General features: G+C 41.4%; 1 protein-coding gene across 2 annotated transcripts; it reads left to right on the top strand.

Annotated features, from left to right (window-relative positions):
- Positions 1–28,010: 28,010 nt before the first annotated feature.
- On the top strand, positions 28,011–115,237 carry LOC110525838 (polypeptide N-acetylgalactosaminyltransferase 9). 2 transcript variants are annotated; one of them, XM_021606290.3, is made up of 11 exons: positions 28,011–29,117; positions 42,355–42,538; positions 48,987–49,153; positions 53,297–53,471; positions 61,865–62,062; positions 66,163–66,280; positions 92,189–92,374; positions 94,108–94,245; positions 101,226–101,321; positions 113,193–113,360; positions 113,748–115,237. In XM_021606290.3, exons 1-11 carry the CDS (start codon positions 28,877–28,879, stop codon positions 113,892–113,894), a joined length of 1,818 nt encoding a protein of 605 aa, XP_021461965.1. In that variant the 5' UTR covers positions 28,011–28,876; the 3' UTR covers positions 113,895–115,237. The 2 variants fall into 2 exon arrangements, with proteins under 2 accessions (XP_021461965.1, XP_090093862.1); XM_090237736.1 differs by lacking the exons at positions 28,011–29,117; positions 42,355–42,538; positions 48,987–49,153 and adding an exon at positions 52,826–52,975.
- The last annotated feature ends 28,942 nt before the right edge of the window (positions 115,238–144,179 follow it).

The raw sequence follows: 144,179 nt of genomic DNA, 5'->3' as shown, positions 1-144,179 counted from the left end.
GCTTCAAACATAAAGATATAAAACTGTATTTTTTTGTGAAGAATCAACAACATGTGGGACACAATCATGAAGTGGAACGACATTTATTGGATATTTCAAACTTTTTTAACAAATCAAAAACTGAAAAATTGGGCGTGCAAAATTATTCAGCCCCTTTACTTTCAGTGCAGCAAACTCTCTCCAGAAGTTCAGTGAGGATCTCTGAATGATCCAATGTTGACCGAAATGACTAATGATGATAAATACAATCCACCTGTGTGTAATCAAGTCTCCGTATAAATACACCTGCACTGTGATAGTCTCAGAGGTCCGTTAAAAGCGCAGAGAGCATCATGAAGAACAAGGAACACACCAGGCAGGTCCGAGATACTGTTGTGAAGAAGTTTAAAGCCGGATTTGGATACAAAAAGATTTCCCAAGCTTTAAACATCCCAAGGAGCACTGTGCAAGCGATAATATTGAAATGGAAGGAGTATCAGACCACTGCAAATCTACCAAGACCTGGCTGTCCCTTTAAACTTTCAGCTCATACAAGGAGAAGACTGATCAGAGATGCAGCCAAGAGGCCCATGATCACTCTGGATGAACTGCAGAGATCTACAGCTGAGGTGGGAGACTAATCTGGCCTTTATGGAAGAGTGGCAAGAAGAAAGCCATTTCTTAAAGATATCCATAAAAAGGGTCGTTTAAAGTTTGCCACAAGCCACCTGGGAGACACACCAAACATGTGGAAGAAGGTGCTCTGGTCAGATGAAACCAAAAATTAACTTTTTGGCAACAATGCAAGACGTTATGTTTGGCGTAAAAGCAACACAGCACATCACCCTGAACACACCATCCACACTGTCAAACATGGTGGTGGCAGCATCATGGTTTGGGCCTGCTTTTCTTCAGCAGGGACAGGGAAGATGGTTAAAATTGATGGGAAGATGGATGGAGCCAAATACAGGACCATTCTGGAAGAAAACCTGATGGAGTCTGCAAAAGACCTGAGACTGGGACGGAGATTTGTCTTCCAAAAAGACAATGATCCAAAACATAAAGCAAAATCTACAATGGAATGGTTCAAAAATAAACATATCCAGGTGTTAGAATGGCCAAGTCAAAGTCCAGACCTGAATCCAATCGAGAATCTGTGGAAAGAACTGAAAACTGCTGTTCACAAATGCTCTCCATCCAACCTCACTGAGCTCGAGCTGTTTTGCAAGGAGGAATGGGAAAAAAATTCAGTCTCTCGATGTGCAAAACTGATAGAGACATACCCCAAGCGACTTACAGCTGTAATCGCAGCAAAAGGTGGCGCTACAAAGTATTAACTTAAGGGGGCTGAATAATTTTGCACGCCCAATTTTTCAGTTTTTGATTTGTTAAATAAGTTTGAAATATCCAATAAATGTCGTTCCACTTCATGATTGTGTCCCACTTGTTGTTGATTCTTCACAAAAAAATACAGTTTTATATCTTTATGTTTGAAGCCTGAAATGTGGCAAAAGGTCGCAAAGTTCAAGGGGGCCGAATACTTTCGCAAGGCACTGTACATCCCATTCTCACCCCACGACTCTGCGGAAATAAATATGTGTGTTTGTTGCTAATTTTAACTACACAATTTAAGTTTGTGTACACGTATTTTATAATGGTGTATGCTCTCTCTCTCTCTCTGTTTCTCGCACTCATTCTCTATTTCTATCACTCTTGCTCTCTCTCTCTTATTCCCTCCCTCCTTTTTTCTCTCTCTTTCTCCATCTCTCTCCCAGCGGGGTGAGACAGGGCAGTGGAGGGCCAGGCCAGTGGAGGGTCAGAGGGTGGTCTTGCTGTGCATGAGTTATGATCACACTGAGGTCCAAACAACTCCAGAAGCTACTGAGGCAGAAATAAAAGTCACACATGATGTCTGCTCACAGGGTCCCTCCCATCGCCCCCAGCCAAGCCACGTCAGGAAGTCTAGAACACTGCTCCTCACTCAAATCTAATATATCTGACTGGGAGAGGAGGGTGAGAGGGGGAATAGACAAAAGAGATAGTGAAAAAGGGACAAGTGATAAAATAGGGGGAGAAAGATAGAGATACAGTGAGAGTGAGCAGAAGAGAGGGGACAGAGGAAAAGGAAGGACAGAGAATAGAGAAAGGTGGACTGAGAGAGATAAAGACGGACAGGAGGGAGCCACACAAAGAAAGATGGATGTAGAAATGGCGAAAGAGAGAGAGCTCCAATAAAACTGTTGATGGGCTTAGTATGTTTAATCTGTGACGCCTCCTACTGTGAACTAACTGTGATAGGAGGTGATGCGTTAAATAAATGATGATGCTTCTGTCTTTGTAGTGGAGGAGAGGAACCACTGGATACTTCAGATCCCCGTTTACTGTCTGATGGAGAAGTCCAATGAATTACATAATTGTAGTCATTGTGAGGGTGACACCCTGAAGAACACAATGGTCGTACTGTTTTTAAATGCTGTTGGTGTTTATGCTGCTACCTCTTGGTCAGAGAACAGGATTTTAAAATAGATTAATATCTTAATGGAACTCAACTGGATAAATGAAGGATACATAAAAAGGTGTTTAGTAGCATGCCGCCATTGCATTATTGTGGAGGCTCAATGTCACCTTGAGGCCCAGAGACCAAATGGGCTCTCTTCCATAGTGACCATCCCTTTAAATGTCTGTGGGAAAATCATCAAAAATAATCCCTAATGCCACCGAACGATTGCATCTGTGGCAACGATTGTTGTTGTAGAAGGTATGCCTAACGTGTACCTTGTAAGACCCATTATTTTAGAAAAGGTGATGAATCTTTTACGATTACTATAAATTAATGCAGTAAAACTGTGGTTATAGCCTGCTGTAATGGTGCTATAAATTGTGAGTGAGTTAGAGAGAGTGAGAGAGAGCCACTGAGGAGAGATGAGATGAGAGAGGCTCCTGAGAAACACAGCTGTAAGGAAGCAGCACATCTGTTCTGCAGGAAAGGGTCTCATGTGCCAATGACTATAGTCATTATACAATGCATATTATCCCAGGGAAACAACCACAGTGGCGGCTGCTGTGAATGCCTGTGCCTTAGGGGACCACTCAGAGCCTAATTTATGTTGTTGTCGTTATTGTTGGAAATCAATAGGCTTCCATGGATGTTGAGCGCATCCCAAATGGCACCCTATTCCCTAAATTGTGCTCTACTTTTGACCAGAGCCCTTTGGGCCTTGTCACTATTTAGGGCATAGGGTGTCATTTGGGATGAAGTCGTTGTTGTTTTCCTGTACTGTAAAAAATATATATGATTCCTGCACTGTAAAAAATATATATGATTCAATGTATGTACAATTATAAGGTAACCAGCTGCAATAGGATTCTGAGTTTGCAAAAATTTGGGCGTATACCTGAATCAATCACATTTATTTCTAAAGCCCTTCTTACATCAGCTAATGTCACGAAGTGCTGTACAGAAACCCAGCCTAAAACCCCAAACAGCAAGCAATGCAGGTGTAGAAGCACGCTGGCTAGGAAAAACTCCCTAGAAAGGCCAAAACCTAGGAAGAAACCTAGAGAGGAACCAGGCTATGAGGGGAGACCAGTCCTCTTCTGGCTGTGCCTTGTGGAGGTTATAACAGAATATGGCCAAGATGTTCAAATGTTCATAGATGACCAGCAGCGTCAAATAATAATAATCACAGTGGTTGTCTAGGGTATAACAGGTCAGCACCTCAGGAGTAAATGTCAGTTGGCTTTTCATAGCCGATCATTCAGAGTATCTCCACCGCTCCTGTTGTCTCTAGAGAGTTGAAAACAGCAGGTGTGGGTGAACAGGGCAGGGTTCCATAGCCGAAGGCAGAACAGTTGAAACTGGAGCAGCAGCACGACCAGGTGGACTGAGGACAGCAAGTAGTCATCAGGTCAGGTATTTAACATTTTCATGTTAAATTGTATGTTCTCTCAACTTAGAATTTTATGTTGAGTGAACGTATAGGTAACTGCCAAAATAAAGGAAACACCTTCATAAAGTGTCTTAATAAGGCGTTGGGCCACCACGAGCCAGAACTGCTTCAGTGCACCGTGGCATAGATTCTACAAATGTCTGGAATTCTATTGGAGGGATGCGACACCATTTTTCAATGAGTAATTCCATAATTTGGTATTTTGTTGATAGCGGTGGAAAACACTGTCTCAGGTGCCACTCCAGAATCTCCCATAAGTGTTCAATTGGGTTGAGCTCTGGTGACTGAGACTGCCATGGGATATGATTTACAATGTTTTCATGCTCATCAAACCATTCAGTGACCACTCGTGCCCTGTGGATAGGGGCATTGTTACCCTATGGGGGCATAGCCATGGTAGCCCCCCAAAAATGGCCTGCCCAGCATGTATACATGACCCTAAGCATGATGGGATGTTAATTGCTTAAATAACTGTGGAAGCACCTGCTTTCAATATACTTTGTATCCCTCAGTTACTCAAGCTCTTCCATTATTTTGGCAGTTACCTGTATAATTCAATTTAAGAATTTATTCTACCTTACTTGCATATTTCCCAGTGTAAAATGTAAAAACACTTTTTTAGGGCCTAGTTACATCCACGTCAAGCCTGCACGTCACATTATTCTGGCTTACAAAGTGATGTGTCATTCCTAATGGATTTCAGCCAGAGTGAGGATATCCAACAATTGGAACTTAGACTCACCTACAACCTACAGTGCGAATAACTGCCAAGGTATAGAAGACTGATATCACTGTCTACCTAAATCATATAAACTGGAACAGCCATTTCAGTAAAAGGATGCGGAAGTCCAACTACTAATAGATTGGATTAGTTTAGAAAAATATGTTATTTATGTTTGTGTAGCATAACATTAATCAACTAATCAATGTACATGCAAAAACACAGGTATTGAAACCAACAATTTTGAAAATCAACCTGCAATAGAGCCTGCTGGGAAATATGATAATGACGGGCGTGGTTTTGAGTGGTTTTAAGCAAACCTACAGCTCTCTTCGAGCAGAATTTGTTGATTTGTGCTCAACATTTCAATCAAATCAAATGTAATTTGTCACATGCTTCGTAAACAACAGGTGTAGACTAACTGTGAAATGCTTACTTATGGGCCCTTCCCAACAATGCAGAGAGAAAAATAGAAACATAATAGAAAGATAATAATGCAAGGAATAAATACACAGTGAGTAACGATAACTTGGCTTTATAAATGGGGTACCAGTACTGAGTCAATGTGCAAGTGTACGAGGTAATTGAGGTAGATTTGTACATAGGTAGGAATAAAGTGACTTGGCAACAGGATAGTTAATAAATCGTAGCAGCAGCGTATGTGGCGAGTCAAAAGAGTTGGTGCAAGGGAGGTCAATGCAGATAGTCTGTGTAGCTATTTAGTTACAGTGCCTTGCGAAAGTATTCGGCCCCCTTGAACTTTGCGACCTTTTGCCACATTTCAGGCTTCAAACATAAAGATATAAAACTGTATTTTTTTGTGAAGAATCAACAACAAGTGGGACACAATCATGAAGTGGAACAACATTTATTGGATATTTCAAACTTTTTTAACAAATGAAAAACTGAAAAATTGGGCGTGCAAAATTATTCAGCCCCTTTACTTTCAGTGCAGCAAACTCTCTCCATAAGTTCAGTGAGGATCTCTGAATGATCCAATGTTGACCTAAATGACTAATGATGATAAATACAATCCACCTGTGTGTAATCAAGTCTCAGTATAAATGCACCTGCACTGTGATAGTCTCAGAGGTCCGTTAAAAGCGTAGAGAGCATCATGAAGAACAAGGAACACACCAGGCAGGTCCGAGATACTGTTGTGAAGAAGTTTAAAGCCGGATTTGGATACAAAAAGATTTCCCAAGCTTTAAACATCGCAAGGAGCACTGTGCAAGCGATAATATTGAAATGGAAGGAGTATCAGACCACTGCAAATCTACCAAGACCTGGCCGTCCCTCTAAACTTTCAGCTCATACAAGGAGAAGACTGATCAGAGATGCAGCCAAGAGGCCCATGATCACTCTGGATGAACTGCAGAGATCTACAGCTGAGGTGGGAGACTCTGTCCATAGGACAACAATCAGTCGTATATTGCAAAAATCTGGCCTTTATGGAAGAGTGGCAAGAAGAAAGCCATTTCTTAAAGATATCCATAAAAAGGGTTGTTTAAAGTTTGCCACAAGCCACCTGGGAGACACACCAAACATGTGGAAGAAGGTGCTCTGGTCAGATGAAACCAAAATTGAACTTTTTGGCAACAATGCAAAACGTTATGTTTGGCGTAAAACAGCTCATCACCCTGAACACAACATCCCCACTGTCAAACATGGTGGTGGCAGCATCATGGTTTGGGCCTGCTTTTTTCAGCAGGGACAGGGAAGATGGTTAAAATTGATGGGAAGATGGATGGAGCCAAATACAGGACCATTCTGGAAGAAAACCTGATGGAGTCTGCAAAAGACCTGAGACTGGGACGGAGATTTGTCTTCCAACAAGACAATGATCCAAAACATAAAGCAAAATCTACAATGGAATGGTTCAAAAATAAACATATCCAGGTGTTAGAATGGCCAAGTCAAAGTCCAGACCTGAATCCAATCGAGAATCTGTGGAAAGAACTGAAAACTGCTGTTCACAAATGCTCTCCATCCAACCTCACTGAGCTCGAGCTGTTTTGCAAGGAGGAATGGGAAAAAATTTCAGTCTCTCGATGTGCAAAACTGATAGAGACATACCCCAAGCGACTTACAGCTGTAATCGCAGCAAAAGGTGACGCTACAAATTATTAAGGGGGCTGAATAATTTTGCACGCCCAATTTTTCAGTTTTTGATTTGTTAAAAAAGTTTGAAATATCCAATAAATGTCGTTCCACTTCATGATTGTGTCCCACTTGTTGTTGATTCTTCACAAAAAAATACAGTTTCATATCTTTATGTTTGAAGCCTGAAATGTGGCAAAAGGTCGCAAAGTTCAAGGGGGCCGAATACTTTCGCAAGGCACTGTAACTATTTAGCAGTCTTATGGCTTGCGGGTAGAAGCTGTTCAGGGTCTTGTTGGTTCCAGACTTAGTGCATCGGTACCGCTTGTGTGCGGTAGCAGAGAGAACAGTCTATGACTTGGATGGCTGGAGCAAAATTAATGATGGTGTTGGAGTCTTGCATGGCCACACAGTCATGTTGAACAGGGAGTACAGGAGGGGACTAAGCACGCACCCCTGAGGGGCCCCTGTGTTGAGGGTCAGCATGGCAGATGTGTTGTTGCCTACCCTTACCACCTTGGGCATAGTATATAGCTGAACCAACATATAGTGTTATCTTCCAAAGGCAAACATTAATTTGTCATTTGACTCAACAAGTTTTTATACAGTGGGGGAAAAAAGTATTTAGTCAGCCACCAATTGTGCAAGTTCTCCCACTTAAAAAGATGAGAGAGGCCTGTAATTTTCATCATAGGTACACTTCAACTATGACAGACAAAATGATCCAGAAAATCACATTGTATTATTTTTAATGAATTTATTTGCAAATTATGGTGGAAAATAAGAACTTGGTCACCTACAAACAAGCAAGATTTCTGGCTCTCACAGACCTGTAACTTTTTCTTTAAGAGGCTCCTCTGTCCTCCACTCATTACCTGCATTAATGGCACCTGTTTGAACTTGTTATCAGTATAAAAGACACCTGCCCACAACCTCAAACAGTCACACTCCAAACTCCACAATGGCCAAGACCAAAGAGCTGTGAAAGGACACCAGAAACAAAATTGTAGACCTGCACCAGGCTGGGAAGACTGAATCTGCAATAGGTAAGCAGCTTGGTTTGAAGAAATCAACTGTGGGAGCAATTATTAGGAAATGGAAGACATACAAGACCACTGATAATCTTCCTCGATCTGGGGCTCCACGCAAGATCTTGTCCTTCTGAAGCCAACTCACAGGATAACGCTGATTAAGCAATTGTTTAAGTTGGCTTTTTTTTACAGTGTGAGTGTTAGGCTGTTGTGCCGTGGGGGGATCCATTACTAGCTTACAGTTCCAGAACCACCAGTTCCAGACCCATCATCTCATCGTTCTGAGTCTGTAACAGCAGAGAAGTAGGGGCCATATAGTAACATTAAAAACACTGTTGATTTCGATTGAACGACTGCACTCTTAAGTAGTGTAAATCTCTAACTGATTAGTAGGCCTATGTGTGGCTTGCCAGGCCTGGCTTGATCATATGGAGAGCAGAACAGATCTTGCCAAGGTACCACTCACTCTCTGTCGTCAGAGAGTGTTTCTGTCCTGGAAAGGTAATCTCATTGCCAGGGGTGTACCCATCACCTTGTTCTAGCTAATACAGTCTCTGTAACTACGGATCACCAGGCGACGGTGTGGACAGCAGATAAACACTGTCAGAATGTTTTCATGTGATAACAGCAAATAGGAATGGCAGGGAACATGTTGTTTTTTGCCCGGGCTCCACTGCGAATACCCATTTGCATGAAATGAATATGTGAATGGGGAAGAAAATGGCTGAGCACTCAAGTTAAACTAATTAGCAAGCCCAGCAGGGGCATTTGTTCCACAGCTATCAAGGAATTCTGCGCTGAGCTTTTCATTATGCATTCAATTCCAACACTCCCAGTCTCTATTTGGTTGGATAAAAAGCATTTAAGTACTAGAGATGGGGAGAAAAAGCAATGCTTGGAGCAATATGTTAAAAGTGGTTGTTACATTTTAGAGGAGCCTTGCTTGTTTGTTTTTTATTTTGTCTAAAAGGACACATAATTCAGATGTCACTGACTGGGTGTTAATGTTACTTTGTTGGGGTTGTTGCTTGAATTTTTGTCAATGGTGCTTTAATTCTCTGTAATTCATTTTTAAATAGTGGAATACTCAAACTAGGGCTGCACAACATGGCATGTTCTTACCTCCATTACACAGCCCTAACTTAAATTCAATTATTCCTCAGTTATGACTTGCAAACATGAATGCTTTCCTTTATCATGTCTTTTGTAGCATGTAAAAGGAGCACAACTTAAACTCCCTGAACCACCCAGGACCTTACCGTTTTAGCATAGTACTGTGTAGATGCAGAAGGGAAATTCCATGGTAACGACATTAAGCTGAGACTCTGATTTTTTCACTTTAAATGTGCACAGTAAATGAATAAATACATTTGCTGGAAAAACTGCAGATGCAAAGATTTGGTAACAGAATTATGGTAAAACTCAGTTTTATTCTGTTACCAAACATTACATGTGCACAGTTATTCCTGTAAATGTGTTTTTGTAAAATGTTCAGTGGAAATTGTTAAAGGTTGTCCTTGTGCATAGAGTTCTATGGTTTGTAAAACTTTGAAATCAATTGTTTTTGTTTGGTATGCATTTAAAAAAATGTCTCAACTAAATTACGCTATCACGAAATTATCCAGAACTACCATTAGCTGAGTCAGTCCTTCGATTGGTTTCTCTTTCTCTTCTCTCTGTATCATTGAGACTTGTAAATGCACTTAAAATGGGAATTGTCTTCTGAGCAATTCTCTAACGCATCATTTCTAAGAACCCTTAGCTGTGTGTTATTCACAATATACCCATGGGCTCTCATGCCTTATTGCTTACTTAACTAACCACACATTTTCAGTGTTTTACTTCAGTGACAAACAATGTCATAGTGAAAGGATCCAAATTGTTAAAAGACCAGGAGATACACAAGTTAATCCAAAATTGATGAGCGGTTGACTCTCAACTTTCCAATACTAATGTCTTCCAGACAGTCGCAGTGCTGATTACAATATTCAGTATGATTGATCCCAGACTGAGCCTTGCTGATAGTGATGTCTCTCCTCTGCAGAAGTGTCAACAGCTCAATATACTGGCCATGTCCCAAATGGCACCCTATTCCCTATGAAGTGCACTACTTTTTACAAGTTAAAAATGTTCACTCTACATGGGTGTCTGGTTACTTAAGTATTCCTGGAAGGTGAATGACTTTGAAGCAGTACATCCATTTTGTAGAAAATCTAGCAATGTTTATAGCACACAAAACATAAAGCTAACCTGCCACTGGAAATACCACAGTGGAATTTTTATTTTATTTACTTGTATTTAAATTTTATTTCACTAGGCAAGTCAGTTAAGAACAAATTCTTATTTACAATGACGGCCTACCAAAAGGCAAAAAGGCCTCCTGCGGGGATGGTGGATGGAATAAAAATGTAAAAATGCAAAATGCAAATGTAGGACAAAACACACATTATGACAAGAGAGACAACACAACGCTACATAAAGAGAGACCTAAGACAACCGCATAGCAAGGCAGCAGCACATAACAAAACAGCATGGTAGCAACACAACATGATTGCAACACAACATGGCAGCAACACAACATAGTAGCAGCACAAAACATGGTACAAGCATTATTGGACACAGACAACAGCACAAAGGGCAAGAAGGTAGTAGACAACAATACATCACGCAATGCAGCCACAACTGTCAGTAAGAGTGTCCATGATTAAGTCTTTGAATGAAGAGATTGAGATAAAACTGTCCAGTTTGAGTGTTTGTTGCAGCTCGTTCCAGTCGCTAGCTGCAGCGAACTGAAAAGACGAGTGACCCAGGGATGTGTGTGCTTTGGGGACATTTAACAGAATGTGACTGGCAGAACTGGTGTTGTGTGTGGAGAATGAGGGCTGCAGTAGGTATCTCAGACAGGGGGGAGTGAGGCCTAATAGGATTTTATAAATAAGCATTAACCAGTGGGTCTTGCTACGGGTATACAGAGATGACTAGTTTACAGAGGGGTATAGAGTGCAGTGATGTGTTCTGTAAGGAGAATTGGTGGAAAATCTGACGGCCGAATGGGAAAGAGAACCTAGCCGCTCGAGAGCACCCTCACCTGCCGATCTATAAATTACGTCTCCCTAATCCAGCATGGGTAGGATGGTCATCTGAATCAGGGTTAGTTTGGCAGCTGGGGTGAAAGAGGAGCGATTACGATAGAGGAAACCAAGCCTAGATTGAACTTTGTGATGGTATACAATGCCCTTTGTCCAGTGAGAGAAAAGAAAACAACATTGCAGGTTCTATATTTGTGATAAGGTCTAATTCTCCCTGCTTTTGTATTTACATTATGTAATCAGTTAATCAATGTTGCTCCAGCCACCAAGACATAACAGATTCCATGAAAAAAAGTTAATCTGCTTAAAAGAGACTCAAGGTTGTCACAGTGATAAAAAGCTGGGTAAATTCAATTGGATGAAATGAGTTGAGACAGTTAATACGAGAGCTGCTTGGCTGATGAAATGGATTCATTGTGACGGCTGCAGATAATAAGCTTTACTCAATCAGCTTGAGAGTGCATCCAACTGCCATTTCAATTGCTGCTACCTTGCAATACTGATTGAATAGAGCCCTTTGTGTCCATTGGGGACACATACTGTCAGGGAGAACAGCACTGTATTGTAGTGTTATCAAAAGAGACCGCCATAGAGCTGGGTGAGAACATTTGAATCTGTTACAATGAGAAAAATGAACAATTTAATGTGAAAGAAATCCTTCAACATCGGGGTTTCAAATAAAAATGATTGCTATTATTGCGCAATACACAACCAATCCATTGAAAAGTTCAATTGTAATTTTCAATGAAAATGAATGGCTTGATAAACATATGGTAAACATCCTTGACAATATAGTAAGCACGTCCTCATTTCCCCATGTGAGACATGGTCCATGATCATCAATATCAACAATCCTTCAACAAATCACTTAACTGGCCCTAGATCGTTATTTTGTTGTGTTGATCTTGATCACTGTGTTGACGCTGAAATCTTTTTTGGGATCGTCATTTATAGGTCATTTTAACAGGAGGATTTCAGAAAACTGGCTTTTCTCACAAATTACAATTTTATGCTCCACTCTATGAAATCAGGATGTGCATATGGTAGCCTGCTTAATAGTAGTTATCTTTTATCTTGTACACAAGCCACTACAGATAACCTTTTTATGACCACATATGGTAATTGATTGGTTGGCACTGTCACAAGGTCATGTTACTAGAAAATATTTCTGCAATTCTCATTTCAATCCATATCCATTCACTTTATTGGAAAAAAAATCAAATCAAACTCTCTCCAATGACTGTCAATGCGAAATCTTTCTGCCCCAAGCTCTAGTCTAGTAGTCACTAAAATGTAAATGAGGAATTCCTCAAACATAGCATTTGAGAAATGCTCATTTCAGAGACAGAGATTTCTTTTGGGGAAACATATAATGCGACTTCCACACAGTGAGACATTTTGCTCACATGGCCAACTGGAAAAAGTCTGTACATCAAAGAATACATATCTTAACATCATGCTTTTAAAATGTTCTATTTGCCTCAGGCAGAAGGACTTTTTCTACAATCATCTTCCAAATGCTTTGGGAGTCATGAAAACATCCTTTTACACAGTCAACAAATCCTTGACTGTGATGTCCTTCTGTTGTCTCATCTCAGGAGCTTTTAGGTTATTTGGGGATGTTATATGACAGCCTGGGTATGAGGTCTTATGAAGACTGGAATCCCTGTCATGTCATTATTGATCATGCAGCAATGAAAAAGAACATGGGCAACTAATGCAATATCTGCTGTCCATCCAAAAGCAGCCAACTATTCCACTGACAAACCAGCAGCTAAACGGTTACCATACAGAATTATTGTGAAATGCTACACCCAATGACATTGGGCAGTAAATGATTTAACTCCAAACATACAGTATTGGTATAGCCTATAGTGTCCTTACCATCCAACATCAGTGCTGGTTGTTGTAAAAAAAAGCCTTGAATCAAGTCAAGTCGCAGCAGAGGGGCGACATGTGAAACACAAACATTTACTCTGGGGGAGATCTCTGAATAATGACCTGTGTGTGTGTGTGTGTGTGTGTGTGCGTGTGCGTGTGTGTGTGTGTGTGTGTGGTTTCAAATGAAACAATTGAATAGTGGACAGATTAAAGGAATCCGTCCTCCAGCAACCATTAATCAAAGACATTCAAATTAACTTTCAATTGACTTTCTTACCTTTGGGGCTAAAATAGATGTCACACTGAAAAATGGGGTAAGCAAGCAATCTGTAATTCAAACTTGGTTAGTTTCTGTGCTCAGTCTGCTGGTAGGCCATTCAAAAATAACTTCTGAAAAATGCATTATCTAAAAGCCTGATGTCTATTAAATATGCCAAGTAGTTAGCATAATAGATCGTAAGCACAATTTACTTGTCACGCCCTGACCTTAGTTCCTTTTTTATGTCTCTATTTTGGTTTGGTCAGGGTGTGAGTCGGGGTGGGCATTCTATGTGGTTTTTCTATGTTTTCTTTTCTATGTGTTTGGCCTGGTATGGTTCCCAATCAGAGGCAGCTGTCTATCATTGTCTCTGATTGAGTACCATACTTAGGTAGCCATTTCCCACCTGTTGTTTGTGGGTAGTTGTTTCCTGTTTTGACCTTTCAGGACTGTTTCGATTTTAATTTCTTACATTCACTTTGTTAGTTTGTATTTTCATGTTCTAGTATAAATAATAATCATGGACACTTACCACGCTGCGTTTTGGTCCGATCCTTCCTACTCCTCATCCGATGAGGACGAAGATCGTTAGATTACTATGTTTTTCTTGCCAATATTTGTATTTCTGCAGGCAATGGCAACACTTTACATCACATTGCTCCTATGTACCTGTATAGAAACACTATGCTTTACTTACTCTACTATAGTAAAAGCATTATGCATGTAAAGTGTTACTTATGTATTGACCATTGCTATCTACATCATATAGGCCCTTATATTGTATAGTATATTCTGCTTCCACACTTCTTAATTCCATTACCACATTTCTATTATACCACCTTTCTATTACCATCTTCCAGACACGACAGTGTCCTCCCAGGGGGTGAGGTGGTACAACGGGGTGCAGAGAGAGAGTTCCAGTGGGAGAGGAGTAGTATTGACTGTAGCCTTTTGCAGTCACCAACCACCGCCCTCCTGCATCAACTTCTCTCTTTCTCCATCGCCACACAATCATTTTCTCTGGAATAACTTCCCACGTCTCTGTCTTTAATTACAATCACACAGACGAGGGCTTTAGCAAGGGGAGAAAGAGAGATGCACGCAGCTTTGATGTCGGCTGGCTCCTGTGCTGTGTCTCCATTTTTTTTAAATGGCATTAATGCTGTCTGACTAATTCCCACAGTATATGTTTGTTCTCTGTTAAGTAAATAAGAACACATTCTTGCTGTTGTTGAAAGTATGTTACAAAGGCTTTTGATAGGAGAAACGCAGATGTGATTTGGCCTGACAGTGGCTCCCCAATGCAATGTTCCAAATGTGGATTTTAGTCTGGCCATCTGGGCTGCTCTGATCTGTGGTACCTGTGGTCCCACTTTTGGTGGATTGATCTGGATGCATGCACTAGGTTATTCATAAATACACTCAGTAGCCTTGTTATTAGGTACACCCATCAAGTACCGGGTCGGACCCCCCTTTGCCCCCAGAACAGCCTGAATTCTTCGGGGAATGGAAACATTGCTCAATTGGTATCAAGGGAACTAACCGCCACAAGGCTGTACCGATGACACCAGGCAGGATGGGGTAATTGATTCATGCTGCTTACGCCAAATCCTGTCTCTGCCATAAGCATGACGCAACAGGAACTGGAATTTGTCGGACCAGGCAATGTTTCTCTACTCCTCAATTGTCGAGTGTTGGTGATCGCGTGCCATCTGGAGCAGCGTCTTCTTGTTTTTAGCTGATAGGAGTGGAACCCGGTGTGGTCGTCTGCTGCAATAGTCCATCTGCGACAAGGACCAGCTAGCTGTTTGTTCCGAGATGCCGTTTTGCACACCACTGTTGTACTGTGCTGTTACTTGCCTGTTTGTGACCCGTCTGTTAGCATGCACAATTCTTGCCATTCTCCTTTGACCTCTCGTCGACGAGCTGTTTTCTCCAACAGGACGGTGACTGGATGTTTTTTGTTTGTCACACCATTCTTGGGAAAACCTGAGGACCTAATCTGGGCACTTGCCATCTGACGTCTGGACTAATGCAACTCTCTGTTGGCTGGGCTCCCCGCTTGTGCCATCAAACCCCTGCAACTTACCTAGATGCTGCAACCACACCTGGTGTTCAACCTTCCCAAGTTCTCCCATGTCACTCTGCTCCTCTGCACACTCCACTGGCTTCCAGTCAAAAGCTCTCATCCACAACAAGGCCATGGTGCTTGCCTATGGAGTAGCAAGAGGGAAATTCTCCTCCCTACTTTCAGGCTATGCTCAAACCCTACACCCCAACCTGAGCACTCCGTTCTGCCACTGCTGATCTCTTGGCCGTCTCACCCCTACGGTGAGCCCAGTCAAAGCTATTCTCGGTCCCTGGACCCCAAAGGTGGACCGTGCTTCTCCCTGACGCTAGGACAGCAGAGTCTCTGCCCATATTCTGAACATGTTTGTCTTTTCCTACGGGCACTGACTTTGCTGGAAAAATGTACTTACTACAATTGTTATATGTGTTTGTCGCACCTATCCATCTTACCAAGCTACATGACTCAAATGTAGAGACCTTAGCCACAAATACACACGCACCCTCACACCAACACACATACACACACGCACACACACACACACACACACACACACACACACACACACACACACACACACACACACACACACACACACACACACACACACACACACACACACACACACACACACACACACACACACACTGCACAGTAGACCCACATGTGGAATGCACACAGTACATGTGGATGTTCATTCCAGCAGCCTGGCCAGGATGACTACAGTAAATTGTTAACCATAAGAAATAATGATCTTTCTATTTTAGCATTCAGACAGTAAATCATAAACTATAAGCTTTGGGAACGTTCACTGTCTCCAGCGACAAACCTACAGAGACCCAATCAATCTGCATACTTACAGGAACAGAGCTGGATCGTCAGTATAGAATAATGATTAGTGTGCACACAGGGATTTAAAACAACAATCTGTCTGGAATAATGATGAGGTAATATGGATAGTCCATTTATCTTTGATTAGATTTTTGATGCAGTGATTCATTCCCTTGGCCAGCTGTTTCATTATTATTTCTAATTACCTGGACCGATCTCCTATCAATGCTCGCTACACTGGCGAAACGTAATTGCTTCTGCCATAAATCAAGAAACATTTCAGGGGAGTCTGGAGCGTTCCCACCCTAGTCAAATGGAAAAAGTCAGGTTGATGCTTGTATTGAATTGTATTGATAAACCCCATCATTTCAGTTTGACATCATGTCCATACCTTTGAGCAGCTGTCCGAACAACCATCTCAGCTCAAGGCCAATGTGTTGTGTTGTTGTCAAACAGACAACCTCCCTCAAGAGTGTCTGTTTGGTCGAACTTATAAAAAAAACGACTTGCATCTGAGACCAGAGTGGTTAAGAATGATGAATTATGGGTAGCGATAGACTAGTGTATGAAGCTCAGCGAGCACATTGTCTCTTAATGAGGCCTGTTGCTAATAAACACTCCGTCCCGTCGGCCGGCTCAGCTGCCTCCTTTCAGTGAGACTGCATTAGTCTGGGAAAAACAAAAGCACCATCAAGCCATTTCAAACTTAACAGTCCACAGGGTTATTAATATTGTAATTGACGTTAAAGCATTAGGCAAATCAACGGTCCCATTTGTACTGCATGAGAAGTGGCTTGGGCGGGTCAAAATCAGCCAAGTTAAGGCAGATAGATCTGGGTTAGCCTGAGGTCAAAGTGATAATGTATGAACTTAGTACTGGCACAGTCTCAGGGCAGGCACCACTGTACAGGAAGGTATGTTTAAACGAGACACAGTTTTTGCCTGTATACGTGTACATCTGAGAAAAGCACCGTAATTAACTCTGCATCCACTACCAGTTATTGTAATCCCAGATGCACATTGGTTTTTTTTTTCTGTATTGTGTTAGTTGCGTTCATATTCTGTACTCTGAAATGTAAACCTGTTGTGTTGGCACTTTTATTTTGCAGTTCAGAAATGATCATGCATTGACATGATGAACATGATGAAATGGTAATTACACAGTAATAACCCATGAATTCTTTGGTAGCAAAAAACATTAACCATATGCTAAAAGCAACAGTAGCCACAACTTTGTCTAATAGGTAAGGAAAAGTTGCATCAAAACCTCCATTACAAGTGGACAAAAGGCTGAACAGTGAAACCTCCTTTAACACCTCCTACCTGCTAAAGTAGTGCAATAAACTCTACATTTGGCCCTTGTCATCTGTTTCCTGAGAGTGGGTGTCTATTTGCACTCTGTCTGCTGTTTCCTTTGGTCTGGACATTTCTACAGTAGACTCACAGCGTGGATGTCCATGATCGGTCTGACCTCTGGGTATTCTTGCATAATAGCATCTCTTCTGACCGCAGTACATCTCTAAAGGATTCAGCAGACTATGTATGTGTCCCAAATGACACCATTTCCCCTATATAGTGCACTACTTTTGATCAAGGCCCATGGGGCTCTGGTCAAAGGTAGTGCACTATGTAGGTAATAGGGTGCCATTTGGGATGCAAACAATGGCTGACTCCTGTGAACCACATGCGGACGGAGAGAGGCTTCAAAGGATGAGAACGTTCTGCGCACTCATCTAAAAGCATCCGTTCAAGGTTGGGGAAACAAGTTGTGTAGACTAAATGGCTCACAGGAGTTTTCCTGACTAGGTGACTGACTAGTTACATGAAAAACTGCAGGCCCGTGTTGAACATTTCTACTTAGGATATTGTATATATGCGGGACATTTCTTTAGCATACTAATACAAGGGACACATGCTCAATTACAGCGTATTAAAACATTCCAAATTGAGGCATTTCTTGTCAAATGTCAATTTGATTTGGGGCTCAACATAGAATATGAGGCTCCGTAGCCTCTCCTCTCCATCATGTCACTTTCATAGGTTTGATAGAGACGTGCAGAAACACTGTGAGGTGGATGAGTAAGGTGTGTCTGACAGCCTCCAAGGCTAATACGGCTAAAAGGCCTCAGAGCTAGTTTATGTCTGGCTAAGCTGTCTTGGGCTGCGTGCTGAATACACAAAGCAGGAACTGGTCACATAGAAAGTTTAGGAGAGGAGGGGAAAGAAGGGGGAAGAATGAAGGTCGCACAATAATATACTATATTTATGTACATGAGGTATTTCTGTTTTTCTATTTTTAATACATTTGGTAAAATTTCTAAAAACCTGTTTTCGCTTTGTCGTTATGGGGTATTGTGTGTAGATGGCAGCAGCAGCAGTGATATTGGTATCATAATCGTAGTCATAATAGTAGTAGTAGTAATACTAATATTAATAGTATGAACAGCAGTGGACCAGTGGGCTACTGAATCAATTCCTCTGTTTCAGCAGCAGACTTCACTCTCCACAAACCAAATCAGCGTATTTTGTAATGTGATTCATATTCAGCAGGAAACCTCATTAAGTTCTGCAGATAAAGCCAATTATTCCAAATCTACTTGTCATGCAGAGCATAATATCTAAAGGGATAGATACATGTGTATGAATAACAGCCGAGGAGCCAACATGTTACCTAATGTGTTACCTCTTCTGAGCCTAGCAGGATAGACCATGGCCTATCATCATACAGTTGTGAAGTTCAATAGAGCAATGTCTTTCATTAACATTGAATGTCAAACAGTCCATATGTCCTGTTTTATCTCATAAGTTGAAAATTCACTATTCAGATTGGTTTCAACTAGAATGGCTTCAATTAAGTAAAACCTATGCTTGTTTTATTGGGAAAGGCTGTATGTACAAAGGATGTTGTCATTCTTGATTTGGAGATTGAAGAAAGTAATGGTGGGGCTAATGAGCACCCATATCAGTTTGATGTATTTTGGGGGCATTAAAATGCCATTACCAATGTGGGAAAGTTTGAAATGAGAAAGATCTCCCTGATAAGTCTAACGCTGGCAACCAAGTTGTCCTGATAAAGCATCAAGAACCACAGTTGTAAAATGAAGAATGCTAGTTCTTGAAGGCCTTGGTATCAGACTAGTTTCCTGAAGAAAAACATGGATTGGTAAAAAGAAAAGGTCTGTAGGGACTATCAACCTCGATCTGTAAAACGTTTATCTTAAAATGTCTCAAGAAATGTACTCTAGTGCGAGAAAAACATTCATAAGCCTTGAGCTCTCCGTACCCCTATCATTCAATAAGCGTTTTACAGTTATAGCCCAATTCTAATTGTATTGGAAAGTCAAACAAATCAAAGAGCATAAATCTGCACTTAGCTCCTCTGAGGAGAAAGGCCAGGGATGAAAATGTTTTGGAAGGCCCTTTTCTGGGTTACTCTAATCAAGAGAAAGTACACAGGGACTGGCTCTGTTGACTGTAATTTACTAGAATCGTGATTTATTTGGAACCACTGATCAGGCAGCAGTTGGTCTCTGGCAGGCAGGGTACACAGTGGTGAGCATAGATAAGAGCTTCAACTGGCAATTGGGTAGATGGAACCTCCATTCCGAGGACTGGGGGACTGATTTCTTGGAAATAGAAAACCTTTTAGCCATTGAAGTCAGAGGCTTGAAATCAAGGAATTTGTCTGGAAATGTTGTAAAAAAAAAAATAAGTAAGGAAAGAAAATAGCCCTTTTATAGGCTAATATCAAGGGTATTAAAACCTTACAGTATGTACAGTGCCTTATGAAAGTATGCATACCTCTTGACTTATTACACATGTTGTTGTGTTACAGCCTGAATTCAGAATGGATTTTCTAACCCATCTACACACAATAGATACCCCATAATGAGTTTTAAAAAATTTAAAAAATTGAATTCATTGCAAATTTATTGAAAATCAAATACAGAAATATCTCATTTACATAAGTATTCACAACTCTGTGTCATTACATGTTAGAATAACCTTTGGCAGCGATTACAGCTGTGAGTCTTTCTGGGTAAGTCTCTAAGACCTTTGCACACCGGGATTGTACAACATTTGCCCATAATATATTTTTTTATTATTCAAGCTCAGTCAAATTGGTTGTTGATCATAGGTAGACAACCCTTTTCAAGTGCTGACAAATATTTTCAAGCAGATTTAAGTCAAAACTGTAACTCAACCACTCAGAAACGTACACTGTCTTCTTTGTAAAGCAACTCCAGTGTAGATTTGGCCTAGTGTTATAGGTTATTGTCCTGCTGGAAGGTGAATTCATCTCCCATTGTCTGGTGGAAAGCAGACTGAACCTGGTTTTCCTTTAGGATATTGCCTGTGCTTAGCGCCATTCCTTTTATTTTTATCCACAAAAACTTCAGAGTCCTTGCCAATGACAAGCATACCCATAACACGATGCAGCCACCACCATGCACTCTTACAAAAAATGGTTCCAAAAGGCTTCATTGCCTCTCCCCATAGCATAAATTATTTTGGCTTTCATGTAGAACACTTTGTGTAAAATGTTCTACATGGAACTCAAAAGGCTTATACAGTTACAGTGAAGTTTATATACACTTAGGTTGGAGTCATTAAAACTAGTTTTTCAACCACTCCACAAATTTCTTGTTAACAAACTATCGTTTTGGCAAGTCGGTTAGGACATCTACTTAAGTAATTTTTCCAACAATTGTTTACAGACAGATTATTTCACTTGTAATTCACTGTATCACAATTCCAGTGGGTCAGAAGTTAACATACACTAAGTTTAAAGTGCCTTTAAACAGCTTGGAAAATTCCAGAAAATGATGTCATGGCTTTAGAAGCTTCTGATAGGCTAATTGACATCATTTGAGTCAATTGGAGGTGTACCTGTGAATGTATTTCAAGGCCTACCTTCAAACTCAGTGCCTCTTTGCATCACATCATGGGAAAATCAAAAGAAATTAGCCAAGACCTCAGAACAAAAATGTAGACATCCACAAGTCTGGTTCATCCTTTGGAGCAATTTCCAAATGCCTGAAGATACCACGTTCATCTATACAAACAATAGTACACAATAGTACATATAAACACCATGGGACCACGCAGCTGTCATACTGCTCGGGAAGGAGATGCGTTCTGTCCCCTAGAGATGAGCGTACTTTGGTGTGGAAAGTGCAAATCGATCCGAGAATAACAGCAAAGGACCTTATGAAGATGCTGGAGGTAACAGGTACAAAAGTATCTCTATCCACAGTAAAATGAGTCCTACATTGACATAACCTGAAAGGCCGCTCAGCAAGGAAGAAGCCACTGCTCCATAACCGCCATAAAAAGCCAGACTATGGTTTGCAACTGCACACGGGGACAAAGACTGTACTTTTTGGGGAAATGTCCTCTGGTCTGATCAACGTTATGTTTGGAGGAAAAAGGGGGAGGCTGGTAAGCCGAAGAACACCATCCCAACCGTGAAGCACGGGGGGGGGGGGGGGGGCAGCATCATGTTGTGGGGGTGCTTTGCTGCAGGAGGGACTGGTGCACTTCACAAAATAGATGGCATCATGAGGACGAACAATTATGTGGATATATTGAAGCAAATGGACAATGACCCCAAGCATACTTCCAAAGTTGTGGCAAAATGCCTTAAGGACAACAAATTCAAGGTATTGGAGTGGCCATCACAAAGCCCTGACCTCAATCCTATAGAAAATGTGAGGGCAGAACTGAAAAAGCGTGTGCAACAAAGGAGGCCTACAAACCTGACTCAGGTACACCAGCTCTGTCAGGAGGAATGGGTCAAAATTCACCCAAGTTATTGTGGGAAGCTTGTGGAAGGCTACCCGAAACGTTTGACTCAAGTGAAACAATTTAAAGGCAATGCTACCAAATACTAATTGAGTGTATGTAAACTTCTGACCCACTGGGAATGTGATGAAAGAAATAAAAGCTGAAAGAAATCATTCTCTCTACTATTATCCTGACATTTCACATTCCTAAATTAAAGTGGTGATCCTAACTGACCCAAGACAGGGAATTTTTACTTGGATTAAATGTCAGGAATTATGAAAAACTGAGTTTAAATGTATTTGGCTAAGATGTATGTAAACTTCTGACTTCACCTGTTCCTGGAACCAAAAAGGGTTCTTCAAAGGGTTCTCCTATGGGGACACCCAAAGAACCCTTTTAGTTATAGATGGCACCTTTCTTTTTAAGAGTGTGTTTGGAAATATGAAGAGTGGTACTCAGTGATGTGTTGTATTTGCCCCAATTATAACACTTTGTATTCAGGACTAACATGACACAGGATAAGACCCAGATGCAGACACGGGAGGCAGACAGTTCAAGTCTCAGAAAACCGGGGGCAGGTAAACGGCAGGTCCAGGGCAGGCAGAGGTCAGTTATCCAAGACAGCGTCAATAAGGGAAAGAACGGCAGGCAGGTTCAGGGCAGGCAGAATGGTCAGAATCAGGAGGACTAGATAACAGAAACTAGACATACTGGACAACAGGATAACTTGCTGGTAAGACTTGACAAGACAAACTGGCAACAGACCAACAGAAAATGCAGGTGTAAGTACACAGGAGATAATGGGGGGAAATGGGAGACACCTGGTGGGGGGTGGAGACAAGCACAAGACAGGTGAAACAGATCAGGGTGTGACAAGGACAAAAAGTACATTTATTTTCCAGATTTTTTGCAGTATTACTTTAGTGCAATGGTCACCAACCTTTTCTGAGTCAAGATCACTTTCTGAGTCAAAATGCAAGCTGAGATCAACCACTCAGATTTTTTTTAAAATGTGACTTAAAAAAAACGTAAGCCTATGTAATATCAACCAATTAAAACAGCTCTATAGCAATGACCTTTGTGCAGTAGGCTATAGGCCCAATACATTACCACTGCATACTATTTTTTAATGGACAGGTGGCCTGCATCTGATGGTCAGTCTGAGGGGAGGGAGGGAGAAACCGTGAGGCTGTCTTTGACCCGACTCACCGTCCCTCCGCTCTCCCTACCTCCACTGAGTAAAGGGGACACAGTCTTCTAGCTGATGGTGAAACTCAAGTCACACTGCATTATTTCTGCCTCAAGTACCAATTCATGTTGTTACTCCTATGACCAGAGAAAGTGAAATATTCCTTGATATTATAAGACACAAAATGCTAAAAATAACAACAGAAGATTATCGGAACACTTTGCTATACTCATTCATTGCAGCTGGTTGTAGTGTGATTGGATTTAGGGTGAATGCACATTTTTTGGCTTCCAAAAGTATTGACAGTGCTGAATAACAACTTAAACATGAACTTACTAAAAAAAACAGCAGGTCTTTGCTGTATTCGTTGAGTCTCTCTAGTCATGGTTTTAAAAGTTTTGTAATCTCACATTATCAATTTTGCTGCACGTTCAAGGCTTCTTCTGGGCCTGCCGTGTAGGTAGAGTTCTACCTTCAAACACATGAAATGGTTCAAAATGGGAACACTTATGCCTTCCCAGCGCCAGGGCTGCTTAATCAAGTGCACCTACCGCCAACAACGCGAAACAAATAAAATCATTTGGAACGCAAGGCTTTATTGTTGGGTTTTTTACAGAGATGCTTGGTGATTAACTAGGAATGACTTGGAGATCGCTATCGACTGGTTGGTGACCACTGCTTTAGTGCCTTATTTCAAAGAGGATACATGTTTTGGAATATTTTTATTCTTTACAGGCTTCCTTCTTTTCACTCTGTCATTTAGGTTAGTGTTGTGGAGTAACCTCAATGTTGTTGATCCATCCTCAGTTTTCTTCTATCACAGCCATTTAATAACTCTGTAACTGGTTTAAAATCACATTTGGCCTCATGGTGAAATCCATGAGTGGTTTCCTTCCTCTCCGTCAACTGAGTTAGGAGGAAGGTGTATTGATTCACCACCCAAAGTGTCATTAATAATTTCACCATGCTCAAAGGGATATTCAATGTCTGTTTTTTGTACCCATCTACAAATAGGTGCCCTTCTTTGTGAGGCATTAGAAAACTTCCTTGGTCTTTGTCGTTGAATCTGTGCTTGAAATTCACTGCTTGACTAAGGGACCGTACAAATAATTGTTATGTGTAGGGTATAGAGATGAGGTAGTCATTTGAAAATCATGTTAAACACTTATTGCACACAGAGTTATTCCATGCAACTTATTATCTGACTTGTTACACAAAAGTTTACTCCTGAAATGATGTAGGCTTGCAATAGCAAAGGGCTTGAATACTTATTGAGACATTTCAGCTTTTAATTTTATATTACTTTGTAAAGCTTTCAAAAAACATGATTCCAATTTTGACATTATGGGGTATTATGTGTAGATCAGCAACACAACATCTACATTTAATCCATTTTAAATTCAGGCTGTAACACAACAAAATGTGGAAAAGTCAAGGCACTGTACATTATATTTTGCATTGGTAGGTGATGTCAAGCCCTGATCTGTTTCACCTGTCCTTGTGCTTGTCTCCACCCCCTCCGGGTGTCGCCCATCTTCCCCACTTATCCCGTGGGTATTTAAACCTGTGTTTTCTGTTTTTCTGTGCCGGTTTGTCTTGTTTGTTTAAGTCAACCAGTGGTTTCTCAGCTCCTGTTTTCCCCCAGTTTTCCTCTTTTTCTCATCCTCCTGGTTTTGACCCTTGCCTGTTCTGACTCTGCATGACCACTCTGGTTGACCCTGAGCCTGCCTACCATCCTGTACCTTTGCCCCTACTGTGGATTATCGACCACTGCCTGACCTGACCCTGGGCCTGCCTACTTCAACACAGTCTGCACTTGGGTCTGATAGGTGAAGTTGATAGACGTTTTTACGTCATAGGCTACTTACACCTGTGATACCTGTTTGCATTTTGTGTAGCCTAACTAAATTAAGATATCTCTAAAGAGGTTGACCTGAAATCAATCAGCAATCAATTAAATCATATACCAACAATAATTGATAAACCATTTTCTGGCTGTTGTTCTGAAGGGGAGATGAAAAATGTATAGGTCATGGTATCTCAATCAACCTGACTTTTGTGTGTGATTTATTCTGTTGGTGTTAGGATAATACAATCAATCTCGAAGTCAATGCCAGGTCAAACGTGTTTAATTCATTTGATATGAATTTTACCCTCTAGTATTGTCCTTAAAGGTTGTTTTTTTTTATAGCTGCCTGAGACCTAGCAAAAATAAGGGGAATTATATATTTTTTACATCACAGAAGTCTTTGGGGTGAAAACAATATGTTTCAAAGACACTGTAGTGGCCATTAGGACATGGTTGATAGTCAATATGAAACATTTTACAATACAGTAAATGGGTCAGTAAGTAAAAAATATAGTTAAAATGTGTATGCAAAATGTATATGTAAAATGTATGCCATAGAGAGGCTTTTATTCTCTATTTTGGTTAGGCTAGGGTGGGCATTCTAGTTTCTTTATTTCTATGTTTTCTAGTTCTTTGTTTTTGGCCGAGTGTGGTTCCCAATCAGAGGCAGCTGTCTATCGTTGTCTTTGATTGGGAATCATACTTAGGTAGCCTTTTCCCCACCTGTGTTTTGTGGGTAGTTGTTTTCTATATAGTTGATTTGCCTTACAGAACTGTTAGTTTTGTCTCTGTTATTTTGTTCGAGTGTTTTGAGTAATAAATAATCATGAACACTTACCACGCTGCGATTTGGTCCGATCCTCATTCTGACGAGAGACGTGACAGAACTACCCACCACAAAAAGACCAAGCAGTGTGGTCAGGAGGAATGGACGTGGGAGGAGATCCTGGCTGGGAGGGATCGCCTCCCATGGGAGAAGACGGAGGCAGCAAGGAGGGAGCAATTTTACAAGGGGTCACGGCTAGCACGGAAGCCCGAGAGGCAGCTCCAAAAAAAAATATTGGGGGGGCACACGGGAGATTGGCGGAGTCAGGGTTTAGACCTGAGCCAACTCCCCATGCTTACCGTGGGGAGCATGTGACTGGTCGGGCACCGTGTTATGTGGTCATGCGCACCATGTCTCCAGTGCGCAGTCACAGCCCGGTGCACTATATTCCAGCTCCTCGCATTGGCCGGGCAAGAATGGGCATCCAGCCAGGACGGATGGTGCCGGCTCAGCGCTCCAGGCCTCCAGTGCGTCTCTTCGTCCCAGGATATCCTGCGCTGGCTCTGCGCACTGTGTCTCCGGTACGTCTGCACAGCCCAGTGTATCCTGTGCTAGCGCCCTGCATTTGCTGGGCGAAAGTAACCATCCAGCCAGGACGGGTTGTGCAAGCTCTACCCTTTAGACATCCAGTGCGCCTCCACGGCCCAGTGTATCCGGTGCCTGTTCCACGCACCAGGCTTCCAGTGCATCTCCCCAGTCCGGTGAGACTTGTTCCCGGTTCCACGTACCAGGCCTCCAGTATATCTCCCCAGCCTGGTAAGCCCTGTGGCAGCTCCACGCACCATGCTTCCAGTACGTCTGCTTCCTGTTCCGGCTCCACGTAGGAAGCCTCCAGTGATGATCCATGGCACGAAGCCTCCAGTGATGATCCATGGCATGAAGCCTCCATTGATGATCCATGGCATGAAGCCTCCATTGATGATCCATGGCATGAAGCCTCCATTGATGATCCATGGCACAAAGCCTCCAGTGATGATCCATGGCACGAAGCCTCCAGTGATGATCCATGGCACGAAGTCTCCAGTGATGATCCGTGGCACGGAGCCTCCAGTGATTATCCGTGGCACGAAGCCTCCAGTGATTATCCGTGGCACGAAGCCTCCAGTGATTATCCATGGCCGGAGCCTGCAGCGAGGATCCATAGCACGGAGCCTGCAGCGAGGATCCATGGCACGGAGCCTGCAGCGAGGATCCATGGCACGGAGCCTGCAGCGAGGATCCATGGCACGGAGCCTCCGGCGACGGTCCTCTGTCCGGAGCCTGCGGCGACGGTCCCCTGTCCGGCGCCTGTGGCGACGGTCCCCAGTCCGGAGCCTGCAGCGATGATCAGTGGTCTGGTTCCGCCGGCGATGATCTGTGGCTCAGATCAAAGCGAAGGGATCTGCGGGCAGAGGGGGGTCTACGTCCCGCAACGGAGCCGCCGCCATGAAGAGATGCCCACCCGGACCCTCCCCTGTAGAGGACTCCGCACCTTTGGTGGAGGGGGGGGGAGATTTTGGTTAGGACAAGGTGTGACTAGGGTGGGTATTCTAGTTTCTTTATTTCTATGTTTTCTATTTCTTTGTTTTTGGCAGAGTGTGGTTCCCAATCAGAGGCAGCTGTCTATCGTTGTCTATGATTGGGAATCATACTTTTCCCCACCTGTGTTTTGTGGGTAGTTGTTTTCTGTATAGTTGATTTGCCTTACAGAACTGTTCGTTTTTTTATCTTTGTTATTTTGTTCGAGTGTTTTGAGTAATAAATAATCATGAACACTTACCACGCTGCGCTTTGTTCCGATCCTCATTCTGACGATAGACATGACATATATATATATATATATATATAGTTAACACATCTTGGTGTACATTACAGACAAGCTCTTATTTAGCTCTCATTTAATGTGAAACATTATTACACTACTCTGAAAACCCACCAAACTATTCCTGAGATATTTGCATATTAGAAACAAGTGTGGTGGTAGTTGTGATGCTAGCCATTTTGAAGAACCAGAAAAAAAAATGTATCAAGGTGATAAAAGCCTCTCAAAGGTACAACACAGTGCCATGTAAAGGCCTTAGAGATATGAACCAAAAACGAATGTCCATTAGAAATGACAAAAATTAGGAGCAGATGTCCTCTGGAATGTGTTGGCAGGCTGGACATAACTACTAATGCTGCAATGGGAAAAACAGTAGCTATGATACTTACAAGCTCATCAACTCGAGGTACAATAGTCAATACACATAGTGGACATAGCCTAGGGTTGCATAATATATTTTCTAATGACATATTATTGTTATCATGTTATGTTATTGTTATTTGGTGGCCGGATACAGTGCACCGTAAGAATTCAAAGAAAATAGCTTTTTATATTCATGTGTATTTTATCCCTGAGACAGCTCGTGAATATTCATGACTGTGCCGCTAAACGTCACAACGCAGTAGCGCTTTCCCTGCGCTCTTCCTCTGAGAGACGTCTGAACAGAGTGAGGGTGGGATGCAATACAGCATGCGAGAGCTGGCAACAGAGAATGGTTGGCTCGCTCACCATGCAGAGAGGCAGTGCGAGCATCGGAACCGTTTGACAGCATTTGAGGACAAACCCGTTCTGAACTTCTGTCACCACCTCAACGTTCTATTGCGACCAATGGTGGATTGATGGAAGAAACTCACTGCATAATTGAGGGAGGCATGTGCACATTTCGAGATACATCCGAATCTATTTCAGGATCAGGCCGAATGCTGTGACCACAACGCCTTTGAGAGAGGAAATGTCTAAGCAGTGATATCGAATGCAGCTTCGCAAATACGGTATTATGCACTGTTAAGGATGGACGAGCTGATGTTGTCCTTGTGACTGAGATTTGACGACTTTCCACATTACAGTGCACGTGTCTTGCTACAATACATATGATCTCCTATTTAAGACTTTGGTTCGTGTCTGACGTAATGTATTTATAGTGGACACCACAGAAGACATTTATCTCCACCAGCAGTGAGTCTGTAAAGGTATAGGGGTACTGCGTTGATCTAAAGCGAAAACATTGTTTTGTCCAGCATGCTTGCCAACCTTCAACTTCTTCAGTACAGCATCTGGATACACAGTCTGGGAGACCATAAGCTTGAACTGTAGTAGCTCCACACCAGCCCTAGAGAAGCTGCCGCCGGTATCTCAGTGGTGCTGAAAAGACAGCTCCTCGTTTCAGGACTCCCAAAGTTGACTTCCACTGAAAGCGTCTGCTTTTCACTGTTACAGAGCCGAGAGTTAGCTAAATACTCTAAATGGATTATTATTTGGCTTGAAGGAGTAAGCCCGACTGTTCTCTTAGGTTACATGGCTGTGGCACGCAAAATAAAAACTTTGCTCACGGTTAACATTTTTGTTTTTGTGGGGATCATATTGTTCTCAGTGTACTGCAGAATACAAGACCGTTCTGAGGAACTCATTCAGATCGGCAGGATATCAGACCAGAGACTGAGAACCAGGAATGGAAAAGTGTCCAACTTAGTGGACAGGCAGTCTATACTTCAGAGGCTGGAGCGGCTCGAGGACGTTGTCTACAACCAATTAAACGGTATGGAGTATACTTACTTAACAACATTCAGTATAGTCTTTACTCAAGTATGAGATCTTTTTTTAATTGTCAGTATTCATTTTGGAGACATATCTCTATAGTTATGTACATCCTGAGTTACTGTCATTTTACTACGGAGCAACTATAAACAGCCTATGTATGTTACATTGGACTTGATCAGACAATGGTCAATAAGATATTATGCAACTGGTATATCAGCCAATCAGATGGTGTCAGTCAGTACGGTACAGTTATTTTGTGCAGCGTGAGTCATCCTGTAATGGATGGTGGCTCTTCATGGTGTTACAAACTATTGCCAACTAGTGAATATATTTTACTCAAGTAGAATCAATGCTACAGTTCCTAATATGTTCACTTAACTTGGTATGATCCCTATCAATAACTGAAATCAACGACCTTAGCCAATAGTTGTATATTATTCCCATAGGGGAAAACAACCCTGCCTCTGGCTACTGAGTTCTGCTTTTCTCATTCCCTTGGCCCCAATACAATCATCTTGATGGGCTGTCTGAAATCTAAAAGAAGTTCCAAAAAAATGGTTCTTTATCAAATGAAAAAACAGCTTTATTTTGTTATGTTGCCCTTAGTCACTGAAATGTATTGTAGGAAATTTGGTCTGCCTGGCAAAACAGCATCCTTTAAATCGTGTTAAAAACATCTGTGTGTTCCATGGTCCTACTCGCTCATGAAACGTGAGAGCCATAGACTGAAAGTCCAACATTTAATTTGAGAGGTCCTTTTAACCCTTGTAGAGAATATTGAGTATGCAGCATTTTATACAGTCAATTCCCCAAATGCAGTAAGAATCAGCCATATGTTATCAATAGTATATACAAATCCCATTATAAGCAGCCTGTGCCATTACTGATTTGTTTGAAGTAGCAAATAATTCCCTCAATCTCCCTATTCAGTCAACGTCAACAAAACTCTGCTTCAAGGTGAAAATTTTAACATAAAATAATTTCCATAGAGGCAGGTTCTTAAAAGATAAGTTGTGTACTCACTGTATCAAACCACCATAGTGAAATTGGGCCTTGGTGCCCAGCAAAAGGCCTATTAATGCCGGCACTATTGTATTTTGAACAGGATTTTGGTGAAAGTGTTTGTAGTCAGTTTATTCCCTTTCTCAAAAGTTGTCAAGGCCTTTGGAGCAAAGCCAGGAGGCACTGCCTCACCAAATATATGATGCATCCTCACATTCAGGGGGCTTAATCTAGTGTAAGGGGCCGGGGAGCCACCATGTATTTATGTATGTAGGGCAGCAGGGAGCCTAGCAGATAGAGCACTGGGCCAGTAACCAAAAGGTTGCTGGTTCGAATACCTGAGCCGCCAAAGTGAAAACTCTGCCGATGTGCCCTTGAGCAAGGCACTTAACCTTAATTTGCTCCAAAGCCGCTGAACTACTATGGTTAACTGTAGAAAATAACATTTCACTGCACCTATCTGGTGTGTGACAATAAAAACATTGTTATTCCCAAACATTTTATGCATGTTCCCTAAATATATTTTCCAGTAATGATAGTGTGGCAAAAAACGTATTTAGTCAGCCACCAATTGTGCAAGTTCTCCCACTTAAAAAGATGAGAGAGGCCTGTAATTTTCATCATCGGTACACTTCAACTATGACAGACAAAATGAGAAGAAAAAAATCCAGAAAATCACATTGTAGGATTTTTTATGAATTTATTTGCAAATTATGGTGGAAAATAAGTATTTGGTCACCTACAAACAAGCAAGATTTCTGGCTCTCACAGACCTGTAACTTCTTCTTTAAGCTCCTCTGTCCTCCACTCATTACCTGCATTAATGGCACCTGTTTGAACTTGTTATCAGTATAAAAGACACCTGCCCACAACCTCAAACAGTCACACTCCAAACTCCACTATGGCCAAGACCAAAGAGCTGTCAAAGGACACCAGAAACAAAATTGTAGACCTGCACCAGGCTGGGAAGACTGAATCTGCAATAGGTAAGCAGCTTGGTTTGAAGAAATCAACTGTGTTAGCAATTATTAGGAAATGGAAGACATACAAGACCACTGATAATCTCCCTCGATCTGGGGCTCCACACAAGATCTCACCCCGTGGGGTCAAAATGATCACAAGAACGGTGAGCAAAAATCCCAGAACCACACGGGGGGACCTAGTGAATGACCTGCAGAGAGCTGGGACCAAAGTAACAAAGCCTACCATCAGTAATACACTACGACGCCAGGGACTCAAATCCTGCAGTGCCAGACGTGTCCCCCTGCTTAAGCCAGTACATGTCCAGTCCCGTCTGAAGTTTGCTAGAGAGCATTTGGATAATCCAGAATAAGATTGGGAGAATGTCATATGGTCAGATGAAACCAAAATATAACTTTTTGGTAAAAACTCAACTCGTCGTGTTTGGAGGACAAAGAATGCTGAGTTGCATCCAAAGAACACCATACCTACTGTGAAGCATGGGGGTGGAAACATCATGCTTTGTGGCTGCTTTTCTGCAAAGGGACCAGGACGACTGATCCGTGTAAAGGAAAGAATGAATGGGGCCATGTATCGTGAGATTTGGAGTGAAAACCTCCTTCCATCAGCAAGGGCATTGAAGATGAAACGTGTCTGGGTCTTTCAGCATGACAATGATCCCAAACACACCGCCCGGGCAACGAAGGAGTGGCTTCGTAAGAAGCATTTCAAGGTCCTGGAGTGGCCTAGCCAGTCTCCAGATCTCAACCCCATAGAAAATCTTTGGAGGGAGTTGAAAGTCCGTGTTGCCCAGCAACAGCCCCAAAACATCACTGCTCTAGAGGAGATCTGCATGGAGGAATGGGCCAAAATACCAGCAACAGTATGTGAAAACCTTGTGAAGACTTACAGAAAACGTTTGACCTCTGTCATTGCCAACAAAGGGTATTTAACAAAGTATTGAGAAACTTTTGTTATTGACCAAATATTTATTTTCCACCATAATTTGCAAATAAATTCATAAAAAATCCTACAATGTGATTTTCTGGATTTTTTTGGTGGCTGACTAAATACTTTTTTGCCCCACTGTATGTAGATAAGGAATCATCTACCAAACATTTTCATGAACAGATTATAATCATTTCATCAGTTCCTGTCTTTAGGAATTTGAATCTCTAATGAATTCACCGCCTCTTCTGACAATCTACATTCTATCTACAGGATAATGACACTTTGGGAAGAGCGAGAGATTTCATACGGTGGTTATTTTGAAACTTGAATTTGATTCCCTACAAAGCCCCGATATGAATATGTCCTTGCCCTCGTGAATGAGAGGTTAGATCCTGCACCCATCTGGACATTTCACTGAACCTATCTGGTGTGTGACAATAAAAACATTGTTATTTAAAACATTTTTTAAATGTATTTGCCCTGAAGTGTACAGAGTCAGACAGAGTCTGGAGGAATCCTCCCCCCCTGTCACCAACCCCTCCATGTTTAGCATCCAACTATTTATTGACACACTTAATCATACATTTATATCCCGATTTATTACCCAATATGTAAATGGGGCACAGACCACTAATTGTATTCTATTGCAATTGGGATTGGCTGTACAGAGTGAGAAACTTGCGTGCCAATAACTATTACCATGTCCAGCAGCGATTTGAGGTAATTGCCCATTTTTCAGTTGTTTATTGTCCAACAGTGACATGCCAATGGATTAAGACAAGGCCCAATTAGATTTAGAGGACATTTAAAATGCCCAATCTTCTATTACATGGCTTTGCAAGGTGATGCAGCTCCTGTGCATTGTGCAAGCATTTGTTCCAGTACTGCTCAGTCAGTGATTTGGACAATGTGCCCTCATTTTGTATTTGGTTAATGTGTGGGTTTAAATATTCCATAGATTTGTGAACCAGTCAATTTGGTTGCAAAGGCCGCTTCACTGGCATCAAAAATGGCACTCTACTTCCTATAGTTAGCACCCTACGTCCTATAGTGCACTACTTTTGACAAGGACCCATAGGGCAAGTAGTAGTGCACTATACAGGATAGGGCATAGAGTGACATTTGGGATGCAACCATTATCTAATATTATCTAATATCATCTAACACTATCTAATATTTCAATGAGGTCATTGCTCACAAAAACAACAGTGAAGTGTGTTATCAGCAACTCTTTCAGTACGGAAATAACTGACAAGAGGGTTATCAGCATCTCTCCTCTGCTGAAGAGGCACTATCCTCTGCTGGATAAGCGTATATCTGGGTTTAAGCTTCTGGTTAACAGGCTTATAGGACAGTGTTGTGACCTAAACAGTATATACAAAATGCCAGATCTCTACTTACTATCAGTGCAACTTTAGATTCACAGATAGATCCTCTCTGATCGGTGTATTCATGTTATGGGCCAGAAGTGTATTTGTTTATCAATAATCATCAATAAATACAGTGCCTTTGGAAAGTATTCAGACCCTTTGACCTTTTCCACATTTTGTTATGTTACAGCCTTATTCTAAAATTGATGAAATAGTTTTTTTCCCTCATCAATCTGCACACAATATCCCATAATGACAGAGCAAATAACAGGTTTTTATAAATGTTTGCAAATGTATAAAAAAAAATAAAAAAACTTTAAAACATTTACATACTGCAAGTATTCCGACCCTTTATTCAGTATTTTGTTGAAGGACCTTTGGCAGCGATTACAGCCTCGAGTCTTCTTGGGAAGGACGCTACAAGCTTAGCACACCTGTATTTGGGGAGTTTCACCCATTGCTCTCTGCAGATCCTCCCAAGCTCTGTCAGGTTGGATGGTCAGTGTTGCTGCACAGCTATTTTAGTTTCAACATCAGTTGCATTCAGATGTCACAGCCTCCAACCCAATGCTGTCCTAAAACAGACAGGCTGAGCTGAGCAGGGCTGAGTGTTTGTCATCAGTGATGCATGTCACTTCTGGTTTCATCCTGTGTTAGTGGAGGTGATGAGATGGCATGGACATTCCATCTGCAGCACTAGATATGACTCATATCTATAATGCCCAATTGAAGAGTTTAATTTCAAAACGCTATATATATACATTTTCTGAAACATTGGTAACTTAGCTTTAGGTTTTACACAGTCAAATGTATCAAATAACTACACTTCTAATTAAGACATTTACATTTACAAATGATACATTTGTGACGTCAATATTAAAAAACTTCAATACAGTAAAATGAGATCTGTATGTAAAACATTTACATTTGACATTTTAGTCATTTAGCAGATGTTCTTATCCAGAGCGACTTACAATAAGTGCATTCATTTTAAGAAAGCTAGGTGAGACAGTCAAATATACAGGATACGAACATTCCATTTCAACTGAACAATGGATATATAGTGTTTTGCAAAAAAATTTATTAATAAAAATCGGAGAACAGTAATATTTTAAACACCCATGAAGGTACCAATATGCAATCATTTCTAATGAAAAAAAACAAATGTGAAAAATTGGTGGGTAAAGCATTTGGGAGATAAACTCTTCGATTATGCTGCAGTGAGCAATGTTGTTAATAAAGCCTGGGGAGAGAGAAATCCTGACAAGGAATTAGAAATGTAATTTTGTCTCATCTCCCATACCCCATACCTTAATAGTATTCATCAGTAATTCTACAGTATATTGGAGAGCCCACGGACAACTCCCCAGCAGATTGGAGTGAGGGAATGGAGCCTGTGAAGGAATTCAATATATTTTCCAGTAATGATATGTCGATAAGGAATCATCTACCAAACATTTTCAGGAACAGATGATAATCATTTCATCAGTTCCAGTCTTTAGGAATCTGAATCTCTGTAATGAATTCACCGCCTCTTCTGACAATCTGCATTCTATCGACAGGATAATGACACTTTGGGAAGAGCGAGAGATTTCATATGGTGGTTATTTTGAAACTTGAATTTGATGATTCCCTACAAAGCCCTGATATGAAAATGTCCTTGGCCTCCTAAATGAGAGGTTAGATTCGTGTGAAAATATTTCATTTTCATTAGGAAACTGGCGTATTACATGATTTATAGACAGATATACTGTACTAGATTAATAAAGTATTTTTGCCTTATAATAGCTAAATGGTGCTATTGTGCACTTCTTCTTTTGAAACAGTTCTTTCCACTCTCAGACCTTTGCATGTGTTGCCATGCAAGCTTAGATTGTTGTGATGGCACATTGGGTCTCGACATATCATTCTGATCATTTCCAGATACGAGTCACCCCTGGGACTCATTGGTTTGCGTTTTTCGAAAAGAGCAGAAAATTAGGACTTTATGCGTAATGCCTTTCCCGTGTTGCCAATGTTTTATGGATCGCCCACATTGTAGCTTTTAAAGCCAACCACAGGGAGTTATTTTCCTCTTCTTGAACAACAGATCACTCGACCACATCCAAGACATCAATATTTATAACATCTCAGCTTCACTTTTGACACGCATAACTCCACTTTTCCTTTAAATCATTCACAAAATTGGGATGTCTTTTAGTTTGACATCTATCGAAAAAGCCCAAGTTAGACACTTTTTTAAGGTTGTTGCATAATTTATCACTGTAATAACTTTAATGTATCATGTTGCGGGCGCCTCTGTAAAAATGGATTCTGAGGTGAGCGACTGAACATCAAGATAGATATGCACTTGGACATAGTGCACCTAGTTTGATGGTAGTCAGTCTTTCTCGTTCTCATATCTGCACAGACACATCTGTCCATCTGAGTGCATAGGAACAGTACATCATCCTCCTCTGAGTCCCAAATGGCACCCTATTCCCTATAGAGTGCATTACTTTTGAACAGGGCCCATGAAGCTCTGGTCAAAAGTAGTGCACTACGTAGTGAACTAGGGTGTCATTTTGAATGCAAACCTTTATCTCCCAATAGCGTGCTGCAAATCTCGTAATACAGGGAATAGCACCTGTGTGTTTACGGTGGAACAACCAGATGTTTCCCTGTAATTACCTCATTGTGGGATAATTAAGGTGTTTTGCTAATGTGTAGTTTGAAGAATGAAACTAGAGGAAGTTGGGTTGAGGATGTGTCAGTGATACAACAATCATCACAATAGGATAGGATTACACACGTCTGTAGATATGCTTGTGTTTACGCTAAAAAGCTTGATGCTCTTTTTGGTGGCTTTGCCATAGTGAATAAGCAATGTACAGTTTTACCCCAGACAGAAAAGTCATTTAAAAGTGCCTTATAAGTCAGACTAATACACCTGTTGTCAGTGTCCTGGACAAATCTTGTATACTTGATTCCCCTACCCTTCCTTCCCAGATTTATTCTGCTTCATAGTCACAGAACGACATCATGGTAGGCATATTGTCTGCCTTGACTGAACAAATGAATGTGTCTGCACATTGTATACAGGTCCAACCCAATGGAGCAAGCACAGTGCTCAAACACAGTGCTCAAACACAGTGCTCAAACACAGTGCTCAAACACAGTGCTCAAACACAGTGCTCAAACACAGTGCTCAAGCACAATGCTCAAACACTGTGGTCAACTGTACAGTTACATGATTAGTCATAGAGGTGCACTGACATTCAGAGTTCTGGCCAAACACTGGTAGCTGGAGCAAATGCCATTGTTTCCCCAGTAGTTTGCCCAACCTGAGTCACAATAATCTTTACTCTGAATGAGAGTCCAATATATTTCAATGATGAGTCGCACAAGCATATTACTGTTGTATTTTGTTGCCTTGTCTGAGACGTCTCTCATTGTTGTAGATAATGAGTCAACCTACTCATGGGTTTTAGTGAATGCAATCATTCAATGTTTGATTCGGTCTGGAATATGAATTATATTGAATGGCTTTAGGCTTGTCTAATTTAATATCTCAAGTAGCTTTACACACTTAGCAATATCTACTGTACCAATTCAGAGTGGTTTGTAATAAAACCCAATTTAATTCATACATCCTTATAGCGGACTTGTCGTTTTTCATCCAAAGCTTAACCCCTCTATTTACACTAATAAGTTGTGGCATTGTAAGGATTCCTTGCTTTGCTCCAATCAACAGAATATTCAACCTCAAGCGAAGAAAAAAAAACATGAACAGATGAATCAGCAGCAGAGTGAGAAATTGTAACTACAACAAATGATTCTCTGAGGTGTTATCAAAGCCCAATTGTTTTGGCAGCAGCACAGCAAAGGCAGCTCCAAACCAATCACCACCAAATCCCCGAGCCGGTTCTGTTTGCTGTTGCTGCTCAATAATGCGTAAAAACAACACAGGATAAAACCAGTACTCTGGACCACACTCACATGATGAGCAGTGATGTAGTGGTAAAAAAATAGGAAGGTAAACTCTGATCCTCAGTCAGTAAACTCTGATCCTAGACTCACAATGGATTTTTCTGCACTGTCACGCAAAATAGAAAAAGGTGGGTAAACTGTATTTACCCTCCACTACACCACTGATGATGAGTAACATTGCTTTAGACGTTTAGAGTTGCATTGGCTTCCTGGACCACTGACTAAGATTTAGCTTAGCGGGCTAATGTGCTCTTCTGACGTGTAAGAGACCAGGGTTCGAACCATGTCAGTCGCACGAGGCCTATGTTAAAATACCTCTTCTCCACTCTGTCAGGCAGCAGCAAATGGCAGACAGACTTCCTGGCTCAATGTGCATCCGCTCATCCTCTAATGGAATTTTCTTCAACCAGCCAGAAGAAGCCGAGAGTGAGGGGAGCAAAATAACAAGGACTGCGGAAAACAAAACCGCGGGGATGTTAGGCTGTTTCCGAGTCTCACGCAGAGGCACTCCAGATTTTACTTTCAGTTGCTTCTTAGATTGCCTCAGTGTTATGAGAGCGGCGATTGGGATTCAGACTGGGTTCATAACACTACTGAACCCCACCCAGGGTGTCAGATGACACCACTGTGTGTCCCCTGATGTGATCCCTCTCGTGACAGGTGACAGCTTGCAACCGCCAATCGTTCAGCTCCAATGGCAAATCTCCCAGAACCTCAAAGCCCTCATCCCAAAATGTTTTCTTTGCAATGGCTTGGGGAGAAGATCTTCATTAGTATGGCCTGTTTACTTGCTGTTTCTCTTCATCCGTTGAGAAGAGGCAACATGGTTTACCTGTGGAGATCACACTGGAAGTATGACACACAGATACAATTAAGCCCCTACAATGTCACTGTGCAGCATGGTTTAAAATATCCAAACCAGAAACGCTATGAGACTTCATACCTATAGTAGACAAGATGCAGCAGAGTATCCATACTTAAACAGACAAGGTGAAAGGTAGAAAAAGAAAGAGCCAGGAATATAAATACAAACCAAAACTATCATTAAGAGCCAGACTTTGAAGTCCTTCTGGAAAGTTTAATAGCAAAATATCACTGTCTGTGATTAAAGACTGAAAACTTCCAAGAGCATTCACTTGATGAGTTAAATAAAGGTTAAATGAAAAAAATATTTAAAAAATTAGACTGCTGAGATCTCGGAAAATCTCATTTCTGATAACCCATTGTACCCTTAATTTCTGATAACCCTTTCCCCTTTATAAATGTCACAGACAGGGGAACTATGTTATAGTCTGCTAAATGCATTGTACTGTGTCATTTTAATAAGGGCATCAATGTCTGATACATTCAATCGGATGTCAAGTCACAATCAGTGCTGTAAAGTACTTAAGTCAAAATACTTTAAAGTACTACTTAAGTAGTTTTCTTTAGGTACTGTATCTGTACTTTACTATTTATATTTTTGACGACTTTACGTTTACTCCATTACATTCCTAAAGAAAATAATGTACATTTTCCCTGACACGCAAAAATACGTACCAGGACACGAAAATGGTCCAATTCACTCATCAAGAGAACATCCCTGGTCATCTCTACTACCTCTTATCTGGGAGACTCACTAAACACAAATGCTTTGTTTGTAAATTATGTCTGTGTGTTGTAGTGTGCCCCTGGCTATCCGTAAAAATAAATCTGTCTGATGTGCTTATTATAAGCAATTTGAAATGCTTTATACTATTAAAGAAGGTGTCTATACTTTTACTCAAGTATGATACAGTGCCTTGCGAAAGTATTCGGCCCCCTTGAACTTTGCGACCTTTTGCCACATTTCAGGCTTCAAACATAAAGATATAAAACTGTATTTTTTTGTGAAGAATCAACAACAAGTGGGACACAATCATGAAGTGGAATGACATTTATTGGATATTTCAAACTTTTTTAACAAATCAAAAACTGAAAAATTGGGCGTGCAAAATTATTCAGCCCCCATAAGTTAATACTTTGTAGCGCCACCTTTTGCTGCGATTACAGCTGTAAGTCGCTTGGGGTATGTCTCTATCAGTTTTGCACATCAAGAGACTGACATTTTTTCCCATTCCTCCTTGCAAAACAGCTCGAGCTCAGTGAGGTTGGATGGAGAGCATTTGTGAACAGCAGTTTTCAGTTCTTTCCACAGATTCTCGATTGGATTCAGGTCTGGACTTTGACTTGGCCATTCTAACACCTGGATATGTTTATTTTTGAACCATTCCATTGTAGATTTTGCTTTATGTTTTGGATCATTGTCTTGTTGGAAGACAAATCTCCGTCCCAGTCTCAGGTCTTTTGCAGACTCCATCAGGTTTTCTTCCAGAATGGTCCTGTATTTGGCTCCATCCGTCTTCCCATCAATTTTAACCATCTTCCCTGTCCCTGCTGAAGAAAAGCAGGCCCAAACCATGATGCTGCCACCACCATGTTTGACAGTGGGGATGGTGTGTTCAGGGGGATGAGCTGTGTTGCTTTCACGCCAAACATAACGTTTTGCATTGTTGCCAAAAAGTTCAATTTTGGTTTCATCTGACCAGAGCACCTTCTTCCACATGTTTGGTGTGTCTCCCAGGTGGCTTGTGGCAAACTTTAAACAACCCTTTTTATGGATATCTTTAAGAAATGGCTTTCTTCTTGCCACTCTTCCATAAAGGCCAGATTTGTGCAATATACGACTGATTGTTGTCCTATGGACAGAGTCTCCCACCTCAGCTGTAGATCTCTGCAGTTCATCCAGAGTGATCATGGGCCTCTTGGCTGCATCTCTGATCAGTCTTCTCCTTGTATGAGCTGAAAGTTTAGAGGGACGGCCAGGTCTTGGTAGATTTGCAGTGGTCTGATACTCCTTCCATTTCAATATTATCGCTTGCACAGTGCTCCTTGCGATGTTTAAAGCTTGGGAAATCTTTTTGTATCCAAATCCGGCTTTAAACTTCTTCACAACAGTATCTCGGACCTGCCTGGTGTGTTCCTTGTTCTTCATGATGCTCTCTGCGCTTTTAACGGACCTCTGAGACTATCACAGTGCAGGTGCATTTATACGGAGACTTGATTACACACAGGTGGATTGTATTTATCATCATTAGTCATTTAGGTCAACATTGGATCATTCAGAGATCCTCACTGAACTTCTGGAGAGAGTTTGCTGCACTGAAAGTAAAGGGGCTGAATAATTTTGCACGCCCAATTTTTCAGTTTTTGATTTGTTAAAAAAGTTTGAATTATCCAATAAATGTCTTTCCACTTCATGATTGTGTCCCACTTGTTGTTGATTCTTCACAAAAAAATACAGTTTTATATCTTTATGTTTGAAGCCTGAACTGTGGCAAAAGGTCGCAAAGTTCAAGGGGGCCGAATACTTTCGCAAGGCACTGTAAGTGGGTACTTTTTCCACAACTGGTTACAATAGTGGGAGACTTAACTGACAAATGTATTTCTGATGTGTGATCCTCTGTGCACAGTAGACGTCAATTCAACATCTATTCCACGTTGGTTCCACGTAATTTCATGAAAATGACATGGAAACGACGTTGATTCAACCTGTGTGCCCAGTGGGAAGACTTAAAATCACTTAGTGAACGGCCATCAATGTGTAGTTGAAAAGCTGTATTTGTTTGTTGATAGATTTTGTATTTACAGAGCTGACCCCTTCCTCTGCAAGGAATTATACCAGTCTAGAGAACTGCAATAGTGACCAATAGTATCTGTAAACCTGTCAGTCCCAATCAGTTTCAGTCTAATTCTAATTAGGTTATAAGGAAAGCGTGTCTAATGTGCTTCTCCAAATGAGGATAATTCCAACAGTGATTTTAGACCTGATATCCTGGAAAATGATCAGTACCAGGGAAATGTAGACTGAGTGTACAAAACATTAAGAACACCTGCTCTTTCCATGTCATAGACTGACCAGGTGAATCCAGGTGAATGCTATTATTCCTTATTGATGTCACTTGTTAAATCCACTTCAATCAGTGTAGATAAAAGGGAAGAGACATTGAGACAATGCCCATTTACCCTCAACATGGATTGTGTATGTGTGCCATAGATTGTGTATGTGTGACATTGAGGGTAAATGGGCAAGACAATATATTTAAGTGCTTTTGAACAGGGTATGGTAGGTAGTAAGTGCCAAAACTCCTGGGTTTTTCACATTCAATATTTTACCTTTTATTTAACTAGGCAAGTCAGTTAAGAACAAATTCTTATTTTCTAAGAATTTAGGAACAGTGGGTTAACTGCCTTTTTCAGGGGCAGAACAACAGATTTTTACCATGTCAGCTTGGGGATTCGATCTTGCAACCTTTCAGTTACTAGTCCAACGCTCTAACCACTAGGCTACCTGCCGCCCCAATAGTTTCCTGTGTGTATCAAGAACGGTTCACCACCCAAAGAACATCCAGCCAACTTGAAACAACTGTGGGAAGCATTGGAGTCAACATGGGCCAACATGGGCCAGCCTCCCTGTGGAATGCTTTCGCCCCCTTTTTGATTCCTTGCCCTGACAAATTGAGGGCAAAGGGGGGGTGCAACTCAATATTAGGAAGGTGTTCTTAATGTTTTGTACACTCAGTGTTCATATCTCCAATGCAATGCTTGTGCCATAGAAGTAGAATGCAGATGTTATACTTTATATGTCTCTCTATGTCTTGCACCACTGTTTTTTCTCTGCTGCTCGCTCTACTCTGTCATCTTGAGAAATCCACACCCAGGCTGGTATTTTCAGCACCTTTAAAGACAGATAGGGTAATGATGCACTCCCCATGATTCTCACAGCCCATGAATGTCAATCACCTGTCCCTCTGTATGGCCTCTCCTCTCACCTACCACTCTCTGTCTCTTTTTTTGTCTGTCCGTCTCACTCTGTGTGTGTGTGTGTGTGTGTGTGTGTGTGTGTGTCTGTGTGTGTGTGTGTGTGTGTGTGTGTGTGTGTGTGTGTGTGTGTGTGTCCTCTAGGGCTGGCGAAGCCCATGGGGCTGGTGGAGGGGCCTGGGGGTCTGGGCCAGGGAGGAGCAGCTGCCACTCTGGGGGACGACAGCCATGTTGACGGGGAGGGAAAGTACGAGGAGTATGGCTACAATGCCCAGCTCAGTGACCGCATATCCCTGGACCGTAGCATCCCGGACTACAGACCCAAAAAGTAGGTTTGACTTTATTTATTTATTCATTTAGTATTTTGTATTATATTTATTTGTGCAAAAGAAAATAACATTGTCTGTAGGTAATAGAAGAGCCAACTGAATTGAGGTAAAACAGTGAGAACCCCAAAATGGGTTTTTAGATTTGTCTTGTCTCCGTACAGTAGCTAGGCCAGGGCAGCTGCATTAGACATGAGTATTCCTTACATGGAAAGACATTGTCCCAGACAGCCAGAGAAGATGTTGATAGTGGGGCGGCAGGCTAGTTAATAATGCAATAAAAGAGAGAGTCCAGCAGTATTTCTTATGAAAGAGACCGTGGAGACCCCAGTAGGAATATTAATGGCCTTTTTAAAATGAATCTTATATTTAGAATGTGGGACTACATCTGTGATACAATGACTGTGAGTGAATAATAAGGCATGCCACTGGTGTTCAGACCAGCCCGTGTCAGAGAACAAAAACAGACAGATAGAGAGAGAGACGTCCAGAGACTTCTTTGGGCTTTGCTGGGGATAACAATTCATTTCATCCACATCCGCTTTGTAATCCCCTTTCTTTCATGCTGGAAAATCAACGAGAGGAGAGAGCGAGCAAGGGAAAGAGTGAAAAGACGGGTTACTAATTAATAACCAGCTGAAAATTGCTTGGTGGAAAAGAGGATTTGAGGAAATTATTCTTTATGAGGAGGATAATGTCTACAGGAAGTCAGTGTTAACGGTTTGATCATGTGTACAGGAAGTCAGTGTTGACGGTTTGATCAAGTGTACAGGAAGTCAGTGTTATTGGTTTGATCGTGTGTACAGGAAGTCAGTGTTGACGGTTTGGCTAGACCATTTATTTCCGTATATTGTTTACTCCCTCGTGATAGATAATCATACCCCCAGTCCTGCGTTTGACATATAATGCAAGGGGCAGCTGTATGTTATGTATACCCTGTGGAAATAATAATGATTCATGCAGTTGTATGTTGTGTGTGAGACGTGTGTCTCTATTTCAACACAATTGGTCACGCCATTAACAAACATGTGCAGCAAGATATGCTCTTTCTTTAGATGTCATTCCAGAGGGTGAAACCCTTCCCCAAAGCCAAGCAGTTCATAACAACCATATAGACACACTGTTTGATGAAGATACAGTGGGCTCCCTATGCATAAAGGAAATCAATATGTTTAAGCTTAACATATTCATGTCTCACTGTTCTGCGTATTATTGCACCATGGCTGGAATGATATAAAACAAACATTGTCCCTGCACTTTGAACGACCTTGTTGGGGTAATTAATTAGACGTAGGTAGCAAGATGTCTACTGATTGGAACAAGACAAGGACTGTGATTGTAATCAAAACATGGGTCCTTGGTGCAGGAACGGGATAGGGCTATTTTCATACCATGTGGGTGCATTGCATTGCGTATTGGACTGAATTGGGCTGTGCAGAAACACACAAGACACACCTTCAATATACAGACACCATTTCCACACTACTGAGCCGAGCCAAGCCGATCTGTACCGCATTGCCCTGCTTATGCGGCCGCCTTGATTTCTGAAACATTGCCTGAAAGGACAATGTGAAAAGAAAATACCTTAGCCAGCAAAGTATAGGATTGTGGTCTGTAGGATAGTGTGGAAAGGGTAACACAAGACACCTCTGGTCAAATGCCATAATTGCACGGGAGTCATGGAGCGGAGAAGGGGGGAGATTATTGAATGATCTCTACATCCAGACTCCTCATCCCCTCTGTCTCTGTATTACACTGTCTTTCTCCTTTTGTAGGGTTTTAAGACCTACCTCCGATCTATTCATTCTAATTGCAGCCCACTATCATCATGGTCAAATCAGGACTTGTCAAGACGGACCATTTTCCTAAACCCTTTTATCCCCATTCACTGTCCAGTGGTCTGAGCTTTATGTTGCCAATCCTTCCAGCGGTGAAATTTTCTAACATTGATTCAGAGGAAGTTAACTTGAGGCTTTATTATCCCATCCAGGAACTGATTTCACACCACACCATGTTGCCCATCCTTGGGTGGCCTGTAGCACAATGCTGCAATACTATGTCTTAGAGAAGGGATGGGCCAATAAGAATGATGCACTAGCTAGCACCTGAGGTTCACAGAGGGCAGAAGAGAATAGCATCTGAATGAGAAAGAAAATGAAAGACACATCTAGCCTATACCTCACAGTCAATGTGAAAATGTAATTTCCATGCTGTTAGCTCTCTGTTGCTCTCTAGTTTGGCTCTTTTAGCCCCTGATGAGAAGTTGTACAATATTTTCTATTTCAATTCATCTATATCATCTGTAATCATTTGTAGCAAGACATTTCACAATTTTGCTCCTATATTCATTGAGATCAAGCAATGCAACAGATGTTGAGGTTGGTTCCCCATAGACTTCCCATAGACGTATCTGGGACTTGGAGAACTAGACTATAAAGCAGGAAGGTCACGCGGCTGGGCGCTACCTAATTTCTTAAGCCTCTGATACCCTGGAATGGGATCGCAAGGTCACCGCAGCGGCCATTTGTAAGTAAAAGGCTTCAGCTCTAATGTTTCTCCCACAAAAGCTGAGTTTATCTCCTCAACAAGGCAGCGAAATGACAAGGCAAACTAATGTCTTTTTGAGAACAATCTTTTCTATGGGGGTAGAGTTGCTTTCATTTCCTGTGCAGCACAGGTTATCTCAGGTTAATGTGAAATTTCAAAGCGAATAACATGGCTGTGAAAAGCAGGCGGGCCGGCCAGCCAGCGTCGCAGGCCGAAAAGGGAGTGTGATGGGAATAAGTCTTAATCTGGCGCTCTGTTTCTGTCACAGATCGTTCTAGGTTGAATTATGAGAGCTTGCCAGTGCGCTTAGTTCCATTACAAACAGATGAGTCGATCGCTCATACTGTTATGGACCTACAAACCTCCCCGTTCCAGCAGACAGGCACAAATTTAAGGTTGAGCAATGTCCTAAATTGAATTCAGTAACTAGGGCATTGGAACTACAATATCACTTAACAACCTCAATACTGAATTTGCTCATAGACACAACTCAGCTGAAGTGATCTGGTGCCTTTCTCCAGTCCCTTCTGGCTTTTATTCTTATGGTAACCATATTCATACACATACTAGCCATGACAAATTAAACTTAGCCCAAATAAAACATACATCATTCGATTTGGCATGGTTGTCAGCTTGTGGCTGTCCCCCCACTAAAGGAAAACTATTGCACAAAGATTCACTTGTATTCACTGCCAGACATGGCTTCGTGTTTACGTATAAATGCATGTATGGCTGATTGAAAGAGGCAGTGGAACAGCTATGAAAGAGAACAAAATAAACTTGCTGAGAGAAAGGGAATCCTTTTGGAAGGATTTCAGGAATACACTGAAAAGCTTATCAATCAAAACAGTCCTGTTTGCTATTATTGAGAGGAAACATGGAACTTTCTGTATAGAATCAAAAACAAACTAGGAAACCTACAGTATATAAACTGATATGTAAACCAATTCGGATTTTCAATCAAATCTTTTCCTGACAGAATAAAATAGAAATTGACTGTGACTGAAATAATCGTATAGAACTTCACTTTGAACTTGAATAGGGTAATATACTGCAAAGAATACATTAACAGTATGACCCATTTAGGCAAAATAATGTACAGTACAGCGTCAGTTTTTTGTAGCTCGGCCTTGGAGCGTTGTAGGAGAGAGGGATTGTTTCCCCCTTTCAGTCCTGAGAGCGGAGGCTGTAGGATTGTGATTTTTGTTGTTAGTGAGGAGCAAAGATATGAGTGATCTTGCATAAGTTATGAGCCTAAGTGCTCCATGATACACTGTGGCCAGCACCCTGAAAGGTACTGGCGGAAGCTTGCATCTAAATAGTGTCACCATAGTCCAACACAAATAAAAATGTCCCTTGCACAAGTTCTTTTCTAACTGACATAGAAAAACCTGATTTTGTTTTTCAAATTAAAACCTATTTTCAGTTTCTATGCCAAGTTTTTAATGTGCTGTTTTTAAAATGGAGCTTTTCATTTAACCAGATGCCACTTAACCATTTATACAAGAGGCACAGGAGTAAACAATTGTGTCGTCAGCATACAGGTGGTGTTTTAAACATTCCTACCAACATCATTTGTGTACAGTTTACAAAGGACAGGCCCTAAAATGGACCATGTACAACAACACCCTTACAGTCTCCTCCTCTCCATATCACTGTACATTTCTCTCCTGTCATTTCCCATTGCTGTGAGGTGAGAAACAGTTAGTGCAGGCCAAACACACACACGCACACACACATCATTGGTTTATGCAGAACTGACTGACTGCAATATTCTCAAGTTTAGGTGGGTAGACAGGACGCAGAGCAACGCTGGGTTCCATCTGATGCGCATGCACACGCGCACACACACACACACACACACACAGGGTCAAATATTATACCCCCAAGACATGCTAACATCCTCTGTTGTTGGTAATGGTGAGAGGTTAGCATGTCTTAGGGGTATGATCTTTCACCCTCTAACTTTCTCACTCATCATTATCCACGGTTCATTCACAATTATCCTTAATCATGGTAGCATCCACATTAATGTAGAAGTGTTTAGAAACATATTATATTCTTATTTACAAAAGAAGTGACTCCAAGTCACACAATATATTATTTACCATTCATTTCTATTGGGCACAAAATAATATGAAACACAACCGAAACTAACTGCAAATGCATCCAACAAGTTCGTCACAAGCTTGATGTAGTCATTGTGTAGTAGGAATATGGGATGAAATACTAAACTTTTTGTGGGGAAGATTATGGAAAACTTATGGAAGTAGGGAAAACAGCGCCACTGTCTGCCCCACGGCTGTTGTTTTTGTTTTGTCCATGAAGCAGAGCTGGGGATCCTCGTGCTTCGTGGTAAAAATAATTGCAGCACACATGCTGCTGTTCTATTATGCATGATGTCTAAGGGGGAAAAAAACTGTGGTCGTTTGTAGTAAAAGTCTTTGTTGTTGTAATTTCGCAAACGGACTGTGGCAATTTCACCATTAAGGAGTCCAGCTTTAAATGACTAATTGTGTTTGTGACCTCTGCTCTCATCTACTCAGAGCCAAGCCGATTTAAGTTTTGAATTCATTTGTTGACGTTTTGCCACCACCGCCTCATAAACCATTCATTTCAATCATAGGTGAGAACATTGTTGAAAATATAAACACATCTTATTGTGACTAGTACTTCGTTAACACCTAATTGTGGTGCAATATGATTACACCAAAAAAATTGAAGATTAAATAACACCCCACGTCAATTGAACGCCTAGTCCAAGTCGGCTCAACGTAATTTCACAGAAATGATGTGGAAACAACGTTGATTCAACCAGTGTGTGCCCAGTGGGACAGCAGTTGAAATATAATTAAGGTGCTGGTGGGGGATGGTTTACAAAATGTGGTTGTTGCCATAGGAATCCGTTTCAGTATGACCAGCTTTACCTTTAGATGCCTGCAAAGCCTTATGCTACTGTGAAAGCCCTAGGGAAACGCAATGGGAGGAGTCAAAAAGACTATGATGAACTGCATATAAAATATACAAAATCTAAACGCTACTGTATGGTGCCTGTTTACGTGCTTGTGTACAGCAGCAAGCACTACTGTGGGCGTGTGCAATTCATTCCATTAACTGGGTCATTGAAAACGACAACATGAAATTGGATTGCAATCACAAGAATCACTGCTCCACAGCTCCAGTTACCATGCGTTGGTGTGAGAGGCCTAATCAGTGGCTGCAAGAGCGTTTTACTCTAGTTGAGATCCTGGGCTATAGAGAGAGAGTTGTGGGAGATGGAGGGAGGAGGGATAGGGAGAGACACAGAGAGAGAGACTGTTGGCTCTGGAGACTGGAGAGGGAAGCCAGAGAGAGAGATAAAGAGAGAGAGGGAGGAAAGCCCTAGCCCATCAGTGTTGGTGTCATTCCCAGCCCTGTTCTCTACACCTCATCTGCCTCTCACCTCCAGCTTATAGATCTAGCTAGCCAGGAAGGAGCTGCATATTTCATTTGCAGATAGGCTGCAGCTTTCCCTTGCCACAACCCTCACATTAAAGAGTGCTCTTATTTCCCCTACTTTGCTTTGTCAAAAAACGTTTCGGGACCATGGTATGCTTTAAGGGGAATCGACTTAAAACACAATTAATTCACTGAGCATACATACACAAGTCTTACTATATTAAATGTATGAAGACTTGTGTATGTATGCTCAGTGAATTAATAGTGTTTTATGTTTGAATGTTCTGAATATATGCCCATTTTTTTTTGCATTTCAATATCTTCCTTTTACAATGACAGTTCAGAACTTTCAAACAAGACTTGGTTTATTCAAATGAAAGAGGGCAGCTCACTATTACCGGTTCACTGGCCAAATCCTGAATTGTGTTCCATAATTATAAAACCGTAGGATTTGTTTCCATACAGGTGCAAGCAGTTGACCTACCCAGAGGACCTCCCTCAGATCTCAGTGGTTTTCATCTTTGTGAACGAGGCCTTGTCCGTCATCTTGCGGTCCGTCCACAGCGTGGTCAACCACACCCCGGCACACCTTCTCAAGGAGATCATCCTGGTGGACGACAACAGCGACAGTGGTAAAATGTCTAGTTCAGATGCTTCTTTAGCATAACCATCTAACTGTTCATTCCCTGTGACTGTGCTCAATCAAATGATCAATCAAGTGAATTTATAAAGCCCTTGTTACATTTGTCACAGCGCTGCTACTGTTACCTGACCTACTGTTTTGCTTCCCATATCTCATTTGAAAAACCACAATCCCCCGTATTACTGCATTGTTTTTTGTGGCTAATTGCTCCACAAACATTACCTCTCCAATTCATTTTTGTCTCTTTAAAAGTGTAGGGTGGAGTCACAAACTTAGGATTGCATCTGTTTGTGTGTGGGAAAAGTGCCAAAGGAGTCAATTCCCTTGTAAAATAAATAAACAGCCGTGATCGAATAAGTCAAGTTAAACAAAATACATTACTAACTTAAGTGTTATTCTCTCCCTCTCTTTCTCTCTCTCTCCCTCTCTCTCTGTGTGTGTTGGTTGTGCATGTGTTCAGAGAAGAGAATGAACGAGGGCAAAGTAGAGAGGAATGGAGAACCCTTGGGGGTGTGCTCTTAAACACTGTTAGTGAGTTTAAAAATATCCAGAAAAAAAGAGAGGCCTCTATCCTCTGTTGAACTGATGTGCAGTGCACAGCCTTCATTGTGATTTGGTCGACATGGGGCTTTGGTTGCTTCCACACACCTGCATGGCCCGTGGCAGCCGGCCCCGGTCAGCCACGACTCCCAAAATCCTGCCTGTTTCAGAGAGGGACAATGAACTAGATTCCAAACGACACTTGGCCCTCCCTTACTTGGCATGGAGCTGGATTTAAGTCCCAGTTTCCCCCCGGTAGGCGAAGAGATGAGGCACAAATAACGTACTGAAAGAGGACCAAGTAAGAGTCAACAATGGCACCTGCCCACTCTCCATGTAGAGGCTCTTAAATAGGCATCCATTTAAACCAAACAAAGTAGGCACACATGGCAGCCGCGGCAAAATACCAAACCAAGTACTCCCCCTATCCGTCTACCCCAATATTTACTGGTTGTGATTGGTGATGATAATTTGTGCAGATGTTTAAGCTGTTCTCTCCAGTGACAGACTATTAATATGCAGGCTAGGCTACTTGACCTTTTCTTGCTGGCTATGCCTGTCACCTCTCATTTGACCACGGCTCTGAGAAATGACTAGAGGTAAGGCACAGAGGCTCACTTGGTGCATAATGAATCACACACAGGGAACATCTCACTGGGCACAAACTGGTTGAATCAATGTTGTTTCCACGTCATTTTAATGACATTGGGTTGAACCAACTTGGAATAGACGTTGAATTGTCTGTGCCCAATGGGATGTTTGCCTTGTCTTTGTGACATATCCTTTAGCTGGGACAGAGTGACATTTATTGGGCTGCTACTTTGCCTTAGTGAGCGCCGGGCGCGCGGGGAAACTAAATGCTTGTTCTACTTGATGAAGTTTAGCTAGCTGTGTATATCATACAGTAACAGTCACAAACACTCATTCATTGTTGCAGCTTAAATATTATCAGAAGGACAATGTTTAATTAATAGGCCTTCTGGAATTTCAACTCCAATTATGCTCCAAATTAATAACTTAATGGTTCATATAATGAAAATAGCATCCCAGCTGGGAAGTTGATGGAACGTACGTTTTTGGTTTCCCATTGGTTCTGGGAACGAAGCATTAAGTTTCCTGAATGGTAAAACATAATGTTTTTTTTAATGTACTGAGAACAGAACATTTCACCTGTTCTGGGAACGTTTATTTTTAGGTTGCAGGGAGGTTCTGAGAACGTTTTACTATGGTTCCCTGAAAGTTTTCCTGGGAGATTCTATTAATGTTCTTAGAACTGAAATTATTAATGTTCTGAGAACATGTTTCAATAACACTTTTAATAACACTGTTAGCTTAGTTTATGTTAACTGTTTTGAACTCCAAGCACAGATAGGACACATGGAAATTAATTTGCTTAGTCATGAATCATGCAAAATTGGTGAGATTCTGTTCTCTATCTATGGAATTAGTCAACACAGGATGGAGCTACAATGCCATGTTTTTTAAAACTCCTATTAAGGTGTTGATTTTAGTCTATTCAAACAGACCCCATTTTAAAGGAAACAAGCACTCATTAACATGAGTTGTGGCCAGTTAGTGCGCGCGGCCAACACACCTGAACACACTTAACAAGATAGAAGATCGAGAAAGTTTGGTTGACGCTAAGAACAGAATGTGTATGTTTCTAAATAACTTTTTTTTGCTAGCTGGGCATCCTGCACCATTCCCAGAATCTTGTGTTTTGTTTGTATGCAAAATAACCGTAGGACAACCACACTCTCACCAAGCTCTAGGAAACATATGGTTCTTAGAACGTTATGTGCTAGCTGGGATTTGTTGAACTGAAGCGAAATTGAGTGCAGCTCATAATGTGACATGAGAGCTGAATCCAAATACAAGTGGATTGCAGTTGATCATCAAGACAAGAAATATGACCAATCTCTCCTCTCTCTCTCTCTCTCTCTGTCAGTGGTATAGGCTATATAAGTTATGTAATATATGATGTAACCCGCTGCCAATTGGCCTTAATCAACATGGCTACACACTGGCCTTTGATCTCTGGTGACCACACAGGACATATTTGGCAATAGGCATAGTCTAGAAGTCATTCATCAAAATAAACCACTTGATATAAATGTATGCAGATGAAAATGTGTAAGCCTTTAGACTGATCAAATAAAACCAATGCATGTGAGAAAAAATCTATCAGACACAGCAGAAGGCCTCTCACAATCTGACCATTTCACCCTGAAATCCTTTGGCTCCCTGTATGGTGAAATATGTATTCATTCCATATTCACAGTATGATGGATAGTTATTTATTCTTTGCTGTTTTGCATCGTCGATCCCTTTAAAACATAGTCCATGGTCCATAATTCTCCAGTGCCACGGATGCAATCCACATTTCCATTTGTTTGCTGGGCACCAGAGGGGATCCTATAACGTTTCTCCCACCAGCAGAACAGCCATGCAATTATTGTGCTTTTTGTTGGGTTTCATAATCTTTTAGCTTCATCAGTGGTGCTGCAGTTTTCACACAGCTCACAAGCCATTCTAGTAAACTTAAACATAGACAAACACAAAAAAAGCCCAGGAGAAACTTAAAACTAGGGTGTAGAGGTCAGGTCACAGTCGTCACAGCTACAGCCCAGAGTTTTTCGTGGTCAGATCACATGACCGGGAAAAACATTTGGCTCTAGTCATTGGTTGTCTGTTAGTGTCATATTGTAGTCAAAGGTTGCTTAAAGGCGCAATCATTAGTTGCTACATACATGTCTGGACTTATAAATGAATGATATGTACCCCTTCTTGAAGAATATAACTTATAATATAAATGACACATGAGCTTTGTTCAACTGCCGTACCCCATCAGAACCCAAATATAAACTTGTTTTACCCCAATGTTTGTGAATGCTTACCACCAAACATGTCACTTTCTACTGATGATTTCCACTTTAATGTTATAGGCAGACCAGCTTTACCCATTCTGACAAAAAGTACATAACACACCTCCAATGACAGCACCTCCTCTATCCAACTGAGACCTACAGATTAGACCAGGTGTTCTTTCAGAGGTTGATTTATGTACAGAGCAGGCGTCAGCTCCAGGCGTCAGATCCATTATGAAGCTTTGCTCGCCCTTATTATTCTCTCTCTCCCATAGAAGGTAGAGCACTCAGCAACCTGGGGGGAGAACCTCAAACACTCACCAATCCTCCAAAAACATTATGTGGGCTCAGTCAGTCGGGCCATTTGTGGAACTGCTTGTTTACCTCACAGACTTTATTTACAGGTAAGATAGCGACACGGAAAGAAAGCCAGGCTCATCCCTTGGAGTAGAGGGAAGGGAGAGGGAGAGAATGTTTTTACAGTACAGAAAGTCATCTGTGTGCTGGGTCGCTCTAGTTCTACGTAACTCATGATGCTGAGCTCTGTTGTGTTCTTCTTGGGGCAATTCATTACCCCATTTTTATTCAGACAAACAATGCTGATTGATTGTTGTATACCAGATTCAAACAACACTTTCTGCAAACTATGCATTTGCGGTGAAGCCAATACTATTTTTTGTTGTTGTTTTCCAACAGAACTGATTCTCTTTTTCTTGTCTCTCCAGTGGAGCTGAAGTTCAACTTGGACCAGTATGTGAACAAGCGTTACCCAGGCCTGGTAAAGATCGTCCGCAACAGTAAGAGGGAGGGCCTGATTCGAGCCAGGATACACGGCTGGAACGCTGCAACAGCCCCGGTCGTAGGCTTCTTTGATGCCCATGTAGAGTTCAACACTGCCTGGTAAGAACTGTGCTTCATCTTCATACACTCTTCATTCTCCTTTTCCCTCTTGGGGTTCATGTTAGAGTGCAACGGTTGTAGTCCTACATAATCATCAATGAAATATGCGGGTCGCTCCTTAAGCATTTTGATTAAGCGTCAGCTAAACAGTGCTTACGCTACGAGGAATTCTTACTGAGGCAGCACATTCAGGGAATATGACCTTCATTTTGAAAGAGTTCGAACAGTTAATAAGCTTTTCCTCATCACTCCTGAACTGTGACTAATGGCCAATAGAAAATACACGTTGGGTTTCAACGATGGTACGGTACTGTACTGTGCTGTCCTGTAAGTCGCTGACGTTTTAATAGAGAACAGCTCAAATGTTGTGTTTGCCACACTGTTTCCACCCTCCTCAGGCCTTAGACTTTAGTCTTATAAGCATGATGGGGGTCTCAACCCAATGTCTGGCTGACAGTCATGCTTACCACCAAACATGTCACTCAAGCGCATTGTAATTGGCACCTAATTTGAGCCTGTCATCCTGTCAGGCTTTTTAAGACTGAGTGTGTGGTGTGTTCCTGGGGAAGCTAGGGGGAAGCTGTGGGGAAGCTGGGTGAGGGCTGGAACCGAAGGTTTGGGTAATAAGTACTTCACCTAATAAGTACTTCACCTAACAAGATACTGCCATTGCTTCATAACTCAAACATCAGACATAACAGGAAGAGAAGACAGATGCCAAATATATTTACTTATCACTTCAATAAAATGGTGCTTAAATATCTTGTTCAAGAGTATTGAATGGCATCATTTGTAATGAATAGGGCCTAGAGTTGCCCTGGACCAGGAAAATCTAGGGCCTGGAGTAAGGTCACAAGTGAGATCACATGGTCATAAAAACTCCTTGTCCCCTCCTCCCTAGTTATGAGTAAACGACTATGTGATTCCTACACACATTTGACTATAACAAATCAACATACAGCATTAAAGGTAAAAAAGGCTCAAGGCCCTCTGAGTTTAGTCTAGTCCTCTGGAGGAGAATCTCATGTACCTTGATCCTGGACCAGGAGGGCTTTTAGTCGACTGTGATCTGATCCGCTATACATTCATCACCGCCGACCTTTCAACTTCTGGGCAGAGGAGAATCTCATGTACCTTTATCCTGGACCAGGAGGGCTTTTAGTCTACTGTGATCTGATCCGCTATACATTCATCACCACCGACCTTTCAACTTCTGGGCGGAGGAGAATCTCATGTACCTTTATCCTGGACCAGGAGGGCTTTTAGTGGGAACTTAATGGCCACACCAAACCCAGCTGTCTCTGCCAGCCAGCCAGCTACATGGGGGAGTCGGCTGGTTGGTTTCATCAGGACTTGGAGTGAGTGATGATAATTGATTCCCTGGTGGTTCCCTCATCTGTTTCCCCATCTGCTCCTGAAAAAAATGGATGTGCTTTTCTATCCCCTCACCACCCTTTCACCTCCACAGGAACCACCCTCCTTGTTTCTGATGTTCACTCTCTTGTTTTACATGCAGGGATCAGTCTGAATTTCTTTTGATTTAGTTCACCTGCTGCCTTCACACACACACACTTCACGTTTCACTTTTTTTATAGTGTGGCTTTGTTTGGTACAGCAGCCATTCATTTGTTTTACTACATGAGTCTACATTATATTTGTACATCAGCTTATGAAATGTACAACTGTGCCCTTGGATTCGACGTATTCTCTCAAAGAAGCCATAGAATGTAGAAAAAAAGAATGATATAAACGAGATGAAAAACATCAGGCACTACATCACTCTAGGAAATATGTTTTGGTTAATCCTTGGCATCCGACCGCAAGGCGCTGAAGAGGATACGGTGTACGGGCCAGTACATCATTGGGGCCGAGCTCCTTGCCATCCAGGAACTCTATACCAGGCGGTGTCAGAGGAAGGACCTAAACATTGTCAAAGACTCCAGGCATAAACTGTTCTCTCTGCTACCGCAATGCAAGCCATACCGATGCACTAATTCTGGAACCAACAGGACCCTGAACAGCTTCTACCCCCAAGCCATAACACTGCTAAATAGTTAGTTAACGAAATAGCCACCCGGACTATCTGCATTAACCTTTTGCACTAACTACTGTTTATTATCTATCCTGTTGCCTAGTCACTTTATTCCTACCTATATGTACATATCTACTTCAATTACCTCATACCCTCAGCACATCGACTCGGTATTGATACCCCGTGTATATAGCCAAGTTATCGTTACTCATTGTGTATTCATTATTACTTTTATTATTACATGTCAATACTTTTCTATTATTTCTCTGTTTTCTTTCTCTCTACATTGTTGGGAAAGGTCCGTAAGTAAGCAAATCACTTTTAGTCTATACCTGTTTACGAAGCATGTGACAAACAGAATTTGATTGAAATTGATTTGTGTTGCATACAGCACATTTTTGGCCCTTCAACTGTGAGTGTGCTTCTGTGTTTGCACAGAGCCGAGTATATAGATGTCAGTGTGAATAGCAAAAAATATGACACGTGTTGAATGTACAGTATGTGGCGTATTGTGCTGCAAGCCCTTATTCAAATACTAGAAGAAACCTTAGACGTGTCCATTCGCTGCAATCACAAGACCCTCTATTCATCATCATATGAATATGCATTATGGCACATACATAAGTGATAAGTGAGATGGATTGTTCCCCTGCTTTTTGTCATGAGGCATAGTGAATAACCTTGTTAGAGCTAGTAATGCATGCAGGCATCCAGTTTTCTGAGCCAAGTGAATGTGCTGGCACTCTGAAGCCAAGAAACTGTCCAGTTGATATTGTTTACCCTTAGCATGGAATTGGTTATACACATACGGAATTCTAGGACAGTTTGATACAATTGCATCTTAAAACGTACTTTGACACTTTCAATTTCCTTGAACCCATGTTGGTTTATTAAGTAGGAATAGTTTGCGTTTGAATAGTTTTCATTGTTGGAATGGATGGAACATATTTACATTCAGTTTGACATTTTCCTCGATGGGTAGATGTTATATCATTGCATTGCATTATTGCTGTTATCCAAAGCCATAACATTACAACTATTACATCCAATGCTGAGAAACTAGGGTCATCCATTCCGAGGCTAACCTCCATTTTTTCTGTAAATACAATTAATGTGGTGGAAATACGACAGGGTTGTAATGAGCATCCGTGCGTCTTGAACTCTGAACTCCCACAGGGGGAGCAGCCTCAGATAAATGTATATTTATTTGTTTTTTGAATTCTGCACTGTTTCAATCAGGTTATTAATGATTCATTATTAGTCCATGCGAGCGGTGTATGTGTGTAGGGGAAGATTAAAGGCTGTGGGTGTTGGATGTAGGCTGCATGGCTGTAATGAAATGCACAGGTCACAACCCCACGCTTTGATGGTGCTGTGATGCTGCTACACCTTGTGATCCCACCATATCCCAGGATTCATATCCCAGATTGAGGTCAGAGAATGGAGAATAGGAAAAATAAGAGACCGTTCCAACCTCTTCCAAGGACCTCTCAATTGGTTTGGATTGTGTGCTTTGCATTTGTTGTTCAGAAAATTGAAATATATTTTAACAGGATTCAATGAGGTGCTTTTCTTGGATACATTTGTGAACTAAACTTGATTTCCAAAAAAGGTTAAAAAAAAAAGAAAAGGGTAGATAAGATCTCATAGACCTTATACTGAGTAGTTCATCTTTTCATTGTGCAAAACAGTTTAAAAATCGGACATATTTTGACACTTGTGGTCTCTTCTCAAAGCTTGTATCTCTTTTAGTGGATATAATGAGCTCAGTCTGCTTGCTGTGCAAGTGTGCTAAAAGTATTATTTTTCATTTAACAGTACTGAGCTCTAGAAACCCTGTGGCCTTTTTTTCACAGCTAAATTGAAACATGTCTTACCTTTCTTCTTGCTCTGACTGACTGGTCTTGGTTCAGTGTTTATCCGTCTTGAAAGGAGGAAGATGGCGTAACGCTTACACAGTGAGTGCTTCACAAACCACACACTAGGCGGGCATCCAAAAATACAGAATAGACAGAGATTTATGCTGCTAATACTACAGTATTATCAGCTTTTATCCCCAAGCATATATACCTACCAGGTCAACTGAAAATGATCAAAGTAATATAAAAGCTAAAGGTAGATAGTATTGCAAGCTCCTAACCTCTATAATGATATTGCCAAAACCTTATTCAGTGGACCTGACACTAACTTTAAATTCAGTGTGAATGATCCCTACAGATGTAGAATCTTAATTTGAGACAGTTTGCTACAGCAGGAAAATACTGTAGTGCTACAGCAACAGGAAATGTGAATTATTATGTGTATTATAATTCATGCACATTTTTATAGGGGTTGATACATTTTTTCGTAACGGAAAATCAAGTCTGAAATTTCAAAGTGGTAATTACAAACTTCAAAAGCATTTTTAAACCTCAAATACATGAAAGGTTTTTAATTCCCTGCATTGCAGGAAAGTTCTCCTGCAACAGGGTGATCAATTTAAGATCCTACATCTGTACATTTCATTCAGCCATTTTTACAGCAGTAGTATTGCCTAATATGAATATTTTTGCTACAGATTCATGTATTATCTATCCAAAACAGCCCTGAAGACAACTGTGTGACTGGGTAGTCCAATATCTGTGCACAGTGTGCAGTCTTAATGTGCTAGAACATGGCTGGAGGCGATGAAAGGCTTCTCACATGCAGACACCACACACACACACACACACACACACACACACACACACACACACACACACACACACACACACACACACACACACACACACACACACACACACTCTCTCTCTCTCTCACACTCACACTCACACACACACGCTCGCACACACAAACAAATGTGCATGCACACACACATTCTCTCTCTCACATGCAAACAAATGTGCATGCACACACACACTCACACACATTCTCTCTCTCACACACATGCAAACAAATGTGCATGCACACACATGCTCACATCTACTGCGCTCATAAAAGCTACAGTAGGTCACAATGAAATCCCCTCGACTTTCTACATGGGAAACTCACGTGTTCTGGTGCATTAACCTGTAAACGAATTAAACAGATCCTGTTTTAGGCACTTAGCGCCTGCAGTTCTGTGGCTGCATGGTTGTGAATGAAGCTAGATTCCATTATGTGATAAATCTGTGTTTGAGAAACTTTCCAATATTCAAGATGTGTCACACAGGAATTCCATTAATCTGGAAGAATGGAGTCGTAATCTCAGCGGCCTGCGTTCTGGGCTCTGTGCAGAGGACAAAGGTAGGACAGATAGGGAGAGAATCCATCCTCAGAAGATGGCATGTAGACTTAAGTACACACAGATTGAAATCAGGGCATTTCTATCCTGCCATATGATGCTGCTCAACCCCAGGCAGGCGTGTTTGCTTAGGTCAGGAAAATAAGTGTTGATTGCAATATTAGACATCTTCCGCTGGTTTTGAGTGGGTTAAAAACACGCAGGGCTGTTTATTTTTTTGCATGTAGACATCAAGTAAACAACTCATAAAATGTTCCTTTTGTCCAAAACGTCTGTACATGTATATGTTGAAAAAGGCTTGAGACCAGACCAGGTAGTAATAAAATGAGAGAAGCTCCAGAAAAACAATGAGACCTATTGCGACAATGTATTTGAACAAGATTACATGCGTCATCACTGTGGGGAAAAAACACTACTTGAATATGAAACCAAATTGAATCTGGACCGATGTGGGTGAATAACCGTCACGGAGATGATGCAAATGAAATGATAGGAGAAGAAGAGGGGGGGGGGGGGAAATGAAAAACCTCATCAGTCAAACCTGATCCCTCATTGTTTCTGAGGTACCTGGTGAGGTAGCTAGTGTTGAGCACGCTGCTAGCTAGCGCTGCGCTGCCACTGTACTGTCGAGGGACAGGTGAAGATGAATGACTGATGGAGTGTACTGGATGGGGGTTCTGACTTCTCAAGGTTAGAGAATGCATACAGGATCCACCAAAAGCAAGATCTCAGCATGTGGTGGGTATACTCTATTCATCCTTGCCTATCCATGTTAGGCACTTGGCAATATGACGCTTACAGTAGGTTGTTGAGGGAAGTAAAACTTAGCCTACTCATTCTAAGTAGAATTAACTCCATACAATATTTATTTGCTGGCTGAGAAATAACATATTGGCAATAGATATCTCAAAACTTACCTGGGGATTAGGGCTACACAAACATCCTAGCGTTTAATGAATCTAAATGCAGTCGTTTTCAATTCAGGTGTTCAGTGACAATAAGTTAGCGTTGCAATATTTTTTTATCACCTTTCAATTATTACGTTTTTATTACTTCATCGTTCAAGTTTGACTGTTCAAAGCACAGTCGGGTAAATTATGTTTGTCAGAAAATGTAGCTCATCAACACATTTCTTTACCTGGACACTGACCAACTTTCCAACAGCAGATGGGGAAGTCAACCCCTCTCCCACGCATACTTTTATCCTTTCCATTACACCTTAAAGTAAGTAGAGGCCCAGGTCTCTCATATGCCAATCTTTCCGAATGAGATGGGAAGGTTTTTACAATCATGCCGCTCTTATTAAATGATTGCTTTTACTTAGTAGTGCATCTGTCAGTCATTTTTACCGGAAACCCACTTATAGCTCCATTTGGATCCATTCCCCTGCACTCTTTCCACTACCCTGATGTGATAAAGAATACTTCTGCTTTTGGAAGATAAATGGGTTTGGTTTTTAAAGAAATAGTGAAGAGTGAAAGGGGAGGGAGAGAGAGAAGGGGATAGAGAGAGAGAGTTTAAGAAAATATGGTGAGAGCGATAGAGGATGAGAATGGAGGGAGATGAGGGAGAGGGTTTTCTAAAGAGTTACGGTAATTATGGATCATAATTGCAGCCTGTCAGATTGAACATTGTGCGAAATGCAGCTTCTAGGTATGAGTAGTTGCTCTATAGCTGTACTGAAGCAGAACTAACATTAGACAGATGATCAAAGTACATGTATAGCCAGGGCTAACAGTATGGCAAATGAAGAGACCCTTGGCAGAGACCTTTATTCCCCTTCCATCTACCCAAAGGTATCAGCATGCATGCCATAGGCCAAGTGAGTAGGAAATGAAGGGAACAAACACACACACTCTGTAGCCAGCCACTTCAATGACTAGGGGACAACAACACCAAGGGTGCTGCACACAGTTTGATGTACACTGACACCGAACGTGGCAAGCAAAACACCCTAGAGTAAGCCACTGTTGAAGACTTTGGCAGGCTTTTGGAAAAAGGCTTTTATTGAGAATCCCTGGCAACCCTGTAGATGAGAAATAAAGATGTTGAGGGAGCCAACACTGCTTTTTTTTTTATTGCTGGCCATATATATTACATGTATTTCTCTGCAGTGTTTTAAAGGGATGTTGATGGATGATTTTTATTTATTTATTTATTTCACCTTTATTTAACCAGGTAGGCTAGTTGAGAACAAGTTCTCATTTAAAACTGCGACCTGGCCAAGATCAAGCATAGCAGTGTGAACAGACAACAACACAGAGTTACACATGGAGTAAACAATAAACAAGTCAATAACACATTAGAAAAAAGAAAAAAAAGAGTCTATATACATTGTGTGCAAAAGGCATGAGGAGGTAGGCGAATAATTACAATTTTGCAGATTAACACTGGAGTGGTTAAATGATCAGATGGTCATTTGCAGGTAGAGATACTGGTGTGCAAAAGAGCAGAAAAGTAAATAAATAAAAACAGTATGGGGATGAGGTAGGTAAATTGGGTGGGCTATTTACCGATGAACTATGTACAGCTGCATCGATCAGTTAGCTGCTCAGATAGCAGATGTTTAAAGTTGGTGAGGGAGATAAAAGTCTCCAACTTCAGCGATTTTTGCAATTCGTTCCAGTCACAGGCAGCAGAGAACTGGAAGGAAAGGCGGCCAAATGAGGTGTTGGCTTTAGGGATGATCAGTGAGATACACCTACTGGAGCGCGTGCTACGGGTTGGTGTTGCCATTGTGACCAGTGAACTGAGATAAGGCGGAGCTTTACCTAGCATGGACTTGTAGATGACCTGGAGCCAGTGGGTCTGGCGACGAATATGTAGCGAGGGCCAGCTGACTAGAGCATACAGGTCGCGGTGGTGGGTGGTATAAGGTGCTTTAGTAACAAAACGGATGGCACTGTGATAAACTGCATCCAGTTTGTTGAGTAGAGTATTGGAAGCTATCTTGTAGATGACATCGCCAAAGTCGAGGATCAGTAGGATAGTCAGTTTTACTAGGGTAAGTTTGGCGGCGTGAGTGAGTGATTGTTTGATGGTTGTGACAGTGTCACAGTACAATAGCTCAACCCTGATGTCTCTCTTCTCTTATCAAAGGGCGGAGCCTATCCTGACCAGAGTGAAGGAGGACCATACCCGGATCATCCTCCCGGCCATCGACAACATCAAGTTCAACACGTTCGAGGTGCAGCAGTACGCCAACGCGGCCCACGGCTACAACTGGGGCCTGTGGTGCATGTACATTATCCCCCCTCAGGAGTGGCTGGACAAGGGCGACGAGACAGCCCCCATCAGGTAACACACCTCACCATAGTTGAGCACCCCCTCCATTTTGATGAGGAAACCTTGATATTGGGTCATTAGTGTAATTTCATACAGTGAGCGCTGTATATGACTTTAGTCTACAATGTTCATTGGTGCTGTATTGTATGGAATACATGTTGTCACTGTAATCATAGAGTTGGTGATTATTACAGTAAATATTCACCTAGGAGCCTCAGGTAAATCATGTTTTATGTATTTTTTATATGTTCAGCATTATTATTATTATGTCATATTTCTTAAATTACACAGAAATAGTCTTATTTCTCCGGACATGTGTTTGGCTGGGGCAAGGTCATGGCAATACACACAAATCAGGTCATAACATAGTTGTAATTAATTATTCATATAGCCCCTAATGCTGTGTCTGAAGACTGGAGGTGACTGCTGAGCCATGTGCTATGGGCCATTTGTCTTCTGGTTGAGACATTAAAGCATAATTTAGCTTATGATTCTAATTTAACACAATGTCAGAAGCCAACCAACAGAGACAGAAGAGACAATATGAGACTTCTCCTCTGAGAAAAATTTCAATCAGACTGTTCTGACATCATGGCTATGCTACTTTGCTGATCACTGTTTGAATTACAACCGAACCATGCTTTGCCAGTTAGAGACAGAAATGTTAAGCACTATAAATAATGTCAAGCAGGGCTCTGTTAAGTGGTGTTGCTGTTGCCCCTGAGACAGATTAAACGGACATACAGGAGAACAAGCATGAAAAACTAAACTTTATTCCTTTTCATATGGACTACAGTAACCCAATCGTTTCTGTTGTAAGATATCAGTTGTAAGATAACAGCAGTGGAATGACTGCAAACATTGCAGGTGCTATTTGCAGTCCTGTTATTTACACTCCACACCTCAAGAGGCAGGTGGAGTGTGTTGGCTGTGTTGATCCCTATTGGAGATCATTCCTGTGCTTGTTTCCTACATCTCTCTGCCCATCAACAATAATGTAGTGTAGGCCTATGGCTATTCAGAGCTGAGGTGTTTGGGCATCCAAAAATATATCCACAACAGTGCCTTCAGAAAGTATTCACACCCATTGACTTATTCCACATGTTGTTGTGTTAGAGCCTGAATTCAAAATTAATTAAATTGTTTTTTCTTCTCAGCCATTTACTCACAATACCCCATAATGACAAAGTGAAAACATGTTTTTATAAATGTTTGCAAATGTATCAAATGAAATACAGAAATATAATTTACATGCAGTAAGTATTCACACCCCTGAGTCATTACAGCTGTGAGTTTTTCTGGGTACGTCTCTAAGAGCTTTGTGTACAGCTGGATTGTGCAATATTTGCACATGATTATTTTTTAAGCTCTGTCAAGTTGGTTTTGATCATTGCTAGACAGACCATTTTAAGTGTTGCCATGGATTTTTCAATCCAATTTAGGTCAAAACTGTAACAAGGCCAATCAAAATATTTAAAGTCACCTTGGAAAGCAACTCCAGTGTATATTTGGCCTTGTGTTTTAAGTTATTGTCCTGCTGAAAGGTGAATTTGTCTCCTAGTGTCTGTTGGAAAGCAGACTGAACCACTTTTTCCTCTAGGATTTTGCCTGTGCTCAACTCTATTCCACATCTTTTTATCCTAAAAAAAAACTCCTTAGTCCTTGCCGATGACAAGCATACCCATAACGTGATGCTGCCACCACCCATGCATGAAAATATGAAGATTGGTACTCAGTGATGTGGTGTTTAGGATTTGCCCCAAACATAATGCTTTGTATTCAGGACATGAGGTTAATTTCTTTGCCACATTCTTTGCAGTTTTACTTTAGTGCCTTATTGCAAACAGGATACATGTTTTGGAATATTTGTATTCTGTACTGGCATTTCACTATGTAATTTAGGTTAGTATTGTGGAGTTACTACATTGTTGTTGATCAATCCTCAGTTTTCTCCTATCAAGGTCAACTTCTTCAGGATCGGTGTCCCGTCCACGGGATGGTTGAGCTAACGTTGGCTAACGAGGTTGTACGTAACAAGAACATTTCTCAAGTCTAGCTGTTTTAAAGTCACCATTGGTGAAATTCCTGAGCGAATTCCTTCCTCTCTGTCAACTGAGTTAGGAAGGACGCCTGTATCTTTGTAGTGACTGGGTATATTGATACCCCATCCAAAGTGTAATGAATAACTTTATCATGCTCAAAGGGATATTAAATGTCTGCTTTGTATTTATTTTTTACCCATGTACCAATAGGTGCCCTTATTTGTGAGGCATTGGAAAACCTCCCTGGACTTTGTGGTTGAATCTGTGTTTGACATTCACTGCTTGACTGAGAGACCTTACAGATAATTGCATGTGTGGGGTACAGAGATGAGGTAGTCATTCAAAAAATCATGATAAACACTATTATTGGACACAGAGTGAGTCCGTGCAACTTATTATGTGACTATGGATATTTTTTACTCCAGAAATGATTTATGCTTGCCATAGCGAAGGGGTTGAATACTTACTAACTCAAGACATTTCAGCTTTTCATGTTTTATTAATTAGTTACACGTTCTTAAAACATAATCCCTCTTTGACATTGGGGTATTGTGTGTAGGCCAGTAACAATACATCTCAATGTAATCCATTTTAAATTCAGGCTGTAACACAACAAAATGTGGAAAAAGTAAAGGTGTGTGAATACTTTCTGAAGGCACTGTAATAGAAAAAACGTCAGTCTTTGACTGACTGAAAAACATCATAAAATAAGAAAAGGAGGTGAAAAACCAGATCGAGGATGAGTGTGTAAGCAGTTTGCCCACTGGAAAAGGGAGATTTTTGCAAGATATCTATAGAGCAGTGATTGCGCAGATGTTGGTTTGTGTGTGTGTGTGTGTGTGTGTGTGTACGTGTGTGTGTGTTTGTGTCTTCCTTACCCCACATAATAATTTCATAAAGCACACTCCATGCAGATTATTTTGGGAAGACAAAACTACTGCAATTATCGTCTAAACACGACTATATGCAAACAAATATAAACATGCACAGCATCCTTGATATCGCTAAACAACCTCCTTTTGAATATTAACACAGTGTCAATTAATCATTATAGCGTTCCCTCTTCATCCTCCCTCTCTAATAACCTCCTCCCGATAACATACAGTAGGGCCAGCCGTACAGAACTGCACTCTCCACTGTGCATGTTAATGTATGGTGTACTAGGCTCCATGCTGCAGTAGACTACAGCTACCCACTGATCAGATTGAAAATAAGCTTTTTGACTCTGTCATCGCACATCATGGACTGCTATATTTTTATATTACATTTTTATGAAGTCTATGTCATCGAGCACTAAATGCATTGGCTAAAGCCAGTAAAAGCAAGCCTAGGGTGACAGTGGCCCGGAAATAAAAACAACTTTAGAGACCTAGAGAGAGCAGGCTGGAGTGGAGAGGACAGTGGCCCATCCATCAGGCCAGCACAGGTGGCTCTCTCATGGAGGTTTGTGTGTGTGTCTGACCGTCTATATTTACTAGAGGACCTTGTCCCCATCATAGCTTCCCTCTCATACATCCCTAAAGCAATGTTCCTTGTTTTTTCCCGCTGACCACTAGGCTACCTGCCACGCCTCTTCCTTGAAGAGCTTTATAGACCCAGTTCTATTGTATTATGGAGATGTCTCTGGAAGCTGGTCCCCTTGATGTTTTAACACAGACACTTATGGAAAAATGCATATCGAAAGATATACCAAACGCTTAGCCTGTGGTATTTTCACAGAAGGTCTGGGTGCACTTGTACCCCACATGTAGATGTACAATTAAGAGAGGAGAATGGTGTTCTCCGATTTGTAAAATGCATTGTTACTCAGGGGTTTTCCCAGGTTAATCATGCATAGATTTTTGTGTTAAATGAAATGAAATCAAGTAAATAGTGTATCGGCCTGCAGTGTAGCCCAGGGTGCAAACAGCCTGGTGTGCAGTGATTATTAACATTACTATGAATCCTGTTTTATTTGAGTAAAGTGTCTACTCAACAGAGTGTACTGTGGGTGTCACTGAGGCTGATCAAGACAGACAGGGGAATGAACACTGTTTTTAAAAGCCTCTCTCCATCCGTCTTTTCATCTAGGACACCAGCTATGATCGGCTGCTCCTTTGTGGTGGACAGAGAATACTTTGGCCAGATCGGCCTCCTTGATCCTGGCATGGAAGTCTATGGAGGCGAGAACATTGAGCTTGGCATGCGCGTGAGTACAACACTGATTTATTCTGCCGATTGAATACATCCACATTCTTTTGATAGACTCAAATGGACACATTTATTTTTGAGAAGTTACAACATGAAGGTACAAAATCATAATCACACAGAAAAAGGAGTTAGAAGTGTCATTGGAAGTTGAGGTTGTTAATAAGCCTATTCAGCTAAAGCGAGTGGGATTGGAAAGGAAAGACTAGTGTGCCTGAACATAATACCAGTAATTACAAATCCAATATTAGGTACAGCGCCGGCTCACTTGGAAAGTCCTATTGAAATGATTTATTGTGTTTATATTCCCTTCTTTGGAATGGCTCACGATTAAGTTTCCTTATGTTTTGTAGAATACGGGTAGTAGCTTAAGATACAATACCCAAAGGCGTCAACTGAGAGGCGTCAACTGAGAGATGTTAGAAATATGTTTCTCAGATGGGAGGGAAAATCCTTAATGCAAATATTTCAGTCAACCCTATGGCTTTAAAGCCCTATACTGAAAATGTAAATCTCTTTGCAGCTGCTTTGAGTTGAATTTAACGCTTCATGTGAGCAGAGGCTTGGTTGAAGAATTGGTCGCGTTTAAATTCAGAAAATGTTTCTCCTCAGCCAAGTGGAACCACTCTGAATCTAAACTCACTCTGGGCTTATTGGAATGAGACGTGCTTGAAAAAGTATCCTTCATTAATGTCATCACATCCAGTTTAAAATCTTCAGATTGCTTGAACGGTGCTTCAGAAGGGTTTCTGCAGTCTTTGAAAATTCACTTCAGAGGCGAGGGAATAGATCTTGGTTAGTTTATTGATAACTCAACCCCTCTGAGGAACCTGGACGGAATATTATAGTAGCTGATGACCGTCTCAAAGTCCTCATCATTCTAAATGGACTAGCGCGACATTTCCTCATTAATAGAAAGGTTTTCCCGCTGAATAGTAAGAGACATTCAGACAACAAGTAAATGTTTGTTTCAGGTTTGTTACCAGTGAACAGTCACATTCTTCATTGAGCCTAATAGTAACTTCAATGTTCAGTATGCCACCCCCGAATTTCAGTCTTCAAGGTTAAACTCTGCTTTGTTATTCACCGGACCTGCCTTTATGCAGCAAACCATGCCACTGAGTGGTCGGTTCATAAGGTAGGAGATTGATTCAGATACGGCCACTAAATAGAGTGTTATAAGAAACTCACTGGAGTGTGTTTTTTTTTATACTGATGTACTCCACTTTGTCATTCTGCTCCATTGAATGACTTGCATCAGGTCTGACATGTGCACAATGCTTACATAAAGTGATTGCACTCTCCTTGATTCCATGCAATACTAACACCAATGTCACAAATGTCGTAACATAAGTCTCTCTTTGTCTTTCACCATAATGCCTATGCAAATACTGGTACCTTTTCTTCTCTAGTTCTGTCTTTGTGAGGGAAATGAAACAAATATACCTGTATAAGAATGGTTGAATAACAAATCAACTTTGATTCACCACCATAAATACTGTATTGTACAGCCTCTAATGGAATGGAGATTGGCTTCTCTGTTGCATGGAGCAATTATGTCTCTGAGGCCATCTCATTGATTGATAGCGAGCGAGAGAAGATGCTGGGTTCACAGGCCACAGTGGTCTTCTGTGTGGTAGAGGAGATCTTGGGGTAAGCAGTAGCTGAATAAAACAGTCATTGGAGGGAATCAAGATCAGAAGTGTATTATTGCATTTTTTCAATGTACGGTATCAGTGGCGGTCAGTGATGTGTAAGATGAGGGAGGACCATTTTGATGAGCTTGGCCTTATTTCTATTACAGCATATTGGATGGCTGTCCTTCATATTCCATTCACCCAGTTCAATGTAACATCGATAGGTTTAGGCTACTACATGATACAATAATTTTCCATATTACCCATCATGAGGTTGCTACAACCTAGCCTATGAATGAAAGTTTACAATGTATACCGAACAAAAATATATACAGTACCAGTCAAAAGTTTGGAAAGAGGAGTGGGACAACATTCCACAATCAACAGCCTGATCAACTCTCTGCGAAGGAGATGTGTCTTGCTGCATGAGGTCCAGATACTGACAGATACTTTTTTTTATCCATCTGTGACCAACAGAGTATTCTCAGTCATGTGAAATCAATAGATTATGGCCTAATGAATTTATTTTAATTGACTGAGTTCCTTATATGAACTGTAACTCAGTAAAATCTTTGAAATTATTGCATGTTGCGTTATATTTTTGTTCAGTATAGATGCACAGGTCAAGAGAAATGTGAGTAAATCAAGGGGTAACATTCATTTAATAACACGCAACACCTGTTGAATATGACGGGTGTCAGTAAATTGTTGCCAGCCGCAGTTACAGTCAACGTACTAGATAACATGAAAGCAGCCTAACCAGCTCTGCTAGGGCGAATAAAATGGTCAGAGTGAGGTATTCTCTCATTTGTGTTCTCTCATTAGCAAGCTAGCCAACTTCAGTCAGTTAGCTTGGGTGCTGCTGTTGTGAGGTCAGAATGCTAGCTCGGATCAAACCTACTATTTGGCCAGAGCGTCCAGTGTGTGTTTTAAACGCTACGGGAGCAAAACGCTCTGAATTTTACGAACGGACAATCTGACAACGCTCTGAATTTACAAACACCCAAGAGCGCACTGAGCAGACTCTGGCATTCCAGAGTGTATTTACAAACACAGCCAAGGCGACAGACAGCGACACATTCAATATTGCCTTGCACACTCTTGCCTGCCTGTGGGGGGAGTAGCCCATACAGGAGTGGAGGATGGGACTGACTGATGGACTGGCGAGCACAGGTGTAGAGGACAGAGGCCCAGGTGGTGGAGTACCACGTACAAGAGTGGAAGCCAGGGGACTGACTGATGCAGCTGAGGACTGGATGCTGGTAGAGGGGGTGGGAATAGGACGAAAGGTGCCAAGAGGCAGGGCTGTCTCCAGCACTGGAACTGTCAGGTCCTGAAATTCAACAAAGCCCTCATCCTCCCCTTGGACATCAGTGTATTTGCCTGGAACAGTGTAAGGAACCATAATCTTTCCAAGCATATCCTCCCTGAGGGTGTTGGCAGTGTGACGAAGGATGACACTGTAGGAGTGTGGCTCCTTCCTGTCACTTGTAGCAGCAACAGCATGGTCCTGATTCCACCGTGCCAATCCATCAACCAGGTACGTCTGATAGAAGGTATCACTGGCTAGTGTACCTGAAATATAAATTCACAAGGTTGGTACATTCGAATACAACCACCAGTTCAAACAGAGACAACAGTAATTGTACATTAAAAGTGAATTGTTTTGATTGCGTTTTTCCCTGGGAGGAATCGGTTCAGGTGAAGATGGAAGCATTCTAGTGATGTGGAACTTCTGGCACATCTGTATGTGGGCAGGGGAAGTCCTCCATCCTGCAGGAGTTGATCAGAGGCACACCCAAGGAGTCACGCCCCTTCTCACCATCAGCCATTGATGAGCTCAGTGATCAGAGCCTGGGTTTCCTCTGTGCCACGTGTGGTTCTTCGGCAGTGCAGGGCCAGCTCACTCCGAGTGATGTTACGCATGACATCAGCATCTAATGGACCCATGAGCTTTGCCTCCAACTCTTTTAGTTTTGCATCCTTCAGTGCTTTTAGGTCATCCTGGTCGTACTGGAAAATGCACTGGCTGAGACAGAGTTAGTGTTGCAACCAACTGCAATGCGCCTCATGCAGTGCCACATGTCCAGCTCTATCTTCAGCTGTGGCCAGGCAGCGAACATCTTCTGAATGTGGCTTGCTACGCAACAGTCCCTGTTCACATACAGGATGGAAGGTGTTGTGATTCCAGCATCCGCATACTTTTTGATGAGGCCATCGACCATAGGGCCCAGTCCTTTTGCCCTCACTGGCTGTGAGCACGGACATGAGGACTTGTCCATGCTCATTTCCCACATTAGTGGCCCACACAGCAGTTTTGGCACTGTGGCTTGCCAACTTATTTACTACCTTCTTGGTTGAGTCAATCTTGAGGACCGTGGGAGGTAATGCTGGCCTTGACCTCATCCAGTTGGGGCAGGACATCCTGGGTGTATTAGCCAGCGGTACTTGGGCACAGATGTTGGGGGGGGGCTCTTGAATGCTACTAGTGTCACCAGTCCAACACTGACTGCACTGGAGTAGAGCTTGCAGTCAGTCAGATAAGGTATAGTCCTCTGCAGCCGAGGACTGCATTGTTCCTCCACCTTCTTTTGTATATGGCTGCTGCTGTTCCCTAGACCTCGCTGTCTCATCAGATGAACTACCTTGATGTCACAGACTGGTTTAGCTGTCAAAATGCAGGGAAACTGGATGCTGTGGCCTATGTCCAGCTGGGAAAGGATGCTGTGGTTCCAACTGATGACTTTCCTACTGCACTTGGGACATTGAAGGTATTCTGCTGCCAGATAGTAAGATCTGGGCAATACAGCTTCACCTGCCAGAGCTTCCTGGGCATCCAGAGCAGCAGAGGATGGACAAAGTACCTCTCCATCACCGGTGCTGAGCTGCAGATGAGGGGTGGTGGAGGGGCGTCCCACCACATTTTGTCAACCCTGGCAAAGTCCATCTCTGGAATCCTATTCCCCGACCACCCGAACAATGCCTTGGACACCCACTTATGGTCCACATCAGGCAAAGTGCATTGCCAATCCTTGGGAAGGCATACTACGTCGCTCTCTGAAATCAAAAGACAACATCTCAACACAATAAATAATGTATTGATGATAAATTCCCCAAGGACAGGTCCTCATATCACATGAGACATACTGTGTAGGCCTGATACATTTTAAATGATGTAAGTCATCACTATAAATACACCACACAAACACGTAGAATGAGACTTAAAGAGGCTGAGCAGTGAGTACTATATGTAATAACTTGATACTTGTAACTCCATTGGTCACGGCACGTCTGACTCCTGTGACTCAAGCTGCTCTGCTGCCATAAGGAGCTCACCATCATCAGGCTCAGAGGCTGGAAGGGCTGAAAAGTAGAACTATTCAATAAATTAGATCAACAGATTAAACATTGTTTTACTTATCTATTATCTCCATAAACTAAAATATAACATTATGAAATAATTTATATTAACATAATATAGAGCTTACTAGGCTGAACCTTCCGAGGAGACATGAGCTTCCTTATTGTGCTGTCGAGATTCTGGGAGGGGCGTAATTGTCCAACCAGCAATGACCTGAGTGAGGATGTTGAGGACCTCTGGGAACCAGTGGGCATCTGGTCTTTGAATGGCTGGGTGGTGGACTTAATCCTGATAGCCTCCCGGCCCTCGTGGAAGAGCGCCATGTATTCCTTGAAAGCCATCTTATTAGCAGCATGGTTTTTGAAATCACTCCTCGCTGGCTGAGAGGCAGATTCTTTCTGCATCGATGCCACCAAATACCCAGCCCAGCCCAGCACATTTTCAACCACCCACTTGAAAGACTGCTCCTTATAAAGGCCAAACTGTATCTCATGCTGACCCAGCAAATGTGCCCTGCTTGTTGGGTTGCCACCTCTGAGCAGTACAGCCCTCCTGGCTGATTCCACCACATTGCCTGGAGACACAGCCTGGCTCCACACTCTTTTAGTAGTTTATGTCCTGTAAATCCTAGAATCATTACTGTCCGTTAAGACAAGGCTTCCATTTGGCAGTTTTCTGAACCCGGGCTCCGTGTCTGCTGTGAAAATAAAGGGGAAAGTTTGTATTTAATAAGCATAAATTATATACATTTTAATCACAGTGAGCAGACTGGGTTAATAGATGGAACAATAAAATGAAGTATATAAACTCTAGCTACTTATGCTATCTTTAGCTACTAGAGTCATCGGACGTTAAGCTAGCTAACGTTACTTTACGTCGATAACCTGTGTCAGTGTCAATACACCAGTTTACTAACGCGTTAGAACGCGTTACTGTAGCTACACTGTAAATCTTGTTAACTGTGCTAACATATTACTGTGGCCAAATACACTGATCTTACCTGCTAGATAATCCGATCGATGATAATGATGATGATTAATAAAAACAGCAGACAACAATAAAATTGTAGCTATCGTTACTTCAGAAAAGAAAGATAACTCGCCAAAATTACCTGAGAGGAAATATATTTTTCCATGGTCCTCTTCTAGCGTTTAAATATCCCGTCATAGCTAACGTTACTTCAGAAAATAAATAACTCCCGAACAAAATTTCCTGAGAAGAAACGTATTGTGACGACCCTGGGGTTACAGTATTTTTTTCCATTGTCCTCTTCTAGAGTTTAAAGGTCCCGCCATAGCTATAACCTCATCGGTTAAATCTTGGTTACCACTTGGTTGCACTGGTGTCTTGGATTGGTTGGCGAGTGCAATTCTTGGTTGCAGACGGAGATATGATTGGTTGTCGCAACCAGAAATGTCCTTGACTCACGGTTGTGTGCTAAGCGTATCTAGTGTGTACTCGTTAGTCCAACAGTTGCGAACGTGAGTTTCTTTGGGACAAATTCCGGTATGTTTATCCCCGTTTCGTTTGCTACCATTTAAAGAAATGATTTTAAACAGAATTCGCGGAATGAATTCAACCCTGATCCCACTAAAACAATGCACTTTCATAGCAGTCACCTACAAAAAGCGGGAAAAATGTGTTTGTTGAGTAATTCCTTCTCCTCCTTTCACTGTTTCCCTCCCCTTGTGGATTTCAGTTCACAACACATCAGCTGTCTGTGACTGAGAAGAAAAAAAACTTTCCAAGCCAACAGCTACACGGTTGTCACCATATAAACTAATGACATTAGTAACGTCATGGTCAACATAGCTACTAGAACTAATGCGTTAGTAACCCCGTTACAGTACAGTTAAGCAAGCAGTTACACCGGTGGGCCTCGGTGGCAATATATTAATAAAACCAAAAATTGACATTGACTTGAAAGATTTCCAGTGTTGGATAGCCATAGCCAGCAGGGTTGGGGAGTAATGGCTTACATGTAATTAGTTTAAAAAAAACGTAATCCCTAACATGTAACTAACTTGTTACCTGCAAAATATTGTAATCAGATTACAGATACTTTTGAAAAAGTAGATGATTACTTCGAGGATAACTTTTTTTAATTCAGAAAGTTTGTTGTTTCAACTATGGATTTAAACAGCTGCATATTATCAAGACATCAAAGTGTTACCAACAAAAAGGTAAACAATAGGCCTATAGCAATTGCGGCATATGGCAATAATTTTTCACTAGTGCTCAGTGCATGTCATTCCATGAGCACAGCATTTATTTTTCAACTTGATCAATGAGCCCAATCAGTCCTCCATGACCACAAAATCATCAACAAGAGAGTAGGGCTGGCTAATAAATCTTTAGTTTTGGGGTTATGCTCAGGTAAAACCATTTGGCTAATCTATACTTCCATATTTCCAAGTCATATTCTTGATCAAAGGGTATAATATTTATTGGAATGACTGAAGTTCTGAGACTTTGGTTATTAAATGTAAAGATATCATTTAATCATGTTATTATATTTAGTAGAAAGCGATAGGTGTCACGTTCGTTGGAATGAATGTCGGAACAAGACAGCGTATGGTGAGTTCCACATAATTTATTAAAGAAGTGAAACTATAGCAAATACAAAACAATAAACTAACAAACAACAAACTGTGACAACAACATTAACTCAAAACAAACAATATCCCATAACCCACAGGTTAAGTATGATCCCCAATTAGAGACAACGATAGCCAGCTGCCTCTAATTGGGAATCATACCAAAACCCCAAAATAGAAAAAACAACCTAGAACCCCACATAGAAACTAGACTAACCCCCCTAGTCACGCCCTGACCTACTCTACCATAGAAAATAGAGGCTTTCTATGGTCAGGATGTGACAAAGCCTACATAACCAACCCATAAAGTAAAATGTAACATCCCATATATGGCCAGCTATGTACATTTTAACATTGATTTATCCTGCAATAGATGTGGTTCAATTGGTAACATACATTTTTGTCTTCTTCGAATGAGTCTTAAGGGGAAAGTAATCTAAAAGTAACCGAATGTAATCGTATTACGTTACTGAGTTTTGGTAATCCAAAAGTTACGTTACTGATTACATTTTTTGGACAAGTAACAAGTAACTAATATATTACATTTAGAAAGTAACCTACCCAACCCTGAGAGCCAGCTGGTGCAACCCTACAGACTGCTGTAGAGGCTACTGTAGACCTTTATTCCAAAGTGTGTGTTTAATCAATTATTTGGTGACGTGAATATATTGGTCCTCCCCTGAGGAGCCTCCACTGAACAGTTTAGAAATGTATTTACACTACAGGGAATAGGAGGGGTTTTCATGTACATGTGGGAGAAATCATAAAGAGAGGAAGATATAGACTGCAGATTTTAAAGTAAATGTTTCTGCTGTATCTTGATATCACAGTTTTACCATTTATCCCAGTACTGTATGTGTACAAAATAGTTAATTTAGTCATGATATTTAATGATGTTGATTATCGATGCCATTGCTCTTCCAAAATATTAGTATTAAAGAAGTTTATTTTTTTCTGCTGTTCACTGTGACTTATAAATAAGTCTAATTTGAAACCCATACCCTGGTATCAGAGATGAAAACATTGCTTACCATGAGGCTGAGTTTGCAAAAATAAAAAAATATCAAGAAGGAATAGAAATGAATTCTGCCAGAAGTGTCAATACACATTTATTGCATCATGCATTTTCCATCTCTCACTTATTGTTTGCTGATACAGCATCTCATGAGACCAACACACTGCCCTTCATTTTCAAGTCCCCTCAGGAATATGTAGCTACTATATATATATATATATATACAGTATATATACACATACATACACACACACACACACACACACACTGTGTGTAATATATATATATATACAGTTGAAGTCGGAAGTTTACATACACTTAGGTTGGTGTCATTAAAACTTGTTTTTCAACCACTCCACAAATTTGTTCTTAACAAACTATAGTTTTGGCAAATCGGTTAGGACATCTACTTTGTGCATGACACAAGTAATTTTTCCAAAAAAATTTTTACAGACAAATTATTTCACTGTATCACAATTCCAGTGGGTCAGAAGTTTACATGCACTAAGTTGGCTTTGCCTTTAAACAGATTGGACAATTCCAGAAAATTATATCATGGCTTTAGAAGCTTCTGATAGGCAAATTGACATCATTTGAGTCAATTGGAGTTGTGGACCTGTGGATGTATTTCAAGGCCTACCTTCAAACTCAATGCCTCTTTGCTTGACATCATGGGAAAATCAAAATAAATCAGCCAAGACCTCAGAATAAAAATTATATACCTCCACAAGTTTGGTTCATCCTTGGGAGCAATTTTCAAATGCCTGATGGTTCCACGTTCATCTGTACAAACAATAGTATAAGTATAAACTCCATGGGACCAAGCAGCCGTCATACCGCTCAGGAAGGAGACGCGTTCTGTCTCCTAGAGATAAACGTACTTTGGTGCGAAAAGTGCAAATCAATCCCAGAACAGCAGCAAAGGACCTTGTGAAGATGCTGGAGGAAACAAGTACAAAAGTATCTATATCCACAGTAAAACAAGTCCTATATTGACATATCCTGAAAGGCCGCTCAGCAAGGAAGAAGCCACTGCTCCAAAACCACCATAAAAAGCCAGACTACGCTTTGCAACTGCACATGGGGACAAATATCATACTTTTTGGAGAAATGTCCTCTGGTCTGATGAAACAAAAATATAACTGTTTGGTCATAATGACCATCGTTATGTTTGGAGGAAAAAGGGAGAGGCTAGCCAGCAGAAGAACACCATCCCAACTGTGAAGCACGGGGGTGGCAGCATCATGTTGTGGGGGTGCTTTGCTGCAGGAGGGAATGGTGCACTTCACAAAATAGATGGCATCATGAGGGAGGAGCATTTTGTGGATATATTTAAGGAAAATCTCAAGACATCAGTCAGGAAGTTAAAGCTTGGTCGCAAATGGGTCTTCCAAATGGTCAATGACCCCAAGCATACTTCCAAAGTTGTGGCAAAATGGCTTAAGGACAACAAAGTCAAGGTATTGGAGTGGCCATCGCAAAGCCCTGACATCAATCCCATAGAATATTTGTGGGCAGAGCTGAAAAAGCATGTGCGAGCAAGGAAGCCTAGTTACACCAGCTCTGTCAGGAGGAATGGGCCAACATTTACCCAACTTATATTGGGAAGCTTGTGGAAGGCTACTCGAAACGTTTGACTCAAACTGAAACAATTTAAAGGCAATGCTACCAAATACGAATTGAGTGTATGTAAACTTTCTGACCCATTGGGAATGTGCTGAAATAAATCACTCTACTATTATTCTGACATTTCACATTCTTAAAATAAAGTGGTGATCCTAACTGACCTAAGACAGGGAAGTTTTACTCTGATTAAATGTCAGGAATTGTGAAACTGAGTTAAATGTATTTGGCTAAGGTGTATGTAAACTTCCGACTTCAACTGTATACATACGTATCTAGGGGTCAGGGTGACAATGCACTTGATGGTGTCTTCTTGAAAGTATTTGTAAAGTGTTTTTATCTCAACTCATCTGTGAGTGATTGCACCACGGCACTTTTCCTGGGATATTCAAATGAGTTCAACCAACCCAAGATTATTTTTATTTTACATTTATTTAACAAAATAAAGTTGTAATAATTAGTTTTCTGAAAGCCCATCAACTGTATCCACACAGGCTCTCGTTCATCCCTGGCATATGGTCATAATCTCGCTTCTGTTTGATGTGGAATTAACTTAATTAAAACTCCAGCGACATCAACACAAAGTAGAAGAAAGGGAGAGGGTGATTGATCGCTCAACTCAGTTGGGTCCTCTCCTGCTCAAAAGATGAGATACACTCCTGCCTCGTCACTTTCCGGGTTTAATGTTTGGCCAGATAGTTTCAGGTACTTAAGTTTAGACAAATGAACCAACACAGGACAGGGGCATCATTTCAGCTAAACCTAGAGTATGGCAAAGTTACATAATTTCTACACTTTTTTAAACTCTAAAATCCAATTTGGAGAACAGCAAAAACAAGCAAATTTGACTCCAGCCATTATCACCTTGTTGCTGTAGCTTCATTCACCTCAGTCAATAAGGGACTTAACATTCTATAAACACACCCAGTCAGCACTCGGGAGGCCGGCGTCCCTCCAGAGTGGTCGAGTGCTACGCAACATCTGTTTTGCCCATTGCTTCATTCATGGGGCACCCGCAATAGGTCGCTTTGACCAGTGAGTGTTTTACTTAAAAGCTTTGGCATTACCCAGGTTCAGTAATGTACTGATCTGTGTCTGTTGTTTTTTTAATTACAGAAAAGACACAACCTCACTCCAATATCTTCACCTGTAGAAAATAAGGCAGTCTTAGTTAAAGGCAGCGGTGTCAATTGGGTATCCCAGGGTATGGCAGTACCCATACCCTAGCTCAACACCAACAATTTTAAATAGGCTAAAATCATTCCAATCCCATTAAAGGGATTCAAATTTAGTGGGATTAAAGGGCTAACTTTAGGATTATGCAGACACCTGGGAGAGGCAATGGTGTAAAGTACTTAAGGTAAAATACTTTAAAGTACCTCTTAAGTAGTTTTCTGGGGTATCTGTACTTTACTTTACTAGTGATATTTTTTGACAACTTTTACTTTTTTTCCACCACATTCCTAAAGTAAATAATGTACTTTTTACTACAAAAGTACTCGTTACATTTCGAATGCTTAGCAGGACAGAAAATGTTTCCAATTCATACGCTTATCAAGGAAACATCCCTGGTCATCCTTACTGCCTATGATCTGGCAGACTCACTGAACATAGATGCTTCATTTGTAAATTATGTCTGAGTGTTGGAGTGTGTCCCTGGATATCTGTAAAATAATAAAACAATAAAATTGTGCTGTCTGGTTAGCTTAATCTAAGGAATGTGAAATGATTTACTTTTGATACCCTCACTAGGGTACGTGGGACGCTAGCGTCCCACCTGGCGAACATCCAGTGAAATTGCAGAGCGCCAAATTCAAAAACAAAAATACTCAAATACTCAATACTCAAATCAATACTCACAGACATTATTTTATCAGTTTACGAAACTTTAGAGTGTTTTCTATCCAATTCTACCAATTATATGCATATCCTAGCTTCTGGGCCTGAGTAGCAGGTAGTTTACTTTGGGCACACTTTTCATCCGGAGGTGAAACTAGAACTAGTGAAGTTTTAAGTATATTAAAAAACAAGAAAATCGTGCTGTCAGGTTTGCTTATTCCAAGGAATGTGAAATTATTTACTTTTGATACTTAAGTATATTTCATTAGCCATAGCCACATATAATATGTAATGTCATAACACAAAACATTAGATAAACTGGAAAGACACTCTCACTCACGGTTGCACAAAAAAAAGCTGTGTGCAAACCATGCCCCCACATTTTCAAATGAGCCACCTCCCCTAAATTTGAAATGCCACTAAAAAAAGCAAAGAACTCTTTTGTGAACTGTAAAGAACCATTGAAGAGCTCAATGGTTCCACATAGAACCATCACCCTTCCCAAAGAAACATTGATGAGCCATCACTTTTTTAGTGTGTACCTACAGTTCATGCTGACCACAGAATTAACTTGTTATATCTCTATGATGTTGACAGAGCCATCACCATGCAGTAGATACTGGGAAGTATGTTCAAAATCATTATATCCGAAGAGGAAAGGGGATCTCTCTCTAGTGGTGTTTGCTTTACTTTGCTTTCCTGCATATCCTCACATATTGTATATAGCATCATCTATAGCAAAGAGAGTCACCTTGAAAAGGTCAGCCCTGTCTTTATGAGCCCACATTAAGCCTCAGCCATCTGTGGTCACCAGCCATTCCAGTTCCATCCGCGGCTAGCTAAAATCACCCTCATGCCCACGTCCACCAGGCAGCAAATGACAAAGCGGCTGACCATATGTGGGCCCACTGAAACAAATAGACCATTAAAAAAAAGGGACTGATTTGAGCCATTACATGAGGGAATTTGCCCATTAGGCTACTCGTCACAGTCTGAAGGCAGACATGAAGAGTCATGGGAGAAGATGGAGATAGATGATGAGAAATATCTACATTTGTGTGAGAGATCAGTACAACAGGAGACCTGGGCTGTGTCGTATATCGACTACAAATATACTGTATCTCTCATGTGGATTTCTTCCTCTCCTTTCCGTTCCTCCACTGGCTCATCTCCCCGTCACATGAATGATTCATTCTCAGAGAATACAGTCCTTTAACTGAGAAGACGTGGGAGGAAAGATCTGTTTTTCATCAATAGGAACAGTGCAAAGGTAACAATGGGTAGACCATTTCATATTGATCAATTATTTGTCTTTTTCAAGACATACATTATTTAGAGGGCCTGAATCAATCTGCTGGGACTTAATGGACTGAGAGGTATTTACTCTAGGCTTCATTACAGTAGGTTTTATCTCACTACCTCACCACTAGTCATAGGAGGGAAGACACAGAGGAGGGAGGAAACAGAGGAGAATGGGATATAGACCTTTCTTAAAATACCACATAGGAACTATTTTAATGCTCCATTCATTCCATGGTTTGAGTTTACAATGTGGCTATCCTAGTTGTATAAGTTAATATTGAAGTAAATAAGTATAAATAAATCAAGAGTTTATTTTTATAATGTTATATCCACAAATGTTTTGTGTTTTCTCATCAGAAATGATTGCTTATGGGTACCTTCATTTGTATTTAAAATATTACTGTTCTCAGATCTTGAATTCGTATATTTTAGATATGTATGAAAACATGTTTTTTTTGCTAAACGATGTACAGGCCAATCCATTGTTTAGCTAGAAAGGAATGTTTGTATCCTGTATATTTGACTGTGATATATGGCTGTCTTAAGATTAATACATTTACTGTAAGTTGCTCTAGATAAGAGCATCAGATAAGTGATTAAACTACTAAAATGCCAAATGTAAATGTTTTACATATAGATCTCATATTACTGTATTTAATTATTTAAAAAAAAAAAACATTTTGTGTCTGTGCGCACAGAAATTGGACTGGGTTTATATTGTTTTGTAAGGTATAGTGCTGACCCAGAAATCTGCTGCTAAATGCTTAAACATGTCACGTTTTGAAAAGCAAAATGATTCCCTAACAACAGCCCATCCAGCTTATTTTCAAGTATTTGAAATCCCCGAATGCCTTTTGGAGTTTGACAAGGTTATGTGGGTTTCAATACATATTGTAGCGCTCGACAGCCAGACAGAGAGTTTTCCTATTCAGGGCCACAGGGAGTAGCAATTAGGCAGAACTTGTCAGCGCACTTATTATCTACATGAGTCATAAACTTCATTATAGGTCTCTTTCAAGTGTGACTGCTCTTGCACCTATCTTTAAACACACATTGACGAGGCAATTAAGATGCTTTAAGACGTATTGTTCATTTCATAACCCTCTGTTTTCAGAGCCTGTTATGCAAAAAGAAAAAGTGAAGCTAATTAACCATCCAACTCTGTCTGAAGTCACCATACTTACTTAAATAAACTTTGAAATCCTCATACTTGAAATTGGATCATCCTTCTCATTATAGAAAACATGTTTTTAATTTGTTAGTTTAATTGGAGGGTGTTTGATGGTGTTAGATGTGTTTGACAAGATGGAAATGATTTTGACAGCTAATCTACTGTAACAAAAAAAAAGCACTTAAGTAGTGAGGAAAGCACTGGTATGTCAGACAAACTCACTACAATTAAGGGGACTGCCGATGAGAAAGCAGGGGATTCAATTGCTTTGCGCGGTTTGACAGTAGAGTTGAAAGCGCTGCATCACATCACTGAGACATCCTGATTTGAACTATACATTTTGGGTATGAGAGAGAGAGAGAGAGAGAGATACCTTCAGTTCATTCTGCTTGAAACATCACTCATCTCATTGGACACCCCATTGGGAGGGGCGGGATAGACTTTGCATTGCAACACATTATGATGCTGCTGCCTGGTATTCTAGTCATTCTTAACAACTTAGAGACAATGGTCTGACTAGTTCTGAATGTGTTAACTATGGTTTTGCACGCATGTAACATGGACGCTGACAAAAACATCAGTTGAGGGGTGTAGGCCCAATGAATTGTGCTCAAACCAAGGTTGACCACTCATTATTTATTAGTATGGCCTGTTATAGAGGAAATGTTAAGTATTCTATTATTCAAGCTAAAGCTTTGAGGGAAAGATGTTATGCTATCATGCCTTATTTGTTCTTCATATCCACATACTGAATCAATTGATGTATTTGGGATTTTCATGGAGGAGTGATTACATCAGTGGTTTGAATGCTATAGATGTCCACACTACACGGTGGGGGTTCTCAAATTGAATTAATCTTTAAAGTCACACTGTACATCACAAAACTTACAAGAAACAGATGTGAGGAGTATTTATTTAATTTTATAAAGCCAAACAGCTTCATAGGAGAATATATCACTTTGTGGTCAGGATTTCCTGCTATGTCTTTGAAATGGGCAAATCAGATATTACATTAAAAGGAAGAGAGCTCTCCTGGGTACAGAGACTCTAGAAGCCAGTGAGAAACATTTCAATTAAGAACAGAGACACAAATTCCTAAGACACAACTAAGCACACACACACACACACACACACACACACACACACACACACACACACACACACACACACACACACACACACACACTCACACAGCTCAAGTGGTAAAACAAGCCCACAAATGCAAGTATGCCTTTCTTATTTTTCAATTTGAATATTTCCATTCTGTGTTGTAGTGTTAATCTCTGTAAGAGCTCTGGCGGTAAAATTGTTAAAAGAATTCACCTGGCTTTGTTTAAAAGGGATAAGATATCCCAATCCCTTTAATCCTCTCTCATCCATTGGTTGCTTCGCTCTGACTTGACACAAAATTGATCCCAGAATTGCAGCTCAGTGGCAGAAATGGAAATGAGGACCTTTAGGGCAGTCAGTGTGTCTCCTTCCCTACTATGGGTCAGGAGACACTGGTGGCTGGTCCCCTTGTGTCATGTGATAGAGTATGGAGTTTGTAATGCCAGGGTTATTGCGTTTAATCCCAGGACCACCCACACGTAAAAATGTATAAGTCGCTTTGGATAAAAGCATCTGCTAAATGGCATATACTATTATATTATTATTAGTATATAGAAGGAAAACTGAGTCAAAGCTAATTTATTTGACAGGTCACAAGAATATTCAAAAGATTGTAGGCATTGTAGCTGGGACTGTATATCTCAATACAAAAACGGGTTAAGAGCCGCTGTCTTTGAGAAGCTTGACTATTTACCAAAACTTTGATTATGCTAATTGGATACATTTACAGAATGTAAGAGTGGGGAGAGGTGAATATATCTTTGAATGTATCAAGTGCTATGTGATTTGTGTGATTGTCAATGGGAGAAGACCATTCATTAGCTAACCTAACGTGTAGATTTTCATAACCGTGTGACTGATGGCAAACCTCCCTGTATGTACACACACAGTGCCTTCGGAAAGTATTCAGACCCCTTCTTTTTCCACATTTTGTTACGTTACAGCCTTATTCTGAAATTGATCAAAGTGTTTTTTCCCCCTAATCAATCCACACACAATACCCCATAATGACAATTTATATAAAAAAACAGTTTTTTTGAAATATCACATATACATAAGTATTCAGACCCTTCAGTACTTTGTTGAAGCACCTTTGGCAGCGATTACAGCATAGAGTCTTCTTGGGTATGGCCTGTATTTGGGGAGTTTCTCCAATTCTTCTCTGTAGATCCTCTCACGCTCTGTCAGGTTGGATGGGGAGCGTTGCTGCACAGCTATTTTCAAGTCTCTCCGGAGATGTTCGATCGGGTTCAAGTCTGGGCTCTGGCTGGTCCAGTCAAGGACATTCAAAGTTGCCTTGACTGTGTGTTTAGGGTCGTTGTCCTATTGGAAGGTGAACGTTCGCGCCAGTCCGAGGTCCTGAGCGCTCTGTAGCAGGTTTTCATCAAGGATCTCTCTGTAATTTGCTCCTTTCGTCTTTCACTCGATCCTGACTAGTAACCCAGTCCCTGCAGTTGAAAAACATCCCAACAGCATGATGCTGCCACCACCATGCTTCACCGTAGGGATGGTGCCAGATTTCCTCCAGGCATGACGCTTGGCATTCAGGCCAAAGAGTTCAATCTTGGTTTCATCAGACCAGAGAATCTTGTTTCTAATGGTCTGAGTGTCTTTAGGTGCCTTTTGGCAAACTTCAAGCGGGCTGTCATGTGCCCTTTACTGAGGAGTGGCTTCCATCTGGCCACTCTACCATAAAGGCTTGATTGGTTGAGCGCTGCATAGATGGTTGTCCTTCTGGAGGATTCTCCCATCTCCACAGAGGAACGCTAGAGCTCTGTCAGAGTGACCATCAGGTGGACTCCAACCCAGTTGTAAAAACATCTCGAGGATGATCAATGAAAACAGGATGCATCTGTCAAGGGGTCGGATACTTATGTAATTAAGGTATTTTTAATTTTTATTACATTTAAAAAAACAAAATACCTGTTTTCACTTTGTCATTATGGGGTAGTGTGTAGATTGCTGACGATTAAGAATTTAGAATAAGCCTGTAACGTAACAAAATGTGGAAAAAATCAAGGGATCTGAATACTTTTCGAAGGCACTGTACATGTATATATGATTGCCAATCTCAAAAAATGTATGTTCCTCATTTGGCAAATGCCCTCCAGTCCCCACAGTTTTCTGAATAACAGACATTCACAACATGAGGGTCCGCTGGGGTCATGAGGTCCGCTGGGGTCATGCCAGGGTCCATTGTCCTTAGCTTAGTCAACCATGCTTACAATATGACCAATAAATATTGGCGCGTAACTCCGTGAACCTCCAGGAAGCTCCTATAGTCACTGAAAAGGACCAACTCCCCATTGCATTTTTTACACAAATACTTCTTGTAAGTTGAACTCAAAACTCAAAACTGTTTCTCTCAAAACTCAAAAAGTCATTATTACTTATGGTCGTGGTACTGACTCAATTAAATGTCACATCAACAAAAGAAATTCAACATAACTTTGCAAGCGAAATCAAATTTATTTATATAGCTGTACAGAAACTCAGCCAAAAACCCCAAACAGCAAGCAATGCAGGTGTAGAAGCACGGTAGCTAGGAAAACTCCCTAGAAAGGCCAAAACCTAGAATGGAACCAGGCTATGAGGGGTGGCCAGTCCTCTTCTCGCTGTGCCGGGTGGAGATTATAACAGAACATGGCCAAGATGTTTAAATGCTCATAAATGACCAGCATGGTCAAATAATAATAATCACAGTAGTTGTCGAGGGTGCAGCAAGTTAGCACCTCAGGAGTAAATGTCAGTTGGCTTTTCATAGCCAATCATTAAAAGTATCTCTACCACTCCTGCTGTCTCTAGAGAGTTGAAAACAGCAGGGACAGGAAGCACGTCCGGTGAACAGGTCAGGATTCCATAGCCGCAGGCAGAACAGTTGAAACTGGAGCAGCAGGACGGCCAGGTGAACTGAGGACAGCAAGGAGTCATCATGCCAGGTAGTCCTGAGGCATGGTCCTAGGGCTCAGGTCCTCCGAGAGAGAGAAAGAAAGAGAGAAAGAGAGAATTAGAGAGAGCATACTTAAATTCACACAGGACACCGGATAAGACAGGAGAAGTACTCCAGATATAACAAACTGACCCATAAAACCACATAAACTACTGCAGCATAAATACTGGAGGCTGAGACAGGAGGGGTCAGGAGACACTGTGGCCCCATCCGATGATACCCCCGGACAGGGCCAAACAGGAAGGATATAACCCCATCCACTTTGCCAAAGCACAGCCCCCACACCACTAGAGGGATATCTTCAACCACCAACTTACCATCCTGAGACAAGGCTGAGTATAGCCCACAAAGATCTCCGCCACGGCACAACCCAAGGGGGGGCGCCAACCCAGACAGGAAGATCACATCAGTGACTCAACCCACTCAAGTGACGTAGCCCTCCTAGGGACGGCATGAAAGAGCACCAGTAAGCCAGTGACTCAGCCCCTGTAATAGGGTTAGAGGCAGAGAATCCCAGTGGAAAGAAGGGGAACTGGCCAGGCAGAGACAGCAAGGGCGGTTCGTTGCTCCAGAGCCGTTCCATTCACCTTCACACTCCTGGGCCAGACTACACTCAAATCATATGACCCACTGAAGAGATGAGTCTTCAGTAAAGACTTAAAGGTTGAGACCGAGTTTGCGTCTCTCACATGGGTAGGCAGACCATTCCATAAAAATGGAGCTCTATAATAGGAGAAAGCTCTGCCTCCAGCTGTTTGCTTAGATTCTAAGGACAATTAGGAGGCCTGCGTCTTGTGACCGTAGCGTACGTGTAGGTATGTACGGCAGGACCAAATCAGAGAGATAGGTAGGAGCAAGCCCATGTAATGCTTTGTAGGTTAGCAGTAAAACCTTGAAATCAGCCCTTGCCTTGACAGGAAGCCAGTGTAGGGAGGCTAGCACTGCAGTAATATGATCACATTTTTGGGTTCTAGTCAGGATTCTAGCAGCCGTATTTACCACTAACTGAAGTTTATTTAGTGCTTTATCCGGGTAGCCGGAAAGTAAAGCATTGCAGTAGTCTAACCTAGAAGTAACAAAAGCATAGATTCATTTTTCTGCATCATTTTTGGACAGAAGGTTTCTGATTTTTGAAATGTTACGTAGATTAAAAAAAGCTGTCCTTGAAACAGTCTTGATATGTTTGTCAAAAGAGAGATCAGGGCCCAGACCCTACCTGTGACTTGCAAGTAGGGTTACAAAATTCCGGAACATTTTCCAGGTTTTCCAGAAATCCCAGTTGGAAGATTCCTGGAAATCGGGGAATTTTGGATAAAGTTACCTGAATTTTGCCACCCAACTTACAGGCCTGTTGTGGCCTTTAAACCATGAGTTTCAGGACACTGAATGAGGGTAATGTAATGAACATGAGGCGAGACAGAGAGCTGGTTTCAAGCGCAGGGCGCAGCAGGTGTTTATTGCAAAGGACCACAGGAGGAGGTAGGTAACTTAGTCCAGGGGCAGGCAGAAGGTCATACACAGTACAGTACAGGCAGGGAAAAGGCTAGTAACATAGTCCGGGAGATCAGGCAATAGGTAGATAACAGGAAATCCAATAGGCTAAAGTACAGGCAGGGAATAGGCAAAAGGCATAATTCGTGAGGCAGGCAAAAACTATCATACACAGGAGGAGTGTGATGGAGTGCAAAGAACTGAACTAAATAATATGTGATAATGACATGCAGGTGTGTGAACAGGTGACTAGAATTCAGGTGATTGAGATCTGGAGAGTGAGCTGCGTTCAGGGAATCGAGGTGTTTGAGAGTGTGAGCTGGAAAGTGGGCTAGAAAGTGGGCTGGAAAGTGAGTTGCGTTCAGGGGATCTACATATTTGAGGGTGTGAGCTGGAAGCAGATGTTACAGGTAAAGCTATGCCTCAAAATGAGGCATTATGTTTTGTCATAAAGAGTTTAATTAGAATTATATTATTTGTGTTACTGAACAATTTTCCAAGCTGTCTGTCAAATCAGACAGCGACCAAGCAAGATGAGGCAGAAAATGAAGTCAGCAGGACTTCAGGAAACCTTCTGATGATCTCCGACTAAGTCCCATTGCTGGGTGTTCCAACCTTGTCTCCTCTCCTTGTCTCCTTTTCTTTCCTTGTCTCCTTACTTCATGACTTCTGGTAGATTAGAGGGATTAAATGCAGACTCTGCGTAGCAGTGTTGATGAAAGAAAGTACATGGGAAAAGAAAGTTTGAAGAACACTAATGTAAGAGATCCTCTGAGTAACAGAACCTTATATAGACCTTAGATTATCCAATATGTTGGGTTAGTAGTGATACTGTGAAATGGTGCTGTTTCCAATTCTGTTTACTGCTGTTAATAGTTTTTATGGTTTTTACAGTTGATGTTTCCTATATCCCTCTAGGGCTTAGCTCACCCAAATGGTCCTGTGCCAATTAACTAACGCCACACAGCGGCAATTATATTAGCAATTAAATAACCTCTACATCAAAGTAAACAGTCTCCTATGTTAAATGATGCCTCTTAATGATCTCTATCCTGTGTTTAAATAGGAATTCATGCAAATCAGACTTCACTATATATTCCTATGAAACCATAGTAAGATACTTAAATATGTTTGTTTCCTAATCTATTTAGAGGTGTAAAGGTAATGTGTGTATGATACTTCTGTGTTGGTCACCAACTTGCCCTGATGCATGGCTGTTGACTCCTATGATGCCATATGAATCAACAACCATATATCCGGGCAAGACTCCAATTTAACTTAATATATTTGAGATAATTGTTGTTTTACTGTGGTAGTGAGAAGTTTGATTACTGCTTACAGAAAACACTTTTTAACGTGACTTGACAGGCCAGATGATTCACATACAGATCAATTATTGTCTATTTGAGGAGATCAGGCGCAAGCTGTGCTGGCGAGGCTCTCTCAGCATGGCATAAATGTGTTTTCCGCGCAGCCCTGGTGCAATCATCACATCATCATTATGCCTTTTGTGTCCAGGGACAAAGAGGCATTTGGTCTGATTTGTTTAGCTAATGCCCTGGCTGAGACCTCCAAAGTTACTAGAGAGTGGCAGCAGCGTCATAAGACATCCTGGAACAGACACGTCTGCTCCAGACGTTGCTCTGCCTGGTCCTCGCCTGCTGCACGCCACCTGTTCTCTCTCTGATTGGCTAAAACTCTCTCTGTTATGCTGCAAAGGTCACATTATCACAGATGATTTTGTGTGTTTTAAAAAAGGAACTGACCTGACTCTCCTCAGACTCCCATGTTCTGTGATGTCTGTTAGCTATTTATTTCCCAAACCTACCCTGTCATAGAGGATTTGTCTGGTCTGATCTGATTAGGCTTTTTCAATGTCATTCGGGCTGATTACCAGAATAGACAGAAAGGACAGAAAGGACAATCTTAGATAAACGCACACTGTTAAAACCGTACGTCCCAAAGGGACGCATACCGACACGACACAAACACAAACGCACACTCACAGACACACACTTTTACACTGATCCTTTGCTGCTGCTACTCTGTTCCTTATTTTACTCTTATTATTATCTATCCTGATGCCTAGTCACTTTACCCTGCCTTCATGTACAGTACATTGATCTGGAATATCTACCTCATATCTCGTACCTCTGCACATTGATCTGGTACTTGTCCTCCCTGCATAGGCTATAGCTACATGCTTGTGTATTTAATTGTATTCCTCTTGTGTTACCATTTTATTTTTAAACTCTGCATCGTTGGGAAGGGCTTGTAAGCAAACATTTCACAGTAAAGTCTACACCATTTATAATAGGTACATGTGACAAATAGAACTGGATATGATTTGATACACCCACTCTGACACACTTGATTCTCCCATAAGTAAACCAGCATTACCTGTGCAGATCCATCTCTGCGATCACCCAATGCTACCCTACACAGTTTTAAAAAGAACACATTGAAAATGTCCTGACTGTAACAGAGGCCAAGCTAGGAGTTTCTTGTTGAAGCTGATAAACACCACAGAGGGTTATGATTTATTTACAGACTAAAGCTACAGCGTTTATCTGGCAAATCCCTGTTTACGATCCAGCTATTACTCTGGTGTGCACATTGACTGAGAATGGAGGTGATTGAAGTGATTGTGTTAGCTGCGTTGTTGGCTAGCTCCCGACGAGTGAGCACATGTTCTATGCCAGGCAAAATTGCAACTCATTAGCTCATTGTTATGGATGTATCCAAATAAATGTCACTATAAAACAGCTTAAACAAATGCAAATGCAGCTACTTTGCTGTTATTCTGGCTGCACTTTTTGACGTGACTGTAAGGTAGCTATAGTTGGCTAGCTAACAAGCAAGAGATACGAACGTTGCCAGCCAGTTTGGCAATGAAACATTTAAAACAAACGACTGGGTCACATCCATAGATACAGAGCAAACATAATGAACTACTGGGTAGCATCTCTGGCAACCGAACTGGTAGAACGAACAACTAGCCGGCTTGGGTAGCAACCCTAGATTTGTGTCGGGACTATGTCTTGTGGAAGGGCGAAATAGTATAAATAAATTCATCAAAATAAAGTTTTTAATTAAAATGTCAATCATCATTTGAATATGTTGATAATAGTGTATTACCACTGCATGTTCATCAGTTAAGTGCTTGTGCTTTAGTAGAGGCAGGGTTGAAGATGAGTCTGTGTTTGTTTGATTAGGTCTTTGTTATTTGAAACCTAACCATTGATCAGTAAAATAATAAGTAATCTATTAGTGAATGCAAAGGCATCCGCAGACACACAATGAATGCAAGTAGTTTGTTTCTTTGTCGTAGCCATGAAGGAGCATATTGGTCATGTAATGGTAATAGCGCTGATTGATTTATTAGTCCAGGGTCACTCCACACTTCACTGCTGTTTAATCTAAGAGAGGGTTTACAACCAACCTGGGTCATTATGGAGGTTGATTGAGTCAAATGCAACCATTGAGGGTGTGAGATGGAGGAGGGCAAAGGCCTTCACAGCTAGGGAATGGATCAGAAAACACATGTATTAATGCTATGCCTTTATTAACATTCAATGAAACACTCACCCACATAAACACACTTGAGTGGTACTGTACAGTACATGCAAATTATGGTAACAGTGACTTGATTAATATTTGCTGTATTTAATTTCCATGAACATGGCACACAGTACCATATGGCATGGGGGCTTAGCGGCTCCAACATCTTTCCTCAATGAATTTCACAGACCAGCAAGAATGTATTTGGTTTATTTGAATACTTGATTTGACTTCTCCTTTTGTTAGCACTCAGCACAGCATACTCTATTTGAATAGTGCTTGTAATACAATCGCTCAAATACCTCTGTGTTATGTGCGGTGAAGTACAAGAAGTTCCAACATAAGCTGCCACAAACTGCTAGGGAAAAGATGGAGGAGTATATGCTCTGCATAGCAGCAGTCTTTTTGGGGTCATACACTTAACAAAGGGATGTTTTCCAATGTTTTTAGTGTCAGTGGAAGGCCCAAGTAAATGCAATGGGTTTAATTTATGCAGCCCTGTCCAGCAAAAAGGGTGGAGAACAAACTTTTGCCGCAATGTATCCTTACTAGGGATCCATCAATCAATGGAATCTGAGCAATGACATTTCTCCTACTGACTCAATTCCCTCTGCGCTGCCTCATGCACACACTCACTCAGTCGACCAACATGCGTCATTGCATGCAGTTTGGTATGAAACCCTTTTATGTTTGACGTAAAGTAGGAATCCATGCTAACACAAAATATGAAAAATTAGTTGTACACCTACAGTAAGTCACTATCATGTCAAGTATTCCTTACTACCCCCTCCAAAACAATGGTGATGTCACTGCTAGTCTAAATGTTTGTTTTTTTTTACTTTAGGGGGGTGACTCATCAGTATGTAATTAAAAAACGTATTAGTATTTCGGTACTATAAATTCGACTGGTGGATGTCCTGGTTTCTTCAGGGTATTTTTCTGCGGCATGCAGGCAGTTATCTGTGTCCTCTTATGCTGAGCATGAGGTAAATGTTGGGTTCAGTGGAATGTTAATGGTTTGGAACATCTGTTCTGCATTGTGAAGATTGTCATTAAGAGACTCTCGGAGTGCTGGTGGCGCTGCAGTTCAAAAGACAGGAGGACTACATTACCATATGCTGTCCTCTCTATCTTTCCTGCTCTGGTGTTGGAAATGTTCTCGTTTAAGTTCTCTCTCCCTCTCTACTTTTGATTTTCCTTTATATGCTATAGTTTTGTGTCTGGGCAAGTGTTATCCTTATAACAGGTATGAAGGTAAGACCCAGATGCAGACAACATCTAATTAAAAATGGTTTAATAATCCAACAAGGGCAGGCAAAAGACAGGTCAAGGCAGGGAGGGGTCTGTAAACCAGAGGTGGGGCAACGGTACCGGACAGCAGGCAGGCTCAGGGTAGGCAGAGGTCAGTAATCCAGAGGTGGGGCAAAGGTACAGGTCGGCAGGCAGGCTCAGTGTCAGGCACAGTGGTCAGGCAAGCAGGCGGGCTCATTTTCAGGACAGGCAAGGGGAGGGCGAGAAAAAGAGAGACTGGGAAAAGCAGGAGCTGGGGCAAAAACGCTGGTTGACTTGCCAGTTCGTCTTGTTTGTCAACAGAAGAACAGAGAACACGGGTATAAATACACAGGGGATAATGGGGAAGATTGTCTCCACCCCACTCCAGGTGTCGCCAATCACAAAGACGGGTGAAACAGATCAGGGTGTGACACCTTAGGTTGGAATTGTTTTCCAATAACCTGGAAGAATTCATTCTGGTAGTCGTTGCTGATGATGCAGCCACTATTTTCCTTCCTTGAGTATTGAGTCAGTCACAGTTGAGTGTCACTGCATTGTTCAGGCCCGTAGTCAGTCAATACTTTTTGCAGTGATGGACGTTTTTCTCCAGGGTTACATGCTTTTACCACCTATTTTTATGTATTACCACTTTTTCACAGACAGACACTATTCAACCACAATCCAGTGCCAGTGTTACTGTGTGTCACAGGAAACTCTCTAGGGACACTCATATTTATGGGCCATTCCCACACCGACACATTTATCAGGCCTGTTTTCACCCACTTCAGCAGAAAATAATGGCCTGTGGAACCTAATTGCTGCATCAAGCAAACACCCTCCTCCGTAAAAAGATAAACAAGGAGGCAGCTATAACAGCTAGCAGGAAATCTTGCAGATACAGATGTTTTCTCTGTCTGAACTACTAAACAATCCTCTAGACTAGGCTTGACTCTGTCCTCTCTCTGCTGTCTCCTCTCTAGGTGTGGCAGTGCGGTGGGAGCATGGAGGTGCTGCCCTGCGCCAGAGTGGCACACATCGAGCGGACAAAGAAGCCGTACAACAATGACATTGACTACTACGCCAAGAGGAATGCCCTGCGGGCCGCCGAGGTCTGGATGGACGAGTACAAGTCCCACGTCTACATGGCCTGGAACATCCCTATGAATGTGAGCGTAGCCATAGTCTGACAGCGCCGGACCTATGGAGAAACATACGGCCAAGGTCAAGGCTATCATCTATTGATGATATAAATAGAATGACATTCTATGACAAAACAGGGCTTATTTCTATTGAGTGTAATGGAGGTGGTTCTATGAACCAAGCTCATGAGAAACCTTGCCTAAGACCTGAAGACTTGTGTTAGCTCATACCAAAGCTTTAGCTCAGCAGGGTAACACAGTATTATGGCGCACAGGAGACCGAGTTCGAACACAGATGGTCACACGAGTCTGTCTGCTCTTTTACTCATCCATCCATCCATCCATCCATCCTCACCACTTGTTCATTCAGACCAGCATCCTGTTCTGTGCCGGGCAGGGCCCCTCTAGAGAGACTATGCCTCAATAGAAATTCAGAATTCAGATTTCATCCCACTCAACCTTCAGAGCTGCTCAGTGAGATCTGAACGACGACGTCTGGCTCTGGGTGGTGGAGCTGAGAGCTGAAACCAAATGAATGAGGGGGCCTTTCATTTAATCAGAGTCCGCTTTCATACACATCAGTTTAGACGTAATTGCTTTCAAGAGCCATTGAGATTGGAAAATAATCATTTTCAATAATAAAAAAAAAAAGAGCTTAATGCAGAACACTAATTTCTGTACTGCAAATTATCTGTGTGTCACAGGGGGCGGGTGACAATGCTTTATTAAAACACAGCCTGGTAGAAATGGTATGTTTTTCAAAACATTATTGTCAGTAGAAACAATCTTTGGATTGTGTTTCACTCAAACAAGGCCTCCTGCACAGGAGCACATTAAGGTAACAATCCTAGGGAGGCCAATGCCTCTGTAAATGTGGCAGAAAGCTAAGAAGGGAGAGGTACAATGGATGCATGCAGGAGGAGCAGCCTACTGATTGAAGGCCTCCGACAGTAACTAAGACAGCACCCTATAGACAAACTAGCTCATTGCATAACATTCTTTATGTAATTACAATCCCAGTGGCATGGTGCTTTTGCCTCTATGTCCCATGGCACAGAAGTTATTTTATGTACTGTACAAAACATATAATGTTATAACTAATCCATCTCCCATTCCCTCCACCACACACACAGAATAATTGGTTATTGGTTACTCTGCTAGTGAGGGCAGGGTCTATGATTCACTATGGTTACCACCATCTGGTAGTCCAAATAACGTCTCCCAAATGGAATGCATCTGTTAGCCTAATGTTACAGCTAGTTAGAAAGACAGAGGACAATGGCATTATTCTCAGATATTAAAATATGGTTGATGCCTGTGGAAAGGGGAGATTTTTAAAGTCAGTGTGCCTCTTAATGAGGCAGTGTATGTCTGCTGCAGAGGCCAGGGCACAGTGCAGAGCAGTTATTAAGCAGCCACCTCCATGCACAACACCGGCCGGCACGGCGGGGCCGTGAGGACTCATAATTAAGCAGCTGATTAGAATTTGCACAGCATACATGTCTAATGAAAGAACAATGAGGGTCCCACATGACAGGCCACCATCCATCCATCTCTAAACCAAATCCACCATTCCTCTCTCAGCTTCTCCTTTTCTTTTCCTTTTTTCTACCCTTCCTCCCTCCAGCAGTCTTTCCAGGCCTCCAGTTTTCTATTCAAACCACAAACAAGTGTAGTCACATGTTGCTTAGCTAAGTAGATAATAAGTAATAGCCTCCTGGATAAATGTTAAATGTGATTTATTTTCCTGTTGCTACCAGAACCCTGGGGTTGACTATGGGGACGTGTCTGAGCGGGTAGCCCTGAGGAAGAGGCTGCAGTGTCGGAGCTTCCGCTGGTACCTGGAAAATGTCTACCCAGAGATGCGCATCTACAACAACACAATCACATATGGGGAGGTGAGACATTCACTGTTCACTATTCACTATCAACGAAAGCGATACAAAAACAAAAGTGGAGTGGAATACCTATACTATATGTAGTGGAATACCGGATTACATTTTCACTATCAATGACACAATAAAAAACTAATATTTGAGTGGAATAGCTGCAGCCTACTGTGTGTTTGAAGACACGTTCTACAAAAAAAAAACACATTTCAAATGAGTTAATTTGCAAACCCACAAATTCTTGAAATCTTCCCTTCAGTCTTTTGTTGAATTATTTGGCACGTACTTGTCTCTTGCAGTGATTGCAGGGTGTGCTTTGTTTTTTGTCTCTGTATTTGCATATAAGAGCTTCCATATAAGAAGCAGTGTTTTCTTTAATGTCACATACAGTACTACACAAGCTATGTTTACATAATGTACACTCAATCAATCTACCATTGACATTATATTTCACCGCTTCTGCACTTCTGCAAAGATTACATGTTGAAGGAAATACATTCATTTACAGGGAGTCATCGAAAGGTATCATGCTTCCACAGAAACGCTGTGCAGCTACAAAATTTAATGCAATTTCGCCCGTAATGAGTTTTAATTACACACTTATTAGCTTTCGATGCCAACTTGATTGTTTGGGCTCGGCTGCACAACCCTGCACAGCGGAAAAGATTATGACAGGATGAGAAATTGAGCGCAAGAAGTCAGACAGCCAATTCAGAATCATTGTAAAATAAAAAGACTTTTACTTATTGATTTCGACATCAGAGTCGGGGGAGAAAATCAATAAGCTTTTCAAGTTTATGGTCGGCATATATCAGAATTAAAATAGGCCGTAACTTCATCATGCAGCACAATGTTGGCGGCCCTGGCCCCATGAATGCTGCTAGCCCTGCTTCTTGCAAATGGATTCAAGTCTTGGAACAGTTACCTTGTGTTGCCACACCGCAGCAGCTGAACCACAGCTGCACCCCCTGCACTGACCAGACCAGCGGCCCAGTACATCACTGGGACCATGCTCCCATCCATCCAGGACATCTACTCGAAAACGGTGCCTGAGGAAGGCCCGCAGCATCATCAAGGACCCCACACACCTCAGCCACGAGCTGTTCACTCCCTTACTGTCGAGCAGACGTTATCGGACCATGAGGTCGGATACCAACAGGCTCAGAGACAGTTTCTATCTACAAGCCATCAGACTGCAATAGTCAATACTGCACAATTTAAACATTTGTCGTCCCCCCCCCCCCGATCCCCCCTTCCCCAAAACACGTGTCAACACATGACTATAAATTCTGCCTTCCTGTATTATACTTACGCTAAAATGTTTATTCTGTTCTACTGAGCCATTTACTTTATAGTTGTATTTATTCTTGTGTTTTATTACTTCTTATTGTTGTTGCATTGTCGAGAAGGAAACGGCAAGTAAGCATTTGGTTGGACAGTGTATACCATGTGTATCGAATACATACGACTAATAAAACTTGAAACTTTAACCAGACAGCACAACACAACATGATAGATATCTTCATGTAACAGTATTGTTTCTGTCCCTCTCCTCACCGCAACCTGAGCTTGAATCAAGGATCCTCTGAATACATCAGCAACTGCTGCCTACAAAGCATTGTTAGCTATCGCTTCACAAAAGCTGCAGCAGGGAAACAACTACTTTCAAGGTCTCAGAGAGAGTGGTCCCTGATTAAAACGCTATTAGCACGCACTGCAAACTAGCTCGCCATTTCACACCAGTTACATTCACAAGGTGGAAATAAAGTGATACACATTCAATCACATAGTCTTAAAACCACATTAATCCACACTACCATCTGGACTAGGAGGAGTCTAAGAGATTAGAGAGGTTTATTTTGCTTACATGATCTTAGATTAAGCCAATTAGTCCCGAGACCCCAGCAAAAATTGGCTTTTCATATATCTGACATTAATTGAGTTGCATGTTCAGCCCTTATATTTAGCCTCACTATGAAGGGAGGCTAAATATAATTAGAACACAAAACAACACAAAACATGTATTTATTTATTTTATATTTAACCATTATTTCACTTCTTTGTGAACAGGGGCAGTATTGAGTAGCTTGGATGAATAAGGTGCCCAGAGTAAACTGCCTGCTACTCAGGCCCAGAAGCTAAGATATGCATATTATTAGTAGATTTGGATAGAAAATACTCTGAAACGTCTAAAACTGTATGAATGATGTCTGTGAATATAACATAACTCATATGGCAGGCGAAAACCTGAGAAAAATCCAACCTGGAAGTGGGAAATCTGAGGTTTGTAGTTTCTCAAGTGATTGCCTATCCAATATACAGTGTCTATGGGGTGATATTGCACTTCCTAAGGCTTCCACTAGATGTCAAGTCTTTAGAACATTGTTTCAGGCTTCTACTATGAAAGGGGAGAGAATAAAAGCTGTTTGAATGAGGGGTCTGGCTAAAAGCCATGAGCAAAGTCTCGCCTGCGGCCGTGAGCGCGAGCTCCGTTCCTTTTAATTTCTAAAGAGAAAGGAATTGTCTGGTTGGAATATTATTGAAGATTTATGGATAAAAACATCCTAAAGATTGATTCTATACATTGTTTGACATGTTTCTACGAACTGCAATAGAAAGTTTTGACTTTTCATCTGGTCTTAGTGCCCGCGTCTGCTTTTTGGATTACTGGACTAAACGCCCAAACAAAAGGAGGTATTTGGACATAAATGTGAACTTTATCGAACAAAACAAACATTTATTGTCTAACATGGAGACCTGTGAGTGTCATCAGATGAATATCAAAGGTAAGTGAATAATTTTAACGCTATTTCTGTCTTTTGTGACACCTCTCCTTCTTTGGAATATGGCTGTATGGTTTTCTGTGGCTTGGCGCTGACCTAACATAATCGCAAGGTGTGCTTTAGCCGTAAAACCTTTTTGAAATCAGACACTGTGGCTGGATTAACAAGAAGTTTATCTTTAAAACGGTGGATAATACTTGTATGTTTGAGGAATTTTAATTATGAGATTTCTGTTCTTTTGAATTTGGCGCCCTGCAATCTCACTGGCTGTTGTTGACGCTTGCGTCCCACATATCCCAGCGAAGTTTTAACTAGGCAAGTCAGTTAAGAACAATTCTTATTTACAATGACGGCCTACCCCGTGCCAAAGTTGGACGACGCTGGGCCAATTGTGCTCCACCCTATGAGACTCCCAATCATGGCCGGATGTGATACTGCGCAACTTGGGAGCATTCATGAATTTTATTGACAGATGTCAATAAAAAAAATAAGGTCTGCCAAAGCAAAAACCTGATAAAAATGGATTTGCTTGCTCACTGGGAAATGAATATACAACTATTCAGTGACAACTGTGTGGAGTTTGGAGTTTGTGACAGCAATTATGTGAGCTTATTAGAGTATTATTGACACTATGTCCTGGGATTTCCAATGATCTTCTATGTAGAAGAACTCCTTACGTTCTAATGCTTGTCAGTGTCATAGACATGTCACGTGCTTATTCATGAGTCTCAGCTTTTTATAGATAGCTTTTACTAGCTCAAACTATTAAGACTCTACATATGTTTTTGTAAAAAAGACCCGACTCCGGGTTCCCTCTGGTTCTGCCCTTGTCTCACAAACACAGAATAATGGTTGGTACAGTATATACGGATGCAGAAGAAATAGACAAATACAATGGTCCAGAACAAATCCCAGAAGTCTGTAGCTGTTTTAAAGGGGTCCAAAACATCCCGGTGTTACGGTGGGACTCATTGGGTTCAAATGGAATCTTTCATCACTGTAGTGTGTACATTCTTACTTTATGAGATGTGAGATGATAAACTGCCGTTTCTTGTTACTAATATTTACAAAAATATATATTTTTACAGTATATTCTGGACAAGAGGTTCTAAAAATTTTAGAAAATAGGTTCGATAAGACTGTTATGACAACAGTTTTGTGTGTATACCATTAATTCCCTTCTGAAAATAATAAATGCTAACTTTGCACAGACACATGCACTTAGTACATCTTTCCCTGAATCTAAGCATAGCCTGATTTCCATCTTCATGTTTGTATATCTGTGTTGTTTGGTGTGTTGCAGGTCAGGAACCGTACAGTGTTTTTTGTATGGTGTGTTGCAGTTCAGGAACAGTAAAGTATCTGTCATGTTTGTATTGCAGATCAGGAACAGTAAAGTGTATGCATTGTTTGGTGTGTTGCTGGCCAGGAACAGTAAAGTATCTGTTATTTGGTGTGTTGCAGGTCAGGAACAGTAAAGTGTCTATGTTGTTTTGTGTGTTGCCTGCCAGGAACAGTAAAGTGTCTGTTTTTTGGTGTGATGCCGGTCAGGACCAGAAAAGTATCTGTGTTGTTTGTTATGTTGCAGGTCAGGAACATTAAGTGTCTGTTTTCTATGGTCTGGTGCAGGTCAGGAACAGTAAATTATCTGTTGGTTGGTGTGTTGCAAGTCAGGAATGATAAAGTTGATGTGGTGATTGGTGTGTTGCAGGTCAGGAACAGTATGTTGTTTCGTGTGTTGCATGTCAGGAATAGTAAAGTGCCTGTGTTTTTTAGTGTGTTGCAGGTCAGGAACAGTAAAGTGTCTGTTTTTTTGGTGTGTTGCAGGTCAGGAACAGTAAAGTATCTGTAGTTTGGTGTGCTGCAGGTCAGGAACAATAATGTGTATGTGTTGTTTGGTGTTTTACAGGTCAGGAACAGTAAAGTGTCTATTGTTTGGTTTGTTACAGTTTAGGAGCAGGAAATAGTCTGTTGTTTGGTGTGTTGCAGGTCAGGATCAGTAAAGTGTCTGTGTTGTTTGGTGTGTTGCAGGTCAGGAACAGTAACGTGTCTGTGTTTGGTGTGTTGCAGGTCAGGAACACTAAAGTGTCTGTTGTTTTGTGTGCTGCAGGTCAGGAAGAGCAAAGTATATGTGATGTTTGGTGTGTTGCAGGTCAGGAACAGTAAAGTGTCTGGGTTGTTTGGTGTGTTGCAGGTCAGGAACACTAAAGTGTCTGTTGTTTGGTGTGATCCAGATACAGTACATTTTAGGTGCTGTTTTTGTGCTGCGGGTTAGGAACTGTAAAGTGTCGGAGTTTGTTGTGTTACAGGTCAGGAAGAGTGAAGTGTCTGTTGTTTTTTGTGCTGCAGGTCAGGAACAATAATGTGTATGTGTTGTTTGGTATTTACAGGTCAGGAACAGGAAAGTGTCTGTTGTTTGGTGTGTTGCAGGTCAGGATCAGTAAAGTGTCTGTGTTTGGTGTGTTGCAGGTCAGGAACACTAAAGTGTCTGTTGTTTGGTGTGATGCATATCATGAAGAGTACATTTTAGGTGCTGTTTTTTGTGTTGCAGTTTAGGAACTGTAAATTGTCTATGTTGTTTTGTGTGTTGCAGGTCAGGAACAGTAGAGTGCCTGCTGTTTTGTGTGCTGCAGTTCAGGAAGAGTAAAGTACAGTGGGGCAAAAAAGTATTTAGTCAGCCACCAATTGTGCAAGTTCTCCCACTTAAAAAGATGAGAGAGGCCTGTAATTTTCATCATAGGTACACTTCAACTATGACAGACAAAATGAGAAGAAAAAAATCCAGAAAAGCACATTGTAGGATTTTTAATGCATTTATTTGCAAATTATGGTGGAAAATAAGTATTTGGTCAATAACAAAAGTTTATCTCAATACTTTGTTATATACCCTTTGTTGGCAATGACAGAGGTCAAACGTTTTCTGTAAGTCTTCACAAGGTTTTCACACACTGTTGCTGGTATTTTGGCCCATTCCCCCATGCAGATCTCCTCTAGAGCAGTGATGTTTTGGGGCTGTTGCTGGGCAACACAGACTTTCAACTCCCTCCAAAGATTTTCTATGGGGTTGAGATCTGGAGACTGGCTAGGCCACTCCAGGACCTTGAAATGCTTCTTACGAAGCCACTCCTTCATTGCCTGGGCGGTGTGTTGTCATGCTGAAAGACCCAGCCACGTTTCATCTTCAATGCCCTTGCTGATGGAAGGAGGTTTTCACTCAAAATCTCGCGATATATGGCCCCATTCATTCTTTCCTTTACACGGATCAGTCATCCTGGTCCCTTTGCAGAAAAACAGCCCCAAAGCATGATGTTTCCACCCCCATGCTTCACAGTAGGTATGGTGTTCTTTGGGTGCAACTCAGCATTCTTTGTCCTCCAAACACGACGAGTTGAGTTTTTACCAAAAAGTTATATTTTGGTTTCATCTGACCATATGACATTCTCCCAATCTTCTTCTGGATCATCCAAATGCTCTCTAGCAAACTTCAGATGGGCCTGGACATGTACTGACACATCTGGCACTGCAGGATTTGAGTCCCTGGCGGGGTGAGATCTTGCGTGGAGCCCCAGATCGAGGGAGATTATCAGTGGTCTTGTATGTCTTCCATTTCCTACTAATTACTCCCACAGTTGATTTCTTCAAACCAAGCTGCTTACCTATTGCAGATTCTACAATTGTGTTTCTGGTGTCCTTTGACAGCTCTTTGGTCTTGGCCATAGTGGAGTTTGGAGTGTGACAGTTTGAGGTTGTGGACATGTGTCTTTTATACTGATAACAAGTGCCATTAATACAGGTAACGAGCCTTTTAAAGAAGAAGTTACAGGTCTGTGAGAGCCAGAAATCTTGCTTGTTTGTAGGTGACCAAATATTTATTTTCCACCATAATTTGCAAATAAATTCATAAAAAATCCTACAATGTGATTTTCTGGATTTTTTTTCTCATCTTGTCTGTCATAGTGGAAGTGTACCTATGATGAAAATTACAGGCCTCTCATCTTTTTAAATGGGAGAACTTGCACAATTGGTGGCTGACTAAATACTTTTTTTGCCCCACTGTATATGTTGTGTTTGGTATGTTACAGGTCAGGAACAGTAAAGTGTCTGTGTTGTTTGGTGTGTTGCAGGTCAGGAACAGTAAAGTGTCTATTGTTAGGTGTGTTGCAGGTCAGGAACAGTAAAGTGTCTATGCTTTTTGGTGTGTTGCAGGTCAGGAACAGTAAGGCCAGTGGCTACTGTCTGGACCAGGGATCAGAGGACGATGACAAAGCCATTCTCTACCCCTGCCACGGGATGTCCTCACAGGTTAGCAGATTTCACTCTCTTTTGTATATATTATATTATATTATGTATATATTATATTTACAAATCATATAAAGACTGTTTACATTTTCGGTTGGTTGAACATGAAGGTACCTTCTTTCTTCACAAAATAATTTAAGCATTATTCTTACAGTAAGCAGTGTATTGCCTTGGTATAACACTTATCTCAATATTGACAGCCAAGCAAAATCTACAAATCACTTTTCATTTTGGGGAAATAAGCTCAGAATTGTGAATATATTTAGAATATAATGAACAAAAATAGAAACGCAACATGTAAAATGTTGATCCCATGTTTCATGAGCTGAAATAAAAGATCCCAGAAATGTTCCATATGCACAATAAGCTTATTTCTGTGGACAAAATTGTTTACATCCTTGTTAGTGAGCATTTTTCCTTGGCCAAGATAATCCATCCACCTGACAGGTGTGGCATATCAAGAAGCTGATTAAAAAGCATGATCATTACACTGGGGACAATATAAGGCCAGTTCTGTCACACAACACAATGCCACAGATGTCTCAAGTTTTGAGGGAGAGTGCAATTGGCATGCTGACTGCAGCAATGCCCACCAGAGCAGTTGCCAGAGAATGTAATGTTAATTGCTTTACCATAAGCTGCTTCCAATGTGGTTTTAGAGTATTTGGCAGTATGTCCAAATGGCCTCACAACTGCAAACCACTTGTAACCATGCCAGCACAGGACCTCTACATCCAGGTTCTTCACCTGCAGGATCATCTGAGACCAACCACCTGGACAGCTGATGATACTGAGAAGTATTTCTGTCTGTAATAAAGCCCTTTGGTGGGGATAAAATAATTCTGATTGGCGGGGCCTGGATGGGCCTGGCTCCCAAGTGAGTGGGCCTATGCCCTCCCAGGACCACCCATGGCTGCACCCTTGCCAGGTTCTTCACCTGCAGCCTCATCTGAGACCAGCCACCTGGACAGCTGATGAAACTGAGGAATATTTCTGTCTGTAATAAATCCCTTTTTTGTGTGGATGAACTCATTCTGATTGGCTGGGCCTGGGTGGGCCTGGCTCCCAAGTGGGAGGGGCCTATGCTCTCCTGGGAACACCCATTTGCTGCACCCCTGCCCAGTCATGTGAAATCGATAGATTAAGGCCTAATAAATAAAAAAAAACATATATTGACTTTGTTCCTTATATGAACTGTAACTCAGTCAAATCGTTGAAATTGTTGAATGTTGGGTTTATAATTTTGTTCAGTAAAATTCATAATTCGATTGATTTTTTTCTTTCCCATTTGTTTATTCTAATATTTTAATCAATGTCCTCCCTGGTAGTTCCATTATAGAATATTCACTAGGTGCTGACCTGTGAGTGTGAGGGCAAAAGGGTCTTTGCAACTATTTTTGTGTGCCTGCAATCATGCAAATATTATTCATGGCTGATTTTTTTCCCCCTCTGGATGCGGAGTGACATGTTTATTATCAGTCGCATGCTGAATATAAAATAGTTGCAGTATTGGCTGGCTCTTTTCCCCTTCCCTCCTCCGGAGAGAGCTCAGTGCGGTCCAGTAAAGCTACACTGAGTCTTTAATCCGACCCTCAGGGGAAATAAACAAATGGAAATGAATGTTATGTCATTGTATCATTAGATTACAAAGCTACTACACAGGATCCAATTCCAATTTTAGAGTCGTTTTGATTTTACTGAACTTTTCCTATTATGTGTAAAAAATGTAATTGTGCGGAATAAATCTTTATTAGTCTCTCTGTTTCCCTCATGCCTCTTGTAAGGAGGTTTAAAACCAAGATGACAATGGCTCAACTTGTCCATTTGGGCTAATCCTGATATAGGGCATGGCAGAGGATGGGGATTCCAGGGCCAGGGTCGCCCCACTCAACCCACCTGGCTCATCCCAGCAGGAATACCTGATTTGTGTGGTGTACATGGAGCAGTGGATGATGTTTGTTGCACTCTGTTTGAACCATTTATGCTAAGAGGCTTTTTAAGACCCCAGCATAGGGATCTGTAGTAGTCAGGGGCTGCGTCCAAATGGCATAGGATGTCATTCTCATACAGAATAGGGTGCCATTGTGGACGCAAGCAGGGTGTTTCACATCACACGCTGGTCTCCTGCTGTTGCTCAACCCCCATGTGTTCTGTCCAATGATTCTGTACTGTATGGTCGGCTTGCCTAGGAGAATATAACACAATAGAGATGGTAGGAGAAAACCCAAAGAAAAACCAACCGGATTTCTTTTTTTTGAGAGCCCATGCTCTTAAAATGGAAAGTATAGTGGCATACTGAATTCTAACTCCCAGGATGCAATTCCTATGGCTTCCACAGGGTGTCAGAAGTCTATGTTCAAGGCTTCAGGCTTGTAACTTCCAAAACAAATAAGAAATATCAGTTTTAGTACAGGGACACAGTCTTGGAAATTCATATATTTGCTCGCAATGAAGACAGAAACGCAAATGCTAAAATCGGTTTCCTATTGAACATACTTATTTTCGTAAGAAATATTATAGTTTGATTACATTTTAGGCTGAGGAGTGAATAGAAATGTATTTTGACTTGGCACCAACTAAACAGACTTTTTGGGATATAATGAAGGATTTTATCTAACAAAACGACACTACATTTTATAGCTGTGACCCTTTGGATGACAAATCAGAGGAAGATTTTCAAAAAGTAAGTGAATATTTAATAGTTATTTGTGAATTTATGAAACCTGTGCCAGTGGAAAAATATGTATGGCACCGTCCTCAAACAATCTCATGGTATGCTTTCGCTATAATGGCTACTGTAAATCAGAAAGTGCAGTTAGATTTAAGAAGAATTTAAGCTTTCAACTGATATAAGAAACTTATGTACCTAAATGTTTAATATCCATAATTTTTATGATTATTTATTTGAATTGCGTGCCCTCCAGTTTCACTGGAAGTTGTCCCACTAGCGGGACCCCTAGCCCTAAGGGGATTTATTAAGGGAAATTTCAACACTTTTCAACCTCATTGTTACGGTTTTCTCTGACGAGGAGGTGTAGCAAGGATCGGACCAAAATGTGGCGTAGTTGGTGTTCATGTTCTTTAATAAAGGAAAAACTCAAACATGAACATAATACAAAACAATAAACGTGTGAAAACCTAAACAGTCTATCTGGTGACAACAAACACAAAGACAGGAACAATCACCCACGAAACACTCAAAGAATATGGCTGCCTAAATATGGTTCCCAATCAGAGACAACGATAAACACCTGCCTCTGATTGAAAACCACTCCAGACAGCCACAGACTTACCTAGAAAACCCTAAGCCACAAACCCAATACCTAACAAAAACCCCAAGACAAAACACACCACATAAATAAACCCATGTCACACCCTGGCCTGACCAAAATAATAAAGAAAACACAGAATACTAAGAGACCAGGGCGTGACACTCATTTCATTATCACCAGCACAATACCAGTGTCAACATATGTGAAAACAGCACATTTCTAAGTTTTGTAGAAAAAAATATTTAAAGTTGAAAGTTCTACTCAATGTAGTGCTGAGCGATTAACTAAAATGTCAGTTACAGTTGAAGTCAGAAGTTTACATAAACCTTAGCCAAATGCATTTAAACTCAGTTTTTGACAATTCTTTACATTTAATCCTAATAAAAATTCCCTGTCTTAGGTCAGTTAGGATCACCACTTTATTTTAAGAATGTGAAATATAGTAGAGTGATAGTAGAGTGATTTATTTCAGCTTTTGTTTCTTTCATCACATTCCCAGTGGGTCAGAAGTTTACATACACTCAATTAGTATTTGTTAGCATTGCCTTTAAATTGTTTAACTTGGGTCAAACGTTTCAGGTAGCCTTCCACAAGCTTCCAACAAGAAGCTGGGTGAATTTTGACCCATTCCTCCTGACAGACATGGTGTAACTGAGTCAGGTTTGTAGGCCTCCTTGCTCGCACATGCTTTTTCAGTTCTGCCCACAAAGTGTCTATAGGATTGAGGTCTGGGCTTTGTGATGGCCCCTCCAATACCTTGACTTTGTTGTCCTTAAGCCATTTTTCCACAACTTTGGAAGTATGCTTGGGGTCATTGTCCATTTGGAAGACCCATTTGCGACCAAGCTTTAACCTGATTGATGTCTTGAGAGGTTGCTTCAATATATCCACATACTTTCCCTATCTCATGATGCCATCTATTTTGTTAAGTGGACCAGACCCTCCTGCAGCAAGCACCCCTACAACATGATGCTGCCACCCCCTTGCTTCACAGTTGGGAAGTTCTTTGGCTTGCAAGCCTCCCCCTTTTTCCTCCAAACATAACGATGGTCATTATAGCCAAACGGTAACATTTTTGTTTCATCAGAACTGAGGACATTTCTCCAAAACGTATGTGCAGTTGCAAACCGTAGTCTGGCTTTTTTATGGCGGTTTTGGAGCAGTGGCTCCTTCCTAGCTGAGTGGCCTTTCACAGGTTATGTCGATATAGGACTTGTTTTACTATGAATATATACTGTAGATACTTTTGTACCTGTTTCCTCCAGCATCTTCACAAGGTCCTTTGCTGTTGTTCTGGGATTGATTTGCACTTTTCGCACCAAAGTACGTTCATCTCTAGGAGACAGAATGCGTCTCCTTCCTGAGCGGTATGACATCTGTGTGGTCTCATGGTGTTTATACTTGCGTACTATTGTTTGTACAGATGAACGTGGTACCTTCAGGCGTTTGGAAATTGCTCCCAAGGATGAACCACACTTGCGTAGGTCAACAATTTTTTCTCTGGGGTCTTGGCTGATTTCTTTTGATTTTCCCATGATGTCAAGCAAAGAGGCACCAAGTTTGAAGGTAGGCCTTAAAATACATCCACAGATACACCTCCAATTGACTCAAATGATGTCAATTAGTCTATCAGAAGCTTCTAAAGCCATGACATAATTTTCCAAGCTGTTTAAAGGCACAGTCAACTTAGTGTTTGCAAACTTCTGACCCACTGGAGTTGTGATACAGTGAATTATAAGTGAAATAACTTTTTGGAGTGGTTAAAAACAAGTTTTAATGACTCCAACCAATGACTCCAAGTGTATGTAAACTAACGACTTTAACTGTATTTTTTATTTATTAAACAACTAATTTACCATTTTCAGTTTAATTGAATTCCATTTGGAATTCTTATGTGAGCGCAATGTGCAGTTTCTCTAGAGATGAATTTAGATCAAGCCCAAACTGTGCGATGTAGTAGGGAGTTGAGAGAAGAGACAGAAGAACGCACAATCTAGAGGGATATAGAGTAGTTGTTTCGTGAGCTATCTATCTGAAAGTACATTATCTAAGTGATTGATAGTTGGTATTCAGCAGTCATAAAAATATATACTATTTACATTGAAAAGCTACTAATGCAGTATAATTGTTCGGAGAGCATAGTCAGCAGCTTTATAGAAATGGGATGATAGGCCTCAAACTAATGTAATTGTACAGTGGAGTACAGTACAGCAATCTCAGAGTGGCACATTGCAGAGCTGTCGCTCCGTGGTAGACCGAGGTGCGGAGGGGGGGATTTCCATAGCAATAAGTCTCACTCTGAAATACTTCCTGCTATACAACAACACACATACATCATATTTACTGTACTGTACCACAGCCTAGTGTTAATGAGCCAATTAGGAAACTCATGATTAGCCTGACCCAAAGAGACTCCCACCCAAACTTTACTGCGCCAAGTAATTGAGCATCAGGCTCTAATGTTTTGAGAACAGGTTGATTGGCTTGGCATAATACTTTCCTTATGGTGGCAAATGATTTGTTATAGTCAGATTTTAATTGCGTTAGGAAATAAAGGCATCCACTCCTTAACACTGTAAACACATTTTAACAGGGATTATAATGCTGGACTGTCTACAGTTCTCATTTCCACTACTGATGAATCCGTTTATCACGCCAGTTGCTACACATTTACACAACCCCTAAACACCAGGATGGAAAGTCAGTTGGAGGACATTTGAAAGAAGAAAAAAGAAGAGTGAAATGAATGAATGACAAATTAAATCACATAATCATTTAAGATGTATTCGTCTTGCTGCCAGGAAGGAATCCATGTTCAAACAGGGTTATAGTGATTAAAACCGTATGGAAAACGGCTACCACTTTGTGATACAGATAGAGCTGTGTCGTTCATGAAATTTTGTCAGACGGTAACTGTCAAGCAAATAACTGCCGGTCTCATGGTAATTGACCATAAATTAACATAAATACGTTTAGCTTCTCCAGGCTTCCACGCATTGCATACAAGCCAGTGATGCAGACCTTTGAAACATCTACATTTGAAAAAGTTGAGTAAATAAATGTAATATAGCCTACACCATCACAATAAATCCATTATTATAGGCAGGTCTAAAGAAACATAATGATATGAAGAAAATGTGGATTATTTCAGAAGAACAGAATAGCATATTCTGCCACAGGGTGTATAAGTTATAAGTTATATAAGTTGTCCTTATGTCAGACCCAGATCTGGCTATGCCATATGGCTGTGGGCTACACTAGTTCATTTAGCAGATAAGATTTGCTTATAATTCCTGGGGCATTATTTTATATTATTATATGGTAAGAAGTAAACAATTGAATGTAGCTGAATAAAATAGAAAGGATATTTTCCCCAAACGATTTCTGAGGGAGTGTGCACATGCAGCTGTTCTTTAACAAAGTGATCATTTGAAACAGGTCCTCCTACATTGCCTTCAGAACGTATTCATACCCCTTGAATTATTCCACATTTTGTTGAGTTACAGCCTGAATTCAAAATGGATTAAATATATTATTTTCTCACCCATCTACACACAACACCCATTATGGCGAAGTGTGTTTCGAAATGTTTGCAAATTTATTGAAAATGAAATACCGAAATATCTAATTTACATAAGTATTCACACCCTGTGGCAATACATGATAGAATCACCTTTGGCGGCGATTACAGCTATGAGTCTTTTCTGAATAAATCTCGAAAAGCTTTGCACACCTGGGTTGTGTCGTGGAAATTTATACTGAGAGAGACTTTGTCATTTCTTCAAACAATCATCTTTATTTAATAGTGATTAATTATTGCAATAACGAAGCTGGTCAACAGCACACTCTGAAGTGCATGTTGCAGAGAGCTTAACCGATAATGAAAAAACAGAGCTCTTATATAGGAGACCTAAAAATGCTTAGTGAGGGCTGGTTCCACCCCTCCTGTGCTGACTTGGGAGCACCACAAGCCACCTTGGGTTCATCTCCTGGTTATCTGCATAGATGTTGTTTTACCCCCAACCTGGCTTAGTTTCCCAGATGCCAGGATGAAGATGAGACAATGAGGGATTGTTCTAAACTCTTCCAGGCTAACTCTGTCTCGGGTCACACACACCACATCTTGTCTATGGAATGCCAGCTGTAGATATTTATCACCAAGTCATTGCCAGCTCAAGCTATTTCTAGCAAAAACCCATTCCCTTGACCATACGCCCAGACTAACTGCAGGTAGCTAGAGTGGAAACCATCCCTTTACAGAAACACAGCATTAATAGAACAGAAATGTCTTCCTATTTGTTAACTATTAATTGTTAGTTGTTAATATCAAACAAATCAGGTAAATGCGTTATTTTTCTCTCACAGTTGTACAATATTTGCACATTATACAACACATGGGTCTAATCCTGGATGCTGATTGGTTAAAACCACATTCCAGCTGGTATCTATTCCACAATTTACAACCAGCTAAAACTATGATGTTGAAATGCCTATTTACTCTGTTCCATCTCACTGACCAATCCACTGTCTCATCAGCCCATGCAGACAATTTATAATCTTGATCTCCACTATAAAAGCATCTAGACATTATCTCCCATTTTTTTTAGACTAGCATTTGGTTGTCAACAGCGGAGATTTGTATAAACCTTACTGTCTGTCTTTCTGACATTTGTACATTGTTTCAGTACTGAAATTCGATCATCAGCTGTCCCATAGTAATGCACATGTCGGGAATTGGGTTGAGACAGACGGGCAGACCGCTTTTCTCAGCCAGTCGAAATCAAGAATCAGCTGGCATAATTTTTATGGATATATACAAACAAATGCCAATAGAAAACATGTCAAACTAAATTAATTGTAGATAATTATCAGTCATTCCAGCTTCAGTTTGAAGTGATTGTGATAGCTGTGTTGTTGGCTAACTTAGCTTCTCTGAACAGTGTCCTGACGAGCACATTTTCTATGTCAGGTGAAATCGCGCATCAGTAGCTCATTGTTATGGATGTATCCAAATAGATGTCACTAGAAAACAGCTTAAACAAATGCAAATGCAGCTACTTTGCTGTTATTCTGGCTGCGCCGTTTGATGTGACTGTAAGTTAGCCGTAGTTGGCTAGCTAGCAAGCAAGGGATCAGAATGTTTCAAACCAATATGGCAATAACACATTTAGAACGAACAACTGGGTCATGTCCATAGATACATAGCAATAACACTTAGTCTCGGGCCTAACAACACCCATGGCAATATATCCACCAATCACCAACTTCTCTGGGATAATCTCCTAATTATTATTTTTAATTTCTTCAATCTCTAACAAGTTGGTTGTTGATCATTTCTAGACAGCCACTTTTAAGCCATAGATTTTCAAGCCGTTTTAAGTCAAAACTGTAACTAGGCCGCACAGGAACATTCAATGTCATCTTGGTAAGCAATTCCAGTGTATATTTGGCCTGTGTTTTAGGTTATTGTCCTACTGAAAGGTGAATTTGTCTCCCAGTGTCTGTTGGAAAGCAGACTGAACCATGTTTTCCTCTAGGATTTTGCCTGTGCTTAGCTCTGTTCTGTTTCCTTTTATCCTAAAAAACCTTTGTCCTTGCTGATGACAAGGATACCCATAAAATTATGCAGCCATCAACCATAATTGAAAAATATGAAGAGTGGTACTCAGTGATGTGTTGTGTTGGATTTGCCCCAAACATAAAACTTTATATTCAGGGCATACTGTAAAGTTATTTTCTTTGCCACATTTTTTGCAGTTTTACTTTAGTGCCTTATTGCAAACAGGAATGCATTTTTAAAAAAAATATTTGTATTCTGTGCAGGCTTCCTTCTTTTCACTGTCATTTAGGTTAGTATTGTGAAGTAACTACAATGTTGTTGATCCATCCTCAGTTTTCTCCTATCACAGCCATGAAACTCTGTAACTGTTTTAAAGTCACCATTGGCCTCATGGTGAAATCCCTGAGCGGTTTCCTTCCTCTGTGGCAACTGAGTTGAGAATGACACCTGTATCTTTGTAGTGACTTGGTGTATTGATACACCATCCAATGTGTAATTAATAACTTTACCATGCTCAAAGGAATCTTCATTGTATGCTTTTTACATTTTTTGACCCATGTACTGTACCAATAGGTGCCCTTCTTTGCTAGCCATTGGAAAACCTCCCTAGCCTTTGTATTTGAAATTCACTGCTCGACTGAGGGACCTTACAGATAATTGTTTGTGTGGTACAGAAATGAGGTAGTCATTTTATTTAGGCTGACAATAACAAATGGGTTAAATATTTCATGTTTTATTAATTTGTAAATATGTCTAAAAACATGTGAAAAAAGTCCAAGGGTGTTCAAACTTTCTGAAGGCACTGTATGCTTAATTTATAACTGTATGAGGGATTTATGCAACTTTAGGATATATTAGAAATCAAAACATGTCGGCTAAGGTTTGAATCATAACTGAAGCTGCATGATGCGAGTCTGATGATGATTTGAAAAAAGTTGCATGAAACTTATCTGCTCTAGTCTACTAATTAGCCTACTAATATAAGTGTGGGAATTTGTTTTATTGAAAATGGCCCACAAAAAAACCATAGCATGCACTCGAATAGTGAATGGAGGAAGAGCTTCCGGTGGTTACAGTTTTTAATATGCCGGGTAGGTTACACCGGTTGTAAAGCGTATTCATGTGCTTACTTTTAACAATTGAACAATAAATATGCGGTATCACAAGAAAACTGGGATCCTCTTTTTAATAGTTGCAAGTCAAAACTGTTTTCACACGTGATTGCACATTGACTGGGTTTATAAAAATACATATTTCTGCACCTGCTGGGCATCATTCACAAGTGATAATATTCTCACCCATCAGAATATTCACAATGTAATCTCGTACTTAATAATAAATGTGTGAAATTAGTTTTGATTTACTGTAGAATGCGCAATTATTATGCAACTGTCAGAACCGGAGCAGGGGGAAAATAGACATGCACTTCAATAACTAATGGAGGACACTTTTCCCGCTGTTCTTTTTCATGCCAGCCAGGTAGGATACTCCGGTTGTAAAGTGAAGCAATATGCTTAATAGGCTATTAGTAGGCCTAGTTTATAGAAAGCTGATGGGATCCTCCTCTTTTTAATAGAGGCCATCAAAACTCTGTTTTCTCACGCAATTGCATAGCATAGGCAGTATACGTTGGGCTCATATGAACACATTTCATTCCATGCATCAACCAGCTATGAGGAGCAGGCTCTCGCTGCTCAACAGGTGATCCTATTCTGCTCAGACTCTTAATGCCAGGGCTCTGATTAAGTTTTTGATTTGATTTTCAACTATTTGCATTGATGTCAGAGTGATTAGAGGGACAAAAGAGTACCAATAGAGTACCAGGCCATTAGCGACTAGCCATTGGCAAGTTTGGTATGCTACTAATGACCATCAGCGGCATCAGAGCGCACTTTTGGAGAAGCCTAGGGGGTCTCAACTGTCAGGTGGAGTTTGACTGGTCATGATTCGTGACTGCCGGTGTGTTGGCAATATGGTCACTTTAACATCCCAAGACACAGAAAAATATGGATAGAGTTTAACTTCAAGGATCGACTTTACTCCTCCAGGATATACATTGTACACTTGTTTTCAGCATGAAAAAGATTTGAAAAGATGGTATTTGAAGTACATTCCCTTGGTATTTCAATAGAAATAGTGAAAAGGCAATTAGCCACAGGACCTTCACCAGACCCAAGGTAGTAAAAGTCTGGACAAGTAAGTGATGAACCTATTCCACATTTTTCATGTGTTCCAAATTGGTGTCTCTTTATGTGCAGCACTCTGCACAAAGAGCACTCTGTCACCTTCAGCCAGAGCTCCAGGACGGCCACTGTCCCCACATGAGCTGGCTTGTATATTGTTTATCCAGCTCTGAGTATATGGTTTAAGGGAGTGGTAACAGAAAGTATCAGCCTGCAGCAGCAGCCATTCATTCAGCTGCAAGGCTCACATAATGTCCATCTAAGCCGGGTCGTCAACAATATGGGTTCAAAAGCATTCCGTTATATTGATCGACCCCGACCTCCTCTTGTTCTGGTTCATACAGTTACCTCCGTAACAACACCCCCTTTTACCTGGATGACTGTGGAACAATGGGGAAGAGCAGAATATTGCGATGTTGGGCTGTATTGAAGACCCACCTATCTTTATCTACTCATTTCTGTGAGAGGATCAGTGTAATGAATAATGGATGCTATTTTTACTGTATCCTTAAGTAACAGATACGACACACAGACACACACACATTCTAGTACTGGATTGAATGACCAGGAATTATGTCTGGTTGAAAAGATCTTTAGCATTAATAAACTGTGCCTCTGTTCTGTATTATCATGTCCTAAGACAGTAACATAGATAATAGACTTAGCAGCATAAATATCTTAAGTCTGCATACAGCTAATGAATTGGCTCACTGAATTAGAGTTGGATGGTGAAAATACTTCCTGGTGCACTACTTACCAATTGTATTTGCAGCATTTACTCAAATGTACAGCATTTTGGATCCATGTTTCTTTTTGTTATAATCAAATTAACTGCCTGATGTTCATCTCTGTTTTTCAGCTTGCCCGTTACTCAACAGAGGGCCTGCTGCAGTTAGGACCCCTAGGGTCAACCACCTTCCTGCCCAATACAAAATGTCTCATTGACGACGGAAGAGGGCGCACGCCCAGCTTGAAAAAATGTGACTCTGTTTCGCGGGTTTCGCAGAGGCTGTGGGATTTTACACAGGTAAAATCAAAACACAAATGGATTCAAATACAATAATTGATCCATGTTTCTGGAAGAGCCTCTAGCTTCTTCAAATGAACTGAGTCATGTATTGCAAAAAAAAATGTATTGCAAAATAAATTGTTCTCTATGAGCTATGTGTTAAATGTTGTTGCTGCTGATAAAGGTCCCTCCATTGTAGAAGAGTATGCCAAATCCCACGTCCATTCAGTGCATTTGCATTCACAACTGTCACATGACCGAGTGTGCCTATATGGAGCGGGTAATAGTAACACTATTGGAACATAATACCTACCATCAGGAATATAGAGAGTGATTTGAGGATACAATGTGTTCTATTTCAATATCAGTGTTTTTGATAGGATCCTTTCGTGTCTTGTTTTGCAGAATGGTCCAATCATCAGCAGGGACACTGGACGGTGCCTGGAGGTGGAGATGTCCAAAGATGCCAACTTTGGCCTTCGACTGGTGGTGCAGAGGTGTTCTGGTCAAAAGTGGGTGATACGGAACTGGATAAAGCATCCGAGGCATTGAGGCAAGACATTACCTCTGAGAAAATTATGTAATTTCAGTCTTGGAAGACAAACCCATGGACAGACAGTCAGAGAGCATTTCATATGAGATAGCTATAGGCCCTGGGACTGATGAGATGAGTTCACAGTGTGTGGATTATTCTATGGACTGTGTGCACTGAGCCCTCCCCTTAGAGCAAAAAGCTTTCAACTGCTGAATCTTCAGAAGAATATGATCAATATACAGTATGTGTTCAGCTGAGCTGGGGGTCAAATGTGGAGACCATACCATAGGCTTACAGCGAGCTATATAGTACTGTTTGAAATACTCTACGTTTCTTACAGAACATACACCTACATGTACAAAATAATAATAAGACACTTGAATGAAACTCCCAATGTGGTTCAACACTGACAATGACAAGAATTGTGATTTTGATATAAAGCCAATCCCAGGAATCTTTGTAGATGAGGTTGGAGCGAGTCATTTTGTTGATTCGACTGAGCAGATCAAAATATGAAATTGCTTATCAGTCGCCATATCAATCTGTCATTACTTCAGGCTGTCATTTGGATAATTGCTTTGGACATTTCACAATCCTGATAAGAGATTTTTTTATATGACTCAAAAAGCTGTTCATCTTCCTGATGAACTTATAAGAATGCAAAGCAACTACTGTTCTCACAAATACAAAAGGATATTATTTTGTATTTTTCTTTTGACTGTATTGCTTGCCACTAATTATCAGAGCAATAGCGTGCCTTTTTACATCCTTATGCTTCATCTGACCAGGGAATGTCAATTCCACAAGCATGTACAAATTATGTTAAAGTCATTAATATATAAACCAATGTAAAGATGTCTAAATAATAGTAATATATTGTAAAATAGAAATTGGTATCAGTCCTCCAAGAAAAGTTAGGATAATAAAATGTTTTAATTAACTGCATTCATTTAAAAAAAATGCTATATTTTAAACCATTGTGTACAGAGCCAGGCAGTGTACATATTGGAACATTTCAGGATTTCTAAAGATTTTCCTTACCCACAATGATGTTCACTGCATGTTACATGGAAGCCAGGGCCTATTTTTTACAGATGTAAAGCCAGATGCGGGTGGTTGTTTGACTTTGACAGTGTAAGCCCACTTACCTGCCTTTGTTGTGTTTCCACTTACAGCCTCCTACTGGATAATGGCCTCGCAACTCTCTAATCGTTAAAACCCACCCACAGAATAACAGGTCTTCACAAAGTACTGAAAACGTTTCAATTTATTACGCTCAGCAAGAAACTCTTTTCCCACTGTATTTTCTGATGCCCGGCCAAAAAGTGAACAACTTTGAAGATAAATAACTCTCTCTAAACCTTTTTTGGTGCCTCTCATATTTTGTCTCTCATTTATTTATACTGAATGGTCAAAATATAGGTGCAAAGGGGATTGTGATTGCTATGACTCATGTGCCCATAACATTTTCTTTACAAAGGGATGATATTTTGAAAGCTGATGAATGTGACTTGCAAGAAATGTCATTGAATGTCATCTAGTGGATTAGCATTAAGCGGTTGAATATGAGACAATAGCTATTGTGCACCTCCTAGCGGAGACCAAAGTGGTTCGTCGGACAGGGTATGCATTACACGTTTCATTCTCGCTCACAGACAGATAGTGTGACAGTGAGTGATGAGCTGGGTGGCAGAGGGGTGGTAGAAAGGGGAGCGGTGTGGGGGTGAGAGGTGCAGGTGGACAAGGACACATAGCTCGCATGGGAAGGAGACCTGGTAGTTTCTCATTGTCATGCTGACAATAGTATTTTTATGCCTGGATCCCAGCCAACAGGGAGAGGTGACTTCATTATTCAGACAGACGAAGGGAGCACTCTCTGACAAATGAAGGGGGAAGGGTGAGTCACACAGAATCTCATAGGACCCATTGCGAAATACAGTAAGTCACACTGCTGTGAGATTCTGTCAGACTTGGTTTGGGAACATTGCAAACTATTGGCCTATAAACTGTGTTGCGTTGTCTGATCACATATATATGTAGGCAGCTTGTTACTGCAATCAGATAATTATTCTACAGAAACATTGATGGCAATTACTGGGACGTACAAGAAAGAGGAGAGCACTGAAGCATATAGTTTAATGAGGTTTCAAAATAAACATAAACCCACTGTAGGCTGTAGATATAGGATACTTTGAAGATATGTAAAATAAAATATCCCATTGGTCTACAATTGAAAGCCCCAAAACATTCATTATAATCCATCTATTATCTATTCTGTTGAATCTTAACTCGTAATTAATTAAGAATAATAGTTCAGTTCAAGAAACACCCTGTGCAAATCCTGACTATTTGTCACAGGTAACTTTATGTTGAATTTGAATAAGTCGCGTCTAATGTATTAATGTTAATGTTTATGAGCTCCCTGAGATAAAATTATGATTTTCCAATATTTATTTTACTGTCTCATTCTGGCCTAACCAAAATGCACATAATTCCGGGCACCAAATCACTAAAAGTAAATACATTAATAAATGGGCAGCACATTAAAACATTTTAGATTTTTGAAATTAATTGAATCCTACCCCTGAAATTTGTGTAATGGGTAAAAAAAATCTGCATAGCTACAGTATTTACATTTGAAGTCGGAAGTTTACATACACTTAGGTTGGAGTCATTAAAACTTGTTTTTCAACCACTCCACAAATTTCTTGTTAACAAACTATAGTTTTGGCAAGTTGGTTAGAACATCTACTTTCTACTCAAGTAATTTTTCCAACAATTGTTTACAGGCAGATTATTTCACTTATAATTCACTGTATCACAATTCCAGTGGGTCGGAAGTTTAAATACACTAAGTTGACTGTGCCTTTAAACAGCTTGGAACATTCCAGAAAATTATGTCATGGCTTTAGAAGCTTATGATAGGCTAATGACATCATTTGAGAGTACCTGTGGATGTATTTCAAGGCCTACCTTCAAACTCAGTGCCTCTTTGCTTGACATCATGGGAAAATCAAAATAAATCAACCAAGACCTCAGAAAAAAAATTGTAGACCTCCACAAGTCTGTTTCATCCTTGGGAGCAATATCCAAACGCCTGAAGGTACCACGTTCATCTGTACAAACAATAGTATGCAAGTATAAACACCATGGGCCCACACAGCCGTCATACCGCTCAGGAAGGAGACGCGTTCTGTCTCCTAGAGATGAACATACTTTGGTGCGAAAAATGTAAATCAATCCCAGAACAACAGCAAAGGACCTTGTGAAGATGCTGGAGGAAACAGGTGCAAAGTATCTATATCTACAGTAAAACTAGTCCTATATCGACATAACCTGAAATGCAAGGAAAAAGCCACTGCTCCAAAACCGCCATAAAAATGCCAGACTACGGTTTGCAACTGCACATGGGGACAAAGATCGTACTTTTTGGAGAAATGTCCTCTGGTCTGATGAAACAAAAATAGAACTGTTTGGCCATAATGACCATCGTTATGTTTGGAGGAAAAAGGGGGAGGCTTGCAAGCCGAAGAACATCATCAAGTTTCCGCCAATATCCAGTCACTTTGCACAGCCATTGAAGAGGAGTGGGACAACATTCCACAGGCCATAATCAACAGCCTGATCAACTCTATGCGAAGGAGAGGAGTCGCGTTGCATGAGGCAAATGGTGATCACACCAGATATCGACTGGTTTTCTGATCCTACATTTTTTTTAAAGGTATCTCTGACCAAGAGATGCATATCTGTATTCCCAGTAATTTGAAATCCATAGATTAGGGCCTAATGAAGTTATATCAATTGACTGATTTCCTTGTATGAACTGTAACTCAGTAAAATCTTAGAAATAGTTGCATGTTGACTTTCGATTTTTGTTCAGAACAGATAGTGATTTTAGGCACTGATAAACAGCATGTACATTGTGCTGTATTTATGATAGTTTGACATCTTGTTGAAGTTGTAAACATGTTCTCAGAAATCAGTCTGGAATGCAGCAACAGATGACTCGATACTGTCTGCACTGCAGTGCACTACTTGTTTTAATGCATTTTTTTACTGGAGAAATATTGCACCAAACACCTTAGCTAGATGTAAAATTGTACAACTAAGACTTCCTTGACCAAAAAAATCTAAATTAATTACAGATTTCTTGATTTATCTAATTCGGACTATTTAGAGGGGGAAATGTTGCCTCCGTGACTCAAGAGGGACAAACAACTATAACTGCCAAGGTACGATATAGCGAACATGACACACCCACATCAAACCATACCCCCAAGACCAAAATCATTTTTTTCTGAACAATCAGCAGAAAAACACATTTGGAAGTGGTGCATTCGGCACCCGTATTATGCTGAGTGCCAAGCAGAGACACAATCAGGTCCCATTTTTGCAGTCTTTGGTATGACTTGACCAAGGATCAAACTCGCAACCTTTCAAACTCAGGCTGGACACTCCAACCACAAGGCCACTGAGTTGGGCAGGCATAAAGATGGAGCCATGTAATTGAATTGTCACAGACAACCCCTGTACTGCATGTCCATTGGCTCTCCTCCAATTCTCTAATAATACAGCTGAATGAAATCAATCTCCCCTAGCACTGATGTGTTAATGCGACATGCATTATTTTATGTGTGCAGAGGGCTAAGTAGAATAAAGTACTGCAGTAGAGTGGACACAGTTGAACAGGTGATCTGTGCTGATCTGTTCAGTGTCTCTTAAACCTTAGCGATGCACTGGACATTTGTGTTTGTGTGTGAGTGCGTATGTGTGTGTTTGTGTGTGCGTGCTTGCATGAATGATTGATTGTCTATTTATTTCCGTCAATGGGAGATACGTTTGCTATTTCAAGTCTAACAAAGTTAATTACATTAGTTTGCAGCACTTTGGTTCACAACGCTCTTCAACTAAAAGTACTCAACAGTCTTTGAGCCAAACGTCCCTTGATTTTTCCTGAAAGTCACTAAAGAATCGTGCTGAAAATACAATATGCCTCTGCAGCCTATCTGATAAAGTACCAGCACTTATCATTGACGGAGGCTGGGCCCTTCAGTGTTCACTTAAAACCAAAGGAAGTGACTTTCGCAGCAAAACAAAAAATAATTGACTTTCCCTACACAAAGAAAAGTGGTGTTACTTTATTTGAAGGGTACCTACAGTATATGAGTACTTCATAACACATTCATAACAGTAGGTAAGTGTTTTATAAATGCTAATGTCAACTGCCAGTTGTTGTCCACTCGGATCCACAGAAAATAATATTGTTGATTGAAAACAACTACAGAAAAGTCAGTTGTTTTCAATAAACAAACAGAACTGCAGATCCCATTCTCACTCAGACCACAGTCTTCAGTGAGCAGTATGTGCTGAAGTTTCCAGAATATGCTTTCGCTGTGGGACCAGACTCCCTTATAAACATTTTAATGTGTCACTCTTACCTCAATTAAGACTTACATTAGCATTGGTGCTGCACTTACTACAACTTGTAGGTTCTCCTCCAATATCCATACCAGCCAGAGCCACATACAAAGTAAAGGTCGTCATAATGGCACCGACAGTTCATATGTAACTTTTAATATGTTCTCAGCACAAAATGTCAAAGCAGATGACTATGGTAATTTTTTTATTTAACTCGGCAAGTCAGTTTAGAACAAATTCTTATTTACAATGAAGGCCTAGACCAGCCAAACCCGGACGACGCTGTGCCAATTGCGCGCTGCCCGATGGGACTCCCAATCACAGCCAGTTGTAATACAGCCTGGATTCAAACCAGGGTGAGATGCAGTGCCTTAGACCGCTGCCCCACTCAGGAACAAGGTACACTGAAGGTACACTGAACAAAAGAGCTGAAATAAAAGATAAGAGACATTCTCCAGACGCACAAAAACCTTATTTCTCTCTACTTTTGTGCACAAATTGGTTTACATCCCTGTTAGTGAGCATTTATCATTTGCCAAGATAATGCATCCACCTGACAGGTGTGGCATATCAAGAAGCTGATTAAACAGCATGATCATTACACAGTAGTGGAGACAATAAAAGGACACTAAAATGTGCAGTTTTGTCACACAACACAATGCCACAGATGTCTTAAGTTTAGAGGGAGCGTGCAGTTAGCATGCTGCCCCATGGTGGCAGTGGAGTTATGGTATGGGCAGACATATGCTACGAACAACGAAAAAAAATGCATTTGATCAATGGACATTTTTAGGCACAAAGATACTGTGACAAGATCCTGAGGCTTATTGTCGTACCATTCATCCTCTGCCATCACCTCATGTTTCAGCATGATAATGCATGGCCCCATGTCGCAAGGATCTGTTCACAATTCCTGGAAGCTGAAAATGTCCCAGTTCTTCCATGGCCTGCATACTCACCAGACATGTCACCCATTGAGCATGTTTGGGGTGCTCTGGATCGACGTGTACAACAAAGTGTTCAAGTTCCTGCCAATATCCAGCAACTTCGAACACACCAATTGCAGAGGAGTGGGACAACATTCCAGAGGTCACAATAAACAGCCTGATCAACTCTTTGTGAAGGAGATGTGTCGCGCTGCATGAGGAAAATGGTGGTTACACCAGATACCGGCTTGTTTTTGGATCCATGCCCCTACCTTTTTGTTGTTGTTGGCATCTGTGACCAATAGATGAATATAATATAATCTCAGGAAAAAATAGAAACGTCCACTTTTCAGGACCCTGTCTTTAAAATATAATTCGTAAAAATCTAAATAACTTCACAGATCTTCATTGTAAAGGGTTTAAACACTGTTTCCCATGATTATTCAATGAACCATAAACAATTAATGAACATGCACCTGTGGAACGGTCGTTAAGACACTAACAGCTTACAGACGGTAGGCAATTAAGGTCACAGTTATGAAAACTTAGGTCACTAAAGAGGCCTTTCTACTGACTCTGAAAAACACCAAAAGAAAGATGCCCAGGGTACCTGCTCATCTGCATGAACGTGCCTTAGGCATGCTGCAAGGACGCATGAGGACTGCAGATGTGGCCAGGGCAATAAATTGCAATGTCTGTACTGTGAGATGCCTAAGACTGCTCTACAGGGAGACAGGACGGACAGCTGATCGTCCTCGCAATGACAGACAACACATGCACAGGATCGGTACATCCAAACATCACACCTGCGGGACAGGTACTAGGATGGCAACAACAACTGCCCGAGTTACACCAGGAACACACAATCTTTCCATCAGTGCTCAGACTGTCCGCAATAGGCTGAGAGAGGCTGGACTGAGAGCTTGTAGGCCTGTTGTTAGGCAGGATCTCACCGGACATCACCGGCAACAACCTCGCCTATGGGCACAAACCCACCGTCGCTGGACCAGACAGGACTGGTAAAAAGTGCTCTTCACTGACGAGTCATGGTTTTGTATCACCAGGGGTGATGGTCGGATTTGCGTTTATCGTCGAAGGAATGAGTGCCTGTACTCTGGAGTGGGATTGATTTGGAGGTGGAGGGTCCATCATGGTCTGGGGCGGTGTGTCACAGCATCATCGCACTGAGCTTGTTGTCATTGCAAGCAATCTCAACGTTGTGCGTTACAGGGAAGACATCCTCCTCCCTCATGTGGTACCCTTCCTGCGGTACCCTTCCTGCTGGCTCACCTTGACATGACCCTCCAGCATGTCAATGCCACCAGCCATACTGCTTGTTCTGTGCGTGATTTCCTGCAAGACAGGAATGTCAGTGTTTTGCCATGGCCAGCGACGAGGCCAGATCTCAATCCCATTGAGCACGTCTGGGACCTATTGCATCGGAACGTCAGGGCTTGGGCCATTCCCCCCAGAAATGTCTGGGAACTTGCAGGTGCCTTGGTGGAAGAGTGGGGTAACATCTCACAGCAAGAACTGGCAAATCTGGTGCAGTCCATGAGGAGGAGATGCACTGCCATTGGACGTTGTGTTTGGTGGATGCCAGGAGAACGCTGCCTTCCCGAATGCATAGTGCCAACTGTAAAGTTTGGTGGAGGAGGAATAATGGTCGTGGTTCGGGCTAGGCCTCTTCGGTCCAGTGAAGGGAAATCTTAACGCTACATTATACAATGACATTCTAGACGACTCTGTGCTTCCAACTTTGTGGCAACAGTTTGGGAAAGGCCCTTTCCTGTTTCAGCATGACAGTGCCCCTGTGCCCAAAACAAGGTCCATACAGAAATGGTTTATTGAGATCGGTGTGGAAAAACTTGACTGGCCTGCACAGAGCCCTGACCTCAACCCCATTGAACATCTTTGGGATGAATTGGAATGCCGACTGCGTGCCAGGCCTAATCGCCCAACATCAGTGCCCGACCTCACTAATGCTCTTGTGGCTGAATGGAAGCAAGTCCCTGCAGCAATGTTCCAACATCTAGTGGAAAGCCTTCACAGAAGAGTGGAGGCTGTTATAGCAGCAAAGGGGGGACCAACTCCATGTTAATGGCAATGCTTTTGGAAGGAGATGTTAGATGAGCAGGTGTCCACATACTTTTGGTAATGTGGTGTATGATTTTACAGGGATAGATACAGAAAGCAGAGCAGACAAAGCTCCTTGTCTTAAGAGCAAATGTCAATCCACTCCAGGACACTCTAAGCTTTGTTTAAATGTCAGTCAGAGATTAGGCTGGCATGGTTCCCTAACCAAATTAGGGAACCAGTTTCAACAGATGTGGCTCATATTAGGATGAGGAGGGAGCAGACTTTGATTTGTATAGTTTTTCTGAAAATGAAACATTTCTTGTTTTCTCAAAACATTTCTGAACAACTATTGTTTGAATGTCTTTGTAAAATAAATTGACTGCTTCTTGGCTCTACTAAAGACATATTCACTACCTGGATTTGGGCATAATCTTAGAATATTTCCCCGAACACAAGCCTTTATTCTATTGTACAGTGGCTTTCAAACTGGTATCATGCTGCCAATGAATATTAGCTATAAAACCAAGGACATTAATTTTAAGTCAGTGACTCATTTCTTTTCCTATATTATTGTTATTGTCATAGTGTCAATTTGACCAAGGGTGCCACTTATAGTCTATTTTCATCTGCAATACTGATACCCGCTTTGACTTGAGGCCACAATGTACTCTCCACGGCCATGTGAATGAAAATTATTCTCGCTATATCTCATTCAATAATCAACCATGTCTGTTCAAATCTATGCTTAACCCCTCACCCTTGATTTCGTTTGTAGAAGGGAAATTTGCACAGCACACATAAGTGACAAGGTCAGCAATTATACATACTCCTGTCTCTGTAATGACATGAGTCCACAGACATTTTCAAAGAGAACAAGGAGTTCCACTTTAGTGTGGAAGGAATTATAGCCTTCTACTACTAGGGCTAGTATCCTCAAGGTCTTTCCTGGGGAGAGGGAGGGAGGGAGTTTTTCTTGCTCTTAGATTACCTCTGTAATCGGCCCTATGAGAAGTGTGATGTGATAAAATACATTACCCGCAGCTTCTCTCGGATGGAAAATCAACATTTAATCACCATTTCTGTGCTGCACCAGGAAGATGATTATCATTAGGGGAAAGTAGCCCATTGTTTAAAAAGGGACTATGTGGACTAATGCATACCAATGTATTTTACTCAGGAAACCAATGTATTTTACTCAGGAAACCAATGTATTTTACTCAGGAAGCACACATGTAATTGGGAGGATGTAATAACACAAAACACTGTCTGTCCCTATAATCAAAACAGATTTTGCAGGTGTAACATTACCCATGTAATTTATTTTTGTCTGAACAGTGTCTACAAAAAGGTAAGAAATTATTAGCCCAATCAAATCATCAGCAAGCCATATGTGATGATGTGGAAATAACTTGTCATCTATCATTGACATGTAGATGTTGTTGTGCTGAATGTCTCACTCATGGAACTCATCATTTCAGTTACAGTTATTTTCAAATGTGCCCTATGTTGGAGCCTATGAACAGCATGCTATCCCTTCGCTATAAGCTGTCCCATAATTGAAAAATGGCACTGTTTATCCTTGTTCACCTTGTGTCCACTCTAGCAGCAATGTCATATCGCTGTAATCTGAAATGACACATGTCGTATTTTGCTTTTACATAATAACAATGCATTATTATTGGAAGGAGCCTGCTTCCTGCAGTACATTTCCTTGTCTCCTCATTTGAAAAGGGCAAATCTAAGTTTGGAAGAGAAATAATGCAATATTAATGATATTGTGGCATGCCACTGTCCTGGTTTACATTTAATGAAAATTTCACCAATCTCAGACAATATTGCACAACCTTTCTTTGTTCTCTCATTCTTAGATTAAGAGGCAATGGGTGTGTACCAAATGGCAAGCTATTACCTATTTAGTTACTTTTGACCAGAACCCTATGAACCTATGGGCCCTGGTCAAAAGTAGTGCACTATACAGCATACGCAATAATAGGGTGCCATTTGGGATGCAATCAATGTATTCCAGTTCCACTCAGAGTGTAAAACGGCACATCGATTCAGATCAGAGTATATTTTACAGGTTGGTCTGTGATTTCTCTGCCTTCCTCTCTTTTCCATCTTGCCAAATACCTCTCAATAACATGCAAGCTGCTGTGTCTATATTGTGAGATGGGACGTAATTTATTTAGGCATTTCCCAAACTAAACTTTAAGTCTCCTTGACTTAAAGGCCCAGTGCATTCAAAAATTTATTTTTTCTAGGTTTTATATATATTTCCACACCATGAGGTTGGAATAATACTGTGAAATTGTGATAATTGTGATAAATGCCCTTTTAGCTGTAAGAACTGTTTGAAAAGACCGCCTGAGATTTCAGCCTGTTTTAGTGGGATGGAATTTTGGCCTGCATGGTCACATCACCAAGAGGTACATTAGGTAATAGACCAATAAGAAAGAGAGTTCCAATCCTCTGCCAATAACTGCTAATTTTCAGTTTTCCCCTTCTCCACTCAGACCACTCCCAGACAGTCTTAGCAAAATTCTTGCTTGAGAAATTGCTCTTTGTTTCTATTTGACCATTTTCAATGAAAACAATCACTTTAAGGTACTTAATTGTTACCCAGAAATGATTTGATATTGCAATCAGACCATCTGCATTGGACCCAATTTTCTTATAGTTGTTTTCTGTTTATAGTTTCTACTGTTAGGTGCTGGTACTGTTTTCCCCCTGCCTGAATGATTAAAATCACCATGCATTTCCCTTCATTAATAGAAGGATGTAGCAGGGCTTATTCTGACTTCACATCAGGGCTAGGAGTCTAACTAGTCCCCAAGAACAATTCATCAAAACTATGCCATGTAGTAAATCCAATATTTTTAAAACTAATTGTATGCACTGGGGCTGGTAATTAATTGTGTTTTGCCAGAGGAGTGTGTACAACAACAGTGTTTTAATTTGGGATACTCAGGAACGGTCATTAATCTTTCCAGCGTATTGTATATCTAGAGTACCTTGTTGTTTTTTATTCACTCCCCCCTGTATATGCCACATACAGGTTTTTAAGGGAAAATAAACAGGCCATCTTATCCCCAGTGCATCATTCAGAACATCGGAGCTTGTGAATTATGAAAGAGGCGGTATAGCTGCAGTCAATTTAACCCTACAGTATGCGTGGTGAGTAACTAGGACAGTGCAATGATTCTGAAACATAAGTTCTATGAAATAATATGGTAACCAACAACCAGATTCAACTTGAGTACAAGTAAATAAGGTCCGGTTATTCTCCATGTCATACTGATAAACATTACTCAGAGTCAGTCCTTTTAAGTTACAAAGAGACAATAGCAGTCTTACCAGCTCTGTTTCACAGTGTTTGATCCACAGTCGTTCTGAGACAGTTTGGGGACCCCCAGGGTCTGAAAGGAGTAAGTGTTGTTGTGATGCCTGGGAGATAGAACATCAGCCACGGTCTCTCAGATCAGATCTGAGGGATCCCTCCTGCGTGCCTTGCCAGGCAGTCAAACAGCCAGAAAGCACAATGTGTGCAGGGTGTTAGAAAATACAGGGGAATTTCACTGCTACTTCTCACAGGGGAGCTCTTTACTCCAATGACCAATGATGACGAGACCAAGACACTTTGCTCTTTGGAGGGTATGTGTGACTTTGTTTTTTGTTTTTTGTGTGTGACTTTGTGGGAGATTGAATAGCCATTATCAGACTTATTCCAGTGATTGAACTTCACCGACAGTACACCCACAATACAAATGCCCAAACAATACAAAAGGGAACAAAACAAAAACAAAATTACATTTGAATCCATTTCCGTATTCTAAAAATAAAAAATCTAAAACAGGTTAAGCATCCCTCCAATGTCATGGTTGAGCAATAATTCTCACAAGATTGCTTCTACCGTCTGATAACACATTGGAAATGTCTTTCATTACATGGCAAGGAAAATAAATCGTCCATAAAAAGCATGTAAGCCACTGTGTTATGACATAGAAACGTATTTGCCTCCGTATTTCTATCATAACAAGTAAATGTTTGTCCGGCATCAAAAGCGAAAACCAGATTCCCTGTCTCGATTGACATTTATTGTACAGTATGTGTGTGTATCCTCTCTACCACACCTCATTTCTATGTCTCTTACAGGTACCGTAGGAATGAATAGGGCCAGTATATGGATGTGTATATATAACGTCATTACATTATCTTGACAGTAGAAACATTTGCAAACCTTGGGCTACTCTTCACTCTCAATTTCAAGGAACATGGAGGATGCATTTAGTCTGGTGCAGGAAATGAAGAGGAGGAGGAGGAGGAGGAGGAAGAGGAGAGGATGAATGGATGAAGATAAGCTGACACCGCTGCAGGGCTCCTATCCCTGGCTGTCAGGGTAGATTCCACTCTATTCTCCCAGTCTCAATGCAAAAGAAAAGCACAAGAGGTCAAACTTAGCTCTGGCAATCAACTGGAAACCCTCTCTGTATTGACACAATATAAGACAAATCCTCAGTTACCGTATATTATATTACATATTACTGACAACAGAACAAAATGATAATTCTTAAAGTTTTTGGTTACATTACGTTTCAATCTGGGGAATCTTGCTTAAAACATAGAAAGATTTGTTGATGAAGTTCAGAGAAAACTGTTCAATTTTCCATTTCCTGCCTGATATTTAAAAAAAAGTTGCAACTTTTGATGTCTAAATGAATCTATAAATTATGTGAATAAAAACATTAAGAATGTAATGCATCTATAGATGATTGTGTGATCTTCATAATGAAGACATGGCTGGTTGCGCCCATCGGCTTGTTCATTATATCACACTGATACGGTCACTTACTCCTTCCTCTCTGTGGTCTTAAACCCTTCATTGGAAAACTGATCATGATTTTTTTTCCTGTGGTTTTCGAGAAAGTATTTTTATTGGAAACAATACCTGGTAATTGTATGTACTGTAAAATAAAGCACAACCATTTGAATTTCTGGCATTACCACAGTGCCACCTCAATCAATCAATCAATCAATCAGATGTATTTATAAAGCCCTTTTTACATCAGGTTACCTGCAGCATGGAGAGAGAGTGCACCACCCACTCCATGAAACTTCCATGGGGATTTAGGGGTCTACTTTTTTCTTCCATGTGCTAGCGGAGTAAATAGATCCCTTTATTAAAAACCATACAGTTGATGGCCAAGGTGCACTCCACTCAAAAGGAGCACGAGTAGCATTCACAGGCTGACAGCTAAGAGCTGCTTGTTGGAGAAGTGAGCAGTTGTGATGTGAAGGGAGTTTGGGTTTAGTTAGGCAGCATAGGGTTTTGAATAATTCCTACACCCTATACTGTAATACTTCAAGACCTGGTATTCATACATAAACCTTCAACATGTTATACATCCAAGTAAGAGTGTGAGAAAACAACCCACTGGGCACACACTGGTTGAACCAATGTGGAATCGACGTTGATTTGACGTCTGTGCCTAGAAGGAAATGCATTTATGAGCACACAGTGCTATTTCATCCTTCAACTTTTTCCATGAAGAATTGAATAGGGTGACCTTTTCAAACAATTACTGTACTGTACTGTTTGTAAATTGGATCAGGAAGCATAGGTGACAAGTTGATTTAAAGGCGTACCGTCCTCATGTAGTGTTGGCATTGGAAGGCTGTGTGGACTGGACTGGGCTGAGGGAGGAGAAGATGTGGTTGCTACATGCTGGCTGCTTTGGTTGTATATCAACACTCTGCAATGTCCTTCACAAGCCTATAGGCTCCGCTATTATAGAGTTGCACACTTTTTTTATGGAGGATGATATAAAACTTAGCCTTTCTAACTAATCTGCATATCATAGGCTACTTTGATGAATACACAGACTTTGATGAATACACAGACTAAAATATATACAAACAGATAAAGTACACAGGAAACATCCCAAAGTCAAATGCCAGTTGAACCACCAATTTACTTGGCCACACTTGATCTAACTGAACCCATTCCTATACATACCCCAGAAAAATGATTTATGGTACAGGTGGACCACTGGGGAGAGTTTTCTTACTTCGAGGAGATCTGAGTAGTCAAACATTTCTCTGAAAAAACACTATAGGAGAGAGATCCATACCTGGTGGAAGGAGCAATGGGCCTTGCTGGCACTGCCTGCTTAAGCAGAGGGAGAAAAAGGAGCTAATTGAGCTGCCCGCTGTTGTGCCACAGGACACATGAAACACTGATGGACCTGATAGACTGGTGAGAGCACCAGAGGGGTTTGGGCGAGTGAAGGACAAGAGCTGACAGAGCTCTCACTCTGGGAGGGGGGAGGGATATAAATCCAGCCGGAACACAGTCTGTATAGGGTATGACATATCTCTCAGAAAGGGCTTATGAGAGGATACTCAGTGGAGAGGGGGAGATTGGTTTTAAGGACAAGCCCATGGTGTGTGGCCACAATAAGGTTTGTGTCAGCAGTAACCAGTAAGGTTACTACTGCTCAAACATAATGTGGTCTTGACTGATATTGTTTGGTGTAATTGTTGTGTATTGCTAAATTGTACATTTATACATTTTCCAATGCTTTCTTTGTAATCTTTCAATTTCAATGTAAATATATCCCCATTCATACTTCCCTCAGCACAGTATTTTAAAAACGTAAATTGAAACCATATCTCACACAAAAACTTTAAGATCAGGCATTGATTTTCCTTGGTGTCAGTAATAAAAACATTTCAATAATTCCCTGATGCGTCAGAACCAACCAGGAGAAGCTCAAAGAACACAAAGATTACTGCCATTAAAGTGCAACTGAAGGCAATAAACAACTTCTCTGACAGAAAATGGCCTTTTAGTCAGAAACACTTATTCTAGTGTCGAAATTGACAACAAAGTGTAAATAGGATAATTTTTGTCATAAATTCTTGTCCAAAACTGAGTTTTGTGAGAATGTCATGACTTTGAGGGTTGGGATTTGATTTCGACAATGCCCAATTGCCCACTAACATGGGATACACAGCTGCAGTGATTGCCTCTATCCAATCCTATCGCAGAACACACAGCCAGTGAGACAGACTGCCCAGCAGCACATAAGGCAACACGTCACACATTTTTTAAATTGAGAAACACAGCACCAACCACCTTAGATAGATATAAACTTGTATGACTAAAACCTCCTCAGCAGAGCTAATTACAGATGTCTATTTTGTGGAAGTGATACTGGCTTTGTTCCTATGGTGTCTCATGGGGGACAAACATCAGTAACTGCCTAATTGAACCACACCCCCAAGATCACATTTTTTCTTAAGGGGCTAGGGGTCCCACTAGCGGGACAACTTCCGGTGAAACTGGAGGGTGTGCAATTCAAATAAATAATCATAAATAATATGGATTTTAAACCTTTATGCACATATAAGTGTCTTCTATCGGCTGAAATTTTTAATTCTTGTTAATCTAACGGCACTGTCCGACTTACAGTAGCTATTACAGCGAAAACATGCCATGCGATTGTTTGAGGACGGTGCCCCACATCAAAATATTTTTCCACAGGCACAGGTTTCATACATTCACAAATAACGATTAAATATTCACTTACTTTTTGAAAATATTCCTCTGATTTGTCATCCAAAGGGTCCCAGCTATAACGTGTAGTGTCGTTTTGTTAGATATAATCCTTCTTTATATCCCAAAAAGTCCATTTAATTGGCGCCATGGATTTGAGAAATACACTCGTTCAACATACAGAGAAAGGAATCTGAAAATCTACCTCTAAACTTTGTTTCAACAAGTTAAAATGCGTTTCGATTTACTCCTCAGATACCCTAAAATGTAATCAAACTATAATATTTCTTACGGAAAGAAGTATGTTCAATAGGAAACCGATTTTAGCAGGTGCGTAATTTCTTCAGTGCGCACAAATTTCCAAGACTGTGTCCTTCTGCTAAAACGGATATTTCTAATTCGTTTTGGAAGTTACAAGCCTGAAGCGATGAACATAGACTGCAGAGACCCTGTGGAAGCCATATGAATTGCATCCATGGAGCAAATGTTCAATATGACCTTTTACTTGCCTTTCTAAGAGGATGGTCTCTCTCCCCAAAAAATTCTGGTTGGTTTTTCTTTGGATTTCCACTTACCACATCTATTGTGTTATATTCTCCTACATTATTTTAACATTTCTCCAAACGTCAAAGTGTTTTCTTTCTAATGGTACCAGTTATATGCATATCCTGGCTTCAGGGCCTGAGCAACAGGCAGTTTACTTTGGGCACGTCATTCAGACAGAAAGTGGAGAAAAAAGGGGCCTAGCCTTAAGAAGTTTAATGAGCAACAGAGAAACACATACGGAATCGGTGCATTCATTTGCTCTTTACAGGGTTTCTGATCCAAAATAAAAAGGGAGTAATGTTATTTGGCAGCAGTTTTAATCAGCCAAAGTAAATGTTTTCTGTGGAATCCTCAGGGAAATCGAGGCAGTGACAGGGAGTTGCTGCCTTCTATGAGCCGGTGTTGTGCTGTGTGTGAGGGACACAAAGCCCTTTACATGATGGAATCTCTCCTAGAGAACAGATAGGCCTCTACTTTAGGCCATCCCATCATCTGTCTCTCCAAATGAAATATAATGGAGAAAATGGCCATTGGGTGATGGAGATTGATTCAAAAGGAACATGAGTGGTAATCAATAAGGTTCGCTGCAAGTCATCCCACCTGCTGGTTATAGGCTACTTTCCGCAAAGTTGGGCGACACCAAGCCGTCTGCTGCCGTGTAATTTATGATGAAGGTGTCACTCTTAGACTGATACTCTATGGATGAGAGGTTCTACACCATAATGAAAATAACAGCTTTTTGTCCTCAGAAAAAGTTGCTAGCTCTATGCAATAACGTCTCACTCCAAGATGATAGATTGATCCAACATATCGCATGAAAAGTTGGTTTCAAGTGAAGAATAGTAAGTGATTTTGAAGGGCAGATGAGACTGAACTATGGTGCTTTAATTCGTATGTAGATCCTACAGATCTTTGCCTCATAAACAATGCAGTGAAATTAAACTATACCATATAACTATAGTTAAAAAAAATATTGAAATGAGTTCTACATTATTAGTCTGAATCTACTTTCATGGTACATATTTAACCGGTCACGATAAGAGAAGTGAGATCATTTGTGAGTTCAAACTCCATGGGAAACTGAGGCTTTGTATCAAAGGCTTTTATTCACTTTTAAATACAGCACGGAACAGAAGGGGACAATTCGGTCAACATGGATTTCTTAAAAAGGTAACCAAGGCAACTGAAATCTCCACACTCAGCATCCCCAGAATATGATAGTCAATAATAAATATGTGACAGGTCATAGCTCAAGTGGAGGGCAGTGATGGGTAAACACATATTTCTACATGACTCACATTGCATGCATACAAATACTGTACCTATGGTAATCAATAAACATTCAAAGTAATCTTAAAATTCTCCATGCGTGTACACAACACAAACACAAACCCCCTGGCCTGGACCACACTCATGAAAAATAAAAATACCACAAAAAGGTGAAAAAAACAAGCTTTTATGGGGACACACAAAATCACTTCCTTCCATTGATATGCGATATGTGGGCCGCTGTGATAGAGAGAGAGAGAGAGAGAGAGAGAGAGAGAGAGAGAGAGAGAGAGAGAGAGAGAGAGAGAGAATCATGCAGGGTAAAAACAGATGAATGCTCCTCCAACCATCGGGATGTTATTTGCTGACATGGGCTTGTGCTGCCAGCCACTGTCACTGACAGTCTTCACTTTAGCTGACTGCGTTACACAGTCAGCTCCACTTAATCTGCACACTGAATGCATTCCCTTTATTTATTAATTCATTTCCATGTGGCGACAACTGTCACTTTGATGAATGGGAACTTGAACTGGCCAATTGTTTTCACTTCGCAGACAAGTCTTCCATGCTTTGAACTTAAACGTTCTTTCTTGTAGGATCGCTGTGCTCCCCTTCACCCCCCCCCCCCTCCCTTCACCCTCCCTCCACTCCCACCGACTTCCTCAGAGCCCCCTGAGGAATCAGCATTGTACGGTTCTATCCAGGCTCAGTGACCTGAAATGCGTCATGCCAGGTAGTTATTATTGAGTCAGCTCTGGCTCATCTGGTGAGGGTTTACAATGTAACAATGGTGGATGTTTAGAGCGACTGGTGGTGTGGAGTCCTTGGGATGTTGAGACCACAACACGGCACTATACAACACAGTACAGTATGGTACAACATACTGTACAATTGGTACACATATAGAACATCTATGGGCATTGTATGCTTCACAGAAACACTTCGCGAAACACTACATTAACCAGGACATTCTGGCATAGGCTCGTGCTTTCCTGTTGGGGTTTGTTTGGTTAGTTGGAGGTTACTGGCTTGGACATAAGGTCATGTGCAGTAGGGCATAAAAAACAAGGCAAGCAGAGGTCAAGTCAATACATGCTAAAGACCTACAGTACAGCCATCAATGGCTGTAGTGTAGAAATAGAGTTCATGGGCCGACGATAGAAGTTGATTAATGTCACATTTAATCAGAGTGTAAATCTGTTTCACCTCTATATGCTGTAAATCTGTCCACAGTCACCTCTGGTCATGTCTTTGTCAGTTATTGGTATGCAGACACACTGTGAGACATCATAATAGATAGGATTATTAGCTGTTTATGATTAGCGACGACCTAGAATTAGCTTGATTTAATCAGAGGTTATTGTTACTGGTGATTTTAATACAGACATGCTCAAAAGAAAAATGCTTATTTTAAAGCTTTTTTGTAATCTGCTTACTTTACACCAGCTGTCCTTCTACCTAAATCATCATTGACCTCATGTTGGTGTCAGAGAGATCAAGGATATCAAAGAGTGGGGTTGTAAACTATGGGCTCAGTGATCGTTCCATCATTTTCTGTAATAGGAAGGTTCAGAAAACGGTTTTATTTGTCATAACTCAATAAAAAGTTGGTATATGAAGAACTATAGTGCAGATGTTTTTGTTAATTGTTTGAGCAAATTGGACTGGTCACTGTATTGAAATGCAATAAAGTGGAAAATGCCTGGGGCAATTTTAAATAATTGTTTTTAGATGCTGTTGACAAGCTGGCTTCAGAATTTTGGGGGGGAATTAAGCAAAGAACAGAACCATGGATAAACGATAACATTTAAAAAGCAATTAAGCTAAGAAATTAACACTTTCTGGAGTTCAGGATATCCAGGGCACATTATGTTTTTATAAACTACAAGAAACTAAGAAACGAGGCTAACTGGATGATAGAGAAGGCCAATAAAGAGTATTTTAATAACAAAATGTTTGAGAACAGGAACAATCCAAATAAACTATGGAAGTTTCTGAAGCTGTTAGGTTACAGTAACAGATCAAAGACTAAAGATCGAAATCTTACACTGGACATAAGAGGAAAGGTTACATCAGGCAAGACCATGGTTGCAGACACTCTGAATAGCTACTTTACAACTATAGCTAATACATTAGTTACATGGTCAATCAGGTTGTTATGGGAAGAGTCAAGTTGTCATGTACTGTCATGTTGTGTCTTGTCTCTGTCCTTTCCCTTCACCCTGTCTCCCTCTGCTGGTCGTTGTTAGGTTACCTTTTCTCCCCCAATTTCCACCAGCTGTGCCTTGTCTCCTCCTAACCACCTCGTCACCCCGTTTCCCACCTGTTCCCTTTTTCCCTCTGATTAGGTCCCTATATCTCTCTCTGTTTTTGTTCCTGTCCTTGTCGGATTCTTGTTTGTTGTGTTTCATGCCTGAACCAGACTGTCGTCATGTTTGCTGTAACCTTGTCTTGTCCTGTCGGAATCTGCCGGTCCGTCTGAGCCTACCTATGTTTGGTAATTAAAGAAGCCCTGTTTAAGTTAATTCGCTTTTGGGTCCTCATTCACGCACCGTAACAGAAGAATCCGACCAAGAATGGACCCAGCGACTTCGGATCCTCTCCACTCAGCCGTCGGGATCCAGGGAGCGATGCTAGGCAGACACGAGCAGGAAGTGTCTGCTGCTCGACATGCCGTTGAGACCCTGGCCACCCAAGTCTCCAACCTCACAGAACAGGTTCACCATCTCCGCCTCGATCCACCGGCCACTTCCAGGGCTTTCGAATCTCCGGAGCCCAGAATCAATAACCCGCCGTGTTACTCTGGGGAGCCCACTGAATGCCGCTCGTTCCTCACCCAGTGTGATATTGTGTTTTCTCTCCAGCCCAACACTTACTCCAGGAGCACTGCTCGTGTCGCCTACGTCATATCTCTCCTTATTGGACGGGCTCGTGAGTGGGGCACGGCAATCTGGGAGGCAAGGGCTGAGTGTACTAACCAGTATCAGGACTTTAAGGAGGAGATGATACGGGTTTTTGATCGATCTGTTTTTGGGGAGGAGGCTTCCAGGGCCCTGTCTTCCCTATGTCAAGGCAATCGATCCATAACAGACTACTCTATTGAGTTTCGCACTCTTGCTGTCTCCAGTGGCTGGAACGAGCCGGCCTTGCTCGCTCGTCTTCTGGAGGGTCTCCGCGCAGAGGTAAAGGATGAGATTCTCTCCCGGGAGGTTCCTTCCAGCGTGGATTCCTTGATTGAACTCGCTATTCGCATTGAGCGACGGGTTGATCTTCGTCACCGAGCTCGTGGAAAGGAGCTTGCGCTCTCCGTCGCCCCCCTCTCCGCATCACTACCATCTTCCTCTGCCGGCTCGGGTGCTGAGCCCATGCAGCTGGGAGGTATCCGCATCTCGACTAAGGAGAGGGAACGGAGAATCACCAACCGCCTCTGTCTCTATTGCGGTTCCGCTGGTCATTTTGTCACTTCATGTCCAGTAAAAGGCCAGAGCTCGTCAGTAAGCGGAGGGCTACTGGTGAGCGCTACTACTCCTGTCTCTCCTTCAAGATCCTGCACTACCTTGTCGGTCCATCTACGCTGGACCGGTTCGTCAGCTTCCTGCAGTGCCTTAATAGACTCTGGGGCGGAGGGCTGTTTTATGGACGAGACCTGGGCTCGGGAACATGACATTCCTCTCAGACAGTTAAAGGAGCCCACGGCCTTGTTCGCCCTGGATGGTAGTCCTCTCCCCAGGATTCAGCGTGAGACGCTACCTTTAACCCTCACTGTTTCTGGTAATCATAGTGAAACCATTTCTTTTTTAATTTTTCGTTCACCTTTTACACCTGTTGTTTTGGGCCATCCCTGGCTAGTTTGTCATAATCCTTCCATTAATTGGTCTAGTAATTCTATCCTCTCCTGGAACGTCTCTTGTCATGTGAAATGTTTAATGTCTGCTATCCCTCCTGTTTCCTCTGTCTCTTCTTCACAGGAGGAGCCTGGTGATTTGACAGGGGTGCCGGAGGAATATCACGATCTGCGCACGGTGTTCAGTCGGTCCAGGGCCACCTCTCTTCCTCCACACCGGTCGTATGATTGTAGTATTGATCTCCTTCCGGGAACCACCCCCCCCCGGGGTAGACTATACTCTCTGTCGGCTCCCGAACGTAAGGCTCTCGAAGATTATTTGTCTGTAGCTCTTGACGCCGGTACCATAGTCCCCTCCTCCTCTCCCGCCGGAGCGGGGTTTTTTTTTGTCAAGAAGAAGGACGGGTCTCTGCGTCCCTGCATAGATTATCGAGGGCTGAATGACATAACAGTGAAGAATCGTTATCCGCTTCCTCTTATGTCTTCAGCCTTCGAGATCCTGCAGGGAGCCAGGTTTTTCACTAAGTTGGACCTTCGTAACGCTTACCATCTCGTGCGCATCAGGGAGGGGGACGAGTGGAAGACGGCGTTTAACACTCCGTTAGGGCACTTTGAATACCGGGTTCTTCCTTTCGGCCTCGCTAACGCTCCAGCTGTCTTTCAGGCATTAGTCAATGATGTCCTGAGAGACATGCTGAACATCTTTGTTTTCGTTTACCTTGACGATATCCTGATTTTTTCACCGTCACTCCAGATTCATGTTCAGCACGTTCGACGTGTCCTCCAGCGCCTTTTAGAGAATTGTCTTTTTGTGAAGGCTGAGAAGTGCACTTTTCATGCCTCCTCCGTCACATTTCTCGGTTCTGTTATTTCCGCTGAAGGCATTAAGATGGATCCCGCTAAAGTCCAAGCTGTCATTGATTGGCCCGTCCCTAAGTCACGCGTCGAGCTGCAGCGCTTTCTCGGCTTCGCGAACTTCTATCGTCGTTTCATCCGTAATTTCGGTCAGGTGGCAGCTCCTCTCACAGCCCTTACTTCTGTCAAGACGTGCTTTGAGTGGTCCGTTTCCGCCCAGGGAGCTTTTGATCTCCTCAAGAATCGTTTTACATCCGCTCCTATCCTTGTTACACCTGACGTCTCTAGACAGTTCGTTGTCGAGGTTGACGCGTCAGAGGTGGGCGTGGGAGCCATTCTTTCTCAGCGCTCCCTCTCTGACGACAAGGTCCACCCATGCGCGTATTTTTCTCATCGCCTGTCGCCGTCGGAACGTAACTATGATGTGGGTAACCGCGAACTGCTCGCCATCCGGTTAGCCCTAGGCGAATGGCGACAGTGGTTGGAGGGGGCGACCGTTCCTTTTGTCGTTTGGACTGACCATAGGAACCTTGAGTACATCCGTTCTGCCAAACGACTTAATGCGCGTCAGGCGCGTTGGGCGCTGTTTTTCGCTCGTTTCGAGTTCGTGATTTCTTATCGTCCGGGCTCTAAGAACACCAAGCCTGATGCTTTGTCTCGTCTCTTCAGTTCTTCAGTAGCCTCCACTGACCCCGAGGGGATTCTCCCTGAGGGGCGTGTTGTCGGGTTGACTGTCTGGGGAATTGAGAGGCAGGTAAAACAAGCGCTCACTCACACTCCGTCGCCGCGCGCTTGTCCTAGGAACCTTCTTTTCGTTCCCGTTCCTACTCGTCTGGCCGTTCTTCAGTGGGCTCACTCTGCCAAGTTAGCCGGCCACCCTGGCGTTCGGGGTACGCTTGCTTCCATTCGCCAGCGTTTTTGGTGGCCCACCCGGGAGCATGACACGCGTCGTTTCGTGGCTGCTTGTTCGGTCTGCGCGCAGACTAAGTCCGGTAACTCTCCTCCTGCCGGCCGTCTCAGGCCGCTTCCTATTCCCTCTCGACCGTGGTCTCACATCGCCTTAGATTTTGTCACCGGACTGCCTTCGTCAGCGGGGAAGACTGTTATTCTTACGGTTGTCGATAGGTTCTCTAAGGCGGCTCATTTCATTCCCCTTGCTAAGCTTCCTTCTGCTAAAGAGACGGCACAAATCATCATCGAGAATGTTTTCAGAATTCATGGCCTTCCGTCAGACGTCGTTTCGGACAGAGGTCCGCAATTCACGTCTCAATTTTGGAGGGAGTTTTGCCGTTTGATTGGGGCTTCCGTCAGTCTCTCTTCCGGCTTTCACCCCCAGTCTAACGGTCAAGCAGAACGGGCCAATCAGACTATTGGTCGCATCTTACGCAGTCTTTCTTTTCGCAACCCTGCGTCTTGGTCAGAACAGCTCCCCTGGGCAGAATACGCCCACAACTCGCTTCCTTCGTCTGCGACCGGGCTATCTCCTTTTCAGAGTAGCCTCGGGTACCAGCCTCCGCTGTTCTCATCTCAGTTCGCCGAGTCCAGCGTCCCCTCCGCTCAGGCTTTTGTCCAACGTTGCGAGCGCACCTGGAAGAGGGTCAGGTCTGCACTTTGCCGTTATAGGACGCAGACTGTGAGGGCTGCTAATAAGCGTAGAACTAAGAGTCCTAGATATTGTCGCGGTCAGAGAGTTTGGCTCTCCACTCAGAACCTTCCCCTTAAGACGGCTTCTCGCAAGTTGACCCCGCGGTTCATTGGTCCGTTCCGTATTTCTCGGGTCATTAATCCTGTCGCAGTTCGACTTCTTCTTCCACGATACCTTCGTCGCGTCCACCCGGTCTTCCATGTCTCCTGCATCAAGCCCGTCCTTCGCGCCCCCGCTCGTCTTCCCCCCCCCCCCCCCATCCTTGTCGAGGGCGCACCCATCTACAGGGTCCGTAGAATTTTGGACATGCGTCCTCGGGGCCGTGGTCACCAGTACCTCGTAGATTGGGAGGGGCTACGGTCCTGAGGAGAGGAGTTGGGTTCCCTCTCGGGACGTGCTGGACCGTGCGCTGATCGAGGATTTCCTCCGTTGCCGCCAGGTTTCCTCCTCGAGTGCGCCAGGAGGCGCTCGGTGAGTGGGGGGGTACTGTCATGTACTGTCATGTTGTGTCTTGTCTCTGTCCTTTCCCTTCACCCTGTCTCCCTCTGCTGGTCGTTGTTAGGTTACCTTTTCTCCCCCAATTTCCACCAGCTGTGCCTTGTCTCCTCCTAACCACCTCGTCACCCCGTTTCCCACCTGTTCCCTTTTTCCCTCTGATTAGGTCCCTATATCTCTCTCTGTTTTTGTTCCTGTCCTTGTCGGATTCTTGTTTGTTGTGTTTCATGCCTGAACCAGACTGTCGTCATGTTTGCTGTAACCTTGTCTTGTCCTGTCGGAATCTGCCGGTCCGTCTGAGCCTACCTATGTTTGGTAATTAAAGAAGCCCTGTTTAAGTTAATTCGCTTTTGGGCCCTCATTCACGCACCGTAACACAAGTCCAGCAGTTCGACTCGCGGCGAGGGATTCAAGTAGATGGTTTTTCGCTTGAAAAAGTGTCAACTGTAAAAAGAAGCTGAGAAACTTGACCATTCCAAGGCAACTGGCCTTCACAATATTCCTGGCAGATTTCTAAGGGCTGCTGTGGTAATCATCACCCCCTGCGTAACTCACATTGTAAATATTATGTTCGAGCGGATTTACAGTTATATTTCCTTACATAACCTACTATATGAGCTCCACACTGGCTTTAAGAAATCCGATTCTACCAACACTTGCCTACTATATCTAACTGACCACATCAGGAAGGAAGTAGTTGGAGGGAAAATTTGTGGTATGGTTATGTTACAGTGGGGCAAAAAAGTATTTAGTCAGACACCAATTGTGCAAGTTCTCCCACTTAAAAAGATGAGAGAGGCCTGTAATTTTCATCATAGGTACACTTCAACTATGACAGACAAAATGAGAAAGAAAATCCAGAAAATCACATTGTAGGATTTTTAATGAATTTATTTGCCAATTATGGTGGAAAATAAGTATTTGGTCACCTACAAACAAGCAAGATTTGTGGCTCTCACAGACCTGTAACTTCTTCTTTAAGAGGCTCCTCTGTCCTCCACTCGTTACCTGTATTAATGGCACCTGTTTGAACTTGTTATCAGTATAAAAGACACCTGTCCACAACCTCAAACAGTCACACTCCAAACTCCACTATGCACCAGGCTGGGAAGACTGAATCTGCAATAGGTAAGCAGCTTGGTTTGAAGAAATCAACTGTGGGAGCAATTATTAGGAAATGGAAAACATACAAGACCACTGATTATCTCCCTCGATCTGGGGCACCATGTAAGATCTCACCCCGTGTGGTCAAATTGATCACAAGAACGGTGAGCAAAAATCCCAGAACCACACGGGGGGACCTAGTGAATGACCTGCAGAGAGCTGGGACCAAAGTAACAAAGCCTACCATCAGTAACTCACTACGCCGCCAGGGACTCAAATCCTGCAGTGCCAGACGTGTCCCCCTGCTTAAGCCAGTACATGTCCAGGCCCGTCTGAAGTTTGCTAGAGAGCATTTGGATGACCCAGAAGAAGATTGGGAGAATGTCATATGGTCAGATGAAACCAAAATATAGCTTTTTGGTAAAAACTCAACTCGTTGTGTTTGGAGGACAAAGAATATTGAGTTGCATCCAAAGAACACCATACCTGCTGTGAAGCATGGGGGTGGAAACATCATGCTTTGGGGCTGTTTTTCTGCAAAGGGACCAGGACGACTGATCCGTGTAAAGGAAAGAATGAATGGGGCCATGTATCGTGAGATTTTGAGTGAAAACCTCCTTCCATCAGCAAGGGCATAGAAGATGAAACGTGGCTGGGTCTTTCAGCATGACAATGACCCCAAACACACCGCCTGGGCAACAAAGGAATGGCTTGGTAAAAAGCATTTCAAGGTCCTGGAGTGGGCCTAGCCAGTCTCCAGATCTCAACCCCATAGAAAATCTTTGGAGGGAGTTGAAAGTCCGTGTTGCCCAGCAACAGCCCTTCTCTAGAGGAGATCTGCATGGAGGGATGGGCCAAAATACCAGCAACAGTGTGTGAAAACCTTGTGAAGACTTACAGAAAACGTTTGACCTCTGTCATTGCCAACAAAGGGTATATAACAAAGTATTGAGAGAAACTTTGTTATTGACCAAATACTTATTTTCCACCATAATTTGCAAATAAATTCATAAAAAATCCTACAATGTGATTTTCTGGATTTTTTTTTTCATTTTGTCTGTCATAGTTGAAGTGTACCTATGATGAAAAAGACAGACCTCTCTCATCTTTTTAAGTGGGAGAACATGCACAATTGGTGGCTGACTAAATACTTTTTTGCCCCACTGTATATCTCCAAAAGGCGTTTGATATAGAGCATCATGAAATTCTGTTAATCAAACTAAGAGCCATGGTCTTTAACAACTTAGCCATAAAGTGGGTTATCTCTTATCTGCAAGGAAGATAACAGATGGTAGATGTGGGTGGGACCCTGTCTAAACCCCAAACCTTGAACTGCAGGTACCCCAAGGGAGTGGGCTGTGTCCACTTTTCTTTCTGTTGTACATAAATGATCTGAAATCTTTCTGTACATGACCTTTTCCTCTATGCAGATGATTCTGCACTGTTGGTTTCCCACAAAGACAAAAAATGTGGTTGAGAAAGCCGTCAGTGCTTGTAAGGGTCCAAAGTGAAACTGAGGAAATCCCCTGACTTTAAGATGGGAGTAGGTGACATAGTGATCATAGCAAAATACTTAGTTAATTATCTTGGATGTGTGCTAGATAACCATCTGACAGGGGAGAGCATGGCACAAAAAGTTATCTCCAAAGTGAACCATAAAATTAGGTTTCTGACAAGTATCTAGATAAGATTGCAATGGTGGCATTGGCGGAGGCTCTGTTCAGTGCCACTTTGACTATGCGTGCTCTTCCTGGTACAGTAGTGCCCCTAAGATAATTAAAAACAAACTGCAGACATCTCAGAACAAATTAGTCAGGATTATTATTAAACTTCCAGCACGAACCCATCTTGACCAGTACCACTTTGAAAGCCAGATTAAATTGTGTCTTGTACATAATATTATCCACATTATGCTCCCCAATATAACTACTTTAACTTGGTCCGAGATAACAATAACTATTCCACTATTCCACTTTTAGATGTAATAGTGGTATGGGGAAAGAAACCATTTTGTACTCAGTCTTCCAAAGAATTTGAAAATGATAACCTCCATAGGCAGTTTCAAGTTCTAACTGAAAACACTGATAAAAAAGTAGCATGCCTCAAAAGTGAGTGAAAAGAGAATGCCTATTGTGTATCCTATTGGGATGGTCTTGTGTGTATATATATATATATATAAGATATTGATTGTTGTATACTGTGCATTCGGAAAGTATTCAGACCCATTCACTTTTTCCACATTTTGTTACGTTACAGTAAAATGGATTAAATAGTTTTTTCCTCATCAATCTACACACAATACCCCATAATGACAAAGCAAAAACAGGTTTTTAGAAATGTTTGCAAATGTATTAAAAATGAAATTACTGAACGACACAGGAAGGTATGAACACTCTGACATGTTTGATACGGTAGGCCCATTACCACCAGACAAAATGCTGATAGACACAGGATCTGTATCGGCTGGGAATGACAATGAAAGGTCCACATTGTTATATTAGCAGAACACTGCTTCTATGGTATTGTGTAAAGTGTTGTTTATTCTACATGGACCTGTTAATACATTTGAAAGTTGTCAAAACACTTTGATTAGAATATCCACATAAATTCAGCAATTGCATATTTCTCATATTACTCTGTAGGCTATTTACCTATTCAAAGCTTCTTCCAGCATCTCACCATACATCTGCCTGTAGTTATTGAACTCACCCTGCAGAAGGTTTGTTTTTGTGAATGAGTGGGGGGGGGGGGGGGGGGGGGGGGGGATAGCTGCAGGTAAGGTTCTGACAGTCTTAGTGGTGGCAAGAACACACCCAAAAAACACCCACTTCAAACTACACCCCCAAGCCAACTCAGGTTTGGCTTCTGTCTTGGTCACCATTATTTATTGAGGAGCAAGCCAAATAATGAGGCCATATCAACGGGTGCAGTTCCCCTTTAATGAGGCCTTCTCTATGGAAAGACAATATGCAGTGTGACATATGCATACTGGAATGAATCCAAAAATGCATATCCACAACAGTGCTAGAAAATATTCATATCCCTTGACTTATTCCACATTTTGTTGTCACAGACTGAATTCAAAATGGATTATTAAATATATTTTTTCCTCACCCCATCTACACAGAATACTCCATAATGACATAGTGAAAACATGTTTTTAGACATTTTTGCAAATGTATTGAAATACAGAAATATCTAATTTACATAAGTACTCACACCCCTGAGTCAATACTTTGCAGAGGCACTTTTGGCAGCGATTACAGTTGTGAGTTTTTCTGGGTAAGAGCTTTCCACACTTGGATTGTGAAACATTTGCCCATTCTTCTTTTCAAAATTCTTCAAGCTCTAGTTGTTGATCGTTGCTAGAAAACCATTTCCGGGTCAAAACTGTAACTCTGCCACCCAGGAACATTCACTGTCTTCTTGGTAAGCAACTCCAGTGTAGATTTGGCCTTATGTTTTAGGTTATTGTCCTGCTGAAAGGCATATTCATCTCCCAGTGTCTCCCAGAAAGCAGAATGAACCAGGTTTTCCTCTAGGAGTTTGCCTGTGCTTAGCTCCATAAAAAATCCCCAGACCTTAACATTTACAAGCATACCCATAACATGATCAAATCAAATCAAATGTTATTTGTCACATACACATGGTTAGCAGATGTTAATGCGAGTGTAGCGAAATGCTTGTGCTTCTAGTTCCGACAATGCAGTAATAACCAACGAGTAATCTAACTAACAATTCCAAAACTACTACCTTATACAAACAAGTGTAAAGGGATAGAGAATATGTACATAAAGATATATGAATGAGTGATGGTACAGAACGGCATAGGCAAGATGCAGTAGATGGTATCGAGTACAGTATATACAGTGCCTTGCGAAAGTATTCGGCCCACTTGAACTTTGCGACCTTTTGCCACATTTCAGGCTTCAAACATAAATATATAAAACTGTATTTTTTTGTGAAGAATCAACAACAAGTGGGACACAATCATGAAGTGGAACAACATTTATTGGATATTTCAAACTTTTTTAACAAATCAAAAAATGAAAAATTGGGCGTGCAAAATTATTCAGCCCCCTTAAGTTAATACTTTGTAGCGCCACCTTTTGCTGCGATTACAGCTGTAAGTCGCTTGGGGTATGTCTCTATCAGTTTTGCACATCGAGAGACTGAAATTTTTTCCCATTCCTCCTTGCAAAACAGCTCGAGCTCAGCGAGGTTGGATGGAGAGCATTTGTGAACAGCAGTTTTCAGTTCTTTCCACAGATTCTCGAATGGATTCAGGTCTGGACTTTGACTTGGCCATTCTAACACCTGGATATGTTTATTTTTGAACCATTCCATTGTAGATTTTGCTTTATGTTTTGGATCATTGTCTTGTTGGAAGACAAATCTCCGTCCCAGTCTCAGGTCTTTTGCAGACTCCATCAGGTTTTCTTCCAGAATGGTCCTGTATTTGGCTCCATCCATCTTCCCATGAATTGTAACCATCTTCCCTGTCCCTGCTGAAGAAAAGCAGGCCAAAACCATGATGCTGCCACATCCATGTTTGACAGTGGGTAT

The sequence above is a fragment of the Oncorhynchus mykiss genome, chromosome 6 (assembly GCF_057628025.1).
Source record: "Oncorhynchus mykiss isolate SJ-2025 chromosome 6, ASM5762802v1, whole genome shotgun sequence".
NCBI classification, from domain to species: domain Eukaryota; kingdom Metazoa; phylum Chordata; class Actinopteri; order Salmoniformes; family Salmonidae; genus Oncorhynchus; species Oncorhynchus mykiss.
Note: the sequence above shows the minus strand (reverse complement) of the source record. Positions and strands in the feature narration are given on the sequence as shown.

Excerpts from the sequence above, each read along its gene's own strand:
- LOC110525838 (XM_021606290.3), top strand. The coding sequence starts at position 28,877 with ATGGCTGTGGCACGCAAAATAAAAACTTTGCTCACGGTTAACATTTTT. Across the intron at positions 42,539-48,986 it reads CCGGACTACAGACCCAAAAA|GTGCAAGCAGTTGACCTACC; the intron begins GTAGGTTTGACT and ends GTTTCCATACAG. Across the intron at positions 62,063-66,162 it reads GACGAGACAGCCCCCATCAG|GACACCAGCTATGATCGGCT; the intron begins GTAACACACCTC and ends CTTTTCATCTAG.